The 144179-nt window shown below is 40.1% G+C and overlaps 2 protein-coding genes across 3 annotated transcripts in view; one reads left to right on the top strand and one right to left on the bottom strand.

Annotated features, from left to right (window-relative positions):
• Positions 1–56194: 56194 nt before the first annotated feature.
• Positions 56195–104908, top strand: LOC124776332 (dihydroorotate dehydrogenase (quinone), mitochondrial). 2 transcript variants are annotated; one of them, XM_047251271.1, is made up of 8 exons: positions 56195–56251; positions 63063–63272; positions 63375–63574; positions 66254–66445; positions 79724–79907; positions 81301–81454; positions 92811–92970; positions 103321–104908. In XM_047251271.1, the coding sequence occupies exons 1-8, from the start codon at positions 56210–56212 to the stop codon at positions 103406–103408; spliced, it is 1230 nt and encodes a 409-aa protein (XP_047107227.1). In that variant the 5' UTR covers positions 56195–56209; the 3' UTR covers positions 103409–104908. The 2 variants fall into 2 exon arrangements, with proteins under 2 accessions (XP_047107227.1, XP_047107228.1); XM_047251272.1 differs by lacking the exon at positions 56195–56251 and adding an exon at positions 56258–56490.
• Positions 104909–143876: 38968 nt separating this feature from the next.
• LOC124777098 (coiled-coil domain-containing protein 137) overlaps positions 143877–144179 on the bottom strand; it is a 31128-nt gene continuing 30825 nt past the window's right edge. Inside the window, exon 4 of the mRNA XM_047252379.1 lies at positions 143877–144163. Coding sequence (XP_047108335.1) covers positions 143930–144163 — 234 coding nt within the window. The 3' untranslated portion in view covers positions 143877–143929. The remainder of the gene's footprint in view (positions 144164–144179) is intronic.

Below are 144179 nucleotides of genomic sequence, written 5' to 3' on the forward strand. Positions count from 1 at the left end.
GTAATAAAGGCAAGGTCTCCGGTCCAGTTTGTATACAAGTCAGGTTCCTTTCAGAGTACGCAGATGCAATAGCTCCATATTTATCAATTACGGGCAACCGCTCGCTCGCAGAAAGATCCGTATCTAAAGACTGGAAAATTGCTCAAGTCACACCTATACCTAAATAGGGGAATAGGAGTAATCCGATGAATTACAGGCCCATATCACTAACGTCGAAATGCAGTAGGGTTTTCGAACATGCACAGTATTCGAACATTATGAATTACCTCGAAGAAAATGATTTATTGACACATAGTCAGCACGGATTCAGAAAACATCGTTCTTGTGGAACACAAATAGCTCTTTATACTCATGAAGTAATGAGTGCTATCGACAGGGGATGTCAAATTGATTCCATAGTTTTAGATTTTCAGAAGGCTATCGACACCGTCCTTGACAAGCGTCTTCTAACCAAACTGCGTGCCTATGGAATATCGTCCCAGTTTTGCGATTGGATTCGCGATTTCCTGTCAGAAAGGTCACAGTTCGTAGTAACAGACGGAACGTCATCGAGTAAAACAGAAGTAATATCCGCCGTTCCCCAAGGAAGTGTTATAGGCTCTCTATTGTTCCTGATTTATATTAACGACATAAGAGACAATCTCAGTAGCCGTCTTAGATTGTTTGCAGATAATGCTGTCATTTACCACTTTGTGAAGTCATCAGATGACCAAAACGAGTCGCAAAATGATTTAGACACGATATCTGTATGAAGCGAAAAGTGGCACTTGACCCTGAATAAAGAAAAGTGTGAAGATTTTCACATGAGTACTAAAAGAATTCCGCTAAATTTCTGTTACGCGATAAGTCACATAAACCTGAACGCTGTAAAATCAACTAAATGTTTAGGGATTACAATTACAAATAACCTAAATTGGAACGATCACATAGGTAGTGTTGTGGGTAGAGCAAACCAAAGACAGCGATTCATTGGCGGAACACATACAAGGTGCAAAAGGTCTACTTAAGAGATTGCTTACACCACGCTTGTCCGCCCTATTCTGGAGTATTGCTGTGCGGTGTGGGATTCGCATCAGGTGGGACTGACGGATGACATCGAGAAAGTACAAAGAAGGGCAGCTCGTCTGTATTATCGCGAAATAGGGAAGATAGTGCCACAGACATGATACGTGATTTGGAGAGGCAATCACTAAAATAAAAGCGTTTTTCGTTGTGACGGGATCTTCTCAAGAAATTTCAATCACCAGTTTTCTCCTCCGATTGCGAAAACATTCTGTTGGCACCACGTACATAGAGAGAAATGATCATTACGATAAAATAACAGAAATCGGAGCACGCACAGAAAAATTTGAGCGCTCGTTTTTTCCGCGCGCCGTTCGGAAGTGAAACGGCAGAGAGACAGCTTGAAGGTGGTTCATTGAACCCTCTGCCAAGCGCTTTATTGTGAATAGTAGAGTAATCACGTAGACGTAGACGTAGGCTTAAGCGTCCCTGTAGGGTTCTATGCCTGGTGGCAAAGTATTAGGTTACTAACCTTTCGAAATAAAGAAAGACGCACTGGCCGTGCTCATTTGTGTACCGGGCTTTTGGCCCAGTGGTTTCCCGGTGACAGCACTGTTGTGTGTACGTGGAGATAGGAAGCCCTGCTGAAACAGAAGGCAGTTAGGATCAGCCAATGAAAGCGAGCTCTTCTAGAATGTGGGAGCATGGGAGCAATCACCTGAAGACTGAGCAGGAACTGTGGAATAGAAGCGAGGCGTATGGGAGGATTCACGGCTGAGGCTGGCTGCGGTCTGTCGTCAACACAGGACACCGTTCCGGCTGGAGCAGTGTACGGTGTTTGGCTTCACACACGGCGCAACTGGGAGAGAGGAAGGGCTTGCTGTAGAGATATTTCTGCTACAGCAGAAGACTCTGTGCTTTTGGCGACTAGTGCTAAACGGTTGAGTCAGTACTGACCTACTTAAGTCACCAGGAGACTACATTTGTGAAACAGAATGAGGCTTCTGTCGGTCCCAAAATTTGTAGCGGAGAGCTCTGTTTTATTGAATAATGCTTAGAATGAATTCTGTTTGTTTTATTGTTCCTTTTATTTTTATTACTTGCTACAGGGTGTACATATGTTTGATGCCTTACAGTTGATTGTATTCATCTATTTCTATTATCTGTGTAGTGTTAACTTAAGGTGTCGCGCATTTTATAATTAGATACTGGAGCATGATTCTTTCTTGGGTATCCTTGTGTTCTGCTGCTGTTGTCTGTATTGTTATTCCGATATATTAATTGATGTCTCATTTATTACAACATTTTTAGTCTCAGAAAGCATATTATTGACATTTTGTGCTCTTGTTATTTTGGGGTATCTGTCTATGCCTCATTTTGTAAAGCTGATTAATTTCAGTGAACCAAATAATTCATATTGTATTACCCTACTGTATTAGGGTTCTGGCGTCATCTGGTAAACTGAGCGCTCCTTGTTTGTTCCTTCTGATGTACGAGGGTTGAATGAAAACTAATGCCTCCACCTTCGTTAATTGGGTTTGGATGGGAATATTTTAATAAATCAAACGCAGAAATAATCCCGATAAAGTGATCTTTAATTATCAGTATTCACTTTCCCACATAATCATCAGCGAATTAGATACATTTCTGCCAACTATGAACAAGTTTTCTGAAGCTGTCTCGGAAGAAGTCGACACCCTGTTTCCGCAACAACAGTCTCACAGTTCTCTCAACGTCTTCATCAGAAGCATAATGATGTCCCCGCAGATCGTCTTTCATTATCGGGAACAGATGGAAGTCAGACGGTGCTAAATCTGGACTGTATGGAGGATGTTGTACGGTAGTAAGCTTCAGTCTCTGAAGTTCTGCTGTGGTGACACTTGAAATGTGTGGTTTTGGTATTGTCACGCTGCAGGAAAACATTTCCCTTTTCCTGTCGGATCTTGTTTCAGATCTCGCAGCATTGTGATGTAACGCTCTTAATTTATTGTTGTTCCACAATCAAGGAAATCAACATGGATAACACCATCTACTTCCCAGCACAATGTGGCCATGATTTTTCCAACATAAATAAAGCAGTGACTCGTTGGGTAACTGATAGTGAGAAATGCTGCCAACAAAAGAGTCTCTTACTCAAGAACACATCATGCGTCGTGAATACACATCGAAATTTGCGCCCCAATTGGCGGTTAGCAAGAGAAAGCAAAACGTACTGAGCTAAGCGAACTGCGCCGACGGTTACTCTCCGTTTCGCCGCGCCGCCCAGACTGTTGCAGAGTGTAATTGTTGCCGGCGTGTCACGATCCACGCGTCGCCTCCCCCTGCCCTTTACGGTAATCTCCGGAGAGTCGTCTGAGGCGCTGGGCACAGACGGCGGCGGCGGTCCGGCCGGCAGGAAGTGCTCCAGTAACCTCCAGCGGACACGCCGGCCTCGAGTTATGGCCCTTTTTACGAGGCCGCGACTGGCCAGTTACGGATTTTTACAGCCCATTGTAAAATGGCTGCCCTCGCGTTATAAAATAAAGCCGTACTCGGGGCGTATATTATGAGTGTACCCGACAGCTTAACAAGCAACATAATCGCTCCAAAGCGGAACCTATGAGGCGGCTGCGCTGCCCTAGGATCTCACCAGCGATGTTCGTAAGCGGGCGAGTCACAGACACTGCACGCACCGTAATGTCTAACCGGCGAAAGTGAACGTCTACAGAAAAATTGACGTCACATTCGGATACAAAATGCCGTCCCACACGAATCTACATTTCTCACAACAGGCGTCTGCGCTAAAAGACTGAAGCGATTTAATTCATTTTAGTACTACCACGGACACCGTATCTCTCAGTCAGTGGTTTAATGCTGAGACGCCCACATACCCCATGGGAGAACTTCCTAATGTAGTGTTCGGAAATAACATCGACCCGTGTGTGTAAAGTGCACCATGCCCGATTTAGTTTTTTTTTTTTTTTCCCCCTTTGTGTCATCAGTATTTTGACTGGTTTGATGCGGCCTGCTTTGAGTCCTCTCCTGTATCAACCGTTTTAAACGCTTCGATTCTCTTCTTTTTTAATTTTGGTAAACATTTTTGGAATACAGTGATCAATAGTTTATTATATTTTAACTGAAGTTCAGTCTTGATCACAACACTCAATAACATAGGTGACCGGTTTCGATTATATTTATGTAACCATCTTCAGACCTGTGAATTAATTTTAGAAAATACTAGAAACCAATCTTAAAATAAGATGAAAAGTGTCTAATGATGACAAATTTCAACAAGATAAAATAAAACTTACTATACCTATGGCTTCTTTATGAACGCTGATTGGCAGTTGTGAAGTAGTGTGAGAGGAAGTAGGCAGAGCCTCTGCATATTTAAGTTCATGCTCAGCACTCATAACCATCAGTTGACTTCGTAGCTGCTGAAGAGAGCTCCGCTTACCATCCTCCAAGGAAGCCATGGGTATAATGAGTTTTATTTTATCTTGTTAAAATTTGTCATCATTAGACACTTTTCATGTTATTTTAAGATTGGTTTCTAGTATTTTCTAAAATTAATTCACAGGTCTGAAGATGGTTATAGTTCAGATTGAGACGCGGAAGCGGATGGTCGGTATTTAGGTAGCTAGGAATTGAAACGACTTAGAAAATTTCGTGTTATGTGGTATGGCGGGACTTGGTCTCTGAGCTGTGTGCAGCCGCGCGCCTGGTGTGAACTCTTAACTTTTCGCTTAGATAACTTGGATTTCGCTCTAGTGAAACAGTAACTCTAAATGCGACCACTTTCGCTATTAGTTTGCTTTCTGAACAAACATTACTCTAACCATATCGCAACTGTGTGGCCTACATCATTTCTACATCTACAACTACATTGATACTCTGCAAATCACATTTATGTGCCTGGCAGAGGGTTCATCGAACCACCTTCACAGTTCTCTATTATTCCAATCTCGTATAGGGCGCGGAAAGAATGAACACCTATATCTTTCCGTACGAGCTCTGATTTCCCTTATTTTATCGTGGTGATCGTTCTTCCCTTTGCAGGTCGGTGTCAACAAAATATTTTCGCATTCGGAGGAGAAAGTTGGTAATTGGAATTTCGTGAGAACATTCCGTCGCAACGCCTTTCTTTTAATGATGTCCAGCCCAAATCCTGTATCATTTCTGTGACACTCTCTCCCATGTTTCGCGATAGTAAAAAACTTGCTGCCTTTCTTTGAACTTTTTCCATGTACTCCGTCAGTCCTATCTGGTAAGGATCCCACACCGTGGAGCAGTATTCTAAAAGAGGACGGACAAGCGTAGTATAGGCAGTCTCCTTAATAGGTCTGTAGCATTTTCTAACTGTCCTGCCAATAAAACGCAGTCTTTGGTTAGCCTTCCCCACAACACTTTCTATGTGTTCCTTCCAATTTGCGTTGTTCGTAATTCTAATACCTAGGTATTCAGTTGTATTTACGGCTTTGAGATTAGACTGATTTATCGTGTAACCGAAATTTAACGAGTTCCTTTTAGCACTCATGTGGATGACCTCACACTTTTCGTTATTTAGGGTCAACTGCCACTTTTCGCACCATTCAGATATCTTTTTTAAATCGTTTTTCAGTTTGTTTTGATCTTCAGATGACTTTATTAGTCGATAAACGACAGTGTCATCAGCAAACAATCGAAGATGGTTGCTCAGATTGTCCCCAAAATCGTTTATATAGAGAAAGAACAGCAAAGGACCTATAACACTACCTTGGAGAACGTTTTAAATCACTTCTGTTTTACTCGATGACTTTACTTCAATTATTATTACAGGAAATCACAAATCCAGACACATAGTCGAGACGATATTCCATAAGCACGCAATTTCACTATGAGCCGCTTGTGTGGTACAGTGTCAAAAGCTCACGTGAATGAAGAGCTAGTTGTGTTTCACAAGAACGATGTTTTCTAAATCTATGTTGACTGTGTGTCAATAGACCGTTTTTTCGAGGTAATTCATAATGTTAGAACATAATATATGTTCCAAAATCTTGCTGCATATCGACGTTGACGATATGGGCCTGTGGATTACTCCTACTAACTTTCTTGGATATTGGCGTAACCTGTGCAACTTTCCAATCTTTGAGCACGGATCTTTCGTCGAGCGAACGGTTGCATATGATTGTTAAGTATGGAGCTAATGCATCAGCATACTCCGAAAGGAACCTAATTGGTATAAAGTCTGGACCAGAAGACTTGCTTTTATTTAAGTGATTTAAGTTGCTTCACTACTCCGAGGATATTTACTTCTACGTTACTCATGTTGGTAGCTGTTCTGGATTCGAATTCTGGAATATTTACTTCGTCTTCTTTTGCGAAGGAATTTCAAAAGGCTGCGTTTAGTAACTCTGCTTTGGTAACACTGTCTTCGATAGTATCTGTCGCGCAGAGGAGGCATTGATTGTTTCTTGCCGCTAACATACTTCAAATACGACCAAAATCTCTTTGGATTTTCTGCCAAGTTTCGAGACAAAGTTTTGTTGTGGAAACTGTTATAAGCATCAGGCATTGAAGCCCAAGCTAAATTTCGAGCTTCTGTAAAAGATCGCCAGTCTTGGGGATTTTGCGCCTGTTTAAATTTGGCATGTTTGTTTCGTTATGGGTCATTAATTTAATTCCCCATATTATTATTACTGTTGTTATATGTTATGTTAACTTTGTACTTCACAAACTTGACATCAGCCAGACACTGTAACCAAAGGGTCACAAGTGTCTAATTTAGGGTGTGTAATGCGACACATGCGTTCAACCCCCAGACGAGTTTGAGCCAAGACATTTCAACGAAGAGGAACCAAATGCATGCCCGAACATCTTTAAACGTCCCCTTTGAACAATTATACAAGACTGTGCTTTAACTGACACACAATATTTTTTAGCGCAACGCAATCTGACTTTCACTAATCCCTACAAAAGAATGGCCCTGTCTAATATTAACCTAAACGTTTCACAAATCACTTACCTCACAAAAATCTTCATTACTCGAACTACTGCAGTACAGCGAGCGCCACTACTGCCAGCTAAATAAAAGATTCAAACTACGGAAGGCACTAACTACTGATAGGGATAGTTAGCAAATGAAAGATATTAATAGAGAACAAACAATGTATTTACCTTGATAGTCATAATATATATACCAGTTCATGACAAATTACAAAACTCCGCCATCTCTCTCCCCACATCCACCACTGCTGGCGGCTCACCTCCAACTGCGCAACGCTACGCGCTGTTCACAGCCAGCTGCCTAACACTACAATGGCGAGTATTACAACAATGCAAAGCAGCCACAGACTGCACACAGCACAGCCAGTGATTTTCATATTGAGCGCTACGTAACGTTGCCAATAAGAAAACATAAACAGCCTACTTACATAGAGAAAACATAAACAGCTTACTTACATAGAGAAAACATAAACAGCTTACTTACATAGCCCCCATGCTCCCCACAAAAAATTTTACAAATTTTTTTTTTGGGCAGTGGCCAATAATGATTTGATAAAATTTTTCATAATTACAATAACAAAGAAATCAAATGCACACACTTATTGATACAATGTTGGTCAAAAGCTAAAATTGTCTCACAGTCCATAAAGACAGTCCTAATCGTACATAACAGGAGAATAGCAGTGTTTTTCTCAAAGTCTGAGCAGTAAAGGAAAATGCACACGGAAGTAGTGGATTTCCATGGAGTCTTGAAGAAGCAGTGTTGTCCTCCCAACAGAAAGACAGTGCTGACTCTTGACATGCATACAGGTAATGGGCCACAACAGAGCAAACCCACAGCAGAGTCAGTCGTAGTTTGGAAGAATATTGGTAGGTAGGTCATCACAGAACAGACCCACTGTAGTCCTGGTAGAGATTACGGTATTGGTGGGCCACCAGAGGTGCAGACCCACTGCAGTCCTTGTAGAAATAATGGTATTGGTAGGTCATCATAGATGCAGACCCACTGTAGTCCTTGTAGAGATAATGGTATTGGTGGGCCACCAGAGGTGCAGACCCACTGTAGTCCTGGTATAGACGGCCAGCAGCCATCCGTTGCGACTGTGCAGGTGCACAATCACCATCGAAGATTCTTGCAGAGAATATAGCAAGTCCATAAACCACCACTTGTGCACTCAGAAAGTTTTTCTTTTAATTGTCCTTAGAACCAGCAATGCTGTTATCCAGTCCCTTGCTGAATTACCAACACACGTGCAAACACTATCAGTCCCTACTTCTCACATATTGTCCATATACTATGACCAACAGAAACGTGTGCAGTGAAATGTAACTAACAAGTTAATAATATCATGAACTGGTGACAATTACAATTTTATAACATAAGAATACAATAACAAAGGTACAAAATACATCATTAAAAACATAACAATATAGATAACATTTGTAGTACAGGCTTTACAAAAGAATAGAAATAGACATATACATCAGTGTTACAGGAATTATGACATGAGTACATACATAGAAGATCAGAATAACTTGCGAAACATCAACTTCACACATGAGCATTTAAACAGAATGAATAATGTCTAATATCTTTACAAAGTAAATAACGTATTATTAATGCCAATTATATTTGAGGATACCAGTATTCCTCATCATAGTGAATGTAGCTTAATATTAAAAGAAGAAAAAATTCTATGAAACTACACAGAGACAGGAAGAAAACAACTACACAAGGGTACACAAACACATACTGGGATAACACAAAAGGAAAGGACAGGGTTCGTTTTCAGTGTAACATTTGGTACTGCAGTCCAACCTAAAACTTCATATATCTTTCCTTTTATTTCATCCGTTGTTTCCACCAAAAAAATTCTATCTAAGCATGCTTTCTGTATTTAAATGTTCACACATTTCGTACCTCAACATTTATTTCCAAGAAAATCCTACCTAAACCTGTTTTCTCAATGCATTTCTTCCAATTCATCGCAACTCATTCTCTTAGAGGCTACCCCCTCTTAAGCTAACTTAAATCTACTGAGCTCAGATGCTAAACTAAGGGACGAGGCAATGCAGCATCACATAACAAATCAACACAAACAGCAATGCAAAAAAATGCAAATTGGCAAAGCTAGCAGCATAAATGAGCAAAAGTCAAATTCGATAACACTATGCCTGGCAAACAGCAGCAACTTATACCTAAACATGACATAGCGCAAGCAGAAAAATTATTACACTAAAATGGCCATGTCTAATACCTATGTCACATCTTAACATTAGAGTGATGCATCACAAAAACTTACGCTAGTAGATAAGTTACCAAATCGTAAAAAAATTATTTATGCAATTCCTATGAAGGGAAATTTCTTTTTGTGCTCCCTCATTTGTTTTGGATGGATCATAAAATTATTTACTGGATCTGTAGGCATAAAATATTTATATTAGTACATATATTAAATTTTATTTTAACCATTGCTGCAGTGCAGCTAGAAACTTGATATTAAACAAAATGTGTAAATAAATACATAAAGCAAGCCATATGGCATTTTTCTTAACTAGCAAGACAATAGCTGTGAAATGTTTCTCATCGTTTCATTAGGCATTTCAGTAAATATCATAAATTACGAGCTCCACAGTATGCTTTCAACAAGGAGATGTCAGTAGCGCGTACAATGGCCTTCCCTTTCTTTTTTTTTCTACCTGTGCCGCTGAAAAGGGCTCGCAATAATGGCTTTTTCTCCAGGCGTCTGACACAGCTGGGTGCCCGCGACGCATTACGTGCAGGTGGTCACTTAACTTTCTTACGGAAATATTTACCGCTAAAGTGACAGTCTGATATAAAAATATTTCACAGGTCAAGAATTTGCGTTACAAATCTGTAGAAACAAAATGCTATTGATATAACAGTGTCCAAAAAAATTTTCGTCTGCATTGTAATACATTCACGCATATACACACACATTTCATAACTCTTAAAGTACGTTTCTTGGTTTCCAACATCCTTTTCATAAATCAGAGTCCCTAACCACTATTCATTATTCCTTACCTTATTATACATATACATATTCGTCGACACTTCTTCAATATTTCATCCTGAGAAACATGTAGCATAATCAAATTCCTCATATACGGTATCATCATCTTATTGATCATAAACATACCTCAACAGCATAATACACATCGTCGTCGTAATAATAACATCATAACACCTCAGTCAAATCTCAAAAACGTCGTAGCTTTCTGCAATAATATCAAAACCTAAAAAAATTCTCTGCTCATGTCAAAAGTGTCATCTGCCTCAAACGTACTTTAAAAATCATAATCCCTTTACCAAATACATCATTCAAAGCTCTCATAGTATCACAATGGTTCCAAAAAAATATGAAGAGTTCACACAGTACAGACAAAATACAATTTCGTAAGTGTGAAGTTATCCAACGGTGTAATTACGTAAACATGTGTCACTGATGTAGTAAAAATAAATGTTTGTCTCTCTCAGTTAAATGATCAGATAGCTGTGTAAATTGTGTGTTAGAGAAATATGGTACCGATGTGTAAAGTTGTATAAGCAAATACCATATTAGCTAGGGTTCCTTGTGGTTGCCACACACATGGTACACAAAGTAAGCATGTACCCCCCTGAGGATAAATGTAATTATATCCTCAAGTGTTACAGATTACATCAATGGAATGAAATGTATCACGGAAAACTTTCTTTGTAATTCAAAAATCTTGAAAAATAAATGGTTTAAGTACAAAATTGATCACTCAAATGCGTGTCCTGTAGCGCTAAATGTGCGTCTTGCTGTAAGATAATCTCTGTGGAAGTGTCGTAGTTATCGTCCTCCGAAAGCTAAGTTCTGCAGAAGCCAATGTACTTACCTCATGATACACCAAATTTCAAGTAAACCAAAATGTTGCATTAAAATCTCATTAGCAGTACTGGTAAATGTTCTAAGTATGTGAGCCTTATAGTCGTTACGTAATCGTGCAACTAACAAGCAAGAATGTACAAATAACAACATTGTATCGTCTGTTCACTATAACAACGCAATCGTAATTTCTGTTTAAAAATGTTCCCTAGGTTCTAGACTCGATATTTAACTTCAAACATTGTTGCATGTTAACAGTTTCTTAAGTCTGACAAAGCATACTAGAAATGTGAAGTGAAAAGTTTTATACCAAAGACTAAGTTAAAAAGCAGATTATCTCTCAATAAATGGTTTTACATGTGAAATGTGGTGTAAACCTTTACTCATCCTAGTACTCACAGTTTGATTTGAATGCAATTATGATGTTGTATACGTCGGTAAGGAATGCTAAAATTTTTCTCAAGGTTAGCGTGTATGCTATTTTTTTTTCTGAGCCAGCCGGCGCAAGTGGCTGCCTGCGGTGCGAGTCATTGTCTGTTCCTTTGTTGGCGCGCGTCGTTATTGGGATTAGGAGACCTAACTTCTACAAATTCACCTCCTCGAGAGGGCCCTGCTCTGTTTGAATCTCGCCAGTTCTGATGCAATTCAGGTCTGTCGTTACGATCACATCGTCTGTCGTCATGTCGGTAGTTCCTGTAGTTTCTTTCTTGTCGGTTAAGTGGTGGAGAATTTCTCCCTGAATCGTGACTGCGCACTGGACCGTTACGTCTAAAGTTATTCTGTCTCCCTTGATAATAATTGTTTTTGCTCCCATATTGTCTGTTTCTATGGTAATCTCTGTCATATTCATTACTATGGAAATGCGATCTTTCCCTGTAATTATTACTATTCTGCCAATGGTTGTCATACGGGTGGTGTCTGTTTTGGTCACGATTTGCGTTGTAAGAATAGACTTGTCGTATCCAGTTATTATTTCTTTCATCGCGGAATTGTGACAGATGTGACCTGTAATTGTTGTGCTCCTGTTTCCATGTTCCCCGATTGTCAGTGTCAATTTCCAGTTCTTGTAACAGTCCATGAAAACCCTCAATGTCTTCTTTGCAACGTCCTGCTAAAAATAATATGTCGCAAATGTTCAGGTAATTTGATTAAGCAAATGCGGATGAGTTCTGAGGGGCTGTATGGGTTTGAAAGATACTGATTCTTGTGCAACATGTCTTCAAAATATTTCACAAGACTGGAAAATTCAGATTGTTCGAAATGTTTCATCATTATGATACCATGTTTTACTCGGTCTTGTGTGGCTTGAGACCAATATGCTGAGAGGAAGGCATGGTAAAACTCTCCTTCACTGTGGCAATCGTGAATAACCGATCGTATTCGTACAGCTGATTCATTCTCTAAGTAGCCACACATAAATTCTAATCTGTGCTCTAATGACCAGTTGGGAGGAAAACAATGACAGAATTGTGGAGCCACGCTTGTGGATGAATGTCGTTGCCAGAATTCTTAAATGTTTTGAATTTACGTGTAGTAACGAACAGCTTATAGTCAAAATCATCATGTCGGCGAGTCGCATATCGGTCATTGTTAGGTCGTTTCAGCGGTTCCATTTCAAAATTCGGTGCACCTTGCCAATTTCTTTCATAATTTCCGAAATGCGCTGTGTTATTATTTTGTGGCTGTTCCGTATTTCTATGTCCCTCTTCCTGTATTGGAGCGCGAGTGTCCTCTGAAATACGTAATTCTTGTATTACCTGTGTCAGCTGATCTTGTACTTCCCGGATTTCTCTTTGGTGTTGCGTATTAATTTGATTCTGATTTTGTTTGAATTTCCTAATTTGTTCATACTCTTCTGTGTCAGTGAAGGCTACAGGTCTTGTGTCATTCAGATCATCATCTACCTTTGTAGATAAGTTAGTGACCTGATCCGAAAGTTCAACTACTTTCTCTGATAATGTACTAATTTCCTCCATTTGTCTTTCTACTGTGTCCTTTAAGTTTTCCTGAGTTTTTGCAAGTTGCGTAACCGAATCGGTAGATGCAACTGAGTCAATTTTAGCTTGCGAGGTCTCATGATTTTCATGAACAATAATTTGCAGTTCTTTTATGGCTGCTTCGTGATTCTGTAATGCATTTTCATGCCGCGAAAAAATAGGTTGAAAATGCTCACAAATTTGTGTTTTTACGTCGTTACAGACTTTTTGACATTTCGATTCGATTTTACGTAACTCAGTAGTCAAATCTTCACGTGTTTGTTCAAGTGTGGTGTGAATATTTTGTTCCATTGCGTCTAATTTTTTAAGATTTTGTTCCACTGTGTCTAACTTTTGAAGCTTATGCTGTGTTTGTCTCTGATTCTGTTCCATCGTGTCTAACTTTTGAAGCTTTTATTCCATTGTGTCTAATTTTTGTAGCCTTTGTCCCATTTGTTGCATTAAATGTAATAACAATGCACTGGTGTCTGAAACATGTTCCTCAGTGCTTTTCGGCGGTGAAGTTGGACCGGCAACATTCACATTTTGACAAGCAGAAAATGTTTCTTGACTCATTTGAGAAAACGGTGAGAACCCAAAACCTGAGTCTACAGTATTTGCAATATTGTGTTCTGTCATTCCCGATTCCTGAGGCGAGCTGTTGCCGACCAATCGATCGTTAATGCTTCCCTGTTCACTACCTGTTTCACTGTCTACACCATTATTTGACGCCCTCTCCATTTCCCTATGCACGGTTACCAAATTACTACTTTGAATGTCTGTTTATTCAGTACACAGCGGTGCTGGTAAGCTACACTCGTCGTCACTATTATTTCTCAGTTTACTTTGGAGCCTAGTGTTACGTTTTTCACACGACATTATTGTCACAATATCTCACACGATAACACAGAAAAGCACAATTTGAAGAGCAAAAATAAGAGAACACATTAACATAGCACTGAAAATAATATCTAGTTAATTGCAGCTGCGAAATACTTGGTGCAAATCTACATGCATGCCACAACTGTTTTACTGTACAACAACGAAAAACTACAACTACAAAGGAAATTCTCTCTATGATTACGCGCTATCAATAAACAATATCTACACTAATTACACAAACTGCAAGAAAAAAATCAGACGATTCCAGTGAGGTATCCTCGGCTAAGGGTCGACATATTAAACGTCCCCTTTGAACAATTATACAAGACTGTGCTTTAACTGACACACAATATTTTTTAGCGCAACGCAATCTGACTTTCACTAATCCCTACAAAAGAATGGCCCTGTCTAATATTAACCTAAACGTTTCACAAATCACTTACCTCACAAAAATCTTCATTACTCGAACTACTGCAGTACAGCGAGCGCCACTACTGCCAGCTAAATAAAAGATTCAAACTACGGAAGGCACTAACTACTGATAGGGATAGTTAGCAAATGAAAGATATTAATAGAGAACAAACAATGTATTTACCTTGATAGTCATAATATATATACCAGTTCATGACAAATTACAAAACTCTGCCATCTCTCTCCCCACATCCACCACTGCTGGCGGCTCACCTCCAACTGCGCAACGCTACGCGCTGTTCACAGCCAGCTGCCTAACACTACAATGGCGAGTATTACAACAATGCAAAGCAGCCACAGACTGCACACAGCACAGCCAGTGATTTTCATATTGAGCGCTACGTAACGTTGCCAATAAGAAAACATAAACAGCCTACTTACATAGAGAAAACATAAACAGCTTACTTACATAGAGAAAACATAAACAGCTTACTTACAATCTTTGGGATGTTAGCTCACAAATTCAAATGTTTTTTCATAATAAGAATTAGTGTTGCATGGTATATAGCCTCTATAACTTACGTTTATTTATTTCTGAAGCTATTTTTTTTCTACTGATACCATGAAATGTGCTATATTTTATGATGCTGTGATACTTCACTTTACCATTATTGCACACCATATACAAGATAGTATTACTACTGATATTTATGCTATTGTCTCAGGAGTTATTATTACATTTTTTGTTAGGTTAGTCACTTTTAGTTTTTTATGATGTTCCCCTGTTTCATTTATGTCCAGTCTTGAGCTCTATATTGCTATATATCTGTTGCACTTGATGATATCTAGTTTACTTGCTTTCACCTATGTAGATTTAAGAAATCAATGTACTCTGTAACTCATGTAAATTGCATATACTCATTCATTTCGTATATTTTGCAGACCCAGTGTACCGAAGTCTCATTGTATCCAAATGAGCCATAGTGCTCATAAATAGAAGACTGGAATAGAAGGGAGAACCGATAGACGTACTCAAAGTACCCTCCGCCACACACCTTCAGGTGGCTTTCGGAGTATGGATGTAGATGTAGATGTAGATGTAGAAGCACATGAAAGTTTGAAACGTTCTGCCTGTAAAGGTGTGCAGGAAATGCATTATGTAGAAAGCATGACATAAAAAACTTACATGTAGTACTAAACACCATTGACACTTCTCACACTGTTTCCTGACAGGCCTTTCTAAACATTTTCCTGTTAGTGTACTAGGTAAATTAGGCAGATTGCCTATAAAGATTTAGAATTAAGGATATTTTTCTCTGCATTTTGTGTTAGGTATATGAGTATTATTAAAAAATTTAATGAGTGTTCATGCCCTGAGCTTCATCAGTTTTATGAAATAATGATGGAATGCTGTTTAGTGAGAGTTCATGAAATGAGTTGCACTCCAGTAATGAGGATTATATTGATATATGGATGGTTTTTCTATAATGATATTGTATGATGTTAATATGTATTTTGTGTATGTTGTGTCCTTTCTAGGAAAGTCTGTCTTACCTTGTGCCAAATGACTGGAGATGTTTGTGGGAGATTGTCACAGAAGTTTTGATCCTAGAACAAAATTCATCATTCCTTATGAGATTGCATATGAAAGTGCCTTCTTATGATAGCATGTAAACAGTTGTTTTTTTTTTCAGGTTAATAATCACATTTCCAAGTTCCACTATTTCTGCAGTTCACCCTCATCTTTGCACATTCATCTCATTATTTGCTGTGATATATTACATTTACCTAGTCAGTAAGCTATATTGCACTTAGTTCTCATGTCTTGATGCTTTCATATACTATAATCACATTTTTCTTTAATTTGGCGATAGCAATTCTTGACTCAAGACGAATGACATTGGTCTGTTAGTCATTTTCTTTACAGATAAAGTGCACTGCCCTTATCATACGTTCCCATATCCTTCCCTGTAGATATGCACATTGTTAGTAGGCTGAAAACTACGAAGCCCTGAGGGTGCTATACAACCTATAAATATTGTGTCTTTACTCATACAATGTGATACTTTAATTTTATGATGCTATTTGACTAATATGTACCCATACAGGCCATACAGAGCCAAACTTTTATACAATACAGCTGTTTATGCACTTTGTTCTTATAAAAACCATGTCGAGTTATGTATTCTCATTATGATTTATGTGCAGGCCTCTGAGTGCCACATAAAGTGATAGATAAATGATGTTTGATGATACTTTCTCAACTTTGATGTTTATGCTATGTAAAACGGCCACCTTGAGCCATAAAGGTGCTTTCTGTCACATTTTTGATGTTAAGGTCAGCATTTACTTCATGTAAAAGCAGTCCACTGTGAGCCTCAAAGAAGATTTTGTCACATTTTAGTTATTGAGGTCAGCAATGACTTCGTGTAGAACTGGGTCACTTTGAGCCTCTAAGATGGTTTCTGTAATATTTTCTTAGCATTTCCATATGTAAAAAGGCCACTTAGAGACTCTGATTGACAATTTCTATTCAGTTTTTTTATATACTAAGTTTTGCTAATATTTCATATACACTCCTGGAAATGGAAAAAAGAACACATTGACACCGGTGTGTCAGACCCACCATACTTGCTCCGGACACTGCGAGAGGGCTGTACAAGCAATGATCACACGCACGGCACAGCGGACACACCAGGAACGGCGGTGTTGGCCGTCGAATGGCGCTAGCTGCGCAGCATTTGTGCACCGCCGCCGTCAGTGTCAGCCAGTTTGCCGTGGCATACGGAGCTCCATCGCAGTCTTTAACACTGGTAGCATGCCGCGACAGCGTGGACGTGAACTGTATGTGCAGTTGACGGACTTTGAGCGAGGGCGTATAGTGGGCATGCGGGAGGCCGGGTGGATGTACCGCCGAATTGCTCAACACGTGGGGCGTGAGGTCTCCACAGTACATCGATGTTGTCGCCAGTGGTCGGCGGAAGGTGCACGTGCCCGTCGACCTGGGACCGGACCGCAGCGACGCACGGATGCACGCCAAGAGCGTAGGATCCTACGCAGTGCCGTAGGGGACCGCACCGCCACTTCCCAGCAAATTAGGGACACTGTTGCTCCTGGGGTATCAGCGAGGACCATTCGCAACCGTCTCCTTGAAGCTGGGCTACGGTCCCGCACACCGTTAGGCCGTCTTCCGCTCACGCCCCAACATCGTGCAGCCCGCCTCCAGTGGTGTCGCGACAGGCGTGAATGGAGGGACGAATGGAGACGTGTCGTCTTCAGCGATGAGAGTCGCTTCTGCCTTGGTGCCAATGATGGTCGTATGCGTGTTTGACGCCGTGCAGGTGAGCGCCACAATCAGGACTGCATACGACCGAGGCACACAGGGCCAACACCCGGCATCATGGTGTGGGGAGCGATCTCCTACACTGGCCGTACACCACTGGTGATCGTCGAGGGGACACTGAATAGTGCATGGTACATCCAAACCGTCATCGAACCCATCGTTCTACCATTCCTAGACCGGCAAGGGAACTTGCTGTTCCAACAGGACAATGCACGTCCGCATGTATCCCGTGCCACCCAACGTGCTCTAGAAGGTGTAAGTCAACTACCCTGGCCAGCAAGATCTCCGGATCTGTCCCCCATTGAGCATGTTTGGAACTGGATGAAGCGTCGTCTCACGCGGTCTGCACGTCCAGCACGAACGCTGGTCCAACTGAGGCGCCAGGTGGAAATGGCATGGCAAGCCGTTCCACAGGACTACATCCAGCATCTCTACGATCGTCTCCATGGGAGAATAGCAGCCTGCATTGCTGCGAAAGGTGGATATACACTGTACTAGTGCCGACATTGTGCATGCTCTGTTGCCTGTGTCTATGTGCCTGTGGTTCTGTCAGTGTGATCATGTGATGTATCTGACCCCACGAATGTGTCAATAAAGTTTCCCCGTCCTGGGACAATGAATTCACGGTGTTCTTATTTCAATTTCCAGGAGTGTACTAGGCCACTTGGAGTCACAAACATTTCGTAGCTACTAAGATCAGAACTTATTATGTATAAAGGCCACTTGGAGCCTCTGATTGATATTTTGTCTACAGTTGTTTTAGATATGAAGATTTGCATGTATTCCAAGTAAAAGGCCATCTGAAGCCATTCAGTTGTTGATTTTACTGTTAGATTTTCTTAAGTAATTATGTCACAATATTTCACATACAAGGCCACTGACAGCTGCAGTATAATGTCATGAACCAGGGATGTTCTCCGTCATGTTAAGTTATTCTAAGTCTAATTGGCAGCCTGAAGCCATACTTACTGATTTTGTCTTATTCAGAGTTCACTTTCGATTTTACCTGTTCACTCTGATGTAACACATTGTTTCTTCATCTAGTCTGTAATTTCATTAGGATACTTAAATTTTCTGATCAGATGGATTACTCATTTGACATAGGTAGATATGGTTACGTTCTGCTATATTATCTTTGCTACCTTTCACATCTTCCATTATCCAGTCTCCTATCTCTGTTCATGATGTTGGAGCAATTTATTACTGGTATTCATACTACAACATAAGTGACTATATATGTCAGTTGGATGTCAGAAGAATCTCTGTTATGAAGAACAGTGATGGTGATGGGCATCACATTACTAACCTTATAATAATTGCCAGCTGTGGCTGTTCATTATTTATTGCTGAGTACATCTTGTATCTCTGCATGACTGAGAAAAATAATACGGAATTCAATTGTCTTGGTACAATGACTGCAATCCACATTGGTCACTACTAAATTGTTGAACCTGCACAAAACAAAACAAAAAATGGACTTTATGATGCAGTCACTTCAACATTCTCATAGGCTTCAGCCATGACTCTGCCTTTCCCTTGCCCAATCCTATACCATTATCTTGAAGATTAGGGTTGTATACTGATTTTGCTTCCCATGATTTACTTGTCAGCAACCTTGTTTATGAGAAAGTTTACTCACAATATAACCAGATCACAATTCATTCTAGTGCACCCGAGCACAATTAATTCTTTCAAGTTCAATGATGATATATAGTTAGCTTTTTTTTGTACAATCATGACATGTTACTTTATTATGGTCCTTAGGCCTAGACTGTAATGGTTTTATACTGGTCAAGATTTCTAATGACATAAATTTACCACGCGGTTGTTGTACAACATACTTCCAAATATGTGCCAAATTTGTTAAACCCCACTGGAGGGTTGTGAAAGGAGGGTACTGGGGTAAACTTGTATGTGGCACCCAAATATCATACGAATGTTAATGTAGACTCAGCTGAAACTATGATATTACAAACGATATATGTCTCTTATAGGCTTTAGAATGCGGATTGATGACTGTGCACAACCACAGAGCCAAATATACTGTTTCTGCTCTGAGATTGTAGTGCTGGAGTAAGAGAGGGCTTGGCACCCTGTTGTATGCAGCTGTCTATGAGCGAAAGACGATGGAGTAGGCAGTTTCTGTGGTGTACTCTGTGAAGCCCCCAAGTGTTACATTAATGTAGGTATGTCAATATTGTGGCACATAGAATCAGAAGTCTTCATTGAAGCAAGGTAAAGATGTTATATAATTCTGATTTTCGTTTTGCCAGCACTTCGGTACAGATGACTTGGCTGATAATTTGCAAATGTTGAGTAATCCCAGAATGTATGTAAACTTATTTGATAAAAAGGCTAGTTAGATATTTCACTTTTGTAATGCTTCTAAGATTTGTTAACAGAGCTGTATGTAATATGATGATTTGCATTTATGTAGGATTAGTGAGGTCAGATAATATTTGCTGTTTAAGTCTCATTGTATGTGAATCAATTGTGGGCAATGTAACTTCAACTGTCTGATGTTTTTGAAAAGACAAACTTTTTATTATTATTATTTTGAGCTTTTCCTCATTAGAGAGGCTTATCTCCAACATTATAATTTACTCGGAAATTACTATACAAACATAAACGTTCTTAAACTATATTTTCAAAGTATTCCTCCAGGTGCCGGCCGGCGTGGCCGAGCGGTTCTAGGCGCTGCAGTCTGGAACCTCGCGACTGCTACAGTCGCAGGCTCGAATCCTGCCTCGGGCATGGATGTGTGTGATGTCCTTAGGTTAGTTAGGTTTAAGTAGTTCTAAGTTCTAGGGGACTGATGACCTCAGAAGTTAAGTCCCATAGTGCTCAGAGCCATATTCCCCCAGGTGTTGCGATCTTGTGTGTCCTCTTCCTCTGCGCTCATTTTCCTCATTGTGTGCTGTACATTCTGGAGTCAGGTGGTCATAGGTCGTCCTCTTCTTCTTCTCCCCTCCGGTTCCCACTCCAGTATCCATTTTGGTATTCTGGTTTTCTCCATTCGTCGTACATGCCCGTACCACTGTAATTTCTTCCTATCCATTACGTCATGTATTCTTTCTTTTATTTCTATTCCCGTTATTATTTCGGTGTTCCTTATCTTCTCTTTCCTGGAGATTCTTGCCGATCTTCTTCAGAAGCCCATCTCTAGAACTGGTAAGTATTTAATGTGCTTCACGTTAATTGTCCAGGTCTGCGTTCCATACAGAATCACACTCTCTAATATGGATCTGTATATTATTTTTTTAGTTCTGCTCATTACATTCCTGCTCCATAAGACTGAATTAAGCATCCCAATGACCTTCCATCTGCCACTAATTCTTTTATTGATTTCTGACTTGGATTTTCCCTCGATTTCTAAAATGGATCCCAAATAACAGAAAGTGTTTATATTTTGATTTTCTTTCCTTCAGGGTATAGCTTATCTGAGTCATTAGTCAACTATTCTGTTTTTTGGTAATTAATCTTCAAACTCCAAGTTTTGTATGCTACTGCTAGTTGATTGCACATATAGTTAGCATCCTCCCCTTCTTGTGCTACGACCACTTGGCATCAGCAAACAATAAATGATGTAGGTAAACTCCATCTCTTATTTCTAATACCATACTGCTACATTTACGAGACCATGTTCTAATGCTAATATCTATATAGGTTTTAAATAAGGATAGTGACGTGGGACAGCCCTGTAAAAGGTCTTTCCCTGTTCTAAATTTCTGTGAAAGTTTATTACCAACTTTCACTTGGCAAATGTTATCTTTATACATCTGTTGTATTATTTTAATCAATACTTTGCCATACATAGTGCTCTCCAAAGTAATTTTCTCGAAACAGTATCATACGCTTTTTCTAGATCTATGAAGATTAATCCTATATTTTTTCATTTTTCCATATGTTTCTTCAAAATCTGTTGTAATGTGAAAATATGGTCTACACATGATCTCCCAGCCGCGAAACCACATTGTTCATCTTGGGTTCTAAAATTTTTTTCAATTTATTTTTAATTACTTTCTCTCTCTCTCTCTCTCTCTCCTGATTAAAGACAAACTTAAATTGCAATATAATTTTGGTAAAACAAGCTCAGTGTTAGTAATTCACCACACACAGTATCGCCTCCTTGTCCATGTAATATTTTTTCAAAGAAGTTGGATTTATATTAAATGTTTTTGCTTTTCAGCCAAAAGAATTTCATGTGCATTTAAAGTATTATGGCAAGCATTGCACACTGCTGAGCCCGTAGTTAGCATATTTATATTTTTTTATGAGAGACCAGAATACATCCCGCTCCACCTTTGCTGCTTTAGAGGTAAGACAATGTAAATATTTGTAAGTAGCTGCTATCATTCAATGTATTACACACAAAGCAGAATAATTTTACTAAGTATCCCATAGTTTTTTTATAAAGAACATTACACCACAATCTGCCACTTGTGGGACTTCGTTGGTTGACACATACCATTTTGCTGATGGGCAGACTGAGGCCCTTCCAACATATCACATGGTGCTTACCACATACCATCATCACTGATGGGTGAGGGGCCCTGCAATGCCTCTGTTCCAGATCATCGCTGAAGCCACTTCCAGGTCCCGGGGCCTATCTGTCAATTGGGGCCAGAATCATCCAACTACACGATGGTGACAGTGCGGTACATCCTTAAGTCATCATTATCTTCCAGAGTGGGACCAAGGATGCTCTAAACAATGCAGGCACACTCTCACATTACGGCTTCACCTGCAGAGTGCCAGACAGCAAACCACAGGACTACAGTCAAACTGCTGGAGTAGCTGCCTTGGCAACCAGATGAGTCAAGCCAACACCAGGAGGCAGTGGAATTTCATCAGGTCACTGGCACAATTTATTAGCTGGGGCTGATGAGAAGACACTGAACAGTAAATCTAAAACATGCTAATCACGTTTTATTAATGGCAAAAGATGCTCTATAGGTCCACATCACCATCCAGACAATGTAGAGATGGTTCTGCTCGGCACCACTTCAAAACAGAATTATGCATGTTTATTTCACTACACAATTGCAGAACGATCACTGGAAACAGTGGTATCTGATGACTATCTTAGAGAATGTGTAGACAGCGAATTAAAGTGGAATGGTCACCTAAAACTAATCACAGAAATGGCAGATCAGAAACTATGATTTATTGGAAGAATCCTCAGGAAATATAGTTTGCCCATGAATGAGGTAGTTTACAAAATCCCTATTTAGGCCAATGCTTAAGTATCCATCCTCAATCCGGTACCCTTACCAGGTAGAAATGATAAAAGAAATAGAGAATATCCAAATGAGCCCTGTGTTTCATCATGGGTCCATTTAGTAAGAGCGAAAACATCTTGAAGATGTTCATCGAATTCCTGTGGCAGACGCTGCAAAAGAGGTGTTGGGCATTACACTGTGGTTTAACGTTAAAAATTCCGAAAGTTTCATTCCTACATATATCCCAAGAAAAAGGCAAAATTAAAGATATTTGCACTTACATAGAGGCTTACCAATTTCTCATTTTATTGTAGCATATTTGAGGACCTGTTACATAGCTTTGTATTTTTTGCGTACCACATGGAACATTTTATAATCATACAATGACATAAACTGCCCCATATTAAGGGCAACTACTGCTTTCAGCAAAGAAAAATCAAAGTAATGATAAACAGATACAAAGAAAATTAAGCAAATCGTAATATGTAAAGTAATTAAAAGAAACAGAGATTGTTAAGACAAAATTTTAATAATACACACACATCAAAAAAGGTTTACATCACCTCGGTTCCGAGAGTTCCGGAACCTGTACAGAAAATTGGGATAGAAATCAATATAAACTTAATTTCCACCCATTTTATTGCTCATGAAAACCACGCATTGCAAGTTATAGCACCATACAGCGAGACCTTCAGAGGTGGTGGTCCAGATTGCTGGACACACTGGTACCTCTAATACCCAACAGCACGTCCTCTTGCATTGATGTATGCCTGTAATCGTCGTGGCATACTATCCACAACTTCATCAAGGCACTATCGGTCCAGATTGTCCCACTCCTCAACGGAGATTCGGTGTAGATCCCTCAGGGTGGTTGGTGGGTCACGTAGTCCGTAAACAGCCCTTTTCAATCTATCCCAGGCATGTCCGACAGGATTCATGTCTGGAGAACATGTTGGCCACTTTAGTCAAAAAATGGTTCAAATGGAGATGAGCACTATGCGACTTAACTTCTGAGGTCATCAGTCGCCTAGAACTTAGAACTAATTAAACCTAAGGACATCACACACATCCATGCCCGAGGCAGGATTCGAACCTGCGACCGTAGCGGTCGCTCGGCTCCAGACTGTACCGCCTAGAACCTCACGGCCACTCTGGCCAGCCCACTTTAGTCGAGCGACGTCGTTATCCTGAAGGAAGTCATTCACAAGATGTGCACGATGGGGGCGTGAATTTTCGTTCATGAAGACAAATGCCTCGCCAATATGCCGCCGATATGGTTGCACTATCGGTCGGAGGATGCCATTCACGTATCGTACAGTCGTTACGGCGACCACCAGCGGTTTCGTCGGCCCCACTTAGCGCCACCCCAAAACAGCGGGAAACCTCCACCTTGTTGTACTCACTGGACAGTGTGTCTAAGGCGTTCAGCCTGAACGGATTGCCTGCAAATGCGTCTCTGCCGATTGTCTGGTTGAAGGCATATGCAACACTCATCGGTGAAGAGAACGTGACGCCAATCCTTAGCGGCCCATTCTGCATGTTTTTGGGCCCATCTGTACCGCACTGCATGGTGTCGTCGTTGCAAAGATGGACCACGCCATGGACGTCGGGAGAGCAGTTGCGCATCATGCAGCCTATTGCGTACAGTTTGAGTCGTAACACGACATCCTATGGCTGCACGAAAAGCATTATTCAACATGGTGGCGTTGCTGTCATGGTTCCTCCGAGCCATAATCCTTAGCCAGCGGTCATCCACTGTACTAGTGGGCGGCCTGAGCGAGTCATGTCATCGACAGATCTTGTCTCTCTGTATCTCCTCCATGTCAGAACAACATCGCCTTGGTTCACTCCGAGACGCCTGGACACCTCCATGTTGAGAGCCCTTCCTGGCACAAAGTAACAATGCGGACGCGGTCGAACCACAATGCTTACCGTCTATGCGTGGTTGAACTACAGACAACACTAGCCGTGTACCTCCTTCCTGGTGAAATGACTGGAAGTGATCGGCTGTCGGACCCCCTCCGTCTTATAGGCGCTGCTCATGAACGGTCGTTTGCATCTTTGGGCGCGTCTAGTGACATCTTTGAACAGTTAAGGGGACTGTGTCTGTGATACAATATCCACGGTCAACGTCTATCTTCAGGAGTTTCGGGAACTGGGGTAATGTAAAACTTTTTTTGATGTGCATAGAAGACAATGAAATAATCTAGGAATGGGGAGACAAGATGTTGCCCAGGAGGGATAAAAACAGATTTGTATAGAGCTGTTGTCTTCTGATTTTACAAGTTTTATAATGTAATTGGACAGTGTATTGGGGTAATTATTTATTACTATATTGGGTGTCTCAAACCTTTTATGTCAATCTGAAACAGGTGACAGTGGGTCACAACCGATTATATTGAGACAGGGAACCAGTGGTCGAAAATGCATATTCACTGTTTTATGGATGTACACAGCGTACACCGCATAAGAACAACATAGCTCATACTAACTGTTCAAATTACGACCGCCAGCCCCAATGCATGAATGGCAATGACACATGAAGTTCTGCCACAATCTCTTGAGGAACTCTAAGAGTTCGTTTACCAGGAGACAGGCAGCTTGAACCCTAACAAGCAGGTCTTCGTAAAGGGGTTTCATATACCAATGTTTTGACGTAAATCCAGAGGAAAATGTCCAGAGATGTGAGATTCGGTGATCTCGATGGACATGGAGCAGAACCTCCCCTTCTAATCCAACGATGAGGGTACACGAAGTTCAAGGGCTCGCTGATATTATCATCGAAATGGGCTGGCAGACCGTTGTTGAAAGCACATCCTTTCGCGGACAACAAGGGGTACAGTCTCCAAGAACTATGGCAGACATCTCGCTGGACCACAAGGTAATGGGAGGCAACACACACGGTCCTATTACGTGATCTTGGACGATGCCCGCCCATGCGTTGACAGATAATCGCAGCTGGTGGCCACCGATTTGGGTAGCAAGGCTGTTACAGCTGTTGAGACTGGCGGTCATCGCTTTGAACAGCTGCTGTGGGCTACGTTGTAATTATGCGGTGCACGCTAGGTATGAAGTCTGTTCACAAAATTCCTGAACTTTGTACACAAAATTCTTCTACGCTTACGTTTTACTCATTGCACATGATCTCCTTTGAAATACCCTCCTCCACAATTCATACACCACTCCCAACGCCGTCTTGCTACGCCTATTGCTGGATAGCACGAACCACCGTCCGCGAATTTCCGCTTATCTCGTCTATCGTTGCAAATCTTCGTATTTTCAACGGGGTTTCCAACTTTGGAAATAAAAAACGTCATCAGGGCCCAGGTCTGGAGAGTACAGAGGATGGTGCAGCACAGTGATCTCGTCTTTTGTGCAATAGTCATGCACCAACGGGGATGAATGTGCGGTTGCATTATCGTGATGCGAGAGCCACGAATTATCTCGCCACATTTCAGGCCTTTACTTCCTTCTCACATTTTCTCACAGGCGTTGCAACACGTCGTGATAGTAACATCGATTGACAGTTTGTCCCAGTTGCACGAATTCTTGATGAACTAATCCTTCAAAGGCAAAGATAACTATCAGCATGGCTATGACATTCGACCTGACCTGACGAGCTTATTTCGGTCTTAGAGAACATTTCCCGACGCATTGTAAAGAATGAACCTCGGTCTCAACATCATAACCGTAGACACATGTCTCATCACCAGTTATGATTGTCTTAAGGAACATCACATTCTCATTTGCGCGATCCAAAAGCTCTTCACAGATTGCGAAGAGAAGGTCTTTCTGGACTTGACTCACGTGCCGTGGGACGAACTCGTCGGCAACATGTTGCATTCCAAGATGCTATGTCGGGCTTTCATGTGATGATCCAATTGAAATTTGGCATTCTTCTGCAATCTCTTGGACAGTCAGTCTTCGATTGGCACACGCAGTTTCGTTACATTCCTGGCATGAGCGTCGTCGGTAGACGTCGTAGAGCGTCCTGAACTAGGGTCATCTTTAACTTCAGTCCCGCCATTTTTAAACAGCGTGGACCATTCGTAACACAAGAGCACGACTTACGCGCTCATGACTGTAAGCTTCCTGCATCATTTGGTGTGTGTCTGTAAAGGTTATCTTAAGTTTCAAGAAAAATTAATGAAGACGCGTTGCTCCTCTAACTCTACCATCTCGAAATTCGCAAACTGTGCGACACTACGTCCTACTCAACACAGCACTGAACAAAAACTAACAGACATACAACAATGAAATTTCCGGCGGTTACACAAGAAAGCCAGTCGTCTGCAGCGGTGCCAACAGCATTTCGCTCCAATACACCAATGACGCCAAACTACGAATGTTCCGTAATTTTTTGATCAGACGTCGTATGTCCATAACACAATAAATATCTATTTCCGACCATGGATTCCATAGCTCAGTAAATCGGTAGTGGATCCACTCCCACCTGCATTAATTTGAGCCAAGTTTGAGACACGCTCTATGTAGTGAGATGTGTTGACGGATTGTATTTCTAATTATATCTTCACTTTTGAGTAGCCTTTAGGCAACAACTCCAGTCATTTTCTATAAGTTATAACTTGCACAAAGTTTGGTGAGGCCTCTTCATTACCTATAGTTTTAAAATGATCTTTTGGCTACAATAGCCCGTCATTGTTTACAAACTATTACGACAACTTTTTCCTGGTTTTGTCTCCTCTCTTCACGGTGTTGACAATGTTGGTAGTAGATTAGGTGACCGATTGCCTCCGTGTCACCAACCGTACCCCCTTCCGTCTCCCACCGGTAAGGAATTGTGTACCCATCCGACAGCGTCTAGTGCTATCTGAGGTGAAAATGGAAGAAAGTTTTCGAAATGTTTGAGCGCCGTGTAACTGCGGCAGGTGTGTATTTATCTAGTGGCCTGTGGGAAAACGCCTAAAAACCACATCAAGGCAGGCCGGCACGCCTACTCTCGCCGTTAATCCACCGGGTGGCTTCCAATCGAGGCTGGCGGGTCTCCAATCCCGAAAGCGGTGTGCTAATGCGCTCAGCTATACAGCAATCCGGGCGGGTCCAGACTATTACGAGACACATTTTAAAAACCACTATTATTGTAGTTATTGCTAACTTTTTATGGGGCTTGTCAGGAGGATATATCTCGGAATGGGTCATCGAGCCATGTACTTCTGAATAGCATTTTCTTAATGCATGATCTTCACTGTAGCTGTGTTTGTTTTGTATTTGTATCTCTAATATAATTCTATGTATTTATGAAGTTTTGTAGCTGGGGGGGGGGGGGGGAGGCGCAAGTAACAGTGCCATACGGAGTATCCTCCACCACACAGCGTAAGATGGCTTGCGGATTATAGGTGTATGTAATTGTGCATTGAGTAACTACACGGGTGGGCAATAACATTTTCTTACTCAATTCTCAAACTGTTTGCTCGCTTTCCTTGTCTTCGAATCACATGACTATAATCTTATTGCTTTACAAGTTGAAGACGAGCATCCGCTGAGAAATTCAGAATTTCCAGTCAACCTTTCCAAAAGCTTTTCCTAAATTCACAAGGTATGACATTTAATATCATTGTACACACTCTAAGACGAAAAGAAACGACGCACCACGAAGGGACTACTCGAAGGAACGGAAATCGGTAGATGATGCACATGTACGGACAAACAAATTATTACAGTTTCAAAAAAGTTGGACGATTTATTGAATAGAAAGGGCTTCACAAATTGAGCAAGTTGATAAGGCGGCGGTCCACCTCTGGCCCTTATTGCACCAGTTGTTCGGCTTGGCATTGATTGACAGAGTTGTTGAGTGTCCTCCTGAGAGATATCGTGCCAAATTCCGTCCAATTGGCGAGTTCGATCGTCAAAATCTCGAGCTGGTGGGAGGGCCCTGCCCAGAATGCTCCAAACATTCTCAATTGGGGAGAGGTCCGTCGACTTTGCTGCCAAAGGTAGGGCTGGGCGAGCACGAAGACAGGCAGTAGTGTGCGGGCGGGCATTGTCGTGCTGGAATGTAAGCCCAGGATGGCTTGTCATGAAGGGCAAGGAAACACGGCGTAGAATGTTGTCGACGTACCGCTTCGTTGTAAGGGTGCTGCGGATGACAACCAAAGGGGTCCTGCTATGAACAGAAATGGCATCCCAGACAATGACTCCTGGTTGTTGGACCGTATGGCGTGTGACAGCCAGGTTAATGTCCCTACCACCGTCTGGGGCACCTCCAGAATCTTCTTCGGCCTGAACTCTCATTGACTGGAGTACAATTGTCTTCAGTGATAAGTTCCACTTCGAACTGAGCCAGATCAAAGGGTTCAAATGGCTCTGAGCACTATGGGACTTAACTTCTGAGGTCACCAGTCCCCTAGAACTTAGAACTACTTAAACCTAACTAACCTAAGGACGTCACACACATCCATGCCTGAGGCAGGATTCGAACTTGCCACCGTAGCGGTCGCACGGTTCCAGACTGTAGCGCCTAAAACCGCTCGGCCACTCTGGCCGGCTGAGCCCGATCAACAGTGAAGTCTTGGCTGGAGAGGTCCCAGACAGATGTGGGATACCAACCTGACCACCAATTCCTTTTCATAGCAGGACCCCTTTGGTTGCCATAAGCGGCACCCTTACAACGAAGCGGTACGTCGACAATATTCTACGCCATATTTTGTTGCCCTTCATGGCAAGCCATCCTGGGCATACATTTCAGCAAGATAACGCTTACACGCAGGTGCGAGAGTTTCTACTGCGTGTCTTCGTGCTTGCCAAACCTTTCGTGGTGGGTTTCTTTTTTTGTCTTAGAGTGTGTTATAAATTAAAGCCCCCCCCCCCCCCAAAGCGTTTTTCTGTCTGTACTAGGTCTGTTCAAAAAAATCCAGAACATTCCTATTTTCGCGTCAGTGGTGTGTTGGAGCAAAATGTGGTTGGCATCGCTGCAGACGACTGTGATTAATGAGCATCTGCTGGAACTTTCGCTGCTCTATGTCTGTTATTGTAGTAGTTATAGAGTTACTGTTCAGTGCTGCATTGAGTAGCACGTTGTGTCGCATAGTTTGCCAGTTTCGAGATTGCAGAGTTAGAGCAGCAATGCGTGTACATTAAAATTTGCGTGAAACTCAAGAAAATCGTTATAAAGACACACCAATTGATGCAGAAAGCCTACAGTGATGAGTGTTTGGAAATTGGAAATTTGTGGTAAAGACTGAGGGACCGAACTGCTGAGGTCATCGGTCCCTAGGCTTACACACTAATTAATCTAACTTAACCTAACTTACGCTAAGGGCAACACACACACACCCATGCCCGAGGGAGGACTCGAACCTCCGACGGGGGCAGCCGCGCAAACTGTAACAACACGCCGATGAGTGTTTAGGCCGTACTCGGTGTTAAGAATGGTTCACGTGGTCTAAAAAGGGCCGGACGCAAGTTAAAGATGACCCTCGTTCAGGATGCTCATGTCAGAAACGTCAACGAAATTGTGCGTGCCAAACGAAGACTGAGTGTCCGATAGATTGCAGAAGAATGTAACATTTCTGTTGTATCATGCCATGAAATCCCGATTCACCATCTTGGATTGTGTTGCCGCCACTAATGAATCAAGACCAGAAAGACCTTCGCCCCGCAATCTGTGAAGCGCCTTAGGATTTCGCAACTGAGAACGAGATGTTCCTTAGAGAATCGTAACTGGTGATGAGACATGGGTCTACGGTTAACATGTTGAGACCAAGGTTCATTCTTCGTACTGGGTCGGGAAATGCTCTCTAATACAAAAAAACTCGTCAGGTTAAAAAATGGTTCAAATGGCTCTGAGCACTATGGGACTCAACTGCTAAGGTCATTAGTCCCCTAGAACTTAGAACTAGTTAAACCTAACTAACCTAAGGACATCACAAACATCCATGCCCGAGGCAGGATTCGAACCTGCGACCGTAGCGGTCTTGCGGTTCCAGACTGCAGCGCCTTTAACCGCACGGCCACTTCGGCCGGCCTCGTCAGGTTAGGTCAAATATCAAAACCGTGCTTGACAGATATCTTTGATTTTAAAGAATTAGTTTATCATGAAATCGTGCCACAGGGACGAACTGTTAATGGATAGTTTATCGGTACGTGTTGCGGCGCCTGAGAGTAAACGTGAGAAGGAAACGGCCTGGAATGAGGCGAGACAGTTCATGGCGCTTGCCTCACGATAACGCAACCGCACATTCATCTCTGTTGTTGCGTGACTACTGCTTGAAAGGACGAAGACTTCCAACAATAGACAAGACAAAACAAAATTCGCAGACGTCGTTTCGCGCGTTCCAGCAAGAGGCGTACCAAGACTGCTTCCCGAAGTAGGAACGGCGCTGAAGGCGGTGTATCAATTTCGAAGGAGAGTATTTCTAAGGATGCCATGCGCAATAAGTAAAAGGTAAGCGCAGAAAAATTTTGTGGACTACGTTCTGGAATATTTTGAGCAGACCTCGTGTGTGAAGGCTACTCTCAGGAAGTACCGTAGGAGCTTTCGTACACGTTTCAGTGGTTCACGAGGAAGATCTTTGCGTCCAGTTTATTACCGCCACGCCAGACAAGCCGTTCGGTCGCAGATACTCACGCGAAATCGGAGTCGTAGTCTTATTTATAAATACAGATTGCACACTGAAAGTAAGTGTTACTTTATAAAATTTACTTTTGTGTAATTACCCATTTTTCTCATGTAAGCTTTAATTAAACTTAATTTGAAGAAAGAAAATTGTCTTTAATTTAAGTCTACGTTAGTATTTTTTGGTCATATGCTTGCTTGCAGTATTTCCAATAGTGTCACTACGCAGTATGAAGATAATCACAATAAGCATCAAACAGACGAATACCCATTACAATATTCTCGACATTACATTTTTAAATTGTTAACTGACAATATTTGTACTACACTCCGGTTAGAATAACTTTGTGAGTGACAGATAGCAGTGGCGCGGGCCAGTGTTGCCGAAGTGTAGCTATCCATGGAGATAAGGTGCTGCACATACGTACAGAACACGAAACTCGGCGAGCACATGGAGGTCGAGAAAGAACTGTGACGATTCGCTGAAACATTAGCCACAAAGTTACACTACTGGCCATTAAAATTGCCACACCACGAAGATGACGTGCTACAGACGCTAAATTTAACCGACTGGAAGAAGATGCAGTGATATGCAAATGATTAGCTTTTCAGAGCATTCACACAAGTTTGGCGCCGGTGGCGACACCTGCAACGTGCTGACATAAGGAAATTTTTAAACCGATTTCTCACACACAAGTAGCAGTTGAGCGGCGTCGCCTGGTGAAACGTTGTTGTGATGCCTCGTGTAAGGAGGAGAAATGCGTAGCATCGCGTTTCCGACTTTGATAAAGGTCGGATTGTAGCCTATCGTGATTGCGGTTTATGGTATCGCGACATAGCTGCTCGCGTTGGTCGAGATCCAATGACTTTTAGCAGAATGTGGAATCGGTGGGTTCACGATGGTAATACGGAACGCTGTGCTGGATCCCAACGGCCTCGTATCACTAGCAGTCGAGATGACAGGCATTTTATCTGCATAGCTGCAACGGATCGTGCAGCCACGTCTCGATCCCTGTGTCAACAGATGGGGACGTTTGCAAGACAACAACCAGCTGCACGAACAGTTCGACTACGTTTGCAGCAGCATGGACTGTCAGCTCGGAGACCATGGCTGCGGTTACCCTTGACGCTGCATCACAGACAGGACCGCCTGCGATGGTGTACTCAACGACGAACATGGGTGCACGAATGGCAAAACGTCATTTTTTCGGAAGAATCCAGGTTGTGTTTACAGCATCATGATGATCGCATCCGTGTTTGGCGACATCGCGGTGAACGCACGTTGGAAAAGTGTATTCGTCATCGCCATACTGGCGTATCACCCGGCGTGATGGTATGGGGTGCCATTGGTTACACGTCTCGGTCACCTCTTCTTAGCATTGACGGCACTTTGAACAGTGGACGTTACATTTCAGATGTGTTACGACCCTTGGCTCTAACCTTCATTCGATCCCTGCGAAACCCTACATTTCAGCAGGATAATGCACAACCGCATGTACAGGCCTTTCTGAATACAGAGAATGTTCGACTGCTGCCCTGGCCAGCACATTCTCCAGATCTCTCACCAATTGAAAACGTCTGGTCAATGGTGGCCGAGCAACTGGCTCGTCACGATACGCCAGTCACTACTCTTCATGAACTGTGGTATCGTGTTGAAGCTGCATGGGCAGCTGTACCTGTACACGCCATCCAAGCTCTGTTTGACTCAATGCCCAGGCGTATGAAGGCCGTTATTACGGCCAGAGGTGGTTGTTCTGGGTACTGATTTCTCAGGATCTATGCACCCAAACTGCGAGAAAATGTAATCATATGTCAGTTCTAGTATAATATATTTGTCCAATGAATACCCGTTTATCATCTGCATTTATTCTTGGTGTAGCAATTTTAATGCCCAGTAGTGTATTTTAATCCGAGCGTGCGCGCTGGTCAACTGAAAGTCTCTCTGAATTTCATAACAAGTACACAGCTGTTTCGTCTGTGAGCATTCTCAGAGAACTGCGGACTTCATCGGCCACGTCATTTACGTGTGTCGAGAACAGCTGTGGCAATACCACACTACGTTGAGGTACCACACGCCCGACGCAGTGTCCCCATTACGAACGATGTGTTGAAATGTACGACGGTTGTCAGTCGCCCTCGCTCATAAAATGCAAGGCCGGGCGGTTGCTTTTCCGAATCATGACTCTAAGGCATCGGCTGCTTGCGTGAGTCGGTATATTGCCGTCTGAAGTAAGCAGACATCCGTGCAGCAGTTGAGACTAGTTGGAGGCCGGCCAGTCGCTAACGAGTCGATGACGTCATTGCCGCGGTCATAAATTGTCCTCAATTGGCCACGCGTTCCAGGAGTCTTACCATTGCAGAGGCGGTAGCGATGTTTGGCACATCGTGAGCAGCGGATCAGAACGGCTGGTGCCGGCGAGAGCCACCCACTCGCGGCCAGTTTGGGAAGTTCCTTACCCCGCCCACGGAGGCCAAAGCGGCGTCGCAGAAGCGTACGGTGAGGAACGGCGCCAAATTACAGGGCCGTCTCCGCCCCCCCCCCCCCTGCTCCCTCCTCCGAAGCCTTCCCCCTATTCGCGGCGGGATTCCTGCTACACTCAGACCGCGGCCCCTGGCGGGGCGTTCCGGAGGATGAATCTCCCAAATCAGCGGGATAATTACAAGGCACTCGGGTGAAAATGTGCGCAGCTTATGCTGTAAATCGCTCCGCCCCTCCACTGGACAGCTTATCTTTCCCCGATGTTTATGTATCTTATATTCGGAGAACACTAATTCTTTCTCTTCCGTTAACAACAGTCGTAAAACTAATGCGGCAATACTACAGTACCGGATATGCTGTGTCAATGACATAAACATTTAGCTACCACCTGAGACATAATTTAAAGTGCGTAGTACGTAACGATCAGCCTCCTCTTTCGTTCTTCGTGACTCGTTACTTCGACACCCTAGCCCCTCCATCACTCTGCCAATGGATGAGGAGTTCGTTCAACGGCTAAAGCGCTGGTAAGGCTTACTTCACATCTACCCGTCAGCCGACAAGCCGGCATTCTTGCCGGGCCGACACAAGAGCCGCCTCTCTTGACAATCGCCCGACAGCAGCACGGCCTGCCGTTCCGCGCCGTCCTTCCGCCAGCAGCTGCTTTCAGACGACAAATGGAGCCCGACCAGTTATTAGCGTGGCTTGTCTTGTACAGACGTTGAAGAGAAGAAGAAGGCTGCATTGGGTTCATCCACTCAATGTGAGAAGAGACGAAGTGGGTGCATTGTTTGTTCTTTTTGAGGAATTAAGGAGAGATGAAGATAAGTTTTTTAATTATTTTCGGATGAGTTTACGAACTTTTGACGATCTACATGATCGAATGAAGAGTTCCATTCAGCGCTGCAACACGTCGTTCCGAGAATGTACCCAGACTATACAAATGTTGGCAATTACAATCAGGTTAGTGGGATAAACAATAGTTGAATTTTCAAAAAGTTTATTATTCTGAAGGATGTACATTTTTGTAATCATATTAAAAAATTGAAACATAGCTTAAGAATTGAACGACCCAGCACATGAATTTTCAGAGGTTTGTGATGGCGTAAGGATCTGGGACATGTCCCTGAAAATTGCTCCACTGCTTGTTGGTAACACTGTGTGTCGGTTGTGGGTCGTTGCATATTGACTTCTGCATTTGTAATTGGTTGTACCTCATAAAGGGGTAAACGTGTGTATTCACGTGATGTACTAGGATGACCGGCAGTATTATTTTTATCCCGCGACTTTTTACGCTGTTTAATTTCAGAAACAATCTGCATAACTCTTAACTGAAACTCTACTACCTCATCGTCGTCAAATGTTTCCAGCGTTGGAACTATCCCGCTGAAAAACGACATCTGGCGATTGGATTTTCTGTGCAGTGCATTGATCAGCTCTACCTCTACAGGGTCAAGCTTCCTCTTCTTGTTACTGCGTGATTTCGGTATGTCAGAATTACGTACCTCCTCTGTGAATGTCTCATTACAATCAGTTTCTGGATCCTGAGTATCGTCAGTGAAGGAAAAAGTGTCATCAAAAACTGGTCCTTTCTGTGGTCGCATTTTCAGTCAGCGAGAAACTGTCGGCAGTCGGACGTGCTTCTGCTGTTTTCTTCAAAAATTGAAGCTGTTGGTTGTGTATGTACTTTCTGGGTGGTTGCCTCTCACTCCCAGATTTTAGAGATGACTTATACATTCTCTCGTTTCTTTGGGAAGAATCTCGAATATTGACCCACTTCTTCATAAACAATTTGCCTGAAACAAAAATGCTAGTTGAAGAGCTACATCACACTATTATCCTCACATTTATTTTTATTTTATTTAGCGTATGGCTAATACAGACATATCATGAAATAAAAATAACCTATACATATGTACACAGTGACACACAAGAAACTTAAGTTTGTCTTTACAACTGATTATCCAGTTCTTCAACCCAGCGCACTGCCTCACGAAAAGAAGTTTAATGGATTTCAACCTGTGTGATATAAAAGCGTCATGAAAGCCGGAAAAATTAAAGTGTCTAGTGGTCTAGAAATTAACGCTGTTAGAAAACCAGTGCTGCCCACAATGTAAAAAGTAATGGAAAACAGTAGGAGAATGAAATTTTGCATTGTAAATCCGTATGTTGATAAGTTATTACACACGAAGTTTAAGATTTATCGTGCAATTTCTTCTCGACATACGAAAAACCTGACCTCACACTTCTTTCAAGCGACTATTTTTTCGTCAGTCTTCTTTTTAAATCGCCTTTATGAAAATTGGTCATGCAGTTTTTTTTGTTATTTCACGTAAAAAGGCCAAAACGTTGTACAATATGTCGTAGATTTGTTTGATTCACAAATATATTGCCAGAGATATAGCTCAACGTTGTCGAAAACTAGGGGCGGGCTGTTGAAAGGTGCACGACAGGGTCAAATACTTCCAGAAGTATTTGATTCGTTAACGTTAAACATTGCCATCGCTCATTGAGGATATGTGTCAATATTCATACAAAATTTGATCAAAATTCGTGATGTTAATGCAGGAATACTTTCCGATTTTAGATCACTGTGCACGGATTAGTCCTAATGTAGGATAGTTCATTTTATTGCTTACGTTACAGCACATACTATATTAAATTTACTTTTCCAGAAAGCTACACAGACATTCTACAATACTGAAACTTTCTTTTCAGATATCTGGCCAGTGGCTGTACGTTCACAGATCTTCATTATAGTTACAGAGTTGGCATTTCCACTATCAGTAAAATAGTCAGATGTGTGTGTCAAGCTATTTGGCGTCTACGTTGTGAATATATGCCTCTACCCACCAAAGAAGACTTCGAAAACATAGCTGCAAAATTTAAGCAAAGAGCAAATTTTCCTCACTGCATGGGGGCTGTAGATGGAAAGCATGTTCGTATCGTCCATCCATCTAACTCAATGTATTACAATTACAAAGGATATTCATCAATAGTGCTGATGGCTGTGGCAGACTCAGACTATAATTTTATCTACGCACATATTGGCAGTTATTGCAAAGAGAGTGACTCCACTATATTTAATGAATGTTCTTTGTGGAAATCACTGATGGAAAAGAAGCTGGTAATTCCTGAAGACAGATGCCTTCGTAGTACAGTAACTCCTAAGGTACCTTATTTTTTTGTTGGTGATGAAGCGTTTGGACTGCATCAACATCTTCTACGACCGTTCTCTGGACACCAATCAACAGTTGCTAAAAGAGTCTTCAGTTATCGCCTGTCAAGAGCCCGTAGGTAAGTAGAGTGTTCATTTGGGATACTGGCTAATAAATGGAGGATTTTCCACAGAGCTATAAATTTAAAACCCGATTTTGCTCTTGACATTGTTAAGGCATGTGTTGTTTTGCACAATTTTGTTCTTAAAAAAGAAGGCTAGAACTCTGAGGATACTCTGTCCATAACTGGACTTGAAAGTATAACAAGAAGTGAACGTGCACGTGGGGGAATTTCTGCCAATAATGTACGAAAAATCATGATGGACTATTTTATGACACCTGAAGGATCTGTGACATGGGAATTATCTAAAATTTAATGGGCCACTAATTGTAAAAAATGTTGTGGATGAAGGATCTGTGAAATGGCAATTATCTAAAATTTAATGTACCACTGATTATAAAAAATGTTGTGGATTTAACATAAGAAATAAAGATCTGTACTTACCATAGTTGTCTCTATTCTTATCACACATCCGTTCAAAACCTTCGTTCAATTCTTTGGAGACTTCGATCCATGCATTTCTGGTTTGTACCACAACAACAACAACATACTGTCCTTGTAAGTACTTAAAGTCTTGTCCCATAAAACTGGTCGATCCTGCACTAATGTGTCAGAATTTCGACATCGATTTCCGCTATGGCACACTAGAAATCATCAGAACAGGCTGAACCACCAGAACAAAGCAAAACACAACCGATCGCCAGACGACAGTAGATGTGAAGCCCTGTGTTGCCTGCCCCACTACACGAGCCGGGTGTTCCCCATGACAGCCGGCACCGAGCCGACACAGTGGGGGCCGCCGGCATCCCACGGCATCGGCCCGGCTGCCGGCTGTCGCCCAGCAGGCCACGTCGTCTGTCGGGTAAGTGTGAAACAAGCCTAATGCATTCGACGGTAGTTAAGTTCCCATCCCTATCCAGCGTTAGGTTCTCCATAGGTCCCCTAAATCACTTCAAGCGAGTGTCTCCATAATTCACTGATATAAGAACGTAGGCTTCCGCGGCCAGTGTCATAGTGATTAAAATTCTTCTGGGTATTATGCCACGTCATTGCTAAAAAACTAACAACAATAATATACTAAAACCGACGTTTCGGCCGAATTGCAACGGCCTTCCTCAGGGCACGACTGGTTTTACATGCGGATAGTTGCTTCTATTTATTACAGATTATCGATGTCTGACGTCACTGTTGTAAAACTTTTAATTGGCCCTCTAATACGATTGGCTAATAAATAGAAGCACCTATCCCCATGCAAAACCAGTCTTGCCCTGAGGAAGGCCGTTGCAATTCGGCCGAAACGTCGGTTTCAGTTTATTATTGTTGTTAACTTTTTAGCAATGACGCGGCATAATACTCAGAAGAATTTTAATCACAGTCTCCCTAATTCTTTTCAAAAGTACGCGAGCTAGCAGAAGTACTAATAGCAGAAGTAGCGTTTAGCTTTACTCATCCGTCTGTCACTTTTACAATGATTCTGGACGTGTCGTGGTATTGCAATTTAAGAACAAAAATAGTATAACTCTTACAGACACATAGGCCTAGTTTCACAAGGATGGGACGGGCAGCCGGACGTGGCCGTAGTGTAGGAACCGTCCCAGTATTTATCTGAAATAATTCAGGAAAACAACAGAAAACCAGAATCAGGATGGCTGTATGAAAATTGCAACCTCTATCTTCCCGAGAACAAGGCCAGGATGTTCAAAATAGTGCTACAGTATTCAGTTGATCGCAACTACACGATACAGTTTCACAGAGAAGTTAATTAACAATTTAAATGGCTGGTGCTACACTGTCCATTCATTTCTCATTATCAGTCATTATACACACTACACACAAATTATTATTTCGTAATGGTATACACACACTATCAGCTGATGTCAGATCCATAGCGATGATGTCTGGTTTTCGTTTTGCGTACCAAAAGAGCCCTTTGCTAGCCTGAGAAGTCAATCAGTCTGTAATTAGTGAGATGTTAATATCAGAAATGCGATAAGGTGTTAGTATTACACACTGGTTTGACAAAAGTCATGGGATACCTGCTAACATCGTGTCGGACCCCCTTTATCCCGGCGTTGTGCAGCAGCACGACGTGGCACGGACTCGAGAAGTCGTTGGATGCACCCTGCAGAAATATTGACGCATGCTGCCTCTATATCCGCCCGTAATTGCCAAAAGTTGCCGGTGCAGGATATTGTGTACTAGCTGACCTCTCGATTATGCCGTATAAATGTTCGACGGGATTCATGGCGGGCTACCTGAGTGGCCAAATGATTCATTCAAATTGTCTAGAATGTTCTTCAAACCAATTGCGAACAGTTGTGGTCCAGTCACGTGGCGCATTGACATCCATAAAAATTCGATCGTTTTTTGGGAACATGAAGTACACGAATGACTGAAAGTGGTCGCCAAGTAGCTGAACATAACCACTTCCAGTCAATGATCCACGTAATGACAGCCCACACCATTACGGAGCCACCACCAGCTTGAACAGTACAGTTGATAACTTGGGCCCGTGGACTCCTGGAGTCTGCGCCACACTCGAACCCTACCATCAGCTCTTGCCAACTGAAATCGGGACTCATCTGACAAGGCCACGGTTTTCTAGTCGTCTATGGTCGAACCGATACTGTCACGTGCCCAGGAGAGGCGTTGGAGATGATGTCGTGGTCTCATTAAAGGCACTCGCGTCGGTCGTCTGCTTCCATAGCCCATTAACGCCAAATTTTGCCGCTATGTCGTAAAGAAATGGCTCAAATGGCTCTGAACACTATGGGACTTAACATCTGAGGTCATCAGTCCCCTAGAACTTAGAACTACTTACCCTAACTAACCTAAGGACATCACACACATCCACGCCCGAGGCAGGATTCGAACCTGCGGCCGTAGCGGTCGCGCGGTTCCAGGCTGAAGCGCCTAGAACCGCTCGGCCACACTGGCCGGCGCTGTCGTAACAGATACGTTCGTCGCACGTCCTACGTTTATTTCTGCGGTACATCTACATCTACATTTATACTCTGCAAGCCACCCAACGGTGTGTGGTGAATGGTACTTTACGTGCCACTGTCATTATTTCCCTTTCCTGTTCCAGTCGCGTACGGTTCGCGGGAAGAACGACTGCCGGAAAGCCTCTGTGCGCGCTATAATCTCTCTAATTTTACATTCGTGATCTCCTCGGGAGGTATAAGTAGGGGGAAGCAATATATTCGATACCTCATCCAGAAACGCGCCCTCCCGAAACTTCGAGAGCAAGCTACACCGCGATGCAGAGCGCCTCTCTTGCAGAGTCTGCCACTTGAGTTTGCTAAACATCTCCGTAACGTTATCACGCTTACCAAATAAGCCTGTGACGAAACGCGCCGCTCTTCTTTGGATCTTCTCTATCTCCTTTGTTAACCCGACCTGTCATCTACATGACTACTCTGCAATTCACATTTAAGTGCTTGACAGAGGGTTCATCGAACCACAATCATACTATCTCTCTACCATTCCACTCCCGAACTCTCTTCTAAGGACTCTTCGAATGAATCTCAACCTGGCACCCGCTTTACCAACAATTAATTTTATATGATCATTCCACTTCAAATCGTTCCGCACGCATACTCCCGGATATTTTACAGAAGTAACTGCTACCAGTGTTCGTTCCGCTATCATATAACCATACAATAAAGGATCCTTCTTTCTATGTACTCGCAATACATTACATTTGTCTATGTCCCTGCACCAAGTGTCTATCCGCTGCAGATATTCCTGCATTTGGCAACAATTTTCTAAAGCTGCAACTTCTCTGTATACTACAGTATCATCCGCGAAAAGCCGCATGGAACTTCCGACACTATCTACTAGGTCATTTATATATGTATATTGTGAAAATCAATGGTCCCATAACACTCCCCTGGGGCACGCCAGAGGTTACTTCAACGTCTGTAGACGTCTCTCCATTGAGAACAACGTGCTGTGTTCTGTTTGGTAAAAACTCTTCAATCCAGCCACACAGCTGGTCTGATATTCCGTAGGCTCTTATTTTGTTTATCAGGCGACAGTGCGGAACTATATCCTGGGTCTCATGGTCAAATAAAGCGAGTTGGGTCTCACACGATCACTGTTTCCGGACTCCATGGTGATTCCTACGGAGTAGATTCTGGGTTTCCAGAAATGACATGATACGTGAGAAAAAAAAAAAAAAAAACATGTTCTAAAATTCAGCAACAGATCGACGTCAGAGATATAGGCCAATAGTTTTGCGCATCTGCTCGACGACCCCTCTTGAAAACTCGGACTACCTGTGCTCTTTTCCAATCATTTGGAACCTTCCGTTCCTCTAGAGACTTGCGTTTGGAACCTTCCGTTCCTCTAGGTACACGGCTGTTAGAAGGGGGGCAAGTTCTTTCGCGTACTCTGTGTAGAATCGCTTTGGTATCCCGTCAGGTCCATTGGACTTTCCTCTGTTGAGTGATTTCAGTTGGTTTTATATTCCTTTGACACTTATTTCGATGTCAGCCATTTTTTCGCTCGTGCGAGGATTTAGAGAAGAAACTGCAGTGCGGTCTTCCTCGGTGAAACAGCTTTGGAAAAAGGTGTTTAGTATTTCAGCTTTACGCGTGTCATCCTCTGTTTCAGTGCCATCATCATCCCGGAGTGTCTGGATATGCTGCTTCGATCCACGTACTGATTTAACGTAAGACCAGAACTTCCTAGGATTTTCTGTCAAGTCGGTACATAGAATTTTACTTTCGAATTCACTGAACGCTTCACGTATAACACTCCTTACGCTAACTTTGACATCTTTTAGCTTGTGTGTTTAAACTTGAAGTGAAGCAATTTCACGCACTGACAAGTATCTTTAAGGGAACGCCACGGCTCTCGGCCACTAACTGAACATCGAAGGTCATTGCGTTGCTGCGCTGCCTGCGGTGAGAGGTACTGCCCAAAATTTGATATTCTCGGCACACTCCTGACACTGTGAATATCGGAATATCGAAACGCCTAACAATTTACGAAATGAAAGATCCCATGCATCGAGCTCCAACTATCATTCCGCGTTCATAGTTTGTTGATTCCCTTCGTGCGGCCATAATCGCGTCGGAAACCTTTTCAGATGACTCATACGTATGAGCACAAACGACAGCTGCCGGCCGCGGTGGCCGAGCTGTTCTAGGCGCTTCAGTCCGGAACCGCGCGACTGCTACGGTCGCAGGTTCGATTCCTGCCTCGGGCATGGATGTGTGTGATGCCCTTAGGTTAGTTAGGTTTAAATAGTTCTAAGTTCTAGAGGACTGATGACCTCAGATGTTAAGTCCCATACTGCTCAGAGCCATTTGAACAATTTCAACCAAACGACAGCTCCGCCAGTTCATTGCCGTTTTCTACCTCGTGTACCCGATACTACCGCCATCTGTATATGTGTATACCACTAGCCCACGACCTTTGTCGCCTTAGTGTACATTGCATAGCAATGGGAGTAGATTTTCCAGAAAAGAGAAGAAGGACAGAAAAGCTTGATTTATAGTGTGAAAGTGTTATGTGAAATGACAGATGCTTTTGACCCGTGGGCCGAGTTCGATAGCGCCTGGTGAGTTGAGTACCGTCTTTGCCGATTAGAGCGTCTTTGGTTTTCTCTTGGACTGTGCAAAAAGGAAGTGGGCAGCCGAAACTGATTGCATATGGTGGGTGGTGGGTCCGGTGGAACGTAGGGCAGTTGGTCAGCATTGCCGGCGCACCGTTTATCTGGAGTGGGCACTGGCGGTCGGCGTTCAGCGTGCGGACGGTGCAGCTATTGACGTACCGTGGTGGGGCAGCGTAGTCCCACTCTGTCTGCACTTGCACGCGAAGTACCCGCTCCCCTCCCGGAGACTGGAAGGCCTACACCACAGGATTTTGCCGAGTACCGAGTCAACGCCTTTTTCGGGTTTCTCAGTCGTGGCAAAAGCCCGGTTTGGTTTCCTGATGTTTATGGTGAGCATCGTTTGTATGTTCTACAGCGACTTGTCTCCAGTGCCTGCTGTTTGTTGTGTTCGAAACAGCTTGGCGCTGGTCGTCCGCTTGGTTTTTCAATTTTTTGTTGTGCTGCGCTCCCCATTTTAATTTAATGTGATTTCGAAACGGTTTGCGGCACGTTCTCAGCTCTCCCCCGTGCGGCTATTGGCTTATGTTTACAGGAAAAGTTTTTAAAAATTTTTAGCGGCCCGCGTAAAGTGCAGACTGGTGTTTTGGTGATTTAATTTTAGGGCCTAGAGGCCTGTACTTAGTTCTCAGCCACATCTTGTCACTATGTCGGCCTCTAGAAAACGCAGTAAGTTTTTTCTTTCCCTGTAGATACTGTAAGTAGGCTATTTAGGTTTTTATGTTGGTAACGCCACGTAGCGCTCTCTATTAAAATCGCTGACTGCGCTGTGTGCAGTCTGTGGCTGGTTGGACTCGTTGTTGCGAGTTAATCGTGCAGTGTTGGGCAGTTGGATGTGAGCAGCCAGTAGTGTTGGGCTGTTGGAGATGGGCCGCCAGCAGAGGTGGATGTGGGGAGAGAAATGGCGGAGTTTTGAGAGCGGATGATCTGGACGTGTGTCCGTCAGAAAAAGGAAATTTGTAAAACTGGATGTCACGAATATATAATGACCTTTGAACACTATTAACGTAAATACATTGTTTGTTCTCTATCAAAATCTTTCATTTGCTAACTATGCCTATCAGTAGCTAGTGACTTGAGCAGTTAGAATCTTTTATTTAGCTGGCAGTATTGGCGCTCGCTGTATTGCAGTAGTTCGAGTAACGAAGATTTTTGTGAGGTAAGTGATTCATGAAGAGTATGTTAGTCAGGGTCATTCTTTTGTAGGGATTATTAAAAGTCAGATTGCGTTGCGCTAAAATACTGTGTGTCAGTTTAAACATGATCAGAATAAGTAAAAGATACAACATTCTCAGTACGGTTAGTTTTGCTCAGCTGTTTGAAAATCAAATAACGTAAGAGTTTTTCTAGCACTGTCATTCTTAATTTTCTAAGGGGATGTTCGATATGTCGACCCTTAGCCGAGGATACCTCCCTGGAATCTTCTGATTTTTTCTTGTAGTTTGAGTAATTAGTGTAGTTATTGTATATTGCTAGCATGTAATTGTAGAGATTTTCCTTTGTTGTTGTAGTTTTTCATTGTTATACTGTAAAACAGTTGTGGCAGGCATGTAGATATGCACCACATATTTCGCAGCTGTGCTTGCAATTAATTGAACTATATTTTCAGTGCTACTTTATTGTGTTTTCTTATTTTGCTCTTCAAATTGTGCTTTTCTCTGTTATCATGTGAAATATTGTGACAATTATGGCGTGTGAAAAACGTAATACTAGGCTCCAAAGTAAACTGAGAAATGACATTGAAGACGAGAGTAGTGTGTTAGCGCCACTGTGTACTAAATTAACTAATGTTCAACATAGTAATTTCGTAACTGTGCATAGGGAAATGGACCAGGCACTAATTAATGGTGTAGAAAGTGAAACAGGGTAGTATTGTCGGTCGATCGGTATGCAATAGCTCGCCTCAGGAATCCGAAAAGACAGGACAAAATCTTGCAAATACTGTAAATTCAGATTTTACATCATTACCCTTTTTCTGCTTTTCAAAATGCGAATGCTACCGGTACAAATGCACTGCCGAAAAGGACAGAGGAACAGGTTCCAGATACTAATACATTGTTTGTTCTTGTTGTGGTCTTCAGTCCTGAGACTGGTTTCATGCAGCTCTCCATGCTACTCTATCCTGTGCAAGCTTCTTCATCTCCCCGTACCTACTGCAACCTACATCCTTCTGAATCTGCTTAGTGCATTCATCTCTTGGTCTCCCTCTACGATTTTTACCCTCCTCGCTGCCCTCCAATACTAAATTGGTGATCCCTTAATGCCCCAGAACATGTCCTACCAACCGATCCTTTCTTCTAGTCAAGTTGTGCCACAAATTTCTCTTCTCCCCAATTCCATTCAGTATCTCCTCACTAGTTATGTGATCTACCCATCTAATATTCAGCATTCTTCTGTAGCACCACATTTCGAAAGCTTCTATTCTCTTCTTGTCCAAACTATTTATCGTCCATGGTTCACTTCCATGCATGCCTAAACTCCATACAAATACTTTCAGAAACGACTTCCTGACACTTAAATCTATACTCGATGTTAACAAATTTTTCTTCTTCAGAAATGCTTTCCTTGCCATTGCCAGTCTACATTTTATATCCTCTCTACTTCGACCATCATCAGTTATTTTGCTCCCCAAATAGCAAAACTCCTTTAATGCTTTAAGTGTCTCACTTGCTAATCTAATTCCCTCAGCATCACCCGACTTAATTCGACTACATTCCATTGTCTTCGTTTTGCTTTTGTTGATGTTCATCTTATATCCTCCTTTCAAGACACTGTCCATTCTGTTCAACTGTTCTCCCAAGTCCTTTGCTGTCTCTGACAGAATTACAATGTCATCGGCAAACCTCAAAGTTTTTATTTCGTGTCCATGGATTTTAATACCTACTCCGAATTTTTCTTTTGTTTCCTTTACTGCTTGCTCAATCTACAGATTGAATAGCATCAAGGAGAGGCTACAACCCTGTCTCACTTCCTTCCCAACCACTGCTTCCCTTTCATGTCCCTCAACTCGTATAACTGCTGTCTGGTTTCTGTACAAATTGTAAATAGCCTTTCGCTCCCTGTATTTCTTCTAAGATAAGATTTCTTCTAAGATAAGTCGTATGGTCAGTATTGCCTCAGGTGTTCCAATATATCTGATCTTCCCCAAGGTCGGCTTCTACCAGTTTCTCCATTCATCTGTAAAGAATTCGCGTTAGTATTTAGCAGCTGTGACTTATTAAACCGATAGTTCGATAATTTTCACATCTGTCAACACCTGCTTTCTTTGGAAGTGGAATTATTATATCCTTCTTGAAGTCTGAGGGTATTTCGCCTGTCTCATACAACTTGCTCACCAGATGGTAGAGTTTTGTCAGGGCTGGTTCTCCCAAGGCTGTCAGTAGTTCTAATGGAGTGTTGTCTACTCCCGGGGACTTGTTTCGACTCAGGTCTTTCAGTGCTCTGTCAAACTCTTCACGTAGTATCGTATCTCCCATTTCACCTTCGTCTACATCCTCTTCCGTTTCCACAATATTGTCCTCAAGTACATCACCCTTGTATAGACCCTCTATATACTCCTTCCACCTTTCTGCTTTCCCTTATTTGCTTAGAACTGGGTTTTCCATCTTAGCTCTTGATATTCATACATGTGGTTCTCTTTTCTCCAAAGGTCTCTTTAATTTTCCTGTAGGTAATATCTATCTTACCCCTAGTGAGATAAGCCTCTGCATCCTTACATTTGTCCTCTAGCCATTATTGCATAGCCATTTTGCACTTCCTGTCGATCTCATTTTTGAGACGTTTGTATTCCTTTTTGGCTGCTTCATTTACTGAATTTTTACATTTGCTCCTCTCATCAATTAAATTCAATATCTCTTCTGTTTCCCAAGGATTTCTACTTGTCATCGTCTTTTTACCTACTTGATCCTCTGCTGCCTTCGCTACTTCATCCTTCTTCTTCTACTGTGTTTTTTTCCCCCACTCGTGACAATTGTTCCCTTATGCTCTCACTGAAACTCTGCACAGCCTCTGGTTTAGTCTGTTTATCCAGGTCCCTCCTTTAATTCCCACCTTTATGCAGTTTCTTTAGTTTTAATTACAATCCATAACCAATAGATCGTGGTCAGAGTCCACATCTGCCCCTGGAAATGTCTTACAATTTAAAATCACGTTCCTAAATCTCTGTCTTACCATTATATAATCTATCTGATACCTTCTAGTATCTCCAGGCTTCTTCCATGTATACAAACTTCTTTTATGATTCTTGAACCAAGTGTTAGCTATGATTAAGTCATGCTCTGTGCAAAATTCTACCAGGCGGCTTCCTCTTTCATTTCTTACTCCCAATCCACATTCACCTACTAAGTTTCCTTCTCTCCCTTTTCCTACTATCGAATTCCAGTCACCCATGACTATTAAGTTTTCGTCTCTCTTCACTACCTGAATAATTTCTTTTATGTCATCATACATTTCATCAATTTCTTCATCATCTGCGGAGCTAGTTGGCATATAAACTTGTATTACTGTAGTAGGCGTAGGCTTCGTGTCTATCTTGGCCACAATAATGCATTCACTGTGCTGTTTGTAGTACATTACCCGCACTCCTATATTTTTAATCGATATTAAACCTGAAACTTCCTGGCAGATTAAAACTGTGTGCCCGACCGAGACTCGAACTCGGGACCTTTGCCTTTCGCGGGCAAGTGCTCTACCATCTGAGCTACCGTAGCACGACTCACGTCCGGTACTCACAGTTTTACTTCTGCCAGTATCTCGTCTCCTACCTTCCAAACTTTACAGAAGCTCTTCTGCGAACCTTCATTCTGATATTAAACCTGCTCCTGCATTACCCCTATTTGATTTTGTATTTATAACCCTGTATTCACCTGGCCACAAGTCTTGTTCCTCCTGCCACCGAACTTCATTAATACCCTCTATATCTAACTTTAACCTATCCATTTCCCTTTTAAATTTTCTAACCTACCTGCCCGATTAAGGCATCTGACATTCCACACTCCGATCCGTAGAACGCCAGTTTTCTTTCGCCTTATAACGATGTCCTCTTGAATAGTCTCCTCCCAGAGATCCAAATGGGGGACTATTATACCTCCAGAATATTTTACCCAGAGGACGCCTTCATCATTTAACCATACAGTAAAGCTGCATGCCCTCGGGAAAAATTATGGCTGTAGTTTCGCCTTGCTTTCAGCTGTTACTAATACATTATTATTGCAATTAATGCAACAAATGAAACAAAATCGAAAACAAATGCAACAAAATCAGAAACAAATGGGACAAAAGTCAGAGACAATGGAACAAAGTCAAAAACAATCACAGCAACAAATGGGACAAAAGCTTCAAAAGCTACACACAACTGAGCAAATGCTTGAATAAGCATGTGAAGATTTAACTGCTGAGTTACTTAAAATAGAATCGATATGTCAAAATGTCTGTAATGACGTAAAAACACAGATTTGTGAGCATTTTCAACCTATTTTTTCGCATCTTAAAAATGCATTACAGAATCACGAAGCAGCCATAAAAGAACTACAAACTATTGTTCATGAAAACCACGACACCTTGCAAGTTACAATTGACTCAGTTACATCTACTGATTCGGTTACACAACTTGCAAAAACCCAGGAAATCTTAAAGGACACAGTAAATACGCTTTCAACACAAATGGACACTCTGACACTTGTTTCAGAAAGACACACGGAGGAAGTCAGTTCATTATTGGAGAAAGTAGTCAAACTTTCAGATCAGCTAAATAATTTATCTGTGAATGTAGATGATGATCTGAATGACACAAGACCGATAGCCTTTGCTGACATGGAAAAGTAAGAACAAATTAAGAAATTCAAACAAAATCAGAATCAAATTAATACACAACACTAAAGAGAAATCCAGGAAGTATAAGATCAATCGGCACAAGTAATACATGAATTACATATTTCAGAGGACACTCGTGCTCCAATACGGGAAGAGGGACATAGAAATACGGAGCAACCACGAAATAATAACACAGGAAACTTCGGAAATTATGAAAGAAATTGGCAAGGCGCATTGAATTTTGAGATGGAACCGCCGAAACGAAGTAACAGTGAGCGATGTGCGACTCGCCGACACCATGATTTTGACTATAAACTGTTCATTACTACACGTAAATTCAAATCATTTAAGAATTCTGGCAACGACATTCTATCACAAGTGTGGCTTCAGTTGTGTGGATATTTGGAAAATGAACCTGCTTTAAGAATGTGTTTGGTCATTCACGATTGCCACAGTGAAGGAGAATTTTATCATGCCTTCCCCTCAGCATATTGGTCTCAAGCTACGCAAGACCAAGTAAAACATAGCACCATAATGATGAAACACTTTGAACAAACTGAATTTTCCAGTCTTGTCAAATATTTTGAAGACATGTTGCACAAAAATCAGTACCTGTCAAACCCATACAGCCCCTCAGAATTCATCTGCATGTACTTAATTAATTTGCCTGAACATTTGAGACATGTCATTTTGGTGGGACTTTGTAAAGACAACATTGAAACTTTTCAGGGACTGTTCAAGAATTGGAAAATGACACTGACAATCGCGGGATGTGTAATCAGGAAAACAACAATTACAGGTCACATCCGTCACAATTCTGTGACGACAGAAATAATAACTGGACATGACAAGGCTATCCTTACAACATAAATCGTGACCAGAACAGACACTACACGTATGACAACCGTTGGCAGAGTAATAATAATTACAGAGAAAAATCATCTCTCTGCAATAATGACTATAACAGAGAAAATCAGAGAAACAGACAATATGGGAACCAAAATAATTATTATCAAGGGAGACAGAATAACTTCAGATGCAATGGCCCACATCGCAGCTATGATTCCAGGAGAAGTTCTCCACCACGTGACTGACAAGAAAGAAACTATGGAACTTACCGACATGACGACAGACGACATAATCTTAACAACGGACCTGAATTTAATCAGAACTGGTGGGATCGACAGATTGAAATTGTAGAAGTTAGATCTCCAAATCCCAATAACGAAGTGCGACAACAAAGAGACAACAGACAATGACACACCACTGGCAGCCACAAAACGTACTAACGAAGCTGACGACGTAGCTACCGTGACTTTTAATTACATGAAAATGGAAGACATTAGGGACATCTTACTCAAGGAACATGATGTAAAACAGAACAATATTGTATATCCAGGAATTCACATTGCAGTAAATAACATAAATTTTATGGCAGTACTTGACTCTGGCAGTCCAATTTCTGTAATTAGTGAAACAACTTTTAGCACATGCAACAAATCGAACAACTGCCCCACACTTCCGTTATGTAAGATTAAATTACAAGGTGCAATCTTTGGCAAAAGTGTAGATGTCTGCTAACAAACCAATTTAGAATTCTTTTGTCAAAACCACAGATTCTCTATGAACTTTCTTATTGTTCCATTATCGTCAACAGAAATTATTTTGGGAGTAGACTTTTTGAATGAATACAAAGAAATCTTAAGCTTTCATGATGATGAAATAAGTTTAGAGAAAGAAGGCAAGTCAATAGCTTTGAAATTTGAAGATTGGCTGTCAAACCATGATGAGGAAAGTAATCGGATTACCTCTTGTTAGACAACAGTTCAGAACTTTCGACGGAACTTGACTATAATAATTACTTCGCAAGTATTGACATGGATGATATCGACGACGTATTTGATACTAATGTCTTAATTCAGAATAAAATTCAAAGAACTCAGAACTGTAATGACACTGATAGGCAGGACCTTTTTGACATTTTACAAGCACATTCCACATTTTTTACTCACAAAACAGGAACAATCAAGGAATTTCAGTACCAGTTTCATGTTCGTGAGCATGCTAAATTTTGCGTCAGACCATACGTAATTCTGACACATTATAGGGACCATGTCAGAACGAAAATACAATCTATGCCCGACGAGGGCATTATTGAACCTTCAGTAAGCTCATATAATAATCCATTACATGTTGTTGAGAAGAAAAACGGATCGGTCAGGCTTGTCTTAGATTCGAGACAAATAAACACCATCATCATTCCTGAAAAATACAGACTGCAAATGTTGGAAGAACTTCTTCAAAATTTTAATGGTGTAAAAGTGTTGTCCTCTGTTGATCTCAGATCCAGCTTCTATCAGATCGAACTTCATCCAGAATGCAGAAAATACACAGCTTTTCTCTGTTTTGGCGTTTGTTATCAATTTCAGAAACTTCCTTTTGGTTTGAACATTTCTTCAGCAGCATTTATTCGTGGGCTAAATTCCATATTACCTGAGTTCTTAAAACGTCGCATCACCTTATATGTGGACGATATTCTAATAGGAGAAGCCTTATAGGAACAACATCATCGCATGCTCAAGAGTGTGTTATGTATTTTTGGAGAATCTGGAATTTTTGGGACACATTATTTCTTCTGAAGGCATTCATCTGGATCCTGAGAAGTTAGAAACGATCAGAGCCATTCCAGTTCCATTGACAAAAAAACAAGTCCACTGTCTCCTAAGTCTTGTGAACTTTTACCGTCGTTCTCTGAATATGTAAATTCTAGAAACACCAAAACTTGTTCTCTTACTGGAAAAAACACTATTTGGAACTCGGACGAACAGGCACAATTGGAATTCAGTTCTTTGAAAGATGTGCTACTTAACGCGCCAATCCTAGCTCACCGGATCTGCCGCAAGATTTCTGCCTTAGCACGGATTCCTCTGAAGTTGGTCTTGGTGTCCATTTATTTCAAGAAGCCGTAGTAAATGACACTGCTGTTCAGAAAACCATCGCTTTTGCTTGCCACGTGCTAACAAAATCTGAGAAAAAAAAATTATTCCATCACTGAATTAGTAGCTTTAGCTGTCATTTGGGCATTTAGCAAATTCCGTTTCTTTCTTTCTGGTAAACACATAAAAGTATACAGTGATCATCGTGCATTACAATTTCTTATGTCTTCAAAATTAAATCATGACAGGTTAAAACGTTGGGCATTGTTTCTGCAAGAATCCCACTTCACAATAGTCTACATTCCCGGCAAGGAGAACATTGTTGCGGACGCACTATCTCATGCACTGGCTGGGCTCGAGGAAAGTAACACAGAAGCCAACCTCGAGAAAAATTTCAGTATTCTTTACATTGAGAAAGTCGCCTTTGAAAACTTCACCACCACATCTTTAAAGGACATTGCTCATGAACAAGATAAAGATCCGATTTGGAAAGACATCAAAAGTAAATCGCATGAAAAGACACACACACAGATTTGGCATTATTATCTGGTTAGAAACAACATACTCTTCAAACGTTGCACTGCTGATGACAAGCTGTGGGTACTTTGCATTCCTGACGATTTTGTTAATAAGCTCATTTGGTACATTCATTTCAGCTATGCACATTTTGGTTCACGAAAATGTTATCATATTCTTCGGATGACTTGTTATTTTAACAATATGGAAAAGAGAATTTGAAGAGTCTTGTCTATTTGTAAACTTTGTCAAAAATCTAAACCATCTACATCTCACATCGTGCTCCATTGTTTCCTATCATTCCTGCTAAATTAAAAGAATTTGCTGCTGTTGATCTCTTGGGACCACTTGTCAGAACATCGAATGTATTTTCGTACGTTCTAGTTGCTGTTGAACTTACTTCAAAATTTGTTTCTTTCACAACGTTATGTAAAACCACTGGACGGTCGGTATCCAACACCTTTGTTAAAAATTTCTTACTTGAAGTTGGACATGTTGTTAAAGTCATTTCAGATAACAGACCACAATTCAGATCTGCTGTTTGGTCATGCATGCTTCAGAAGCGTAAACCTGTTTTTATTTCATTGTACTCACCACATTTTAACCCGTCTGAACGGATTATGAAAGAAATCAATAAGCTTTGCAGGCTTTATTGTCACAGAAAGCATCAATATTGGGACAGATATTTACACTTATTTCAAAATGTGCTGAATGAAATGCCTCATGACTCCACTGCTTTACCACCTATTCTTGTACTGAAGTATGAAGAACCACCAGACATAATCAGAAAGCTTGTATCTTTTCCAAATACACATAAACTTCGACACAAAGAGATAATTCATTTGGCTATTAAAAATATAAATTCTACTGCAGACAAAAGGAGAAAACTACACAGTAAAGTAAATTCAAAGGAACTATACATTGGTCAGAAAGTTCTCATTAAAGCTCATTCATTGTCACATACGAAGAAACACTTGAGCCACAAATTCTTTCTGATATACAATGGACCTTAAGGATCCGTAGTATACCACATGATAATTGCATTGAAGTTGAAACTCTGCATACTGGGAAATGTAAAGGATTACACCACACTTCACATGTGAAACCATTTATTGAGAAATAATTTGCTTTCTGAATTAGTCGTTGTTATAAGACTTCTGCTTCACATTACTAGTACACTTTGTCACACTTAGAAACTGTTAACATGCAACAATATATTGAACTCAACTATCCAGTCAAGAACCTAGAGAAAGTATTAAGACTATAATTTTATAGGTCGCCTTGCTAGCAGATGCAATTACGGACATTACGGTGAAGTTTTTAGAGGTTTTTGGAATGTCGGTTGCAAATGTAAACAGCGTGTGAAACTATCGGCCTTTGTGAATATTCTGCTTGGGGTGTTCCATATGCATGTGCAGAATATTTTGGCGAACATCTTCTTTCGAAGAATCCACTGAAAAGGGCCGAATGTGAACTCGTTTTGTAACAGTGTGTTGCCTGTGTGAATCTCGTAATATTTCGGGTTGGACTTAGCACATTTCTGGCTGTTTTACTTGTGATATAAGCTGCGCGAACTAGTAGTAGATATACTACCAACGTAAATGTGGGCTTGATGACACAATGAATGAAAAGGACCGGAATAAAACATCAGTATCTACAAACAAACATTTCCAATGGAGGGAGGAAGCACCCACTTTGGCCGTTATTAATAGAGATTTACAGGTTTATTTTGTTACTGGAGTTATATGGACTTTGTAATCATAAGTAGGGATGGTGGTTTTCTTCGACACTGCTTTTCTCATCGTCTGCATAGTACCTACGAATGCAGAGCAATAGGTGGTGAATGGACACTATACTGAAGCAAAATAAAGATTATAAAACCCCACATTACTGGTCCTATCCTACATCAGAATGAGGGAACTTCACAAATGCGATTGTTCGATTATTAAGGAATTATCTCCAGTAATGTACTGGAATGATAAAATATTTTTTTATTGACTAAACAAATACTGTTTTTTATTGTTATACTTATAGTACCATAAATTCATGCTGTGATATGATTCAGGCTGTAGAAAAAATGTTGAAATTTAATTGAAAATTGTTCATATTAGTTGACAGCTTCTCACAACTACTAACACAGGAATGAAAGAACGGATGTCGAACAGCCCTTAAATAAGCATAATAATGTTATAGACGTCATTGCTGTCACAATGTCAGTAACACGTCCAGTGCAACACGCGCGCGATTAATACATATAATTCTGGACACTTCCTGTGATGCCACTTCCCCCAGACAGATGATAAAATCGTATAGTTTTTTGTGCATGGGTAGCCACCGGCCAGCGTGAAAAAAAAAAAACGCAGAACGAATGCTACCCAGCCCATTCTCGATGCGCAAACGCAGCTGTCTGCAAGTGCACAGCATGCGAAAACGCATGGTGCAGCCAGCACCATTTGTCTGTATTTTTTATGTGAATACCACCAGAAACACGGAAAAACACGTGCGTGTGGTCGTAGGTAGAAATCCAGGATCACACACTCAACGAAAGTGTCGCCACAGCTACATCTACATCTACATCTACATTTATACTCCGCAAGCCACCCAACGGTGTGTGGCGGAGGGCACTTTACGTGCCACTGTCATTACCTCCCTTTCCTGTTCCAGTCGCGTATGGTTCGCGGGAAGAACGACTGTCTGAAAGTCTCCGTGCGCGCTCTAATCTCTCTAATTTTACATTCGTGATCTCCTCGGGAGGTATAAGTAGGGGGAAGCAATATATTCGATACCTCATCCAGAAACGCACCCTCTCGAAACCTGGCGAGCAAGCTACACCGCGATGCAGAGCGCCTCTCTTGCAGAGTCTGCCACTTGAGTTTATTAAACATCACCGTAACGCTATCACGGTTACCAAATAACCCTGTGACGAATCACGCCGCTCTTCTTTGGATCTTCTCTATCTCCTCCGTCAGACCGATGTGGTACGGATCCCACAGTGATGAGCAATACTCAAGTATAGGTCGAACGAGTGTTTTGTAAGCCACCTCCTTTGTTGATGGACTACATTTTCTAAGCACTCTCCCAATGAATCTCAACCTGGTACCCGCCTTACCAACAATTAATTTTATACGATCATTCCACTTCAAATCGTTCCGCACGCATACTCCCAGATATTTTACAGAAGTAACTGCTACCAGAGTTTGTTCCGCTATCATATAATCATACAATAAAGGATCCTTCTTTCTATGTATTCGCAATACATTACATTTGTCTATGTTAAGGGTCAGTTGCCACTCCCTGCACCAAGTGCCTATCCGCTGCAGATCTTCCTGCATTTTGCTACAATTTTCTAATGCTGCAACTTCTCTGTATACTACAGCATCATCCGCGAAAAGCCGCATGGAACTTCTGACACTATCTAGTGGCATACTGCAGTTGCATTGTAGTTACATGTGTGAATTCCTAGTTTTTAGTGGCACAACTTAAGAGTCGCAACTTTTGTCATGCCACAAACAGTTCAGCTTGGTTATACTTTATTGCGCCACTTTCGTGCCACCATTGTTCCCTGGCGGGCAGTATTTCAAAACACGAGCATTCTGTCGCAGTTATCGTGTTATAACTGCTGCTGTACGCCATTCGATTTCAGTGTTTTTTTAATTGTGATGGTGATCAGGTACGCTCTCGCAGCTTCTAGAACTAAAAGAACAGCAACCTATGTTTGGTTTTCTGGAGTAATGTGTGTGTACGCAAACCAATGATGTATCTCACTGTCTTAGAGGGTTTTTGAATGAATAAAGTAACTTAATATATTTAATCAAAAAGCGAGTCGTACGGACTTCGTAATTTGTGACACCAAGCATTATATAAATTGTGGATCCTAGTCAGGAAATAGTTCCAGAGTGTGATGTGGCAGCTTATAAAATAAAAAAAATTAGTTATTCGAAATGCCTATGTCACTGAATATAGTAATATTTTGAAATCTTTGCCATTGCAGACGGCATTTTCATCTCTGAGTGTTATTTCTTTTATAAATTTGTTTGTTTCCCCTTGTTTTATCCTTGTGTGAAAAAATATTTTCGGATCCAATATTTGGGTTTCATCTTCCTTGTATTTAACTTTTGGCACAGTTCTAAGGCTGCACTATAACATCCACATGATTTCAATGTACGTCATATTGAAAGCTGTGCAATTTGTGGCGTCCTATGTGAATGGTAGCTCACGATGCCACTACAGCGAGCCAAAAGCTGTGGCGCCACATTAGACGCGTGTGAACTCCACTTAATACGCATTGCCTCTGGAACAGAAAACCTTGACTCTTTGGCGTTTCATGAGCGTGTGTTCTTCAATAGTAAACTTTGGAGGGCGCAATGTATGTTTTGCTAGTCGTGATGGGTGTTACTTGTTGTAGTAAAATTTGAGGTTGTGAATGCTTTACAATCATATTTTGTACACAATGTTTTGAAAGAAAAATTTTCTTGCGTGAATGCAGTCGTCTTATATAAAGCTGTTAAATTTGATGTTATAAAGAAGGCATATAATTTTATAGTGCAAAATTTTGTGTTATGAACTAATCCGAAACTGCACTGCCAGTGAGGGACAATGGCTTTGGTGAGTAGCTGCTGATTGGGAAAAATATACTGTAATGGTTGAAGTTACCCATTGGATTTGACGAGAATAATGCGCTGGATTAGCGAATGTCATGAGTAACACCGTTACTTCGCTGCAATTACCTTGATTATTGCGGCCTATATTTTTTTCTTGACATTATTTTGGTTTGGGATAACATTTGGATAGTTGTATTTCATTATTTTCAGTGATTATTTAATTAACTTCAAGTAATAGCGTTTACACTTTCCATTTTCTTTGGCCGTCATTATAGTGAAAATAACGATAAATTGGGATTTCTGTGATGTTAGAGTAATAGATTTTTTTCACAATGGGAAACAGAAAAATTAAAAAAAAATTCGTTGTCATCGTATACATAGCTTAATATATTACACAGATTGCACAGATAACCGAAATGACTACAGTGCCCCATTACTGTTGGCATTATAGAAGGGAAATGTGGTGACTGTGTACATCTAAGTGGGATAAAGTACCAAGCCAAAGAAGTAGCCTAAATGCATACTGCACTGAATATTTCTGCGAGTGCTGTTAGTAGCCTTGGGAACATCTAAATTAACAGTTCTAGTGGTGTATGTGCCTCTACCAGTAAGTGTATTTAACTTTTTCTAGCAGTCAGAGGTGATATTAGATTTACAATTGATGAGTTGTTATGTGAGTAGATTCCCACATTGATTGACTTCAGGTAATACTGATCCAAGGCAGTGAGAATTACTAAACGTTCAGCTGCAGTTTGTTTGCCACAGTAATGTACTATTAACCAGACTGGAAATAGGTACTGATTGATAGTAATTTCTAAATTCAACTTTGTTTCGCAAAATAGACATGAGTTCTCCAATAGTGCACTGCATGCCTCCTATGCTGTAAAGGCAGCAACAGAAATTTCACCATTAGTCAAGTTTAGTTAAGAAGGGGGAAGTACATACAATGCTAAATGGTAATTCAATCACAGTATTCAGAAAGGAATTAACAGGAAAAACAATGACATAAGTTTACTAAGAAAGACAGAAGTAAAATATTCGTACAGTATTATGAATCTAGTTTTCATTTACAACATATCGGGAACAATTACAATGGATGCCAAGAAACAGAGTGGCTAACATATGGGTTCGAAATATCATTGACCGGGGGCAGAGAGCCTCTTTATTTCATGCTGATTCAAGATTTAAAAGTGTGTTACAAGAAACGTTGCAAAATTGTTCGTTGTGTCATCATGAAGGCTAATCTGCACTGTTAAAAAAAAAGAAAAAAGCCAAGATCAAAGCAAACATTATTAGGCTTGAAATGAATGAACTAGTAGGTTAATGATGTTCAAATATTTCATGACAGTAGTAGTGAGGCAGACTGCTACATTCAAATCATTGCCCTTTGAAGATAAGCAAAACATTTACCATTCAAAGTAGACAGGCACTGCATATGCCAACCTGAGACACAAATTGCTAAAGAAATTTAATATCAATTTAAGTTATGTCTCATGTTGGCATTGCAGTGCCTGTCTACTTTGAATGGTAATTTTTTTGCTTATATTCAGTGGGCAATGATTTGAATTTAGCAGTCTGCCTCACTACTACTGTCGTGAAATATCATAGTTACTGAAAAGTAGTAACACTTGGTAATGAAGTCTTCCATGACAGAGCTATGGAATAAAAGGTTCGTGACTAATTTGCCACATCAAATATGAATAAAATCGTAAGCTCATGATGACTGCCTCCATCATCTTCATCAGGCGTTAATTATGACCCATCACATGATGATGATTTCCAACCAAACGGCTAAAGTATTGTCATATTACGTACATAAACAAGAAATTGAGAATCCCAATTAACTGAAAAGAAAGTTAAAAATGTACCTAAATGAGTCACTCTTAGAAATTATACAGATATTTAGAATGATAAACATGGATCCAACTTCAGCAACTGTGTGGCAGTAAAGTGTAGAGGTTGAAAAAATCAAGAAGGTATCATTATCAGGAGAAAGAAAACAGGCATTCTACGGATCGGAGCGTGGAATGTCAGATCCCTTAATCGGGTAGGTAGGTTAGAAAATTTAAAAAGAGAAATGGATATGTTAAAGTTAGATATAGTGGGAATTAGTGAAGTTCGGTGGCAGGAGGAACAAGACTTTTGGTCAGGTGAATACAGGGTTATAAATACAAAATCAAATAGGGGTAATGCAGGAGTAGGTTTAATAATGAATAAAAAAATAGGAGTGCGGGTAAGCTACTACAAACAGCATAGTGAACACATTATTGTGGTCAAGATAGACACGAAGCCCACACCTACTACAGTAGTACAAATTTATATGCCAACTAGCTCTGTAGATGACGAAGAAATTGACGAAATGTATGATGAAATAAAAGAAATTATTCAGATTGTGAAGGGAGACGAAAATTTAATAGTCATGGGTGACTAGAATTCGACAGTAGGAAAAGGAAGGGAAGGAAACGTAGTAGGTGAATATGGATTGGGGCTAAGAAATGAAAGAGGAAGCCGCTTGGTAGAATTTTGCACAGAGCATAACTTAATCATAGCTAACACTTGGTTCAAGAATCATGAAATAAGGTCGTATACATGGAAGAAGCCTGGAGATACCAGAAGGTTTCAGATAGATTGTATAATGGTAAGACAGATTTAGGAACCAGGTTGTAAATTGTAAGACATTTCCAGGGGCAGATGTGGACTCTGACCACAATCTATTGGTTATGAACTGTACATTAAAACTGAAGAAACTGCAAAAAGGTGGGAATTTAAGGAGATGGGACCTGGATGAACTGAAAGAACCAGAGGTTGTAGAGAGTTTCAGGGAGAGCATAAGGGAACAATTGACAGGAATGGGGGAAAGAAATGCAGTAGAAGAAGAATGGGTAGCTTTGAGGGATGAAATAGTAAAGGCAGCAGAGGAACAAGTAGGTAAAAAGACGAGGGCTAATAGAAATCCTTGGGTAACAGAAGAGATACTGAATTTAATTGATGAAAGGAGAAAATACAAAACTGCAGTAAATGAAGCAGGCAAAAAGGAATACAAAAGTCTCAAAAATGAGATGGACAGGAAGTGCAAAATGGCTAAGCAGGGATGGCTAGAGGACAAATGTAAGGATGTAGAGGGGTAAGATAGATACTGCCTACAGGAAAATATAAGAGACCTTTGGAGAAAAGATAACCACTTGCATGAATATCAAGAACTCAGATGGAAACCCAGTTCTAAGCAAAGAAGGGAAAGCAGAAAGGTGGAAGGAGTATATAGAAGGTCTATGCGAGGGCGATGTACTTGAGGACAATATTATGGAAATGGAAGAGGATGTAGATGAAGACGAAATGGGAGATACAATACTGCGTGAAGAGTTTGACAGAGCACTGAAAGACCTGAGTCGAAACAAGACCCTGGGAGTAGACAACATTCCATTAGAACTACTGACAGCCTTGGGAGAGCCAGTCCTGACAAAACTCTACCATCTAGGGAACAACTTGTGTGAGACAAGCAAAATACCCTTACACTTCAAGAAGAATATAATAATTCCAATCCCAAAGAAAGCAGGTGTTGACAGATGTGAAAATTACCGAACTGCCAGTCGGATTCCGTAGAAATGTAGGAACACGTAAGGAAATTCTGACCCTACGACTTATCTAAGAAGAAAGATTAAGGAAAGGTAAACCTACGTTTCTAGCATTTGTAGACTTAGATAAAGATTTTGACAATGTTGACTGGAATACTCTCTTTCAAATTCTGAAGGTGGCAGGGCTAAAATACAGGGAGCGAAAGGCTATTTACAATCTGTACAGAAACCAGATGGCAGGTACAAGAGTCGAGGGGCATGAAAGGGAAGCAGTGGTTGGGAAAGGAGTGAGACAGGGTTGTAGCCTCTCTTTGATGCTATTCAATCTGTAGATTGAGCAAGCAGTAGAGGAAACAAAAGAAAAATTTGGAGTAGGTATTAAAATCCATGGAGAAGAAATAAAAACTTTGAGGTTCGCCGATGACATTGTAATTCTGTCAGAGACAGCCAAGGGTTTGAAAGAGCTGTTGAACGGAATGGACAGCATCTTGAAAGGAGGATATAAGATGAACATCAACAAAAGCAAAACGAGGATAATGGAATGTAGTCAAATTAAGTCGGGTGATGATGAGGGAATTAGATTAGGAAATGAGACACTTACAGTAGTAAATGAGTTTTGCTATTTGGGGAGCAAAATAACTGATGATGGTCGAAATAGAGAGGATATAAAATGTAGACTGGCAATGGCAATGAAAGTGTTTCTGAAGAAGAGGAATTTGTTAACATTCAGTATTGATTTAAGTGTCAGGAAATCGTTTCTGAAAGTATTTGTATGGAGTGTAGCCATGTATGGAAGTGAAACGTGGACGATAAATAGTTTGGAGAAGAAGAGAATAGAAGCTTTCGAAATGTGGTGCTACAGAAGAATGCTGAAGATTAGATGGGTAGATCACATAACTAATGAGGAGGTATTGAATAGAATTGGGGAGAAGAGGAGTTTGTGGCACAACTTGACTAGAAGAAGTGATCGGTTGGTAGGAGATGTTCTGAGGTATCAAGGGATCACCAATTTAGTACTGGAGGGCAGCGTGGAGGGTAAAAATTGTAGAAGGAGACCAAGAGATGAATACATTAAGCAGATTCAGAAGGATGTAGGCTGCAGTAGGTACTGGGAGATGAAGAAACTTGCACAGAATAGAGTAGCATGGAGATCTGCATCAAACCAGTCTCAGAACTGAAGACCACAACAACAACAAAACCATCAACAACAAGAAGTGGTTCTCATCAGGAACAGTTTTTGCAGTGGGTATCAGTGCATTTAAAACTGCTCTCTTCTGGACTGGATAATGAAAACTCAGGACACTAAGATCTAAATTAGTGTTCATCTGCTTGCGGTACAATGAGTGGCCAAGATAGTATTATATAATTAGCAACCTGTCAGAAGCTGTCTATGGTGTATATAAGGCAACCACAGCAGCAGTTTTGAGAGTCAGTAATTGTCAAAAGCTTGAAGTTTTACTCTGAATTAACATCCCAAGAAGTCTGGGAATTCTTTGTTCACAGTACTGTACTAGTCAAAATGGGAACCATGTAATTTAAGAGGAGGAGCAGAATCCTTTTTCAGGGCAGCTGCTTCTCACCTACTGTATGTGTCTAACATAGTCTAGAAGTAATTCTCATAATTATCATTTCAAATAAATTCACACTAGTCCTAATTTGTTTTAGTACACTTTACAGAAGCAGGCTGCAGTGGCTGTTTTTGCCCATTAGCATGTAACTTAATTCATTCCATATCTTTAAAGAGTGTTCCTTATTGTTATAGCTATGGGATACATTTTGTGCATGAATTAATGTGATGCCCTAATCTGGTCCATGTTTCCCTCCCAAATGAAAATTATTTAATTAGATATTCACTGACTAATGTTCAAATCTAATTGAGGGCAGTTTCGTTATTAAACACAGTGAATACTTAGAAAGGTGTCTGATGTCAAATTGTAGAAAGGTGTCTGATGTCAAATTGTAGAAAGGTGTCTGATGTCAAATTGTGGGGGTTTTTGGAGTATTTTAAATTCTTCGTGTATTGTAGAAATGCGGGAATACTGAAGTGTTTGATACTGGTTATTGGTTTCTTCTAGCGATGTCATCAAAACAGTGGATATATGCAACTCCTGTAAATCCAAAATAACAACTGTGAAGTCACCCTCGCAACCATAATATGCACACAAAAACACGAAAATATTTGGAATAATCATAAAACCAGTACTCCTTTTGATTAATTGTAACAAACAGAAAATACTTTGAAATGTAAAACTTCTGCTCTGTCCCTTCCCAAACAATCAGTAATTGAATGATTTTTCTTTGGGAACAAAGTGATGCAGATGATCAATAACAAAAATCGTAAGTTAAATAACTGATATTGCTAGATTAAACGTTTGAACCAAGTTCAGCACCAAATCAGTTTCCAGAAGTTGTTATCCCTACAGTGTCAGATAAAATCATTGCTACTGATTGGAGCCACTTCCTAGGCTTTCCACATTTTTGTCACTTAACTTATACTGCCTATATGCAATACTTCTGAAGAAACATTATAATGCTCATTATGTCCTGCGTCTCCTCTGTTGAAGTACATCTGTTAAACTTCTCTGTCGAATCCATCACACATCTAACACACACAACAGTCTTTTACAAATAACACTCCCTTGACATTGAAATACACCACAGAGAACAGTACATTGAGTGAAAACCTGCATCAGAATGCCCTCTTCCTACATGCCAACTTTCAAACACATCTCCCACATATGACATCACATGCAACATCATTACGTAATGGTTCAAAGTGAGCACTGAATATACATTTTGGTAATACTTCAACACCCTTAGTAATCTTCAGTCAGTTACCGTAGTATTAACATGTCCCAAATGTCTTTGATTTTACTTATTCATTTTTATTATTTAAAGATTAAGCATCAGAGCTTATTTCAGTAAGATACACATACATGTAATAAATTATTACATAGTTGGCCTTCATATTTAAACTGTATATTTTTGTTCTTTTTTTCCACAGAACAAAATAAAATCCCTGCTTTTAGTTTCGGGTGGTGCTGCAGGCATGTTTGTAGCATTAAATATTTTCCAAGAAAATGAAATATTTTATGAGAAATTTTTGATGCCTGCCTTGCATAAAGTTGATCCTGAATTTTCACACAATTTTGCTGTAACAGTCTCAAAATATGGTTTTGTCTTGAGAAGCAAATATAAAGATCCAGATACTTTGGTAAGACAGTGTAAACTTTTACTTCATAGTTCAGAATTTCTGTAGTGTTCATTATTTATAGCATTTGATCATATTTTCTAAATTTTTTTAGTTTCATTCTAGAGCACCTCACTGGGAACATTAAAATTGAATAACCCTGTTGGAATTGCTGCAGGATTTGATAAGCAAGGAGAAGCTGTAGAAGCTCTTAATAAAATTGGTTTCGGATTCGTTGAAGTTGGTTCTGTCACTCCTGTACCTCAACCTGGAAATGATAAACCTAGAGTATTCCGTTTGCTTGAGGATGAAGCAGTCATTAACAGGTACAGTAACACAGTGAGAGGAAACTACAATAATTGTATTTCATGATAAGGATACAAAAAATAATGAATAACTTTTAGTATTGATTTCTACATGTGGCTGTCAATATTAAAGACATGTACACTGAAGTGCCAAAGAAATAGGTATAGGCATGCATTCTCAAATACAGATATACGTAAACAGGCAGAATATGGCGTTGCGGTCGGCAACACCTATATAAGACAACAAGTGCCTGGCACAGTTGTTAGATCGGTTACTGCTGCTACATTGGGATATAATCAGGATTTAAGTGAGTTTGAACGTGGTGTTATAGTCGGCACATGAGTGATAGGACACAGTATCTCCAAGGTAGCGATGAAGTGGGGATTTTCCCGTACTACCATTTCATGAGTGAGTGTACGGTGAATATCAGGAATCCGGTCAAACATTAAATCTCCGATATTGGTGCAACCGGAAAATGATCCTGCAAGAACAGGACCAACGACGACTGAAGGGAATCATTCAATGTGACAGAAGTTCAACCCTTCTGCAAATTGCTGCAGACTTCAGTGCTTGGCCATCAACAAGTGTCAGTGTGCGAACCATTCAATGAAACGTTGTTAATATGGGCTTTTGGAGCCGAAGGCCCACTCGTATACCCTTGAAGACTGCGTGACACAAAGCTTTATGCCTTGCCTGGGTCCGTCAACATCAATATTGGACTGTTGATGACTGGAAACATGTCGCCTGGTTGGACGAGTCTCGTTTCAAATCATATTGAGTGAATTGCTGTGTACAGGTATGGAGACAACCTCATGAATCCATGTACCCTTACATTGCAGCAGGGGACTGTTAAAGCTTGTGGAGGCTCTGTAATGGTGTGGAGTGTGTGCAGTTGGACTGATATGGGACCCCTGATGTGTCCAGATACAACTCTGACAGGCAACACGTACCTAAGCATCCTGTTTCATCACCTGCATCCATCCATGCCCATTGTGCATTCAGACAGACTTTGGCAATTCCAACAGGACAATGCGGCATTCCACATGTCTATAATTGCTACAGAGCAGCTCCAGGAACACCGTTCTGAGTTCAGACACTTCTGCTGGCCACCAAACACGAACATTATTCGGCATATCTTGGATGCCTTGCAACGTGCTGTTCAGGAGAGATCTCCATCCCCTCGTACTCTTACGGATTTATGGACAACCTTGCAGGCTTCATGTTGTCAGTTACCTCCAGCACCACTTCAGACATTAGTCGAGTCCATGTCACGTACTGTTGCGTGCTCGCTGGGTCCCTACACCATATTAGGTACGTGTACCAGTTTCTTTGGCTCTTCAGTGTATATTAAATTTGTATGTTATTCAATTATGATTTGTCACAGTTGTGTGTGAAACAGTTCTCTCAGACAGACAACAGTTGCTTTAACTTAGGCTTGCCAGTTTTGTTACTGTTTTACTTTGTACTATGTTTCTTGTAGTGTTACTAATGTGTTTTTGGGTTCTGCTTTGTAGATACAGTTTCTAAATAATATCAACAGCTTTTTCTTTACTGCATAATGCGTATTAAAAAAAAAAAAAAAAACTCGATGAGTGCAAAGAGCACAAGGTCCTATGTAGGGTCAATGACCACATCTTGAATTCTGTGTTATTCTTGTGAGCTGAAGAGACTCTCCGAACTGTCATCATGGCATATCTCTTGATATACCAGAAGATTTTTACAAATTTTCTGTGAAATTACATAAGGTGATGGAAATCTGAAAAATAAGATGTTCACTTTAATACACTCTCAGCATATCATTAATTTCTGTTGTAAAGATGCAAATGTATTTACATGGTAAAAATATTGATGTAAAGTATAAGTATTTGTTTCTCTGCTCCCACTCTGAGTATTTCAGTCAATTCAACATTTGTACTTTTCACATTTTAAGAGCTAGTAATGTCTTACATGTAATGCAATCTAATGACGTTAAAATTGAGTACCACAAACAAGTACGAATCTTACATGGACATATTGTAAAATGATGATCCTGTCGTAGCTGGTATGCCAGTTGTCATTGTCATAAAAAGGGAAAATCTGCACTTCCACTGCCACATGGTGAGAAGCATTGCATGCGATAAAAGGCTTAGATAAGTAATCATACATTGGCTGGCATACTGTTCGCACTTACCCAGTTTTATTGTGAAGTGCTAATTTATAAAGCTGTGGCATGAACAAAACATAATTCATCGCTCATAGTGTTTGAAAATACCCACACTCCCTTGATGTCTTCATTTCACTTGACTGGTGTAGATTTAATGCAGTGTGTGTGTGTGTGTGTGTGTGTGTGTGTGTGTGTTTTACCCTCTGCTATACATCTATTCTCTTACTTGGTTTCGTTATTGCAATGTAAATTCGTATCTCTCTCTTTCATCATGATTCATCATTGTAGATTTATAGTATATACATACTGACAGAAATTCTAAGAAACGCTTGGATGATTGCTGTTACAAATGATTTTTGTATGTAATATGTGTGAGAGTACATAATACATGATTCATCATTGTAGATTTATAGTATATACATACTGACAGAAATTCTAAGAAACTCTTGGATGATTGCTGTTACAAATGATTTTTGTATGTAATGTGTGTGAGAGTTCATAATAGGTACAAAATGTAAAAAATATTTTGAAAAACACTGCAAAAATTTCTTTGCAGATATGGTTTCAATAGTGAAGGCCATGACATTGTATACAATCGATTACATAATTTACGAAAAACCAATTATGTAGGAATCATTGGAGTCAATCTTGGTAAAAATAAAAATTCTGAAGACCCTTTAGAAGATTATGTGTCTGGAATCCGGAAATTTGCTGATGTTGCAGACTACTTAGTCGTAAATGTATCAAGGTAGGCAGTTCAAAATTTCTCTTAGATTTTTGTTGTTGTCTTTCTTTTATATCTAAAGAGCCGTAAACCCACGAGAGTTAATTATTGCAACAACAAAAATGAAAGGTGCAGTTTGTTATAAATTCTGGGAAATAATGTACTCATTCAAGCTTTGAAATCAGTGTGACCTAAGCTAGATAAAATGGATGACACTGGAGGTCAAAAATTTTTTCCAGAAACGTTCTGCAGTGTGGGTTTAGAGCTCTTTCTGCTACCATCTTAGTGCAGCCTGTGATCACACATTTTTCTAAACTTGTGTTCACACAGTGGTTTCTTTTTTCTTCAATTTGTAATAACCTTCGTAGCAATGTCGCCGAAGATAAATCATAAGAGTAAGAAAATGACATTAGAATGAAATGTGAAATTATTGAAAGATGTGAACGTGGTGTAAGTGTTGCTGTTTAGCGTGCACAAGCAATCGGTCTACATCAACTATGTTCACCATCCTTGAGAACAAGGACAAGATTAAGGAGAGAAGAGTATCTAAACAACAGTTTTGTTATCTGGATGATGTTGAAAGGTTGCTCCTTATATGGGTAAATGAAAAGCAATTGCAAGGCAACACTATTAACAAGATCATTTGTAAAAAGGCAAGAATGATTTTCGCCGACCTCTTTAAGATGGTGCCAGGATCATCACTGGCCGAAGAAGTGTTTAAGGGAAGCTGTGGGTGGTTTGAGAAGTTTTGGAGAAGAACCAGTATCAACAGTGTTGTGAGGCACCTCAGAGCAGCCAGCTCCAACACAAAGGCAGCAGACAACTTCATCAGCAACTTCAAGATGCTTGTGGGTTCTGAGGGTTATCTGCCGCAGTGGGTTTTTTATTGTGACTGGACAGGTCTGTTCTAAAGAAAGATGCCGAAGCGTGCCTTTATAACAGCAGAGGAGGATGCATTGTCCAATCACAAGCCAGTGAAAGACTGTCTCACACTGCTATTCTTTGCCAATGCAGGTGACAATTTGAAAACTAAACCATTGCTTGTTTATCATTCAGAAACTCCATAAGCCTTCAAAAAGCATGTTAAATGTGATATGGAAGTCCAGCAACAAGGCTTGGGTGACACATGATCTTTTTTATGATTGTATCAGTGAAGTGTTTGGTCCTTTGGTGAAAAAATATTTGCTTGAGATGAATCTGCCACCCCATGTCTTGCTTGTTATGGACAATGCTCATGCTCACTTTCCAGGCCTACAATACCATCTTGAAGAATTTCATTCATCAAGATCCAATTTCTGCCTCCCAACACCACTCTGTTACTCCAGCGCATGGACCAACAGATTATTTCTAACTCTAAGAACCTCTACACTAAAGCACTCTTTGAGCATTTCTTTGGGTTGACTAAAGCTAACAATCTCACTCTCAGAGAGTTTTGGAAATATCACTTCAACATCGTTGCCTGCATGATGAGGATTGAAAAGGCATGAGTAGTGGTTACCAAGAAGACTTTCACCTCTGCTTGGAAGAAGTTTTGGCTGGAATACGTTGTCAAAGGTCACTCAGTGGCATTTGAGTCCATACCTGTGGAGTCTGTAGTCAACGAGATTGTTTCTCTGGCCAAGAGCAGGGGACTGGAAGTGGATGTCAATGATATTGCTGAGCTTGTGGAAGGTCACAGCCAAGGAATGACCATTCAAGAGCTTATGGAGTTGCAATGTGTTTGACTGCAGGAAGTCGTGGAGAGGAGTTCTTCAGAGGAGGAGGCAGTAACAGCAAAGCAGCAATCTTCTAAGAGAAATGCTGAAAGTATGGGAATTGGTTGTATTGTACATTGAAAATGCAGTGGCTACGCACGCTAAAAATTTATTTTTCAGTAATGCTCTGTTATGTTTTCATCAAGTGTTGTATTGTGAATAATAAAGTACATAAAACTGTATTCATTATTTTCTTCACATAAATGGCATGAATAAGATAAAACATTTAGTACCTTTCCTTCACAGAACACATTATCGTATTTCACATTAATTTTTATGGGATAAACTGTTTCATTTAACAAGTGTTTCGCACTACAAGCAAGCTACTGAAATGAATTATACTCACTATGTGAGGTTCCACTGTATTGTAAGGAAGCAGGAAAGGACATCACAATTCCAAGTCTTCAGTTTATAATTTGATTGTCACATTTACCATGAAACAAGTAGGTAATCTGAAGGAAGACAGTTAAAAGAGGACAAGTTTTGAGGTGGAAACTATTGTAGTAATTGTGAAGAAGATGTAAATCACTGAGGGAATGTAATTTGATGCACTCCAAATTAGACTGCGACTCTGCTCTTTGTCCATTATTTTGCTACAAGAAGACCATAAGTAGCAGCATATAATTGATACTGGAGCTTCACGTAAAGCAAACCTCTGACATAGTTCTTCACTGTTGCCAAGCAAATACAGTGTGTATTTATCAAGTGTACGTGATTCATTTGAATACGTCCAAGAGAACAGAACCCCAAACAAGCTTCTCAGTGAACAGACATAAAGAGGCGGCAAAAAAGGATTTTTCAAGAAAGTGTGATATGGCTTTCTGGCATTGCTCTCAGATGACAAAGTTGTACACAAAGAGATTAAAAACTGTAGCAAGATGTGCAGATGATCATTTCTTGATACAAAGAATGAGCCATGACCCACACCATGCAAATTTGATCCACCTAAATAGGTAAAAGGAGTCAGTATTCTTGGTTACACCGTCCTCATTCAGTCAGTTGTACCATCCTTATTTAGCCAGCATCAGTTATATAAAGATACCCATCCAAAGTGATTTAAGATGTAACAGTCATTTAAATCTGCATGTGTGATGGTAGATACTTCCCATATTAAGATTTTTTGAATTCTAAGGTAACAGAAAACCTATGTTAAGTTTTTTTTCTGTGTTGGATTAGAGAAATGACGGATAAGGAGGGCAAAGAGCAGCTGTTACAACATCTAGTATAAAATTTCCGCATAAATGCTCAACAAACTCCAGAGAGAGATGCTACAAGAGAGATGCAAGAGGCTCACATTTGAAATATGTGAAACCGCAGGTTCCAAAAAGAGTGAAGACAGATACAACTGCTTTTCATGTAATATTTGTGGGCTGTATGTTGCACCACCCACCGTATGTCTCTCTCTCTCTCTCTCTCTCTCTCTCTCTCTCTCTCTCTCTCTCTCTCTCTCCCTCTCTCTCCCTCCCCCCCCCCCTCCTTCTTCCCTCGTTTGTGGGTCACCAGTCTGCTGTCTGATTTGATGCACCCACAACTACTTCTCTCCTGTGCCATGCTCTTTATCCCAGCATAGGACAAACATCCAAAATTCTCAGTTATTAGTTGGATATATTCCAATATCTGTCTTGCCCTTCAGTTTTTGCTGTCTACTGCCCCCTCTAGGATCATGGAAGCTATTCTCTGACATCTGAAAACGTCCCGTATCAGCCTGCCCTTTCTCCTAATCATTTTCCACACTACTTTCCTCATCGATTCTGTGAAGGACCACCTATTTGTTACCTCATCAGTCTACTTAATATTCAACATCTTGCCGTAATACTACATCTCTAACACTTCCATTCTCTTCTCTTCAAGTTTCCCCACAGTTGATCTTTCGGTTCCATACAATGATGTGCTCCTTCTGTACAGTGTCAGGAATTTCTTTTAGTAAGAAATGTTCTCTTTGCATGTGCCAGTTGGTTCTTGTATCATTCTTGCTATATCCATTATGCATTATTTTGCCTCAAAGGTAGCAGAATTCCCTTACTTGGTCTGCTTCAAGGTCCCTATTTTATGTCACTTTTGTCAATAATCTCCTTTCTGCTATCAGTTTGGTCTTTATTTGGTTTATTCTCGCACTATACTATGTGCTCATTAGTCCATTCATTCCATTCAACATGCCCTGGAAGTTTTCCTCACTTGCACCGTGAATAGCAATGCCATCAGCAAATCGTGTCATTGATATCCTGTAGCCTTGAATTTGAATCTCACTGCTGAATATCTCTTTTACTTCCATTGTTGCTTCTTCATGCATATTGAACAGGAGAGTAAGAGTGCATCCTTGCCTTATACCCATTTTTATCGGTACACTTATCCCTTGGTATTCTTTTCTTGTTGTTCCAATGGGAGGAGGAGGAGGAGATTAGTGTTTAACGTCCCGTCGACAACGAGGTCATTAGAGACGGAGCGCAAGCTCGGGCGAGGGAAGGATGGGGAAGGAAATCGGCCGTGCCCTTTCAAAGGAACCATCCCGGCATTTGCCTGAAGCGATTTAGGGAAATCACGGAAAACCTAAATCAGGATGGCCGGAGACGGGATTGAACCGTCGTCCTCCCGAATGCGAGTCCAGTGTGCTAACCACTGCGCCACCTCGCTCGGTTGTTCGAATGGGTCTGGTACATACTGTGTATTACCAATCTTCCTATATAGTTTTAAATATTTCTCCAATAATTTCAAGTATCGTGCACCATTACACATAGTTGAACACTTTCTAACTTGATCAGTCACATGAAAGTTTCCTTATTTTTCTTAAACCAAACTGATTGTCGTCTAAGATATCTTATACAGAGAGTTCAGAAATTCCCATTACAATCTTCTAGGACTTGTTAGAGGGCAATGAGTACTTTTGAATAGGAACCCATGTCCCGAAGTGTACCATTTCCATGCTACAGCCAGCCATTCGAAAACGTTCACTAGGTAGGTTTGCAGCTTGTGGTTGCAGTGGGAGGTGCTTATGTCGAATTGGCTGATGATGTCGTTTGACGTCTATCCTACCTTTCTGACCTGGTTAGAGCTTCATTCACATGTCTGTGAGTGTTAGAGCAGCTTGGTTAGGTACACATTTGCAGAACACGCTAACATGATCCTTCTGTATGGTGAAGCAGAATACACTGACATGATCCTTTTGTATGGCAAAGCAGGCTCATGCTAATGGAAGAGCTACTCATCACCTTGTCAAGATTGTTAAGCATAATATCCAACTCCATCTTACGCCCTTTTTGCCACAATTAAGCAAAGGCTTTGAGAAAGGGGTACTTTCCCTGTCAGCAGGTGTGACTTTGGTGCTCCAAGAAGACACCCTACATTCAAAATTCAAAGAGGCCATACTGCACGAGCAATTGCACATTCAGTGAATGTTGCTCCCAGTTCTGTGTGGTATGTTGTGGATGACCAACAACTACATCTGTTATCACCTCCAACATTTCATACCATATATGGCGCCATCAGTGTTCCCTCAATCGCTACCAGCTGTGACATGAAGTTGTTCCTGATTATTCCAGAAGTGACAACGTTGTGCATCTCCAAAACATTAGAGGAATGGGTCTCTCCCTAGTTCGCCTCCACAATCACTGATGAGGGTTATGGTAGTGCAGAACCACAATTTGTCACTGAACACAGTGTGAAGCCATTCATCAGCAATCAGTGCTTCCCAGTCACGACAACACTCCAAGCAAAGCCGTTTGTGTTGTGTTAATGGCAGCCTACAAATGGGACCGTAATTAATGTGGCTGTTGTTTGTCTCCAACCAATGGTGTGGGATGACACAGAACATTTTAGGCAAGTAATCATTTGTTCTCAGATGGCAGACACCAGTGTTGAAGGGGTTACAAAGTGCTTGATGGTCGACCAGAACACTGACAAGTATGCTTGCCTTCATGTGTCCGTGCAGTCCAACGTTGGGCTACTGTCACATCTTAATGCACCACAAATAATGGATATTGTACAGTTTGACCAGTCGACGAAACATAGACCTACAACGAGGCCTCTTTCAAATTGTGCCAGTTGCTGATGAAAATGCCTCACAAGAATACACAGTATTTCTGTGTCCTTCACAATGGTCACTCAACATCTGCCGCTGTTCATCTGGGTACCCTAACGAGCCTGGTGACAAAGTTCAGTGTGAACAGCACTAACACACTCTAGTGGCCACTTTACCAGTCTCAGGGGATTGCAACCCTAGTCATTACATACATATTCCATGCTGTGTATGTGTACAAGGTTACATTAAAATGTGGCCATGTCTTCTGGATGGTTCACTTTTTTGTCAGGCAGTGTATTTGAGAGAAAAGAAGAGATACTAATAAGTAAATAAGGCTGTCGTCAGATCAGAGGTCAGTTTGAATTCAGCAGCATTTCAAAATGGCACTACTGAGAGTAGTTTGCCTTTATCTTCCTCTGACATAAGAACCAGCTCACCCAGCCACTTCCAGCAGTAAAACTTAAACTGTAACTTATATTCAGCCCCTAATTCAGCATCGATTTATTCAATATCTTATTGCATCAGATGTAATGAAAAATTTTAATTTTGATGGTTGTCTAACTATTTACTTGGGCTGTTTAGGAAACATTAAATAACAGAAACCTGTCGAAGTTCAGTATGCAGTATTTGTGAAGAAAAGAATGATTTGTAAGTTACAATAAATGTGGAAGAGGAAAAACAAATAGAGTGAACAGGTTGCAGAAGAAGGAATAATTGCAATTCTAGCACAGAAATTGTAAAAATATTGCAAAGCTAGATTGCTATAAGAATAAGAACAATATATGTATACAGTTTAAAACAAATCTCTGTGAAAATCTCTGGACATTTATGAATGTGTGCCAAGGAAGGTTATTAAAGTCAAGAAACATGGACGAGGTGAGATTATTCGACTATTAGTCCAAAGATTGATTGCTGCAACTGCCCACACATCACTACTTTATCTTGGGGATACTCTCCATCTCTGCATAACTACTACAAAGTATATTTATTTGAACCAGCTCACAGTAAGTCTAGCTCTCCCTGTACAATATCTACCCTCCGTACCTCCCTCCATTTACTAAATTGGCAGTTCTATGATGCCTCAGAATGTATCTTACTAACTGATCCCTGCCTTTCATCTAGCTGTGCCACAAATTCCTTTCTTGCCAGATAGATTCCGTACCTCATCATTTGTCGTACAGTCTGACCATCAGCATTCTTATGTTGGGCCACGTTTCTAAAGCTTGTACATTCTTTTTGTTTGTACTGTTTATGATCCAGGTTTTACTGTAGCCAGTCTGCATTTTCCATCATCTTTATTTTAGATATTATCAATTATTTTGTTGCCCAAACAGCAAAACTTATGAAGTGCTACTTTGATTTTATGTCCTTTGACTCTAATAACTAGTGTGGTTTCTGTACAAGTTGTAGAGAACTTTCCAGCAGAGAACTTTCCACTCCCTTATTTTATCCCTACCACCTTCAGAATTCTGAACATTGTATTCCAGTATGTAAAATAAGAGAAAGGCAACACATCCACCTATAGAAAACTAACATGTGGAGCATAGAAACATGTAACAGAAAACAATATTCACACTGGCTTTCAAGTTTGTGCTCTTTTTTCTTGTAAACATACACACATTCACACACAGATGCTCAAACATTCAAGCCTGCAACATTAAACTGTAAGCCCCCCCATGACTGGTTGGGTAATTTCAAAAGTTGGAGCTCTGCGATGTTCAAACCAGCTTCCAGGCTGACTACAACTGTACCTTTTTTTACATATCTATGAGGGTTGGAACTTGAATTGTGGCAACTATTTATTCACAACCGATACAAAAGAGTTACGTGTTTGCACCTGTTACTGTCCTTCAAAGTAGTCACCAGTGTTTTGTAGAACCCGTTGCCAGCGATGCGGAAGGTGTAGTATACCGTTAGCAGAGCCTGTTCGGTTGTCGGTGCTAATGGAGCAGTCTAAAGTTACGGTGATTCTGATGTACAACTGTGACTGTGTTATCCTAACGCATTGCGTTCCTCGATGGCAGACCGTCAGTGCACAGTATTACTGTTCATTTTTGGAGCATCACTTGCTACCAGCTTTGTGAAAGAAGTGGTGACACTTTCTGCACAACCCACCCGTCATTTTGCACGACAATGCGCGGGCGCATACAGCATGAGCTGTGGCTGCTCTCTTGGGTCGACGGGACTGGGAAGTACTGTACCGTCCACCGTACTCCCCAGACTTAAGTCCTTGTGACTTTGATTTTATTCTAAAGATGAAGGAACCACTTCTTGGCATTCGCTTCAGAACTGTTACAGAGATTCGACAGGCAGTAGACCACTCCATTTGCACCATCGACAGAACAGGCTCTACACAATGCTGGTGACTACTTTGAAGGACAGTAACAGGTGCAAACATGTAAGTCTTTTGTATCGGTTGTGAATAAATAGTTGCCACTATTTAAGTTCCGACCCTCGTATTTTACAGTTTTGCATCAGAGATTCCTTACGTCACTTGGTGGCACCCAGTCTGTAAGTTCAATAGCAGTTCTGTGAGCATTGCAGAGGATGTTGTGAAGGACTCTGATTTCTTTATCCATTTCTGTTTAAATATCAGTCTATATCTGCACACTCTCCTCTGGTGCTCCCTGGCTGCAGGGAGTGCTCCCTTTGTCATACAGCATGTAACTGATTCCTGAGCCTTTTATTTGATAAATAGCTTAGCTATACCTGTGATCTAGTGTTAGCGTCTTTGATTAATAATCAAAACATCCTTGGTCCCATGTTTGAAACTCGCCTCCACTTAAATTTTGAATAATACGAGGGTCACTCCAAACGAAATGCACACAATATTTTTTTTTTTTTTTAAATCCATCTTTTATTCTACATATTTGAAAGTTTTACAGTGTGTAGATGCATCATTTAGGAACAATATTTTCATTTCTCCACATAATTTCCATCCCTCTCGACTGCCTTACACCATCTTGGAACCAGCGCCTGTATACCCGCGTGGTAAAATTCTGGACCAACCTGTTGGAGCCACTGTTTGGCAACGTGCACAAGGGAGTCATCATCTTCAAACCTTGTTCCACGAAGAGAGTCTTTCAGTTTCCCAAAGAGATGGTAGTCACATGGAGCCAGGTCAGGACTGTAAGGCAGGTGTTTCAGTGTTGTCCATCCGAATTTTGTGATCACTTCCATGGTTTTTTGCCTGACATGTGGCCATGCGTTGTCATGCAACAGCAAAACATCCTGCTTTTGTTGATGTGGTCGAACACGACTCAGTCAAGCTTGAAGTTTCTTCAGTGTCATCACATATGCTTCAGGATTTATGGTGGTTCCACTTGGCATGACGTGCACAAGCAAGAGTCCTTCAGAATTGAAAAACACCATAGCCATAACTTTTCCAGCAGAAGGTGTGGTTTTGAATTTTTTTTTTTTTTTTCTTGGATGGATTTGCATAATGCCACTCCATTGTCTGCCTCTTCATCTCTGGTGAAAAATGATGGAGCCATGTTTCATCACCTGTCATAATTCTTCCAAGAAATTCATCTCCACCATTCTCGTACTGTTCCAAAAGTTCACTGCATACCATTTTTCTTGTTTCTTTGTGAGCCACTGTCAACATCCTGGGAACCCACCTGGCACAAACCTTTTTTAACGCCAACACTTTCAGTATTCTGCAAACACTTCCTTCCCCTATCCCAAAGTAGCATGACAGTTTGTTCACTGTGAGGCATCTGTCAGCAGTCACCAATTCGTTAACTCTCTGCACATTGTCTGGAGTGTGTGCAGTACGAGGCCTGCCACTGGGAGAACAATCCTCAATATTGCCATGCCCGCTTTCATCACGTAACCTTCTTGCCCACCAACTAACTGTACTGCGATCGACAGCAGCATCTCCATACACCTTTTTCAACCTTTTGTGGATGTTCCCACTGTCTCGTTTTCACAGCACAGGAATTCTATGACAGCACGTTGCTTCTGAGAAACATCAAGTGTAGCAGCCATCTTGAAGACACGCTGTGATGGCACCACTCACGGGAACAGGTTGGACTAAGTTTGAAAACAAGTGGGAAGGATGTATTACACACTGTAAAACTTTCACACGTGCAGAATGAAAACTGTGTTTTTACAAAAATAGTGTGCATTTCTTTTTGAGTGACCCTCATAATCAGCATTAGTGGCCGAAGTACCCTCATCCTGTCAACAACCTTGTCAGAGAGGATGGAGGAGCGGACAGAGGTTCAGGACACTCTCCTGCCCTTGGGGTGGGAAACTGCCCTTAAAGGCAGAAGAATCAGCGATGATCTAGGGAATGATGATACAGAAGGCAATGGAAACCACCGCATTAAAGACTGTGTCCACTGGATATGTGGACTGTAATTGAAGCAGTGTCATGATGATCTCTCCATTGGCAAAAGATTCCAGAATAGCCCCCCATTCAGATCTCAGGGAGGGACTGCCGAGGAGAAGGCGACCATGAGAAAAAAATTAAATAACCAGCAAAAGAATGACATTCTATGAGTAAGGCCATGGAATGTCAGAAGCTTGAACATGATAGGGAAGCTATAAAATCAGAAAATGGAAATGCAAAAGCTTAGTGTAGATGCAGTAGGGGTCAGTGAAGTGAAATGGAAAGAAGAGAATGATATCTGGTCAGATGAATATGGTAATATCAGCAGCAGCAGAAAATGATATCATGGGAGTAGGATCTGTTATGAATAGGAAGGTAGGGCAGAGGGTGTTTTACTGTGAACGGTTCGGTGATAGGGTTGTTCTCATGAAAATCAACAGCAAACCAACACCAACAACAATAGATCAAGTATACACGCCGACGACACAGGCTGAAGATGAAGAGATAGACAAGTATACGAAGATATTGACAGGATAATATGGTACATAACGAGAGATGAAAATCTAATTGTCGTGGAGGACTGGAATGCTGTTTGTAGGGGAAGGAGTAGAAGAAAGGTTTACTTGAGAATAAGGGATTGGTACTAGGAATGAGTTGATCGATGAAAGAAGACAGTACAAAAATGTTCAGGGAAATGCAGCAATACTGAAATAAAAGTCACTGAGGAATGAAATAAATAGGAACTGTAGGGAAGCTAATATAAAAAGGGTACATTAAAAATGTGAAGAAATCAAAAAAGAAATGATTGCTAGAGGAGCGGACTCAGCATACAGGAAAGTCAAAACAGCCTTCAGTGACATTAAAAACAAGGCTGGTAACATTAAGAGTGCAATGGGAATTCCACTGTTAAATGTGGAGGAGAGAGCAGATAGGTGGAAAGAATACATTGAAAGCCTCTATGAGAAGGAAGATTAGTCTGATGTGATAGAAGAAGAAACAGGAGTCGATTTAGAAGAGATAGGCGATCCAGTATTACAATCAGAATATAAACGAGCTTTGGAGGACTCTAGATCAAATAAGGCAGAAGAGATGGATAACGAAACATCAGAATTTCTAAAATTATTGGGAGGAGGGGGGGGGGGGGGCGCAACAGAATGACCATTCAAGTTGGTGTGTAGAATGTATGAGTCTTGCGATATACCATCTGACTTTCGGAATAATATTGTCCACACAATTCCGAACACTGAAGGAGCTGACAAGTGGAGAATTATCCCACAGTTGTCTTCAGAGCTCATGCATCCAAGTTGCTTACAAGAATAATATACAGAAGAATTAAAAAGAAATTGAGGAGGTGTTAAATGAAGATCAGATTGGCTTTAAGAAAGGTAAAGGCACTTCTGGACATTGTGGTTGATAATGGAAGCAAGACTAAAGGAAAATCAAGACACATTCATAGAATTTGTCAACCCGAAAAAGTGTTTAACAGTGTCAAATCATTTAAGGTGCACAAAATTCTGAGAAAAATCATGATGAGCAGTAGGAGAGACAGGTAACATACAACATGTACAAGAGGCAAGAGGGAACAGTATGAGTGAAAGATGAAGAATGAAGTGCTAGGCCAACAACGAAGTGTTAGAATTATAAAAGATGTAAGATAGGGATGTAGTATTTTACCCCTACTGTTGAATCTGTCCACTGAAGAACAGTGACGTAAATAAAAGGAAGGCTCAGAAGTGTAACTAAAATTCAAGATAAAAGGATATCAGTGATACGATTCGCTGGTGACATTGACATCCGCAGTGAAAGTGAAGAAGAATTACGTGATCTACTGAATGGAATGAACCACCTAACGAGTGCAGAATATGGATTGAGAGTAAATTGAAGAAATACGAAAGTAATGAGAAGTGGCAGAAATGCGAACACTGGGAAACTTAACATCAGTTTGATATTCACGAAGTAGATGAAGTTGGGTTCTGCTGTCTGGGCAGCAAAATAACCAATGATGGATGGTGCAAGTAGGACATCAAAAACAGACTAGCACTAGCAAAAAGGACATTCCTGGCCAAGAGAAGTCTGCTAGTGTCAAACATAGGCCTAAGTTTGAGGAAGAAATTTCTGAGAATATACGTTTAGAGTACAGCTTTATATGGTAGTGAAACACGAACTGTGGGAAAACCAGAACAAAAGAGGATTGAAGCATTTGAGATGTGGTGCTACAGACGAATGTTGAAAATTTGGTGGACTGATATGGTAACAAATGAGGAGATTCTGTGCAGAGTCAGAGAGGAAAGAAATATGTGGAAAACACTGGTAAGAAGAAGGGCCAGGTTGATAGGACATCTCTTAAGATGTCAGGGAATAACCTCCTTGATAGTAGAGGGAACTGTAGAGGGTAAAAATTGTAGAGGAAGACAGAGATTGGAATACATCAGCATGAGGATGTAGGTTGCATGTGCTACTCTGAGATGAAGAGGTTGACATAACATGAATAGAATGGGAAGAAACCCTAATAACTGTTATAGTGGGAAGTGCACTCTGCCATGCACCTCACAGTGGTTTGCTGAGTATAGATGTAGAGACGAATTTGTGGCAGGCCACACCCAACCAGTCAAAAGACTGATGACAAAAAAAAAAAAAAAAAAAGAACTGCATGTTCTCAGTTTTCCCCTGATTGAAATGGTTAAAACAAAAAAACAACCACCTTGCATTATAGAGGAATGGCATTCATATTTGTTTAGATTTGGTTTGCTGATACCTTTGAAACAGTACGTGTTTTATGTTTAGAGGAGATTCTATTACAAGCATGCAGTTTTGTGGGATTTTCCGAGCTTGCCTTTAACTTTATTATTTGGCAGTAATAAATTGGGAGCCTGTGACCTTTTATGTATGCACTACAATTTTCATTGCTGATATCCGTAAGTACATGGTCTAAAACTAATGCTGTAGTTTTGGGTGTTCTTGTAACAAGTTAAGCATTTATGCCATGCCAAAAACATTTAGAGGAAGTTGTTACTAATTTTCTCCTTAAAAAGAACCAAAAGTTAGATTCGTCTCTGTCTCTCAGCATTCCACTTATTTTATTTACCTTTCCAAAACTGTTACGTTCATTAGTGTCGTGTTATAAAAGTGAAGTTAGTTGGTTGTTGGATTAAGTTTCAAAGCAGCATAGTTTCATATGCATTTTCTTACCGTGCCAGCCCGAATACGCCAGGACTTCGTAGTTTGCAGTCAAAACACCATCTGAAGGAGCTGCTGTCTGGTGTGGTTGCAGCACGTGATGATCTACCAGCTAATTGTTGGACACCTGTATTTCTAAAATTGTCACCAGATCTTACAGATGAAGAAAAGAGAGACATAGCCGATGTCCTCAAAGATCCAAAGGTATGTGATGTAGATTTGATAGGAAATTAATTTTAAGTCTGTTTTTGTGGCTAAATAATTTGTTGATCTTTTTAACAATCTATAGCTATAGGCTACCCTCAGATTTACAGTATTTCATGATTTTAGTTAGTTTATCTTCTCAGTCCTAAGGTCAAAAGGTGTTTTATAACTGAGCCAAGCAATGTACTTAGATGTGCAACATTTTCTCACTAATTTTTGAAAACTGTGTGAGGAACATTAGTAGCACTTCTGACAGAAGCAGCCAAGGAAATTGGTGTTTTCCAAGCAGTGATTGGAATACAATAGTGAAATGACAAACAACAATAACAAATCATCCTGCAGGTTCCAAACTGTAGGACAGTGTCATTAAGAGGTCTGTCAAAATACAGATGTTATGACGACTCATAAACAGGAACAGATGTTTCAGAGTACACAAGTTTTGTGGTCAGCACACAGTTTCCTGTGATCTCACCAACCACTCTGTTTATTATTGCTGGAAAAATCTAAGAGTATATTATTCATGGAAGAATATTACAGACAATGGGAAACAAAGATCACCAAAGCAAGTTTCAAGTGCAGCAGTCAAACTCTGCTATAAATGGGGTTGAGAGACCAACAACACCTCACAGTTTGGTTCGTGTCCAGAGAGCAGGTACATGCTATATCACTGCTCAGAGCACACGAAAAAGATGCCTACACTAGTCATCTAAATATTGTGTGAAAAATGGGATTGTCATCTGGGTCGGAAACCCGAAAACAACCCTGCAGTCAAGCAAGGTGAGAAAACTTGAGATACCACAACAATTCTCAAAAATTATTTAATTCAATATTACCTCATTAAGGAAAAGTCTTATGCATTTGTTACAGCATTTCAGTTATTCTTGGTGTGAATAAGAGTTTGAATGCACCTTTTTACATGCATTAGCAGTCACTGTTTTCCCATGTTGTAAATCGTTTAAACTTCAGTTAAATTTATGAATGAGATAACAGTATAAGCCTATCTCAGTTATCTGCGAGTATGTGTATGCACCCTCACCCCCCCACCCCCCCCCACCCCACAGCTGCTCCCCTCCCCCCATTCTCCTCCCTCCCTCCCCCGCCCCCCCCCCCCCCACACACACACATGGGGAGGCCAGTTACTTCTAGCATGGTATAAGTGGGTATAAGTGGTAAACAGTTTTAAACTGTTAACATAAAGGCCAGAGCAAAGAAGTAGGAAATGGACATCTTTTAATATATTCACTGTGTTCAGTGGTGCTCACAACTAAATTTTATGAAACATGATATTCAGATTGTTTTATTTAAGGTAAAGTACTGAGTTCATTTCTTTTAATAGTAATAATTTTTATGTGTTGGTCTAGTAATTGTGAGTGATTCTCTTGTTTCATTACAGTGTGCTATTGATGGGCTTATTATTTCAAACACAACAGTGGGCAGACCTGAAAATCTCCAGAGTAATTCTGTATTTGAGGAGGGAGGACTGAGTGGCCGGCCATTGAGAGATTTATCCACAAATCTAATTGCAGAAATGTATTCACTGACAGGAGGTAGGGCATGATTGTATTTATTACCATCTGATTCATTACGTAAAAAAACTGATTAAACTATCTCAGAAAATTATATGAACTAAGTACTCAACTTGGGCTTTGGTGTGTTGGAACACCAGTATCATTCCTTTTCCTCTAAAGCTGGCTGTTCCAGCCAAAGTGCCGTCCTGTGGACAGTTGGACGAACAGCTGACCTTCAGCCAGCTGGGCCATAGCCCGCATGAATGCACTGCCCAGGAGGCTGAGAGCCCAAGGACAGAAGTGGCAAAGTGACTCACATGTGTAGAATGTGTGCACTAGATCTGTGTGACAGATGGTCATATCAAGCTGCACCAGACCAGAGGTGAGATGACAGGCACTCCTAGGTGCCTATGCTCCATAGGGCAATGTGGGAACAACTGCACAGAAGGAATTAAAGAGAAAGATAGATGAAGGTACAGCAAGTGACTCATTCTGAATACCATTTCCAGAAACAGACACATGGCACTCAGCATAAGAATACCAATAGTAAAGTGATGTGCCATTTCTCTTTTGTTCCTGAAGCTGCATATTTAAGGTTTTAAGGGTTTGATACACATTAACCTCCTACATTCTGCTATTTGTTGTAGTCTTTGTTTCTATCTATATTAAACTAATTGTGTTTCTGGGGAACTATCATTGCCTGAGATTTTTTCTGTAAACTTTTCATTTTATTTAGTCAATTTAGACTATTATCTTTTTGTCCCAAATGACAGATGTGATTCAGAGCACTTGCTGCCAACAATGAATAAGATTATCCTTACTTTGATTAATTGAGAAATAGCATGATCAAATTTTCGCCATTACGCCCTAAATGTGCAAAATTATTTTTCGGTATATCTTTGGTTATTTCTTCCTTCTATTGAGAGCGTCTCCTGACGGTGTCCCTGGGTTGCTATATGTGCATTTTATGTTCCACTTCAGTGCTTGTGGTTCTTGTATGAAGTATTTGCACATTTTCGCATTACATGTATTACACCAGAATGTGACACAGGAAGATAATTGATGAAGCTCCTGTGGTATCCATATGTCAGCACTATTGATAAACATGAAGTCTTGTTAAAATTGTATTGATAAAAAGTAGTTGTATACATAGTATTCAAAGATGTTACCAGTTTATTGCCACCTTGTGTTGTGAACATTAGGTTCTAAAATCATATTTGGTAATTATAAATAGGAAATTTGCAAAATGATTGCTGTTTGCAGGAATGGTGTGGAATTGTGCCATCCTGTGTGATGAGAGAGCTAGTCCACATGTTTTATGTTGTTACCACAAGAATAAAATTAGGCTAATCAAATTTCACAATAAGACAAGCAGGATGCTGACTTTCTTCCTGTACTAGTCATTTCCTTCAATTCAGTCGGAAAATGGTGTGATTACATCAGTACTCATACACTGAACAATGCCTAGGGAATCAATTTCACTTATTAAATCTCTTGACATTGAATTCCCTGTTTCTTTCTTCAATTTATTGTGCCGCAGATGCACTTTTTTCCTTAATGTACTACTGGTGTTACTGTTATCAGAGCAATATTCCACACAGTCCTGTTTTTAAAAGTCATTTTATTGGAGGTGGCATGCCTTTGTTTTCCTCATGACCTTCAATCTTTACTTAATCAGATACGTGGGGGACCTACACTTTTAACTCCAAAACACAGTGCAGCTTGGTATTTTTACGTTAACAAATCACTGCCAGAGGAGCAAAAAGTGATAAGTGTCAGAAAAATCCTAGATATGACAAGATTGAACCATAATCTAGCCTTCAGCCACTCGGAAAAGAATTAAAAAACTAGAATTCATGCTGAAATAAAAAGAAAGTAAGTAACCTGCAAGGATGGTTGTAGAAAGGATAGTTGCTGTAAATAAGAGAAGGAAGGCAGAAGGCTGTTATCTTTAAATAACTTTGATTTTAAAGAAACATGGTAGTTGTTCTTTTTGAATGCAATTTGCAATCTCTCCCTCCCTCCCTCCCTCCCTCCCTCCCTCCACTCGTCCTCCTCCTCTCTCTAATCCCCTTCACTGAAGAAGGAACTTCCCACATTTTTTCTGCTCTAATTTGATTACTGCTACACTTGCAATGTTTTATTGCTCTGTTAAGAAAAGAAATAATCTTAGCTTAGTCATAGTGGAAATTCGTAAAACATGAAGAACCATTGAGCTCAGCACAATATAGTGGCAGTCATACCATGGGCCAATGGAGTGATTAACACATGCTGAAAAACTCATCACTGAGAAGTTACTGCAGTGCATGAAGATTTCTAAATCTCTTTCACTCATTTGTGTGATAGATATTAGTCATTGTGCAATAACTTGTCCAGGTATCCTCAATGATGAGCTTGTCCCCTGTCCACACCCCACCCAAACTGCCAACAAGTTGTCAGGTAAAGTGCAAAGCATCTATAAACGTGCTGGTGACCAAACTGTTACTTGCGTGCTCCTCTGCTCTCGTGAACAGTAGTGTTCTTTTAATTCTATCCCCTTCTTCGAGCATTGAAGTGTTCTGCATTTGTCAGCTGATGCTGTGAACTAATGTTGTTGTATTAGTGTTGTTCTAGTAACAGTATTATATGTCTCAAGATAAGATTTGCCATAAAAAAGTAATCTGAGAACATGTTTGCTGTCTTTAAAGATATTGTGGGTTGTAAATCTCAAGAGAAGGTTGTGAATTTGTACTTTGAAATAGAGTGCAATAGTGGTGAACTAATTAAAGTTTTCAGTAGTGAAAGATAAGGAGAAAGAAAAGAAGGCAAATGAGAAAGTTAAAGTGTCACCAAGTCAGTCTCTCTTGGAAACAATGAGCAATCTTTTTTTTAGCCTCAAAGAAGCATTGTCATTCACTGAGAATATGTTGTCTCTTTGAAAATGCCTTTACGAGCTCGCCTTCAGGGAAAAAAAGTTCCCATTTTGGAAGTTTATTATCGAGGGAAGTGAGATAATGGCTTGTAGATGCTGTTATCTGCGTGCAGTGAGGAAAATTTCCTTTGAGGACATTGTGTGGCTTGACAAGACATGTTAATTTATGTCACATGTTGACAAAAGGCATGTGGATTGCACAGCCGAAGGAACAGCAAAAACACTGAGATGAGAGGGTGGCAGGTTGGTGAAATGGCGATGGCGAAAGGATGTGCTGTAATCAGGCTTCCTTCATATCTTGCTCATTTCAGTTCTATTGAACTTGTATGGGTCCAGGTGAAAAGTTATGCAGCAAGAAACAATAAAAAGTTTAATCTCAGTGATGTGGAAATGGTGATGAAAGAAGCTATTATGAAAGTTACCGCACATGACTGGTCTCGGAGTTCAAACCATTCCAAGAAAGTTGTTGAAGGACCACTGATCTGTGAAGGGTAAGTCAAAGAGATAGTGATTTCTGTCGGCCCCAGCACTAGTTGTGTGTCCAGGAAAGAGGACAGTGATGATTCTACCCTTGAAGTGCACCATATTCATGAATATTTATAAAACATTCATTGACATAAGTGCCCTGCTCGGTATTGGTATTTGTTTATTACTTAACAATTCTTCACTGGCCTGTTAAAAACTGCACACAGGAAGTTGGTGTGCCATCTTTGGCTTGCAGTGACAACAATCCTTCCTTCCACTCACACTACCCAGACTGACAAAAGCATCAAATTATTTTAATCACCCATACTAAGATGTATCAACTGCCCACGTACATCTGCACTCTTATTTGACAATAGTGCGTAGCTAAAATTGCATTGTGTGTAAACTTGTGTCTTGCATTCCTAGAACCTGCATTCTAGCCACTGTGTTTGATGGCAAGGAGTAGAGGAGGGAGTAGGGTGGCAGCTTTCTCATAATTTGTACATTGAAGCAACACTTCGGGTGCTATTTTCCAATAGCTGTGGTCAGGTGTACTGGTGGATGGCTGTTAGTGCACTGTTGCCAGACAGAGTGTCACATACACTTCATAGTCACAAGTTCCTCTGTTACTCATAATAGTTTCTAAACTTCTAAAAATCAGTTACATTTTTTGCTGTGAAATATTGGTTTAGGCTATGTCAGTCATATCATTTGTTATGTAAGCAATGTATGTTTACATTATTTCAATTTCAAAACATTTTGAAAGCCTTGTTATTTAATTCCTTGTTTGCAGTCCACAATGTACAAAATTATTGTAGACAACATTAGTTATTATATGTTTATATGAAGTGGAAATGTACATAAATTAGTGACAAAAATGCATATCATGGTAAAAAGTAGAACTACTGGAATTTCAATCAAATTAGCACACCAACGAAAATGCATAATTTGTGTATATACCATATTCTAAATGCACTGATGTTAGCTATAAGAAAGCTGAAACATAGACCTGCAATTAAACCAAATTGCTATGCAACTGATTGCTGTAAGTAATACCTACTTTGTTTTCCAAATTGTTGTACAGTCACGGAGCATACCAGTTCCCTATGGAATCCGATCTGCTATAAATGTTTTGGTTGTGAATGCTTTTGTAACTGGACCTAAACTGAGAAAAAAATGTAAAATGTCTCAGTATCCCATCTCAGTTTTCTTCACTTGTGTCATCCTCCTCATTGCATTTTTCTTCTTCTTCTTCTTTGCTACTCCCATCATCTGTGGTTGTTGAGTCATCATTGCCGTTATGCTATAGGCTCGTTTCAGTGTCTCGGTGACTTCTTTCTCAAAATCTTCTTTCTGTTGATTTTCTGCATGCTGAACACATTTCCGCCATTGTTCAATTGTGATTCTTTCCATGGCCTCGTGAAGTAAGCACTCAATATCTGTGATTTTAAATGTGTGGTTTTTTGCGGCTCGTTCTTTCTGTGACTTAAAAAGGCAATAAGTGTACTACTTGGTGCCCCCTTTCATGTGTTGGTAGATCTTGCTCATAGATAGCTCTCATCTCTCATAATGTCTCAGCTCTTGTCTCTGTAGTTGAGAAGGCAAATTTTTCACATTTAGCTAAGTGGCTATGTCAACCTTTGTGTTTTCATTGCTGGAGCTCGGTTCCTGACTGCCGAATGATTCTCAGTGTTGTCCATATTAGTGGTGGAACCTTCCTCCAATAAATTCAAAAAACTAGTTCCAACCAATTCTTAAACTTAGCTATGTTCATTTCAGAATGATAATCTTCTGATTTGTTTGTTTTGCTGCATCTGTAAACTAATTTACTTTCTTTATGAGAACCAGTCTTCGCAGAGCCCACATGCACAACAATTAGCCTTGCTCCTTGCACAATAGGTACCTTAAGGCCCCCACTTTAGTTTGAATTCTGCCACATTTAATTTTGAGAAATGTTTTGTGCAACCCAAGTTTCATCCAAATGGAATAAAAGTCTCATGTCACCTGAAGTACGCATCAAATTTATCGTCTGCAAAAATTTAAGTTTGGAGGCCACAGTGTCATTGTGCTCAAGTAAAACTTGTCTGTTGTCTTTCTGGTGCTTGTGTTTAAATACTATATCATTTAATATGCTTCTCACAGATCTAGCAGATCCAATAAAAGTCATTCCCTATACACATTTCTGCATAGGTCTTGTGAAATATATTCTTTCCAGGAATGCAGTAAACTGAGCTTAAGCTACTCTGTATGAGGAAAGAATTTAGAACCCTTATTGCTGCTGTTATAGTTCTGTAATTCTTGCTGGAAGATAACTTGTAGGAACCTTTTAGTGATATAATTGAACCTGTTTAAAAGATGGTATAATATAAACATCATCATCATTTGAGTCAGAACAATATTTGTCTGTCTAGAAGACAATAAAAACTTTTTAGTGCAGTACTGTGCCCGGTATGAGGTTTTATAGACTTCAGACAACACATTATTGACCAGTTCCCTGCAGTTAAGTAGTAGTGGAGATTTTTTATACAAGCAGTTAGTCGGTCATAGATATGTTTCCTTCTATCATTTTATAGGTTGCTGGTTTTTGCCAGTTTACATTAGTTGTTAGCATTTTCCAGTGAAATTGCTGCAAATGACTGGTACTGGCATATTTTAAAGAGGGCAGAGCACTTAAGTGTTTGAATTTAGAAACATGAAGTTGAATGGTATCAATGTTTTTTTGTCCAGGAACAAAATTGAGCCCTGGAGAGAATTTTATGTTGTACTTTGTTATAATTTAATTTCTTATTTAAGTGAATATCAATTTCATAAGTGTAGGAAGAGATAGATTGCTACTTATAATACAGAAGACATGTCAAGTTGAAGGCAGGCACGATTAAAAGACTCTCACATGAAGACACTCACATATAGCTTTTGTCCACAGCCTTCATCAGTAAAGAGTGTCACACACACAAGAAATCAAAGAACACCTCACACACAAATGACCGCCAACTGCAGCATCTTGGGCCGGCTGGAGTTGTCGGTCATGTGTGTGTGAGGTGTGCTTGCTTAACTTGCGCGCGCGCGCGCGCGCGCGCGCGCGTGTGTGTGTGTGTGTGTGTGTGTGTGTGTGTGTGTGTGTGTGTGTCTGTCTGTCTTTAGTGAAGAAGGCTGTAGCCGAATGCTATATGTGAGTTTCTTTTAGTCGTGCCTGTCTGCAACTTGACGTGTCATCCTTAACAGTAAGTAGTACTCTCTTTCCTATATTGTTGATATTCCTACCTGGAGTTTCCATTGTTCAATTTCATAAGTGTCTGGTAAATTATTTCGAAAACTTTCCTAAATCATATGCTGAAGTTCAGTTGCTGTACAGAATTAAACTATGAAAGGAATAATCTTAAAGATGATCTTTATTCAGCCAGAGAATAGTAAAGAGTGAGCACATAGCTTCTATGGGAATCTTATGAAATAAGAGGTCACACCACATTCAGGGAATCAGACCTGTCCCTGAATATTAGGTCAGGGTCCTAAACATCTATAGAGCAATGTGGTTCTAAAATGCCATCTGTCTTACATTTCAACAGTCTAATTGGTGCCATTAAATATTGCATAGGGAACCTGAATTCTACATCTACATCTACATCTATACTCCGCGAGCCACCTTACGGTGTGTGGCGGAGGGTACTTATTGTACCACTATCTGATCCCCCCTTCCCTGTTCCATTCACGAATTGTGCGTGGGAAGAACGACTGCTTGTAAGTCTCCGTATTTGCTCTAATTTCTCGGATCTTTTCGTTGTGATCATTACGCGAGATATATGTGGGCGGTAGTAATATGTTGCCCATCTCTTCCCGGAATGTGCTCTCTCGTAATTTCGATAATAAACCTCTCCGTATTGCGTAACGCCTTTCTTGAAGTGTCCGCCACTGGAGCTTGTTCAGCATCTCCGTAACGCTCTCGCGCTGACTAAATGTCCCCATGACGAATCGCGCTGCTTTTCGCTGGATCATGTCTATCTCTTCTATTAATCCAACCTGGTAAGGGTCCCATACTGATGAGCAATACTCAAGAATCGGACGAACAAGCGTTTTGTAAGCTACTTCTTTCGTCGATGAGTCACATTTTCTTAGAATTCTTCCTATGAATCTCAACCTGGCGCCTGCTTTTCCCACTATTTGTTTTATGTGATCATTCCACTTCAGATCGCTCCGGATAGTAACTCCTAAGTATTTTACGGTCGTTACCGCTTCCAATGATTTTCCACCTATGGCATAATCGTACTGGAATGGATTTCTGCCCCTATGTATGCGCATTATATTACATTTATCTACGTTTAGGGAAAGCTGCCAGCTGTCGCACCATGCATTAATCCTCTGCAGGTCCTCCTGGAGTACGTACGAGTCTTCTGATGTTGCTACTTTCTTGTAGACAACCGTGTCATCTGCAAATAGCCTCACGGAGCTACCGATGTTGTCAACTAAGTCATTTATGTATATTGTAAACAATAAAGGTCCTATCACGCTTCCCTGCGGTACTCCCGAAATTACCTCTACATCTGCAGATTTTGAACCGTTAAGAATGACATGTTGTGTTCTTTCTTCTAGGAAATCCTGAATCCAATCACAAACCTGGTCCGATATTCCGTAAGCTCGTATTTTTTTCACTAAACGTAAGTGCGGAACCGTATCAAATGCCTTCCTGAAGTCCAGGAATACGGCATCAATCTGCTCGCCAGTGTCTACGGCACTGTGAATTTCTTGGGCAAATAGGGCGAGCTGAGTTTCACATGATCTCTGTTTGCGGAATCCATGTTGGTTATGATGAAGGAGATTTGTATTATCTAAGAACGTCATAATACGAGAACACAAAACATGTTCCATTATTCTACAACAGATTGACGTAAGCGAAATAGGCCTATAATTATTCGCATCTGATTTATGACCCTTCTTGAAAATGGGAACGACCTGCGCTTTCTTCCAGTCGCTAGGTACTTTACGTTCTTCCAGCGATCTACGATAAATTGCTGATAGAAAGGGGGCAAGTTCTTTAGCATAATCACTGTAGAATCTTAAGGGTATCTCGTCTGGTCCGGATGCTTTTCCGCTACTAAGTGATAGCAGTTGTTTTTCAATTCCGATATCGTTTATTTCAATATTTTCCATTTTGGCGTCCGTGCGACGGCTGAAGTCAGGGACCGTGTTACGATTTTCCGCAGTGAAACAGTTTCGGAACACTGAATTCAGTATTTCTGCCTTTCTTCGGTCGTCCTCTGTTTCGGTGCCATCGTGGTCAACGAGTGACTGAATAGGGGATTTAGATCCGCTTACCGATTTTACATATGACCAAAACTTTTTAGGGTTCTTGTTTAGATTGTTTGCCAATGTTTTATGTTCGAATTCGTTGAATGCTTCTCTCATTGCTCTCTTTACGCTCTTTTTCGCTTCGTTCAGCTTTTCCTTATCAGCTATGATTCGACTACTCTTAAACCTATGATGAAGCTTTCTTTGTTTCCGTAGTACCTTTCGTACATGATTGTTATACCACGGTGGATCTTTCCCCTCGCTTTGGACCTTAGTCGGTACGAACTTATCTAAGGCGTACTGGACGATGTTTCTGAATTTTTTCCATTTTTTTTCCACATCCTCTTCCTCAGAAATGAACGTTTGATGGTGGTCTCTCAGATATTCTGCGATTTGTGCCCTATCACTCTTGTTAAGCACATATATTTTCCTTCCTTTCTTGGCATTTCTTATTACACTTGTCGTCATTGATGCAACCACTGACTTATGATCACTGATACCCTCTTCTACATTCACGGAGTCGAAAAGTTCCGGTCTATTTGTTGCTATGAGGTCTAAAACGTTAGCTTCACGAGTTGGTTCTCTAACTATCTGCTCGAAGTAATTCTCGGACAAGGCAGTCAGGATAATGTCACAAGAGTCTCTGTCCCTGGCTCCAGTTCTGATTGTGTGACTATCCCATTCTATACCTGGTAGATTGAAGTCTCCCCCTATTACAATAGTATGATCACGAAACTTCTTCACGACGTTCTGCAGGTTCTCTCTGAGGCACTCAACTACTACGGTTGCTGATGCAGGTGGTCTATAGAAGCATCCGACTATCATATCTGACCCACCTTTGATACTTAACTTAACCCAGATTATTTCACATTCGCATTCGCTAATAACTTCACTGGATATTATTGAATTCTTTACTGCTATAAATACTCCTCCACCATTGGCGTTTATCCTATCCTTGCGGTATATATTCCATTCTGTGTCTAGGATTTCGTTACTGTTCACTTCCGGTTTTAACCAACTTTCCGTTCCTAATACTATATGCGCACTATTTCCTTCAATAAGAGATACTAATTCAGGAACCTTGCCCTGGATACTCCTGCAGTTTACCAATATTACGTTAACTTTTCCTGTTTTTGGTCTCCGAGGACGGACGTTCTTTATCAACGATGATAATGTCCTCTCTGGTAAGCCGTCAGGTATTTTATCGTTTCGCCCAAGGGGGGGTCCCTCTAACCTAAAAAACCCCCGTGTGCACGCCACACGTACTCTGCTACCCTAGTAGCTGCTTCCGGTGTGTAGTGCACGCCTGACCTGTCTAGGGGGGCCCTACAGTTCTCCACCCAATAACGGAGGTCGATGAATTTGCAACCATTATAGTCGCAGAGTCGTCTGAGCCTCTGGTTTAGACCCTCCACACGGCTCCAAACCAGAGGACCGCGATCGACTCTGGGCACTATGCTGCAGATATTAAGCTCAGCTTGCACTCCGCGTGCGATGCTGGTTGTCTTCACCAAATCAGCCAGCCGCCGGAAGGAACCAAGGATGGCCTCAGAACCCAAGCGGCAGGCGTCATTCGTTCCGACATGTGCTACTATCTGCAGCCGGTCACACCCAGTGCGTTCAATAGCTGCCGGAAGCGCCTCCTCCACATTACGGACGAGACCCCCCGGCAAGCACACCGAGTGCACACTGGCATTCTTCCCCGACCTACCCGCTATTTTCCTGAGGGGCTCCATAACCCGCCTAACGTTGGAGCTCCCTATAACTAATAGGCCCGCCCTCTGTGACTGTCGGGACCTTGCCGGAGAATCGGCCACTGGCCCAACAGGCGAGGCATCCTGTGGTGGCTCGGAAACGATGTCATCACCACTAGGAAGCACCCCGTACCTGTTGGAAAGGGGTAAGGCAGCTGCCACGCGGCCAGATCCCACCTTCGCCTTTCGGCCAGGCACGCGCGAGCCCACCACTGTCCGCCATTCACCCTGGAGTGATGGCTGACCGGTAAGATGCTCACTGCCGGAAGACGCAGCGACATCAGGGGTTCCATGTGATTCCAAGGCCACCGAAGTAGGCATAGGTCTCACCACAGTTGCCCCAACGCCACTACGAGCCGACGCCTGCGCCTCGAGCTCGATGAGCCTAACAGACAAAGCCTCCACCTGCCCCCGAAGAGTGGCCAATTCTCCTTGCGTCCGCTCACAACAACCACAGTCCCTACACATGACTATGTTTACCCTACTCTATACGGTGACAAATTCCCAAGATAATCTGTAATCCAGAAAGATGGCACCAGTCGACTGTGTGGTGTTCTCAATGTGTCTCCACCTTGAATGATGCACTGAGCAAGGAGTTGGATTGTCATCACATCTTTCTTTTAAAGGCAGCTCATTGAGTGAAAACATCTTTTCATGTTATGTTACAACTACATAATTTCTCACTAAGCAATAATAACAATAATAATAATATTACTCCAGTGTTAGACATGACATAGCAAACTAGAATGAGTAAGGAAGGCAAAAAAGTAATGGCTGATTTTTAAAGCTGCTTGTGTATATTGGGCAAGTGGAGTATTAAGAAAAAAAGAAGTGTGTTTCTCAAAAACATTCATTTGTATAATAATATACTGGTACATTCAGCATGAATCTTATTACATTCTAAATTGAGTGAATGAGTCTTCATAAATGAAACAGTTTTGGTATCATGATTGAGCTGTTACAATTTCAATAAATTTTATTTTAGGAAAGATACCAATCATTGGAGTTGGAGGCATTTTCACTGGTCAAGATGCGTATGACAAAATATGTGCTGGTGCTTCCGCTGTGCAGCTGTACACTTCTTTCATTTTCTATGGTCCACCTCGTATTACACGAATTAAAAAAGAACTTGATGAGTTACTCAGGTACGTATTATCAATTTTATATTAACAGTAGTTCCCATATGAGTTAGGTGTACTAATGAAACACTGAAAATGTTAAACTTTCAACACTGCCCCCTTCACTCCTGGTACTTGGCTGTGAACTGTGGTATAATGGGATCTTTTAAAATATCAGGTTGCAAAATACAGAAATGTGATAGAAATATGATTCTTGCTTCATTTGAAAGGGAAAAGTAATTACAGTAGATGAATATGGTTTATTTTAGAATATGCCATGCAAACAGACGCTATAATGAAAAAGAAGAAGAAAAAATTGTGAAAAAACAGTTTTATATGCTCTCTCTGCTGAGTAGCACAGTTATTATTGTGTCTACATTTACAAAAATAGTTATGGAAAGTCTAAAAGTAGCTACCCTTAAGCAAGAGTTGTTGTTGTTGTTGTGGTGGTGGTGGTGGTGGTGGTGGTGGTGGTGGTCTTCAGTCCTGAGACTGGTTTGATGCAGATCTCCATGCTACTCCATCCTTTGCAAGCTTCTTCATATCCCAGTACCTATTGCAGCCTACATCCTTCTGAATCTGCTTAGTGTATTCATCTCTTGGTATCCCTCTACGATTTTTACCCTCCACGCTGCCCTCCAGTACCAAATTGGTGATCCCTTGATGCCTCAGAACGTGTCCTACCAACTGATCCCTTCTTTTAGTCAAGTTGTGCCACAAACTCCTCTCCTCCCCAATTCTATTCAATACCTCCTCATTAGTTATGTGATCTACCCATCTAATCTTCAGCATTCTACTGTAGCACCACATTTCGAAAGTTGCTATTCTCTTCTTGTCCAAACTAGTTATCGTCCATGTTTCACTTCCATACATGGCTACACTCCATACAAATACTTTCAGAAATGACTTCCTGACACTTAAATCAATACTCTATGTTAACAAATTTCTCTTCTTCAGAAATTCTTTCCTTCCCATTGCCAGTCTACATTTTATATCCTCTCTGCTTCGACCATCATCAGTTATTTTGCTCCCCAAATAGCAAAATTCCTTTACTACTTTAAGTGTCTCATTTCCTAATCTAATTCCCTCAGTATCACCCAACTTAATTCAACTACATTCCATTATCCTCGTTTTGCTTTTGTTAAAGTTCATCTTATACCGTCCTTTCAAGACACTGTCCATTCCGTTCAACTGCTCTTCTAAGGCCTTTGCTGTCTCTGACAGAATTACAATGTCATCAGCAAACCTCAAAGTTTTTATTTCTTCTCCATGAATTTTAATACCTACTCCGAATTATTCTTTTGTTTCCTTTACTGCTTGCTCAATATACAGATTGAATAGCATCGGGGAGAGGCTAAACCCTGTCTCACTCCCTTCCCAACCACTGCTTCCCATTCATGCCCCTCGACTCTTATAACTGCCATCTGGTTTCTGTACAAATTGTAAATAGCCTTTCGCTCCGTGTATTTTACCCCTGCCACCTTCAGAATTTGAAAGAGAGTATTCCAGTCAACATTGTCAAAAGCTTTCTCTAAGTCTACAAATGCTAGAAACGTAGGTTTGCCTTTCCTTAATCTTTCTTCTAAGATAAGTTGTAGGGTCAGTATTGCCTCACGTGTTCCAACATTTCTACGGAATCCAAACTGATCTTCCCCAAGGTCCGCTTCTACCAGTTTTTCCATTTGTCTGTAAAGAATTCACGTTAGTATTTTGCAGCTGTGACTTATTAAACTGATAGTTCGGTAATTTTCACATCTGTCAACACCTGCTTTCTTTGGGATTGGAATTATTATATTCTTCTTGAAGTCTGAGGGAATTTCGCCTGTCTCATACATATTGCTCACCAGATGGTAGAGTTTTGTTAGGTCTGGCTCTCCCAAGGCTGTCAGTAGTTCTAATGGAATGTTGTCTACTCCAGGGGCCTTGTTTCGACTTAGGTCTTTCAATGCTCTGTCAAACTCTTCACGCAGTATCATATCTCCCATTTCATCTTCATCTACCTCCTCTTCCATTTCCATAATATTGTCCTCAAGAACATCGCCCCTGTATAGACCCTCTATATACTCCTTCCACCTTTTTATGTATTTTATGTAATTCAGATGTAATTAATTTTGATGTTGTAATCTTGGAAGCACTGTGGGATACAAAGACCAAAGTTGCAGTTCTTGCACCACTATCTACTTTCCTTCCTTTCGTGGTTACCATTCTCTTCTTTCATGTCTGAGCACACTTTGCAGTATCAAGTTGTATTCACTCTGCTTGCAGTAGGTGGAACTGTCTTTGAAAGAGGCCATGCAAATGTTCTTTCAGTTTGTTAGGACGAATTGGGTTGTTGCTGAAAAAATGTCTCCTCGATTTTCAGCGTATTTCTTCCCCTGTATGTTTATAATGTCTACCACTTCAGTATTTCAGGTAAATTGATAGTAGCTGGGGAGCTGATATACTCTTGTCAGGGCCACTTATATTGTTTTTGTAGTCAATAATTACTTCTGACTTTATGATTTCTGCTGTTCCTCCCTTGGGCCTCGCTGAGATAGCGGTGGTAGTAGCCTTATGTTTTGTGGAAAGACAGTAAACATCACATATTGACTTCACTGCCAAGAGGTGTGCTTACCTTTGAAAATCTGCATGTTGCAGTCCTGTCCTGTTCTTCATACTGTAACCACTCTAAGAGTTTTATTTTCCCACTGCATGTCCTGAAGAGATGGGTTTGTGTAGTATCTATCCATACCTTTATTATGTCCTTTGCCAAAGTTCTCTGCATGCAATCTATGTACAAGGCCCTGGATACTGTTGTGAATATTTCCTACAGAACGTGTGTATAAATCACAGTTTAGCACAAATCTGATTGCTGAATGGAGAGAGCATACAATTGTATACCCCCCCCCCTCCCCCCCGCCCATATACACCCTAAAGCCAAACCTGCTACGAAAAGAACACATTGCCTCAACATACTGGGATGAGAACTACTTTGATATTTCCTTGCAAAAAAAATCACAAAAAGGCATTACTTTATGAAGTGGGCCATGCTTTTCTTCACCCCTGCTGACCTATGTGACATTACATGTGTAATGTGGACAGTATAGCTCAAAATCAATTGTGACTGAACAATTTACTCTCTTTATCTGTCTGCAGAAACTGGTCTGTTAACCAATAATCAATGAGTTTTGGCAATATGAGTATGCACATGTGCAAAATAGTACTACAAAATCAGTAAATTTCATGTGACTTTACTGCAGGCCATTTATACTGTACAGAGATTATTTTTAAATTGCCTTTACATTCCATTGTGTCAATAGCATACTGATTCCTTTCATTTTTCGTGTCTCAACTGTGCACTTGTTAAAGAAATAACTAAAATATTAAAACTCCTCAGTAGCATCTGAAAAATATGAGTTTACTCCAACTTCTTCCAGGAATGCAGGCAGTGTGGCTGATCATCTAGTTCCGAGTAGTCTTGTTGTCTTTCCTTAGCAATACTCACCTGAGCCAGGTACCACAAATTATGACTGATACTCTGTACCATTGTCTGCATAGCAAAAAAATCCTTACATCAGTACTCGAAAGTCACAAATGTGAATGAAATAGTTAACACAGTACAAAAAGGCTAGAATTAACCACTCACTTTACACCCAACATAAGCACAGGCGTACCTGAATCATTGCTTGTACTCTTGTCTGGAGAGTACAAATCCCACCCCCCACCCCCAACCCATCAGTATTTTCAATTTCTGATCCGGGATCCCCATATAAAATATCTCTTGTCAGTTTGCCAATAAGCGCTGTCCTCTGGTCAAAGAACGATGAACTGCCTCCATCTCGTGTGATGAAACAACTTCCGGGACATATCAAGTGACCTTCAGGTAGCCGATAGACACTCACCCATATGGGATACAGGCACCGTCAACATCAGGGTGAGAGCACCCATAGGGCATACAGATGCTGAGCTCTAAGTGTTAAGTTTGTAATTATCTTCCTTGCTGTGTAGTGATAGTTGAGATACCAGTATCTCATAGTTGAGATACTAGTATGTCATAATTGAGATACCAATATGTCATCAAGTATAAAGTGAGCATTTTAAGTAGGGTACCTAAAGATGGAAAAAAAGAGAGAATACAGCACGACATTTTATAGTGGAGGTTGAAACAATTCTCTTGCCAAAATTACATGAAAAACAACTCTTGCAGTTCTGTATCCAAGTTATGTACTCTTGTAGCATCACTAAATTGCTAATGTAGTCCATTTTTAAAGTTCAAGGAAAGAGAAATTATTTGCCAAAAAGTTCGATGAATAATAATATAAAGAAAGAGGTACTCATCTTTTTGTTTGTCCTTAATACAGTGCACATTGTTTTCCTTGGAGATGATCTCAAGCCTCAGGAGTTTGTTGACAAAATGAAGAAACTTTTTCATTACATCACATCACATGTTTTATTTCACATTTTAACTTGTCACAACAGTAAAAATACCTCATTCAGCTGATTAGCACTAAAGAGAGCTTTTTACCCGTCCCTTTAAGAGAGAAGATTACTGAAAGACAATTTGACACTTATTCATTTGACATACATTATAACATAAGCTTCTAGTATGTTCTAGAAGCTGTATTGCCCAAATTTATTATTATAATGACATCCAGTTTTTGTGTTATTAACAATTTAGCATAAACTTGTATTTTTCATTCTTGCAAAAATCAAAGGAATAAAATAATGATGAAAGTTACTTTATAAAGTTGCAAAATAGAAATTTTGGGATTCCAAAATATGCCATTAGTAATGCAAAATAGAGATTTTGGGGTTCCAAAGTATACCATTGGTAAAGGACAGAATATGCTTAGCTTTTACAAAATATTGAACTGTGTATGAAAGAATTAAGGATGTTTTTAGAACATCATAATGGTTTTCTGTTAAGTGAACAACAAATTTCCATAAAACATTACTTAAATGAAACTTGGAAAAATACTTGAAACATATGGCATTTGCTATAACTAATGTAAAGTGAAATCTGTAGTATAATTAATTTGTATGACCAAAAACTTTTACATTGAAGGATACAACTAATGTTTCAATATGTTGCAGAATAATTTGGAAAAGTATAGAATTTTTGTAAATACTTTGGGATATTGTGTTAGTTCAGTAGACATGAATCCTGTACCTTATAGCCACTAGAATGAGCGTTGCCCCCCCCCCCCCCCAAAAAAAAAAAAAAGAGAGAGAGAGAGAGAGAGAGAGAGAGAGAGAGAGAGAGAGAGAGAGAGAGAGAGAGATGGAATAGTAGCTTTTTGTAAACTGACAGTGGTATCACCAACTGTATTTGACATGAGGATTGACATAGGCTTCTAGGTAATTTTGGTATGTTATAAGTTTTATTGTGGCAGAAGTTTCATTTAGAAATCCAGAGTGGCCAAAAGGAAAACTATTCACCAGCTTCAGATGTTAAGTTTTCATTCTGATTTAGGGGTAATTTATTATAAAACTGATAATCACCGAAATGTTTCTAAAATAGAAGACAGTGCTGCAGTAATGATTTGAGAAAACCAAATCATTGTGGGAGAGAAGATAATAAGTATAATTTCTGATTATAGGAAATGTAGCTTTGCAGATTTCAGCCTGAGTTACTACTGTTTCTTTCCAGTTTTAAGAATTCTTATCTCTTCCTCCATAATGACTTGCACTGAACTGATGCCCCACCACTCCCTCCCCAAAATGTCTCCCTACACCCTCCAAAATCATCATCTACACATTAGTGTACATTTTTTGCAGTAGCGACTTTTTATAACATTGGGTAAATTCCTTCCAGTAAAAAGTAAATAAATTGATGTGGATATCCGCAACTGGGTAACATATTCGTAAAATAAGACACACTTTCATTTGTAGTGAGAATTTCTTATTACAATTGATGTAGATTCTTATTTTACAAAATAGTAAATGATTCTCATTGTTGTTGTTGTTGTGGTCTTCAGTCCTGAGACTGGTTTGATGCAGCTCTCCATGCTACTCTGTCCTGTGCAAGCTTCTTCATCTCCCAGTACCTACTGCAACCTACATCCTTCTGAATCTGCTTAGTGTATTCATCTCTTGGTCTCCCCCTATGATTTTTACACTCCACGCTGCCCTCCAATACTAAATTGGTGATCCCTTGATGCCTCAGAACATGTCCTACCAACCGATCCCTTCTTCTGGTCAAGTTGTGCCACAAACTTCTCTTCTCCCCAATCCTATTCAATACTTCCTCATTAGTTATGTGATCTACCCATCTAATCTTCAGCATTCTTCTGTAGCACCACATTTCAAAAGCTTCTATTCTCTTCTTGTCCAAACTATTTACCGTCCATGTTTCACTTCCATACATGGCTACACTCCATACAAATACTTTCAGAAATAACTTCCTGACACTTAAATCTATACTCGATGTTAACAAATTTCTCTTCTTCAGAAATGCTTTCCTTGCCATTGCCAGTCTACATTTTATATCTTCTCTACTTCGTCCATCATCAGTTATTTTGCTCCCCAAATAGCAAAACTCCTTTACTACTTTAAGTGTCTCATTTCCTAATCTAATACCCTCAGCATCACCCGACTTAACTCGACTACATTCCATTATCCTCGTTTTGCTTTTGTTGTGTTCATCTTATATCCTCCCTTCAAGACACCATCCATTCCGTTCAACTGCTCTTCCAAGTCCTTTGCTGTCTCTGCCAGAATTACAATGTCATCGGCGAACCTAAGAGTTTTTATTTCTTCTCCATGGATTTTAATACCTACTCCAAATTTTTCTTTTGTTTCCTTTACTGCTTGCTCAATATAGAGATTGAATAACATCGGGGAGAGGCTACAACCCTGTCTTACTCCCTTCCCAACCACTGCTTCCCTTTCATGTCCCTCAACACTTATAACTGCCATCTGGTTTCTGTACAAGTTGTAAATAGCCTTTCGCTCCCTGTATTTTACCCCTGCCACCTTTAGAATTTGAAAGAGAGTATTCCAGTCAACATTGTCAAAAGCTTTCTCTAAGTCTACAAATGCTAGAAACGTAGGTTTGCCTTTCCTTAATCTTTCTTCTAAGATAAGTCGTAAGGTCAGTATTGCCTCACGTGTTCCAGTATTTCTACGGAATCCAAACTGATCTTCCCCGAGGTCGGCTTCTGCTAGTTTTTCCATTCATCTGTAAAGAATTCGTGTTAGTACTTTGCAGCTGTGGCTTATTAAACTGATTGTTCGGTAATTATCACATCTGTCAACACCTGCTTTCTTTGGGGTTGGAATTATTGTATTCTTCTTGAAGTCTGAGGGTATTTCGCCTGTTTCATACATCTTGCTCACCAGATGGTAGAGTTTAGTCAGGACTGGCTCTCCCAAGACCGTCAGTAGTTCCAATGGAATGTTGTCTACTCCGGGGACCTTGTTTCAGCTCAGGTCCTTCAGTGCTCTGTCAAACTCTTCACGCAGTATCGTATCTCCCATTTCATCTTCATCTACATCCTCTTCCATTTCCATTATATTGTCCTAAAGTGCATCGCCCTTGTATAGACCCTCTATATACTCCTTCCACCTTTCTGCTTTCCCTTCTTTGCTTAGAACTGGGTTTCCATCTGAGCTCTTGATGTTCATACATGTGGTTCTCTTATCTCCAAAGGTCTCTTTAATTTTCCTGTAGGCATTATCTATCTTACCCCTAGTGAGATAAGCCTCTACATCCTTACATTTGTCCTCTAGCCATCCCTGCTTAGCCATTTTGCACTTCCTGTCGATCTCATTTTTGAGACGTTTGTATTCCTTTTTGCCTGCTTCATTTACTGCATTTTTATATTTTCTGCTGTCATCAATTAAATTCAATATTTCTTCTGTTACCCAAGGATTTCTACTAACCCTCTTCTTTTTACCTACTTGATCGTCTGCTGCCTTCACTACCTCATCCCTCAGAGCTACCCATTCTTCTTCTACTGTATTTCTTTCCCCCATTCTTATCAATTGTTCCCTTATGCTCTCCCTGAAACTCTGTACAACCTCTGGTTCTTTCAGTTTATCCAGGTCCCATCTCCTTAAATTCCCACCTTTTTGCAGTTTCTTCAGTTTTAATCTACAGGTCATAACCAATAGATTGTGGTCAGAGTCCACATCTGCCCCTGGAAACGTCTTACAATTTAAAACCTGGTTCCTAAATCTCTGTCTTACCATTATATAATCTATCTGATACCTTTTAGTATCTCCAGGGTTCTTCCATGTATACAACCTTCTATCATGATTCTTAAACCAAGTGTTAGCTATGATTAAATTGTGCTCTGTGCAAAATTCTATCAGGCGGCTTCCTCTTTCATTTCTTAGCCCCAATCCATATTCACCTACTACGTTTCCTTCTCTCCCTTTTCCTACACTCGAATTCCAGTCACCCATGACTATTAAATTTTCGTCTCCCTTCACTATCTGAATAATTTCTTTTATTTCATCATACATTTCTTCAATTTCTTCGTCATCTGCAGAACTAGTTGGCATATAAACTTGTACTACTGTAATAGGTGTGGGCTTCGTATCTATCTTGGCCACAATAATGCGTTCACTACGCTGTTTGTAGTAGCTTACCCACATTCCTATTTTCCTATTCATTATTAAACCTACTCCTGCATTACCCCTATTGGACTTTGTGTTTATAACCCTGTAGTCACCTGACCAGAAGTCTTGTTCCTCCTGCCACCGAACTTCACTAATTCCCACTATATCTAACTTTAACCTATCCATTTCCCTTTTTAAATTTTCTAACCTACCTGCCTGATTAAGGGATCTGACATTCCACGCTCCGATCCGTAGAATGCCAGTTTCTTTCTCCTGATAACGACATCCTCTTGAGTAGTCCCCGCCCGGAGATCCGAATGAGGGACTATTTTACCTCCGGAATATTTTACCCAAGAGGACGCCATCATCATTTAATCATACAGTAAAGCTGCATGCCCTCGGGAAAAATTACGGCCGTAGTTTCCCCTTGCTTTCAGCCGTTCGCAGTACCAGCACAGCAAAGCCGTTTTGGTTATTGTTACAAGGCCAGATCAGTCAATCATCCAGACTGTTGCCCTTGCAACTACTGAAAAGGCTGCTGCCCCTCTTCAGGAACCACACGTTTGTCTGGCCTCTCAACAGATACCCCTCCGTTGTGGTTGTACCTACGGTGCGGCTATCTGTATCGCTGAGGCACGCAAGCCTCCCCACCAACGGCAAGGTCCATGGTTCATGGGGGGGTGATTCTCATTATCAGAAAATTTCCCCCTTTCTATTCTATTGAATTAGTTTTTACAAGTTGTTTTACTAAGAACTGTAGGAAGATCTGCTGTTCATTTTTCTCTTAGTTCACCCATTTGTTGCCCTGTGGAAAGTGTGAGAAATTAAAATGCACCAGTCCAGAACTTAAGTATATTATCTATTTTACCATTTCACAATCTTTTGCACTGATCTGAGTGAGCTCAGTAGCCTATTTCTGCAGTTAACTGCTCTTTACCCAAGTGTTTTACCATTTCTTTTTTCTGTTTTGTATTTCTGGTGAAATGTCGACTATAGAAAGAATCATCTGTTATGTAAGACTTGTTAGTGTACACAGCTGTGGAGTGTTACTTAAAGATTCTGTAGAGGATTCGTCGTGATTGTCAATATAAATATTCACTCTGACTGTCACTCACTGTAGCTACAATTTCTTCCTTAATGCACTGCTGTCAATGTGTAAATTTTTAATATAATTGAAATGTTTGTCATCTCTGAAGTCAGTGCTGAAGAGTAAAACAAAAACCAAAGTGTAAAACATCAGCATGAAGCCACAGCAACAAAAGCCCATGAAAATCTCCACCTAATCAGTTTCAACTTTGTATAGCTCCTCAGAGAGAGGGTGTAAACAAGGTAGGCAGTAACATGTTTTCAGCCCACCAGGACTTCATGGGGAAAGGGGGCTGTATGTATAAACAAGGCATAGCAATTGAGTGTCATCCATGTTTCCCAAATACACACATTTGTAACCCTGGCAAAATCACTCCCGTGCACAAACAGATTGGGAAAAGTATAGTATTGTGTACTAACAAGACCATAGCACTCTAAGGATTAATTTTAGGTGAACTTGTACATTTCTTTAGCTATTTTAGTATTGAATGTTATAAATTTATGTGTGAGTCTGATTCATCACTCAGTTATTTAGAAGTATGCAATAACAAATAACCTAACAAAGACAGGAAGTTGTTTGTTTGTTCACCTGTAGAGTCTGTTGTGTCTCAGATTCAGTTATTCAATGAGTTCATACTGTTTGTTTTAGTAAAATGTTTCATTTATTTCAAGTCTTTCTTTCCTGAATACTGATGTGATTTGATTGTAACTCATTCACTACTATGATTATTTATTATTATTTTTCAGAATAAATAATTACCAGTCAGTTGAGGAGGCTGTTGGGACAAAAGCATTAAAACTTACAGAAAAGAGATCATGGTGGCCACTGTGGTGAAGACTGTATGGACACATTATTTATTACGTGCCATATGCAAGTGCAATTGATTGCCTGGCTTTTAAACCAGGAACAGTTGAAGTTTTTGAAATTTGTGTGTATCTATTTTTCAGCAGCTCTGTAAGGAGCTGTGAATGAAACTAAGTCACTAGTTGATAGTAGTCAAAATATTGTTTTACATTCATATGGAATTCACTGAACATGTATATATAGTGTCCTGACAGTAGGTAAATAATGCCATTTCCTTATCTTATGACATTACTTCACATAATACTAAACTCTGTATGCACCCAACACACACTATGTGCTGCAAATCAGATGAAACAAAAACTTCAGTATTTCAGCATGCAACTCTTTGTAGCATTCAAATAGTCATGAGCAGCTGATTATCATACTATCAGTGTTGTGGGAACAAACTAAAAGAACATAAACTGTCACTAATTGGAACTGTAATATACTGTGGTACTTTTGATCCATAAATGGTGCACAATTTCATTCAGAAGATAGCTGACAGATCCAGCAGAATAATTTGCGGAACATCTAAATACACTTATATTCTCTCCTTCATTTGAACTTTCAAGTGCATTTTCCTTTTTGTGTAATACTCTCCATTCATATAACAAATGGCAAAAAAAAATAAATAATATTGCTCAACCAAGTGACTGTTATATTAACAGCCTGGGATCAATTATATTGGTGAACCAGCAGAGAGGGAACTGTAAAACTTCTGCAGAATGCACTGATTTGTGCTCCAGTTCTCCTCTTTATTTTACTTTGGTGATAAAAGGCTGAAAGACTGTGCTCTCTAGAATTATTTAATGGTAGTAACTAACTTCAAACTGCATTGGCTTGATACTAGTTCACCAGTAACTATGAAATGCTGGGCACAATTTTGATGAGAACAGTACTTCAAGACTTTGTATTAATCCAGGTGCAAAAATATTTACATTGATACAGGTGTAACATTAACTTCCCTGTTTACAAAATCAAACAATTGTGATAGTTTATATCACAGCATTGGGGTGCTGTTAACTTCTAACACTTTGTTGTTATTACATTTTTATTTTTTATTGTGTATGGTTCAAAGTGAAACCTTGTAAAGTAAAAAACCAAGTTTTAGCTTTAACATTAAGTATTGATTAAATCATGTTACTGCTTTCCTAGGTTGCATTTTGGTAATGCACAGCTCCTCATGTGGAAGGAAGTTTAATGCAACCATTGTGTTTCTGTTTAGTAGCTGAATATGGTTGTGACATTACACAGTATATTGCTTGATGTTTGTGAAGAAAAGGGAAAGTCACATTTATATGCAGTTAGACACATACTAGAAACACATAGGCAGTCAATTCTGTAGAGTATTATTCTTAAACAACAGCTCTCTGGAAGTTTGCATTTATTGATAATTTTACAATGACTACACGAAAACTCAAAATGTCTTTTAAATCTGCTGTATTTCTCAATGGCATTTACTAATAATAAAACTTTCTTTAGCATTTTCAACATTGATTTAGTCCTTGCTAAAAGTATGAAATTACATTAATATGATTTGTTTCCAACATCATGATGAACCATTTCATATGAGTGGTTACTGTATGTGATGTTGGATCGGGAGAGAAATTTTTATTGCCTGGTTGTACATGACAAATGTACAATCATAAAAAAGGATCAGATCCCTAGATTAGGCATGACTTATGGTTCCAGTACTGAGGACGGCTGCAACATTTGCTGCTACATTTATTGATCTAAATTAACATAGGCTGCAGGCTACACTACAGATCAGTCTGCCACCATTACGCTCTAGCCATGAGTTTAGATATTGTTATTGTGGTCTTCAGTCTGAAAACTGGTTTGATGCAGCTCTTCATGCCACTGTATCCTTTGCAAGTCTCTTCATCTCGAAATAACTGTTGCAACCCTCATCCATTTGAACCTGAGTGCTGTACTTGTTTTGCGGTCCCCATCTGCAAATTTTGCTCCCCGCACTTCCCTCCAGTACTAGATCAACTATTCCTTGTGTCTTAGTATGCATTCTATCATTTGATCTCCTCTTTTAGTCAATTTATGCCATTTGATTCATTTCTCCTGAATTATTTTAAGAACTACTTCATTAGTTATGCAATCTATCCCTCAAATCTACAGTGTTCTTATGTAACACCCTATTTCAAAAGTTTCTATTCTCCTTTTGTCTAAACTGTTTATCACGCACATTTCACTCTTGTACAGTGCTACACTCCAGGCAAATGCCTTCAGAAGAGACTTCCTAACTCTTACATTGATATCTGTTGTTGTTGTGGTCTTCAGTCCAGAGACTGGTTTGATGCAGCTCTCCATGCTACTATATCCTGTGCAAGCTTCTTCATCTCCCAGTACCTACTGCAACCTACATCCTTCTGAATTTGCTTAGTGTATTCATCTCTTGGTCTCCCTCTACGATTTTTACCCTCCACGCTCCCCTCCAATACTAAATTCGTGATCCCTTGATGCCTCAGAACATGTCCTACCAACCGATCCCTTCTTCTAGTCAAGTTGTGCCACAAACTCCTCTTCTCCCCAATTCTATTCAATACCTCTTCATTAGTTATGTGATCTGCCCATCTAATCTTCAGCATTCTTCTGTAGCACCACATTTCGAAAGCTTCTATTCTATTCTTGTCCAGACTATTTATCGTCCATGTTTCACTTCCATACAAGGCTACACTCCATATAAATACTTTCAGAAATGACTTCCTGATGCTTAAATCTATACTCAATCTTAACAAATTTCTCTTCTTCAGAAACGCTTTCCTTACCATTGCCAGTCTACATTTTATATCCTCTACTTCGACCGTCATCAGTTATTTTGCTGCCCAAATAGCAAAACTACTTTAAGTGTCTCGTTTCCTAATCTAATTCCCTCAGCATCACCCAACTTAATTTGAATACTTTTCGCTGAGTGTTTTTTGAATTTTTTTTTTCTATAAACCTTTTTACAGTAGTTATTTAAAAATATGTTGACACCAACCCAAACAACACTTTTCATTATTGCCGGGGATGAATGTCCATTGCAGCATAGCCCATCAAATAATAAAAAGTCATTTTCTTGAAGAGTAGCAAGTGTTACTGCACAGGCAATAGCATGTGTATTCGTACAAACAAGAAAATCTCTTTCATGCTCTTTGAGAAATTTGCTGACAACAATATAAGTGTAGACAACCATATTAACAGAATCTTCCGTCGGTTCTTCGTAGAACAATATTATAATAAATGAAAAGCACCAGTTTGCCTTTGTTCTACAGTATTACTTTTATCATTAACCAGTTTTCGGCTTACAAGGCCATCTTCAGACATTTACTGAGTATTATTACCAAAGAAGTTAAATGTTAGCATACAACATTGGAAGAGAAGTAACATATCAAGACTGAAGTAGAAACATACAGTAAGTAACATCTTTGCAATGAAAAAGTAAAAACTGAACAGCACATAAATAACAATGGAGTAGACAGGAAAACCTTTAGCACAAAATAAGAATGGCATGCCTACATAACAGTTTCTATTAATAAACAAAACTAATAAAATAAAATAAAATAAGTATAAAAACAAAGATGAGGTGACTTACCGAACGAAAGCGCTGGCAGGTCGATAGACACACAAACAAACACAAACATACACACAAAATTCAAGCTTTCGCAACAAACTGTTGCCTCATCAGGAAAGAGGGAAGGCGAGGGGAGGCAACAGTTTGTTGCGAAAGCTTGAATTTTGTGTGTATGTTTGTGTTTGTTTGTGTGTCTATCGACCTGCCAGCGCTTTCGTTCGGTAAGTCACCTCATCTTTGTTTTTATATATAATTTTTCCCACGTGGAATGTTTCCTTCTATTATATTGATTTCATTAAAATAAAATTAGTACTAGACAAGGCTGCATCAGGAGGTATGAAACATGGAGAGTGATACACAACCAATTAAAAAAGAAGAGACAGTTGTCAATGTAAATACAGAATACACGAGGAACTTAAGCAATATCAATAAGATAAACAGAAATTAATAAATGCAGGAAAATGGAGGTGTTTGAGGGAACCTACAGTTTGAGAGTGTGGTGGTACTGCAGTTTAACATTAACATTATAATCAAAGCAGTGGCTGTGTTTTCATTAAATAAATGAGCAAAGTAAAATATGAACAGTATTTGATGATACAACTACAAGGGGTGTTAAACATGGACAGTAATACAAGTGCCAGTTAAAAGAAAGCCTTAACTATTGAAACTACAGCATATGTGGAATACAAAGACAACTGCAACAAATAAAACAACTTAATGAATACAGGAAAATGGGAATATGTAGGAAGAGAGAGTGTGGGAAGTAATGAACAACAAAGATGATTATATGAAGTTTAGGAGAGGGGAAGTGTTGAGTTGTGTCTGGTCATTTAGGATGAGGTCTGGACTGTGAGCAATATGTTTCTTAATTTCCAGGGCTTCCAGCAGGTTGAGTTTATGGCCTTTGTTTGCTACACTGGCTGGTAGTTGTGACCCTCACTCAGTACATGCTCAGCAAATGCAGAGTCTGAATTCTGCAACCTCCAGCTGCAGTCATGTTCAGCCAGCCTAGTTGATATGTCTCTGCCTGACTGACCAAGGTAAAATTTGTCACAACCAGAACAGGTTATTTTATATACCCCACTGTTGGCTAATAACTGGATCTTGTCTTTGCTATTAAAAACACACTGGGTTGTCTTTCCTGACATAGTAGCAAAGCCTATACTTGCAGGATTTCAGTGCTTTGGCTACAATCTGTGATACCTGACCTAGAAATGGTAGTGTACACCATTTCTTGCAGACAGTGGATGGGGAAGCAGGTGGGGCATAGAGGAGGGGTATAATTTTCCGGTTTTGTTTCCTGTACAAGATGTGGTCCATAAGAACTGGATTGTAGCCATTGGCTGTGGCAATAAATTTTATTGTATCTAACTCTGCTTTAAAATCATCTCTGGACATGGGGATAGGTATGAGACGGTGTACCATTGAGTGGAAAGCTGCATGTTTGTGAGCTATGGGGTGTTGTGAGCATGAAGGTATTACTGTGTCTGTAGTTGTTGTTGTTTTTCTGTAAATTTTGAAACAATGTGTTTGTGTACTGATGCCTATGGTGAAATCTAAGAAGTTTATGGATTTGTTGCCAATTTCCTTAGTGAACTGGATATTCTTATGTTGACTGTTTAGGTTTTTCAAGAATGTGTTGAGTTGTATTGTAGTACCAGTCCACATATGCAGGACATCATCTACATATCTGAACCAGTATTTGGTGTTTGCACTCAAAGGTTCTGTCTTTAGAAAATTTTGTTCTAAATGGTCCATAAATATTTCAGCCAACAGTGGACTAGGAGGGGAACCCATAGCCAAGCCATCTAATTGTTTATAAAGAGTCCCTTGGAACTGGAAATAGTTCTGTGCGAGGCATGTCTGTGTGGCTAGTCTCAAGTCATTCAATTCCACAGGATTGACATTAGACTTGTGCATCAGCTCTGTCAGAATATCAATGCATTCTACTACTGGTATGTTAGAAAACAAACTCCTGACATCAAAGGATACAAATTTATCACTGTGTGAGACAGATATACCTTTTAACTTGTTTACTAGGTCCACAGAGTTTGAAATACCATGCTTTGGTTTGAATTTAGTCTTGCTCTTAATTAGGACATCCAGTTTACTGGCTAGTTTGTAAGATGGAGCAGTGAATGATGATACAACTGGATGAATAGGAACATCTTGTTTATGCAGTTTAGGAAGCCCATACATTCTAGAAGGCACTGGGTTCATATTAGTTAACAGATTTGCTTCAAGTTCAGAGAATATGCTTTTGCATGAAGTGATTGCATATTTAACATCCTCTTTGAACAATTTAGTAGGGTCTTTAGGAAGGACTTAGAAGCCTGTGGTATTCAGGAAATCATTAACTTTATCCACATAATCACATTTGTTCAAAAGCAGAATACTGTTGCCTTTATCGGATTTTGTGGCAACGATACCTTGGTGAAGTAATTTCTGTTTTAAGGACTTGAGGGTGTGAAAGTCAATAGACCGTGGGATGTTACACACGAATTTGGTTTCGTTCTTTAGTGCATTGGCAACTATATATTTTGCAGTGCTGTCTTTCGTTAAGGCATATTCAATTTCAACTTTCATAACATCCAGTTGTTTTTCTGATGGAGGGTGGGGAGGAGCATATTTAAAACCTTTCTCAAGCACTTTTTGTTCATTTGGAGACAGAACCGAGTTCGATAAGTTAATTACATGTTGCGAAAAATTTTGTTTACAGTTTGACATTAGAGGTACACTCAGCTTCCTAATCATAGATAATTTCTTGTTCTGTCGTGAATAAGATCACTTACACTTTGATGAACTTCTCGATCGAAAACGTCGAACTCACGTGGGTGTAACTTATATGTGATTGCCAATGTACCACTTTTAGACGTGTACACACATTGTCACGAACACGATATCATTTCTTCCTTTATCCACGTATATCTTGCGATGACAACAGCTTTGTTTGCTGTGGCAGATGTTCCTCTTGACTTTATGGAGACGTATTTTGGCATAATTTTGCATTGCAAACACTGTTTGTTAAACCAAATGTGTTGTGTTGATTTTACTTCTAGTCTCAGTAATCCACTATAAAAGACTGATAATTGTGTGTAGATTAAAACTGAAGAAACTGCAAAAAGGTGGGAATTTAAGGAGATGGGACCTGGATAAACTGAAAGAACCAGAGGTTGTACAGAGTTTCAGGGAGAGCATAAGGGAACAATTGATAAGAATGGGGGAAAGAAATACAGTAGAAGAAGAATGGGTAGCTCTGAGGGATGAAGTAGTGAAGGCAGCAGACGATCAAGTAGGTAAAAAGAAGAGGGTTAGTAGAAATCCTTGGGTAACAGAAGAAATATTGAATTTAATTGATGACAGCAGAAAATATAAAAATGCAGTAAATGAAGCAGGCAAAAAGGAATACAAACGTCTCAAAAATGAGATCGACAGGAAGTGCAAAATGGCTAAGCAGGGATGGCTAGAGCACAAATGTAAGGATGTAGAGGCTTATCTCACTAGGGGTAAGATAGATAATGCCTACAGGAAAATTAAAGAGACCTTTGGAGATAAGAGAACCACTTGTATGAACATCAAGAGCTCAGATGGAAACCCAGTTCTGAGCAAAGTAGGGAAAGCAGAAAGGTGGAAGGAGTATATAGAGGGTCTATACAAGGGCGATGTACTTGAGGACAATATTATGGAAATGGAAGAGGATGTAGATGAAGATGAAATGGGAGATACGATACTGCGTGAAGAGTTTGACAGAGCACTAAAAGACCTGAGTCGAAACAAGGCCCCCGGAGTAGACAACATTCCATTGGAACTACTGATGGCCTTGGGAGAGCCAGTCCTGACTAAACTCTACCATCTGGTGAGCAAGATGTATGAGACAGGCGAAATACCCTCAGACTTCAAGAAGAATATAATAATTCCAACCCCAAAGAAAGCAAGCGTTGACAGATGTGAAAATTACCGAACAATCAGTTTAATAAGCCACAGACGAATGGAAAAACTAGTAGAAGTCGACCTCGGGGAAGATCAGTTTGGATTCCGTAGAAATACTGGAACACGTGAGGCAATACTGACCTTACGACTTACCTTAGAAGAAAGGTTAAGGAAAGGCAAACCTACGTTCCTAGCATTTGTAGACTTAGAGAAAGCTTTTGACAATGTTGACTGGAATACTCTCTTTCAAATTATAAAGGTGGCAGGGGTAAAATACAGGGAGCGAAAGGCTATTTACAATTTGTACAGAAACCAGATAGCAGTTATAAGAGTCGAGGGACATTAAAGGGAAGCAGTGGTTGGGAAGGGTGTGAGACAGGGTTGTAGCCTCTCCCCGATGTTATTCAATCTGTATATTGAGCAATCAGTAAAGGAAACAAAAGAAAAATTCGGAGTTAATATTAAAATCCATGGAGAAGAAATAAAAACTTTGAGGTTCGCCGATTACATTGTAATTCTATCAGAGACAGCAAAGGACTTGGTAGAGCAGTTGAACGGAATGGACAGTGTCTTCAAAGGAGGATATAAGATGAACATCAACAAAAGCAAAACGAGGATAATGGAATGTAGTCGAGTTAAGTCGGGTGATGCTGAGGGAATTAGATTAGGAAATGAGACACTTAAAGTAGTAAAGGAGTTTTTCTATTTGGGGAGCAAAATAACTGATGACGGTCGAAGTAGAGAGGATATAAAATGTAGACTGGCAATGGCGAAGAAAGCGTTTCTGAAGAAGAGAAATTTCTTAACATTGCGTATAGGTTTAAGTGTCAGGAAGTCGTTTGTATGGAGTGTAGCCAAGTATGGAAGCGAAATGTGGTGCTACAGAAGAATTCTGAAGATTAGATGGGTAGATCACATAACTAATGAGGAAGTACTGAATAGGATTGGGGAGAAGAGAAGTTTGTGGCACAACTTGACCAGAAGAAGGGATCGGTTGGTAGGACATGTTCTGAGGCATCAAGGGATCACGAATTTAGTATTGGAGGGCAGCATGGAGGGTAAAAATCGTAGAGGGAGACCAAGTGATGAATACACTAAGCAGATTCAGAAGGATGTAGGTTGCAGTAGGTACTGGGAGATGAAGCAGCTTGCACAGGATAGAGTAGCATGGAGAGCTGCATCAAACCAGTCTCAGGACTGAAGACCACAACAACAACAATTGTGCTGTTGTGGCACATTTTATCATATTAACAGAATTTTCCGTCGGTTCTTGGTAGAACAACATTATAGTAAATGAAATGCACCAGTTTGCCTTTGTTCTACAATATTACTTTTGTTGTTAACCGGTTTTCAGCTTACAAGGCCATCTTCAGACATTTACTGAGTATTATTACCAAAGAAGTTAAATGTTAGCATACAACATTGGAAGAGAAGTAACATATCAAGACTGAAGTAGAAACATACAGTAAGTAACATCTTTGCAATGAAAAAGTAAAAACTGAACAGCACATAAATAACAATGGAGTAGACAGGAAAACCTTTAGCACAAAATAGGAATAGCATACCTACATAACAGTTTCTATTAATAAACAAAACTAATAAAATAAAATTAGTACTAGACAAGGCTGCATCAGGGGGTATGAAACATGGAGAGTGATACAGAACCAATTGTGTATCTTTCTACTTCAGTCTATATGTGTTACTTCTCTTCCAATGTTGTCTGCTAACATTTAACTTCTTTGGTGATAATACTCAGTAAATGTCTGAAGATGGCCTTGCAAGCCAAAAACCGGTTAACAATAAAAGTTATATTGTAGAACAAAAGCAAACTGGTGCTTTTCATTTAGTAGACAACCATATTTAAAATAGTGTCTGATGGGTATTTTAGTCCACCAGGTCAAGTCTTTGTATCAAACTAAATTGTTTGTTTATTGGCAACTCCTTTTCAATCACAATTTCATTAAGGCAACTCTCACACCTCATCTTCTTAATCACTGCATGAGCACAGTATCCTGCAATGAAAGTTAAAGATGTTGCAATATCTTTCACTGAAAGAACATCCCACTGGCTTCTATGTCTAATGTGTCCATTTCTTCAACTTCAGAAAACATTAATTTTTTTATGGCCCCCTACTGTGATATTGCCATAGGAAGGAGAACATAAAACTAAAGGCATTAAACTTTGAATTCGAAGCTTCTTTTCTGCTTCATAGACTTGTGTCACTGAAACATTGTATTGGGAACCTGCAAGCTGCCTATACTTTCCAACACGCTGCTCAAGCACATCTGTTTGAAGCTTGGTTGTCAGTAAATAGGTCATACCTAGCTCTTCAGTATAATGTCAAGCAATTTCTGCAATGGCACATGTTGTGTGCTGAACAGCAAAAAATGTTTCTTTTGTGAGAAACCCACTTGACAGACCCTTTGCTTTCCACACGTCGAGCCAGTCTAGAAAATCTAGCAGAAATCCCATTGAAACACTATCAGTTGCCAACTGGTCCATATAGGGATTCTGCTTGTGTTTCCCGTTAAACTCTTATTGCACATTCATGATATCAGACCATTCTGTTATTATTTGAATGTGTTCTACTGTTGATGGTGCATGTCTCGAATCAAATTTACCACTAGCTACCTCAAGGCCCTCCGAAACATGTCAATTGAATATCTGCAACACTAGTTTCATGCTGTGTTTTTCTAATGGTGTAGGGCAAAGCGATTTGAGAGACAATGTGTGACAATATTTTACTAAAGAACTGGAATCTATGTCATAAATCTGTTTCAGCGTTTTAAAAGAAGCTACAGAAAACTTATTTTCTTCCACTTCTTTTCTGACTGGAAACTGAGGATAAAACATATTGTTACCATCAGTTTTTTTGGTTCAGTCACACGTTTCTTATGCATTTAACAATGTGTATGGCATCAATTAAACAGAAAAGTGGGCAATTAGGATCAGATCGATGTTTAAAAACTATATTAACAGCATTATGCACAGAAAACATGGACATGGTTTTGCTATTGATTTTGTTGTCAGTTACCACACAAAAAACCCTATAGCCTATTAGTTTAAGGCCATTTATTATGGCCAGTAGCACATCATATCATACATTAGATGAAATGGTTTTCACTGGTAAAATGTGAACAACATCCCTGCACACAGACGTGACACTCTGCAACATAAATACAAACGCTGAATTTGCAGCATGTTCTGAGTTATATGACATGCCCAAAAAGCTACCTCCTTTATATCCCAAATAAGAATTTAGATTAATTTCATCTACACTCAACATCGACATCATCACTGTTCAAGTATTGAAATTTCTGTCTTGCGTAGGACAGAAATACTTCCCCCAAGCATTTCATGAGATGGATTCACATTAAATTTGCTGCAGGTCCTGCGCAGAGTGCTTGGATGTGGCATTTTCATTAATGAACTGCCACGTAAAAATTTTTAAGTATGAGATGAAATTGAAAATAGCAAACAACACAGTATCATAAATGTAGAACTAAACCTATGATTAAATTTCTTGACATTTATGACACTAACTTGTTCATATATGAAGTGTACCATCTCCTTTTCACTCTCTTGTGCACCGTCTTTCAGCACTCCTAAACTGTCTGTCACTATCTCTACAATACTATCTACAGAAGTTTCTGAGTGCCCAGAATCTTTCTCTGAAAACTCCTGCAGTACAGTGACAATTTTATGGTTATTGGTTACAATTACAGGAAACACCTTTTTCCTAATGTCCTAATTTGCACATCTTTCTTAAACAACAAAACATTTAAATTACTATCAATAATGACAGAATGTGTAATTAATTGTGCTGGTTTTCTTGTTATCTTCAAAAAACACACAAAATCACTGTTTTTTTCCGTCACACTCCACCCATTGGGCAATTCCACTTTCTTTGTACGTAACATCAACTCTTCTAAAGAACTGAAGCTGAAAGTGTTTTCCTAGTCCTTCTGTGACGCTAAACTAGATTGTAATGCTGCAGCTAATAGCTCATTTTCAAGCCTTGATTTTTTTCTCCTCTGGCCATTCACGTCTACTTTCTTCCTTTGAAAGGTAGGAAGGACAGTTTGGGAGTAGTGATGGAACTGCATCTGGTCTCAAACGTGGTTTTCGAAGGGGGGGCTATTAATAACTGACTAGTCCTTTCATCCACAATTTGTGTTTCCCAAATAACATCATCCTTGTGGAAGTGAACATAACATACCTGTAATTAAAAATGAATAAAAAATGAAAAAGGTGCCTACAAATGAATGTAATGACAATATTAATAGTGTGAAAACAATTTATGTATATAAAGTTAGTTTCTAGTCCTAAAATACAAATAGACTCCCAACTGAAATGCAGAGGAATACCCAAGTGATAAATGTGGCCATGGCACAGTAACTCCATAAAACAATAACACTACAATATCACAACACATGCAGTACATGTCATGGCAACAAGCTCTTCAACAGATGGTGAAATGAAGAAAGTACTTGCCCCATCAATAATTACAAACATTGGCTAATGTTTGTAGCATAGTTCAATAAAAGTGATAATTTTTTTTATAATTTAGCCGTGAAGCTCATATATTCAATAGAGGGGTGGGATTTTCAATTAATCTCGTGCTCTATTGCCCCCCCCCCCCCCCCCCCACACACACACCTCGGATACAAGAAAGCATGACAACACCAAACTCACACAGGTGCGGTCCATAGAAGCAACTGTGAAACAGTAACAAAATATTTCAAAGTAATTCTCAGACTGTGTATCCTGTAGAACTGTGGAATGCTTAATGGTAGTGCTTTTTATGAGATGAAACTGTTTTGCTTTTGTATTTCAGCTGCTATTCTCTAGTCGATATATCAGTTCATAACTTACATAAAAACTGACAATATAATGAACTAATACATTGCCAGATATGTGCTACCTATTAGGCTAAACATGAGCACTCAATTGCTTTCAAGCACTTTAGTGGGAAGACAGCTGTTAGGCCACTTGCATGTATCTGAAATTCCAGACCCAGAAAGTAAGAATTTGTAAAATACACAAGTATTTTTCTTATTTTTTTTTTTTTTTTTTTTTTGCATGTTTTCACAGAGTATGGATTGGGGGGGTAAGAAATGAAAGAGGAAGCCGTCTAGTAGATTTTGCACAGAGCATAACTTAATCATAGCTAAACACTTGGTTCAAGAATCATGAAAGTAGGTTGTATACATGTAAGAACCCTGGAGATACTAAAAGGTATCAGATAAATTATATAATGGTAAGACAGAGATTTAGGAACCAGGTTTTTAAACCGTAAGACATTTCCAGAGGCAGATGTGGACTCTGACCACAATCTATTGGTTATGAACTGGAGATCAAAACCGAAGAAACTGCAAAAAGGTGGGAATTTAAGGAGGGACCTGGATAAACTGACTAAACCAGAGGTTGTACAGAGTTTCAAGGAGAGCATAAGGGAACAATTGACAGGAACAATTAACAGGAATGGTGGAAAGTAATACAGTAGAAGAAGAATGGGTAGCTTTGAGGAATGAAGTAGTGAAGGCAGCAGAGGATCAAGTAGGTAAAAAGACAAGGGCTGGTAGAAATCCTTGGGTAACAGAAGAAATATTGAATTTAATTGATGAAAGGAGAAAATATAAAAATGCAGTAAATGAAGCAGGCAAAAAGGAACACGATCGTCTCAAAAATGAGATCAACAGGAAATGCAAATTGGCTAAGCAGGGATGGCTAGAGGACAAATGTAAGGATGTAGAGGCTTATCTCACTGGGGGTAAGATAAGATACTGCCTACAGGAAAATTAAAGAGACCTTTGGAGAGAAGAGAACCACTTGCATGAATATCAAGAGCTCAGATGGAAACAGAGTTCTAAGCAAAGAAGGGAAAGCAGAAAGGTGGAAGGAGTATATGGAGGGTCTATACAAGGGCGATGTACTTGAGGACAATGTTATGGAAATGGAAGAGGATGTAGATGAAGATGAAATGGGAGATACGATACTGCGTGAAGAGTTTGACAGAGCACTGAAAGACCTAAGTCGAAACAAGGCCCCAGGAGTAGACAACATTCCATTAGAACTACCGAAGCCTTGGGAGAGCCAGTCCATTCAAAACTCTACCATCTGGTGAGCAAGATGTATGAGACAGGCGAAATACCCTCAGACTTCAAGAAGAATATAATAATTCCAATCCCAAAGAAAGCAGGTGTTGACAGATGTGAAAATTACCAACCTATCAGTTTAATGAGTCACAGCTGCAAAATACTAACATGTATTCTTTACAGACGAATGGAAAAACTGGTAGAAGCCGATCTCGTGGAAGATTAGTTGGGATTCTGTAGAAATGTTGGAACACGTGAGGCAATACTGACCGTATGACTTATCTTAGAAGAAAGATTAAGCAAAGGCAAACCTAAGTTTCTAGCATTTGTAGACTTAGAGAAAGCTTTTGACAATGTTGACTGGAATACTCTCTTTCAAATTCTAAAGGTGGCAGGGGTAAAATACAGGGAGCGAAAGGCTATTTACAATTTGTACAGAAACCAGACAGTAGTTACAAGAGTCGAAGGGCATGAAAGGGAAGCAGTGGTTGGGAGTGAGACAGGGTTGTATCCTCTCCCCGATGTTATTCAATCTGTATTTTGAGCAAGCAGTAAAGGAAACAAAAGAAAACTTCAGAGTTGGTATTAAAATCCATGGAGAAGAAATAAAAACTTTGAGGTTCACCAATGACATTGCAATTCTGTCAGACAGCAAAGGACTTGGAAGAGCAGTGGAACGGAATGGACAGTGTCTTGAAAGGAGAATATAAGATGAACAACAAAAGCAAAATGAGGATAATGGAATGTAGTCGAATTAAGTTGGGTGATTCTGAGGGAATTAGATTAGGAAATGACACTTAAAGTAGTAAATGAGTTTTGCTATTTAGGGAGTAAAATAACTGATGATGGTCGAAGTAGAGAAGATATAAAATGTAGACTGGCAATGGCAAGGAAAGCGTTTTTGAAGAAGAGAAATTTCTTAACATCAAGTATAGTTTTAAGTGTCAGGAAGTGATTTCTGAAAGTATTTGTATGGAGTGTTGCCAAGTATGGAAGTGAAACATGGATGATAAATAGTTTGGACAAGAAGAGAATAGGAACTTTCGAAATGTGGTGCTACAGAAGAATGCTGAAGATTAGATGGGGAGAAGAGGAGTTTGTGGCACAACTTGACAAGAAGAAGGGACCGGTTGGTAGTGTGGTGTCTGGCAGTGACACCACACTTGCTAGGTGGTAGCCTTTAAATCGGCCGCAGTCCGTTAGTATACGTCGGAGCCGCGTGTCGCCACTGTCAGTGATTGCAGACCGAGCGCCGCCACACGGCAGGTCTAGAGAGACTTACTAGCACTCGCCCCAGTTGTACAGCCGACTTTGCTAGCGATGGTTCACTGCCTACTTACGTTCTCATTTGCCGAGACAATAGTTTAGCATAGCCTTCAGCTACGTCATTTGCTACAACCTAGCAAGGCGCCATATTCAGTTACCATTGATATTGTGAATCATGTACCATCAAGAGCGACGTTCATCATTAATGGATTAAAGTTAAGTATTCAACCAGCTACGTCCGTTTTTCTAAATTCTAATTTCCTTGTTCTGTTCTAGACCTCACGCCAGCCTGCGTGAGTTAAAACGCGTGCCTTTCGGCCTATTCTAGTAACATGGTGTTGGCTCTCCTGCCAACCACAACAGGTAGGACATGTTCTGAGGCATCAAGGGATCACAAATTTAGCATTGGAGGGTAAAAATCGTAGAGTGAGACCAAGAGATGAATACACTAAGCAGATTCAGAAGGACGTAGGTTGCAGTAAGTACTGGGAGATGGAGAAGCTTGCACAGGATAGGGTAGCATGGAGAACCAGATCAAACCAGTCTCAGGACTGAAGACAACAACAACAACAACAACATGGTTTTAAAGCAAAATATTTATTTGTGCACTGTAAAGTCGAAAGCTTACTATATTCACTAATAGTAACATTCCTTGCATTGAACTTCAAATTCCCATCAATACTTTATTAAAAACAAGCAACTGAGATGCTACTTTTACTTAATTTTCAATTTCTGGGCACACCACATTCCATGTTTTTCAACAGGCAACTTCCTGAGAACGAAACAGACCTAAATACTAGAACCAGAATACATCGAATGTCATCCGTTTCTTAAGCTCATGTACTTAATTATAAACCAACTTTTATTCCTAACAACAAACAGCGCAAACAGTAAGTATAAAGATATAAAACAGTGATTATTTGGTGACATCAAGAGTCTTGTGCAGTGATTGTGATTTTTTTATGAATAAATAAATACTGAATTGTGATCAAATCAGGCAGTGACATGGAAAACAATCTTCAAATTGTTGGTTCATATTCTCTGGCATGTTCATACAGTGAAACAAACTCATTCCAGAGAGAGAGAGAGAGCGCTCTTGTATGTACATCTACTAGCACAGAACTCACTTCTATTAAATTAATAAGAAAGTCCCAGAATCCTTTAGAAAACACAAAGGTGAATAAAAAAATTGAAGAAAGGAGGATGCAAACCAAGTAACTTTGACATTTAAGTCTGTGCCTCTATCCACTATACTACTAAAACTTCATGCATTCATATCTCATACATTATGTGATCCCCAGAAGGCATTAATACCCGATATCTCATTAACTGCTATTTAACTGCAACAAATTGTACCAAGAAAGACGGGTTTTCCATACATCTTCAATGTGCCATTGCATTGTAATGACATACTTTTATCATCATGCAAACTATAATACAAAAATTCTTCAAATGAAACCAATAATATTGCACTTTCAATGTGCTGATGCTGGTGCTTTTATATTCGCAGAATGTAGGTTGTATGAAACCCATCTAAGATGGGTTTCAAGTGAATATGACAAAATTCAATTTTACTCTCCCCAAGTATGGTTTGTGACATAGGGTGGCCAGGCTGAAAGGATTGAGCCTTAGTGAGGCCTACAAGATCTGTATTCTGTAGAAGCCATGCACCACCACCACGAACACCCCCCCCCCCTCCCCCTGCGCTACTGCACGTTCAAAAATATCACAGTATTAACCTACCGAAAACATTGACTGTCACATGTGGCGAAGCCCAGTTTGAAGAGATACTGTATGTAAGATGTGTTTGCATAATCAAAAGTGCATGGCAGTGTATTGGTGCACTGGATGTTTTATACCATGTCAGTTGTGGGTGTTTGATGGTCTCTTCAACATATGAGCCACATAACGCAATGTAGGACTCAGCTGTGAGAGTTAGCATCTTAAAACAAAGAAACATATAAGTTTGTCTGTTAGCAAAAGTTGTGCAGTGTGCTCACTTTAACATGATAGTTTTTAGATGGTGAGTATTCTGAACTGTGTTCATGTCAAATACTAATAGAGATCAGACCTTACCTCGTTTAATACACTGCCAACCTCAGCAAAAAATTGTGTGGTAACCATTGCCGAACTATTTATGTTTTGTGTTGCCTTTTTAAAAAAAAAAGTGAAGAGCTTAATCCTTGCACATCATAGAGTTTGATTACGACCCTCACAGCCTCAGCAGGAATCTGCATTTCCTATGACAACATGGGTATACGAGGGACATTTGAAAAGTGCGTGCAAAAGTAAAAACTACTTACATTTTTGGGGTAAGCCTTATTTATTTTTTGACATAGTCCCCTTTTAGACTTCATCCAACGCTGTTCATTTGTTGATTCCTTTCAATCACCACCTCGTTTGAATAAAATCTATGTCCCGTCAGCCATTTCTTCAAATTGGGGAACAAATAGTAGTCCGAGGGAGCCAAGTATGGAGAATAGGGGGCGGGGGGGGGGGGCGATGCGAAACGAGTTAGAATCCTATCTCGAATAATTCTGCGACCACAGCAGCTGAGGTGCGTGCCGGTGCATTGTTGTGATGGAAAAGGACTTTTTTGCTGTCTAATCACTGGCGTTTTTCTTTCAGCTCGGTTTTCAAATGTTCCAATAACGATGAATAATATGCACCTGTAATAATTTTATACTTTTCCAGATAGTCGATGAGGATTATCCCTTGCAAATCCCAAAAGACAGTCGCCATAACCTTTTCGGCCAAAGGAATGGTCTTTGGTGCAGATTCTCCCTTGGTAACCCGTTGTTTGGTCTCAGGAGTATAGTTACGTATCCATGTTTCATCCACAGTGACGAAACGACACTTAAAGTCCTGCGGATTCTTCCTGAACAGCTGCAAACCATCCTTGCAACACTTCACACGATTCCATTTTTGGTCAAGGGTGAGCAATCGTGGAACCCATCTTCCGGGTAGCTTTCTCATGTCCAAATGTTTATGCAAAATATTACTTATCCATTCATTCAAGATGCCCACAGCACTAGCCATCTCACGCACCTTTACTCTTCTGTCATCCATCATAATATCATGGATTTTATCAATGATTTCTGGAGTCATAACCTCCACAGGACATCCAGCATGTTCAGCATCACTTGTGCCCATATGGCTACTCGAAAAAAGTCACCGTAATGTTTATCAAGCTTCTCTTTAGTCTCCTGAGGTGCTTTGCCTTTCATAAAGTAATGTTTAATCACCATACGAAATTCTTTTTCGTACATTTTTTGACAATCACTCGACTTCCTTGATTCATACTAATGCCAAAGAATAAAATAGACCAATATGGCTGAAACTTGGCATTCGTTCTTTCCAAAGATGCAACTAAGTAAACGTGACCTCAATACGTTCTGGTGGTGCCATCTCTTGGACTTTGCACGGACTTTTCAAACGTCCCTCATAGGCTGGGGTGTCCCTTATTTAGGCAAAAAAAAAAAAATTTTTTTTCGAAACGTTTTATGCATATCTCTTAAATGTTTTCTATTTTGTTAGACTTTCTCTTGAACAAAATTTCATCTCAATAGGATGACCTTAACCTATGCCGATTGCAGTGACAAATTTTAATTTGTGTCAACAAAAACAATCAATTTTTCAAAATATAAGTAATGGGATGGATAAAAAATCTAGTAACCAAATGGTGGCAAGAGAACATATAAATGGTATTACTGTTTGCAAGCTTTTGGAGTCAGTGGCACCTTTTTCTGGCAGAAGAGTGAAGGGGAAGGAAGAGGGGTAAAGGAAAAGCACTGGTGAGGCTTAGGAAAAGGGGTAGAGTTTGGAAAAATCGCCTTGAACCCTGGGTCAGGGGAGACTTACCAGACGGGATGAGATGGAAAGACTGATTGTTCGGGACCACACTGGATGAGATTTGAAAACCTGGGAGTGTAACAGTGGAAGACGGGGAAATAGGCAAAACAGAGATTACTGCTAAAACATTGTGCATGTGTTAATAAGAGCAAAAATGCTAAGTGCATTCTATGTTCTATCATACGGGAAGAAATATACAGGTCAGAAAAAGCAAGATATAGGAAACTAAAGGAGTGAAGAAAGGAATAGTTACTTGTGAAGAAATGCTGATACTGAAGAAATTAAGACCAGGTGAGTGACATGAACCAAGGACATGATGTAGTGCCGGTTCCCAGCTGCGGACTTCTTTGAAACTGTTGTCTGGGGAAGAATCCTGGTGGCACCTGTTGTGAAACAGGCACAGAGGTCACAACTGTCATGTTGTGGAGCATGCTCTGCGTGTTGCCAATATACACTCTATGCCTATGCCCATTCATCCTTACTGATGACTTGGTGGTAGTCATGCCGATGTAAAGGCCTGAACAGTGTTCACGTAACAGCTGGTATGTGACATGCCATTTCACAGGTGACTCTCCCTTTGATAGTACTCTTAAGTTTTGCCAGTTACAGGGCTGGTATAGGTGGTGCTAGGAGGGTGCGTAGTGCACACCCTGCAGTGGGGAGGGTCACAGGGGTAGGAGCCATAGGCTAGGGGAAGGGGTCTGACAAGGATATTGCAGATATTTGAAGGGCAACGAAAAGCTTTTCTACGTATGTGGGAAAATTCTCGGACAGAATGGACCTCATCTAAGGACATGATTTTAGGATTCTGTAGCCTTGTCAAAGTAGCTGATAAACAAATTAAAGACCATGATAATACTGAGTGACAAGTGGTGTACTTCTAAACTGGTTTTTGGAGGACTCAGAAGTACCAGGATTGGATGTGATGGATTGGGAAATCTGCTTTTGAAGTATGGTGGTGGGATAATTATGTCTAGTGAAGGCTGAGGTGAGAATTGCGGTGCACTGCTGTAAAAAGTCGGCTTCTGAACAGATACGTTTTCCTCAAATGCCTGGGCTGTGTGGGAAGGAACATTTGACATGGAAAGGATGGCAACTGTCAAAATTTAAGTAATGTTATTTGTTATGTTTAACGTGAACAGAAGTGTGTAGCTGACCTAGCAGCATTTATTGTGTTCCCTGTGCTGCTGTGCTTCAGCGTACTTGACACAAGGTGCAACACTGCCTTCTCTTTAGCTGTTTGAATGTACAGTATGTTAGCATGGGATTGACAGTCATCTTTAATGTATGAGCAGCTGGACCTACTAGTCAGTATGAACTTCACTTCTTGCTGTACTTGGTTTTTTTTTTTTTTTTTTTTTTTTTTTTAAAGTGTAATTGCTTCCCTGAAAAAGGTGCGGTGTTTCTGCTGTCTTTAGTTATGCAAATTATTTTTGTTCAAATGGCTCTGAGCACTATTGGACTTAACTTCTGAGGTCATCAGTCCCCTAGAACTTAGAACTACTTAAACCTAACTAACCTAAGGACGTCACACACATCCATGCCCGAGGCAGGATTCGAACCTGCGGCCGTAGCAATCGCGCGGTTCCGGACTGCGCGCCTAGAACCGCGAGACCACCGCGGCCAGCCAAATTATTTTTGTCAGTGACTTTGCTTTAAATACTGTATTTTCTTCCACAAACTTACACAGTTACAATTTGCAAATAATTTTTAATCTGAACCTTCACCCAAAATCAATTAATCTCTTCTGAGTCTTTACTATCATTGATATTCTTGGAGTGGTCTGCTGCGCATTCTATGGCGGCCCCTCCAAAACACCTTCATCTGGTGGCAACATGGAATAGCATGCTCCATCAGCAAGTGGACACACCTGCACATCGCTCGAGCCACATACACTGGTAGTGTTATACCTCACTTGACTCTGTAAAAAGACACACCACTCATGGGTGTACTATTGTTACAAAGTCCATCTAAGCTATATATAATTATTTTATTTCGTTCACACACCTAACCTCCATAATTTGAAGAGCATAAGTGTGTCCCATGGAAATATTATGGGACACCATATACTCCCCAGCTTCAGGTGGAGGATATCGTGTTAACAATCCATGTACTTCTTTATATCACTCAGTCATACATTTCATAGCCGTGGCTACTACACTGACCAGAGGGAACATTGTGATATGGTCCCATACAACTGTCCAACGATCAAAAAAGAAAGATCAATATAAACAAATTTAAGAAATTTTGAGTAAGCTCATAAAGGTAATGCAGGTCTGTTGATGTTACACACTTCACACTTTACTTCACAGACACAGGAGACGATCTTGACACCTCTGTACACATATTCAAGAGTGTGTATTGCCACGTCTTCCAGTAATGATGGCATTCAGACTTTCAGGCATGCTCCTGATCAATGTGGTAATGTGCTGTTGATGAAACGTATCCCATTTTTCCAGGAGGGCATTTGTAGATCCTGCAGGGACTCTGGATAGTGTTGACAGGGTCTTCTCCCTAGCCAGTCCCAAACATGCTCAGTAGGATTCAAATCAGGGCTTCAGGCTGCTCAACCCATAGCATGAATCCCTGTTTCATCCAAGAACTCTTGCGCGATTCTCGCAACATGTGGGTGTGCAGTCATTTAACAATAAATGGAGCAAAAGGCCCAACATGCTGCAGAAGAATTTTCTTCACACACCGATGTGCAGTAAGGCTCCCATGCTCCACGAAGGTCAAATCTGTCCTTGCAGCTGCAGTGATTCCTGCTCACTCCATCACAGAACCACCTTGAAAAGTCATCCTGGATGAGAATGTGCAAAGGGAATACCTTTCCCCTGGCCTTCTCCAGACCCTCTCTTTTCTGACAGATAATCGGAAGCCAAATCACAACTCATCGTTGAACAACACTGGATCCCATTGTTGTGCTGTCTAGCCAAGATGTTCCCACGGGAAACATAGTCAAACTGTACCATGTTCTCTGATGAGTTCCACATCTGTAGCAGCTCTTATGATCTGAGGATTGGCTTTTTCCCATCTTCTTTGAATGGTTCTCTCACTAGCATTGACCTCTCGAACCAGGTGGAGTTGATTTCGTGCTTCAATAGTGGTGGTGTGATGGTTGCAGAGAACTTGAAGCTGTAAGAAGTGGTCATCTTTCTTCTCGAGCCTGCTACTGGTCTCCTTGCAAAGCCTCCAGTTTCCCTGTACCTTTGTATGGTTCTGGAAATCACAGAAAGTGTAGTCCTCAACACTTTCACAACGTAATACAAGCTGTAGCCATCTTCCACCAAAGCAACAGCTTTCGCAGCTTGTTCAGGACTTAAAGGTATGTTTACTCCAGAAAGCTTGTTACGACAATGGCAGAAAGGTCCAACAGACACGTGTGATGAAAAGGGGAATAATTCAGGGTACAACAATAAGCACTACATGAATGGAAACACATTATTCACTCACATTCAGTGATGTGTTTTCCAGTTTGCGTGGGAAACAACAATTGAGGCTAGTGCAATAAACAATCAACACTTCATTGTTTGCTCACAAAGCCAATAACATATCCCGTCTCAAGAAACTGGTTGAAGTACTTCATTTTGAGTAATTAGATAATAATTATACAATGATTGCACATCATTTATTGGGTGTTGCATTTTTCGTGCCGGTCAGTGTATTACAAATTCTCATTGAACATTTTCTGTAATCATTAATAATACTCTGCATTTGTTTTGTTTAAGTATCTCCTTAACATTTTCATATTTATTTAAGATGGAAGTTCATCATATCTACTTCCTTTCTTTTTTAATTACAGTTATTCATTAAAATCTGTTGGAAAAAGGGAACACATGAAGTCCAAAAACAGGCAAGTTTTGTAATTCTCTTGTTACTGTTACATTGTACTTCCTTCAGTCTGGAAGAAAACTCATTTCAGATAAAACATTTGCCCTTTATTAAGTTTTCTTCACTCTACAGCATTTCCAGGGATAATAATCTCCCCCCCCCCCCCCTTATACACAACCTCGATGTGATGAACACTCTTCACCTCCTCCTCCTTCCATCATCCTAAAAAATGTGGTTAGGCCATCCCACCATAGCCTGACATAGGTTCCCATTTCCTATCTGTGGGGTAACCTACCCTACAAACCTAAGCCCCCCCCCCCCCCCCATCTCTCTCTCTCTCCATGAGATGCATCACATCACACAACTATCATTACAAGTACTGAAGTATCCTAACCCTTTTATTGCCCTTCAACCTTCTTGCTGCACCTCCTGGTACCTCCCTACCAAACCTTTCTTGACGTCCTGCTTGCTTCACTGGATACCTTGTTCTTGTCTTCCTTTTGGTTCTCAATGTCTCCTTAACTTCCCTGTCAGTACCAACTTCAGTTCCTGCCATGCCCACTAAACTTAACCTAATTGTGAGTGCTTCACTGAAAGAGAACAGAGTTTCTGCTATCTTTAGCTACACAAATTATTTTTGTCAGCAATTATGCTTTAAACACTGTATTTTCTTGCATAACCTTACATAATTACAATTTGCAAATAATTTTTAACCTGGGTCTTCACCCAAAGTCAACCATTCTCTTTTGAGTTGTTACTATCATTGATATTCTTGGAGTGGTCTGCTGTGTTTTCTATGGTCGCTCCTCCAAAACACCATCTGGTGGCAACATGGAATAGTGTGCTCCATCAGCAAGTGGAGATGCCTGCTCACCACTCAGGTCACACATGCACGGGTAGTGTCATATTTCACTTGATTCTGTGCAAGGAGACACCGCTTATCAGTATACTATTTTTACACAGTCCATCAAAACTATATAGAATTCTTTTATTGCGCTTATGTGGCTAACCTCCATACTTTGAAGAGCGTAACAGTATGCCATGGCCTTTGGCCTTTCCCATGGAAATGTTATGGGACACCACAACCTTCATTGAGGATGAGATCAACGTGAAGGAAAGAAGCATGGGATTCGGAATAGGATCATGTGAAATTTAATTGGGTGAATGTATTTAGAGATTCCAGGAATTTTAACAGGTCAGCCTCACCATGAGTACATATGGCAAAGATGCCATCAATGTATCTAATCCAAACCATGGGCTGAAGGCTTATGGATCCCAGGAAAGCCCCCCCTCCAAGCAACGCATGTAAAGATTGGCATAGGAAGGAGACATCCTGGTTCCCAAGGTTATACCCCAGATCTGTTGGTATGTCTGCTCCTCAAAGGTGAAATAGTTGTTGGTAAGTATAAAGTTGATTAAAATGAGCAGTGAAGATGTCATAGGTTTGGAATCAAGTGGGTGGTGACTAGAGAAATGTTCAACAGCAGACAGTCCATGTACATGGGGGTTGTTGGTATAGAGGGAGGTGGCATCAATGGTGACAACCAAGGAGTGGGTTGGGCACAGATTTCAGATGATCTAGGAAATGATTGGTGTCTTTTTGCTCTTATTAACTCATGCACAATGTATAGCAGTAATCTCTGTCTTGCATATTACCCTATTTTCCACCTTTAAGCCCTCAGGTTTTAAAATGTCGTGTGGTGGAATCCCCAACAATCAGTCTTTCCTTCTTGTCCAATCTGGTAAGTCTCCTCTAACACAGGGTTCTTGACAACTTTTCCGAACTCTACCTCTTTCCTAAACTTCACCAGTCTTTCCTTCATCCCTTTTCCTTCCCCTTCGACCCTTCTGCCAGGAGGAGGAGCTGCTGGCTCCAAAAGCTTGCAAACTGCAGTACCTTTTATGGCATCAGCTAAGCCTCCCAAATCTAATAACAGTAGAGAGGAGAGAGAGGGGCTCCGTTTACTTCAGAGATATGAAGATCTTGTCATTCTACCAGCTGACAGAGGAAATGCACCGTCGTTCTTGATACTACTGATTATCGTAGCACACTGACATCACTATTGGAGGACAGTATGTACAAATGTCTTAAATGGGACACAACTTTGACGTACAGAAGAAAAACTACCCTACTGAAGAATTCCGAACTGCCAGATGATGATACAAAAAAAATCTCAAGAGTCCAGGCTCCTAGAACTCCCAGGTTGTACACACTACCGAAAATCCACAAGGGTAATGCTCCCATGAGACCTATTGTCATTGCAATTGATTCTCCTACCTACAACCTGGCCAGATACCTAAAAAATTGATGTCTCCTATAGCTGGCCATTGTGAACATCACATCAAAAACTTCCAGATGTTCATTGAGAAAGTCAAACAGATTAGAGTTGATCCAAATTACATTTTAGTCAGCCTGGATGTGCTATCGCTGTTCACAAAAATTGCTGTAGAAGACACTTTGAAAATCCTGGCGGATCTTTTTCCTCCTGAAACTATAAAGTTGTTCTGGCATGTGATGATGACCACCTACTTTTTGTATGGTAATAAATTTTATGAAATGATGGATGGTATGGTGATGCGCTCTCTGTTGTGTCCATCATTGGCTAAATTCTTTATGGAGAATTTTGAGGAACGTGCATTAAATTCGGTTCTCCTCCAGCCACCCTTATTTTATTGTTAGGTTGATGATACATTTATGGTCCAGCCACATGGCACAGAAGCTCTCGAAAAATTCATAGAACACATAAACAGCACATATCCGAACATCCGGTTCACTGTCGAGATGGAGGAGGAAGGAAGGTAATTACATAGGTCAGACCATTTGTACCGTTTCTGACTGCTGTGCAGAACACCAGCTCCATATTAAAAATAGAGAACAAGAGAAATTGGGAATTGTGGAGCACAGCCTCACTAGCAAACATAAAATACCGTTTGATGAAACAAAAATTTTGTCCCATGCCTCCACATACTGGGATTCTGTTAGTAAGGAGGCTGTTGAAATAAGAATGAGTGAGAAGAACTTTAACCATGATAGCGAATATTATCTGAGCAGTGCATGGAAATGAGTGCTCGATGCAGAGAAGCAGCAGAGACATTCCTTGCAGTGTTTACTTTTCCACGGAAGCAGAGACACCACTAGCACACATATGCAATACCTTTTATATGTGTGTTCTTCTGCCGCTGATTGGCAAGTAGATATTTTACCTATCAAATTTTAATATCGGAAATGTTGAGTTTTGTAGTTTTTAGTCAAAGCTATTGAGACTGCATAAAATCAAACTAAGTACCTTTTTTGGTTTTTACGGTGTTTTTAGTATTCTTGAGAACACTTTTTTCAGTGTTTCTTTCTTGCAATCCTGGTACAGTCTACAACATTCTTGAAAACAATACAATAGATTCCTTTTGCTCCTCAATTACAGTCAGTAACACATGAAAATCTTGCATCAGTTTAACACACCTTTCAGTATAGTCATTAACAACTTTTAACTCTTTGACTATTCTTTTAGTGTCTAAATATGAAGGGCTGCTCATTCTTATTCAGGCAAGAAAAATAATCTCTGCTCTTTCTTGACATGAAGTTGGTTTTGTTTTCTCCTAAATAAATTAACAAGTTAAAACTGATAATATATGGTTATCTCAATAATATTAATCTTGAAAATTCCTGGCAGATTAAAACTGTGTGTCGGACTGAGTCTCAAACTCGGGACCTTTGTCTTTTGCGGGCAAGTGCTCTATCATCTGAGCTATCAAAGCATGACTCATGACCTATCCTCACAGCCTTACTTCCACCAGTACCTTGTCTAGGAAAATTAATCTTGCCATATATAAGTTTATCCAATTTGCCAATATCTCTTTTCCATCAGTAAATTCTATCTGTCCAGATTTGCTACAATTCTAGTTTTGGATTGTGTGTCTACTTCATCACAGAGCGGTGAGAGAGAGAACTGTACTGTTAAATACAAAAAATGATGACTAAATACACTTACTGCTGCTTTTGAAGTCGTGGAATCTATCTTTTCATTTGATTTCAGATAGGTTAGGAAGCACAGATCCAGATGAGGAACTTCTACAACTCCACTGCACTGAAGCCACAGTTTGACACAAACACTTACAATGGAAAGAGATACATCTCTAAATAAAGCTGTGATTTTAGAACCATTTTTAAGCAGTCAATAGCTTTTGCTATCCATTTTGCTTGATGTGTTGCTCAAGGAGGGTATATTTTCATATTTCCTCCTCCAAAATTCTCCTCCCAAAAAATGGTAGACAGAGGTCTACGAGTTCACAGTAATCACTTTTCTCTGTTGGGTTATCTAATTAAATTTTATAAAAATGCAACAACATGTTAATTTTTACCTCGTTGGATACCAAATGGACAGTCATTTTGCCTGTGAAGTAATGATATTGATTCTTTTCCAGTTTTCTCTCAGATGTTTAAAAACTTTTTCATTAGGTGTGCTTGTTACACCTCATACTTCACAGTCAAATACACTTGTAAAAATAAGTTTATGTGTGATGACGGCATGGGAAATGCAACTTCCAGTCCAATTAGCATTCAAGTAAGAGGCATGCCCCCATTAAGACAGCCAGTGTTTGAGGCAGTTGTGTCACTGCAGAGAATTTGTATATTGTCTTCAATACCCCAATACTTTGTTGCAATCCGAACAGCGTCCACTTGCTCTTTACAAAAACTGTTCTGTAATTTTGAAAGGCCAAAGAGCTGTTCACTGTCACCAAATGTAGCAATGATTGGAAGTGTTTCTTCTTTTGGATTCCTGACAGTTAATGCTTTAATGCTGGTAAGTTTACCATCGTAATGGACAGTAAGAACTGCAAGAATATCGTTCTTGAAAGCTTACTTTATTGTTTCAGAATATTCTCTTCTCCTCTTCTGCGTGAAGAGAAGATTTATTAATACAGAGGTCTCCAGTATTGTGACCATGTGCCTCTGCTGTCATCTGAAGAATATACACAAAATCTCTTACTCTCACCTGTCATCTATCCAAGGCAGACGATAATTTTTCAGTTGTAAAACCTTGGTACTTCACCTTGCAGCATTCTCCAATGAAATACTCTCAGCAGTATGTTCTACAAACACACCATCTGTTTGGTCTTGCCCACTTGTCTCATATAGGGTGCCTAAGGGATGCTGTGTTCTCGGAATGCTATACAACAGTTCAAGCAAATAACATTAGTAGTTTTATTTCTATAAAGCAGATTGACAATACTTAACTTTAATGTACATAGGTGTTACAAGTGATGGGCGACATAAATCAGAGTCCTGTGATGTATTCAATGTTTCGGCAAGTCTGTCACATATTTGTGAATCACAACTAACTTTTCTCGTAGCACACTCTGCTAGGCCATGCTATGCCCCGTGAATTCGTTCCACTAAAGTCTGTATACTGAGCTGATCTGAGCGGCCAACGCTGGCAGGAGCAGCGCTTATATTCACTTCGGCTTGAGGATGCTACTGTCGTGGTGCAGTCCTATTCCGTGCACCATTGGCCAATAGCGTTTCACCGCCTTCTCTGGTCTTGCATTCTTCATCTTCATTCCGGCACTTGTGATTACACCAGGACACCATCACCAACGTCAATTTCAACTGAATTAGAAAATGCCCTATCTGATTCTTGAGAGGATGAAGATGGAAATGTAGCTGAAGATGTAGAAATAGATGCTGTGCACTTTTCTTTTTCTTGTCTTCCAGATTCTCTCTGCCTTGCCTTTTCTTCTTTATCCACAAGTGTTTGGTCTACTCACGGCAGGTAGCCTTTACGCCCTGGCTCTCTCTGTTAAAGTAAAAATGTCCTATATTTTTCCAGTTTTGATTGCTTTTTTGGCATTTATGATATCAAATACATTGTCCAAATTATGTATAAATTTGTCTTCATGGTGCCTAAACGCATCTTGACACTTCCTTGCATTATCTTTCAGTTTTCTTCACCTGAATATAAGTTAAAAAGTTATGTGAATAATGCTGAATAGCTCTTGTCAGAATTCTTGCTTTCTTGCAAAATATGCACTCAGAAACAACAAGATTAGCACTTCAGCTAATGGTTAATTTTACTTCCCATATGTTATAAAACTTGCAGCACTTGTCCATCTGACAGTAAATTGTATACAGTTATTTGGTGTTTTATATTAATGTGATACAATCCCTAGCAAAAACATTTTTAGTTCTTCTTTTAGACTAACTGCCTTGTCAGTTCTATCTGTAGCATTATCAAGTATGGGCTAGATGGCTATGAAAGCCCACAAAAGGTTGAAATGAATATCAGCCAGTTTTGTAATTATCGAATTGGGTTGAAAAATAATAATAATCTTGAGAAACACCTTAAAACACACACACACACACACACACAGTTTACCAGTGGGGAAATCATGTTGCTTCTCAACAGAAACAATTATTTGTTGTGAGCTTAACTAGAGCCAACAGAAGAAAACAAGCAAAGACCATTTTTAAAAAAAAAAAAAAAAAAAAAAAAAAAAAAAAAAAAAAAAAAAAAAAGGCTGCTGAAGTTCTTGTGACAGCCAACATTCCAACATTCCTGTCTAAATGCTTCTAAATCATGACTTTTTGACAGTTTCATAGCACTAAGACTTTTCTTCAGGCATATGGCATGACAGCCTTTTAAATTTATACATGTAGTCATTTACTAACAAAAAATTAGATGCAAATTGTGCGAAAAATAGATGCTACGTTTTGAAGCCCCCACTTGTGAGACTTGAGAATGAAGCCCAATTCTGCGACACTCAAGAGACAGAGGACAACTACAGGCTCAGATCTCTTCCAGAATTGGCCAGTAGGCTTGCAGATAAAACAACTGGAGTTTTGTTCTTTTCACAGTGAACAGTATGCTTGCATTCTGATGATCTGCAATGACAAATCTCACTCAGGCAAAATTTGGTCATTTCATCAGAGTAGCACATTTATTAAGTGTAAGTGGGAAACAGCTGTTCTGGACACAGTACTTAAGTAAATATTGATAGTGGTGAAGAGGAACTCGCAGGTTTTTACTGGATGAATTGCATTTGTGAGGGAGGATTGGAAGGGTGCATACTGACATCTGGAAGAATCAGTAGTAATATGGCAATAGGGCTTTCCTGGTGCAGTCAAAGCAAGTTGCATGTGATGCACCATGATGTAGAGGAGGGGTAGATGGGGTTGGGTGGGTATAATGATTGCAGTGAGGAAAGGGTAGAGGGGGGGGGGGGAGGGGGGGGGGAGGAGATCCATATGGCACAGGTTCAGCATTCTCTGAAGCTGACCATGTACTGCTCAATATGTTCTGCTGTTGCAAGAGTAAACACTGCTCATGGCCACAGCTCACAGCTTACAAAGGGTCATGTCCACATAAACCACTCTACACAGGTCATAGCAGAGATGATATCTGATATGGCTGTTTTCACAGGTGACAAGACTTGGATAGAAAGTGTCAGATAGGTGCACAGGACAGGTCTTGCGCCTGAGTCTTCAACGGGTGTCTGATCCATGTGTTTCTTGGCATCGGTGTAGCATAAGAATGGACCAGCATATTTTGTAGATGGTACTGATGGCAGAACACCGCTTTGACGGGTGCTACGGCCAGTAGCCAGAGATGACAATAGCCATGTGAATATGTGTGTGTGTGTGTGTGTGTGTGTGTGTGTGTGTGTGTGTGTGTATTCTGTGTCTGATGAAGGTCTTAGTCCGAAAACTACATTTTCAGCAATCTTTTTCATTGCGTGTGCCTGCAACACAATGCATCCTCTGTGTGGTGAGTAGCAATATAATGTTACTTAAAATCCATATTGATGTAACATTATAATATACTGATTGCTGTTATCCCATAAGACATTATATCTGTTTTTGCAAAGTAGCAATATATCCTTTCCACATTATTGTTATTCCTCCTGGAATTTAAGAAAAAGGGAAGAACATCAGGGTTTAATGTCCTGTTACACTGAGTCATTAGAGATGTAGCACAGGCTCAGAATTTCTCAAGCTTGGAGGGGGGGGGGGGGGGTCGGCTATGCCATTTCAAAGGAACCAGAAATGCTCTGGAAACATCCCCCAGGCTGTGGCTAAGCCCTGTCTCCGCAATATCCTTTCTTTCAGGAGTGCTAGTTCTGCAAAGGTTCGAAGGAGAGCTTCTGTAAAGTTTGGAAGGTAGGAGACGAGGTACTGGCAGAAGTAAAGCTGTGAGGACGGGGCATAAGTCGTGCTTGGGTAGCTCAGATGGTACAGCACTTGCCCGTGAAAGGCAAAGGGTCCCGAGTTCGAGTCTCGGTCCAGCAAACAGTTTTAATCTGCCAGGAAGTTTTATATCAGCACCACTCCACTGCAAAGTGGAAATCTCATTCTGGTACACACATTTGTAAAATGTACACGTTGTAAAATTCTATTGACTTTTTCAAATACATTGCCTGCTTGTGGAATGCAGGTTATCTTTTCCAGTTGGTCTTCATTGGGTGAAATAGTCTTTCACCTGAAGGAATGTCAAATTTGGCAATCACCAAAGCTGTTTTCTGGAACATGTCCCTGAGGTGGTCCAGTGCAGGTTTAAGCCTTTCTTAGTCTGAGATCAATTTGTTCTACAACAATCAATCAATCAATCTGACTGCATGTCTAGGAGGCTTTCAAGTGTCCTACTGTTCCTTTAGCACCCTGCCAGCGATCGGGAGTATGCACAGTGCACTAATTCTTTACCCCAACAAATGATCGGCCACCGTTTTATCGCATGTACACCTCTAGTTTGGGCATCACTGCAGGTAGAAGTTTATGACCTTCATCAAGGTTTCTTATTTACTATGGGCTTTTACATTTACAGATACTCTGTCCAGGTTATCTTATTTTCTAATTTTTTGAAACCAGTTACATAACTTTTACAAATTTCACTTAGCCTATTATCAGCCTTTAAAATGTACTGGGTGTAACATTCATACATGAGGTCTGTTCAGAAAATTCCAGAACATTTATTATTTTGCTCGAATGGTATGTTGGAGCGAAATGCGGTTGCCATCGCTGCACATACCTGTGTTTAATGTATAACTGCCAGCAGTTTCATTGCTGTATGTGTGTTAGTTATTACTCAGTGAGCAGAATGGTGTGTTGCACAGTTTGTCAAGTTCATGATGGCAGTATTAGAGGAGGGTTATTAAAATTAAAAGTTAACAAATTTCTCTTCTTCAGAAATTGCCTTTCTTGTGATTGCCAGTATATATTTTATATCCTTGCTACTTTGACCATCATCAATTGTTTTGCTGCCCACAAAGCAAAACTTATCTACTGCTTTTAAGTGTCTCATTTCCAAAACTAATTCCCTCGGCATCACCTGATTTAATTTTATTACATTCCATTATCCTGATTTTGTAGATTTCCATCTTATATCCTCCTTTCAAGACACTGTCCATTCTGTTAAAATGCTTTTCTAAGTCCTCTGCTGTGTCTGACAGAATTACAATGTCATTGGCACACCTCAAAGTTTCTATTTCTTCTCCTTGGGTTTTAATTCCATCTCCAAGTTTTTCTTTTATTTCCTTTACTGCTTGCTCCATATATAGACTGAATATCAGGGACAGGCTACAACCCTACCTCACTCCAGTTCCAACTACTGCTTCCCTTTCATTACCCTCAACTGCCATCTGGTTTCTGTAAAAATTATAAATAGCATTTTGCTCCCTGTATTTTACCCCAGCTACCTTTAGAATATGGTGGTGTGAGTATTCCATGCAACATTGTCAAAAGCTTTCTACAAATGCTATAGACGTTGGTTTGCCTTTCCTTAACCTATCTCCTACCAGAAGTCATAAGGTCAGTATTGCCTCACATGTTCCTACATTTCTCCTGGATTCAAACTGGTCTTCCCCGACATCGTCTTCTACCAGTTTTTCCATTCTTCTTTAAAATATTTGTATTAGCATTTTGCAACCATGACTTATTACACTGATAGACATAGTTTTCACACCTGTCAGCACATGCTTTCTTTGGAACTGGAATTATTATTTTCTTCTTGAAGTCTGATGATATTTTGCCTGTCTCATACATCTTTCTCACCAGATGGAAGAGTTTTGTCATGGTTGGCTCTCCCAAGGCTGTCATAAGGTCTAATGGAATGTTTTCCATTCCCAGGGCCTTGTTTCGAATTAGGTCTTTCGGTGCTCTGCCAAATTCTTCACACAGTATCATTGCCCTCAAGTACATTCCCCTTGTATAGACCCTCTATATACTCCTTCCACCTTTCTGCTTTCCCTTCTCTGCTTAGGGCTGGTTTTCCATCTGAGCTCTTGATATTCCCACAGGTGGTTCTCTTTCTTCCAAGGTCTCTCTAATTTTCCTGTAGGTGGTATCTATCTTTCCCCTAGTAATATATGCTTCTATATCCTTACATTTGTCCTCTAGCCAATCCTGCTTAACCATTTCACACTTTCTGACAATCTCATTTTTTAGACATTCGTATTCCCTTTCACCTGCTTCACTTACTGCATTTTTATATTTTCTCCTTTCATCAATTAAATTCAGTATTTCTTGACTTACCCAAGGATTTCTACTAGCCCTCGTCTTTTTGCCTACTTGATCAGGTGCTGCCTTCACTATTTCATCTCTCAAAGCTAACCATTCACATTCTACTGTATTCCTTTCTCTGTTCTTGTTAATTGTTCCCCAATGCTCCCTCTGAAACTCTCTAAAACCTCAGGTTTTTTTTCAGTCTATCTAGGTCCCATCTTAAATTGCCACCTTTCTTGCAGTTCCTTCAGTTTTTAATCTACATTTCATAACCAACAAATTGTGATCAGTGTCCACATCTGCCCCTGGAAATGTTGTACAATTTAAAATCTGGTTCTGTAATCTCTGTCTTATCACTACATAATCAGTCTGAAACCTTCTGCAGTCTCCAGGTTTCTTACAGATAAACAACCTTCTTTGATGATTCTTAAACGAAGTGTTAGCTATGATTACATTATGCTTTGTACAACTATTCTACCAAGTAGCTTCTTATGCTATGAGTAATAATGGATAAAAAGCTTAATTGGACTGAGCACACAGCTGCAATGTGCAAGAAGGCATTAGCATCTCTTCATGACTAACAAAAATATAAAAAGCTGTTCCCTCTTGACCTGTAAAACAAGCTTTTACAAACTCTTACACTTCCAATTACTGACACAGCAATGTTATCCTGCTACGGGTTTCTCAGGAAAAATCATGGTGCCTGGAACTGGTTACGAATGCTCATGTTCATTTTATCTGCTACGTTCAACTCTTTGATCACATTTCACAATCGCATGCGAAGCTATCCTGGCTGCATGCGGACAAGCACAGCGAACACTGTCCCTCATCTCTCTCCTCAACCTTAGTGCTCTTATGTGAACAACATAGCAGAAACACCTGTTCCCATCACAGCAAAATCGTTTCTGTCCCTCCATCACTTAGCCACTTCCTCAAGGCCCTTCTCAATGGCAGGAACCCAACTCTGGAATAAACTCCTGCATTATATTAGAGAGCTCCAGCTTCAGAAGATAGTTACTACCACCACCACCACCACCACCACCACCACCACCACCACGACTACTACTACTACCACTACCACTACTAGTGGCAGCAGCTGCTGTAGTAAAAAGACTGCCAGTATTAACTTAATTAGTTCATAGTATTATTTATTCACATTACAACTTCAGACACTCAAGTCATTTTAATATTATTTGTCATATTAAGATTATTACTTCTTAGAAAAATACAATGTAAAAAAGGTATTGTAAATGTGAAACCCTGGCCGACTGTAAAAGAGGCCTGATGGCCAAATCAGATCATATTAAATAATAAAATAAATAAAATAAAAATGAATGTTACCTCTTTGTGTGGCAAGGTCAGTATTGATTGTGGTTGTTACCAAAACGATATACGGTCATGAAGAACTGGAGATATAATTCTCCAAAATTATAGCCACACATATACAGAAACGCAACTATGTCACACAGCTGGCAAGATGTCCTGTTCTCTTTTATATCATATAGATTGCATCAAAGGTTCATAAACTGCTTTAAACATTTATTGTAATTGACCTTTCTCTCACAATAGCTGTAATAACAGAGTGTCTATGTCAACAGGGTGGGAAAAAATTCCGGATATTCCCATTAAAAATACACTTTTTCCCTGGTTAAAATACACTATACACTGGGTGAAACTAGGTGTTTCCCATGTTAAGTGACAATATACTACCCAACGGAGCAGTAAAATCCTTTTAATGGTAAAGGTTTTACACCCCACCATAGAACTTTTAGGTGCTTCAGGAAACAAAATCCAGTAAAAAGCAATGCTTTTTGGAAAGATCTTTGATGCGTGGTAACATGTACACAGCATATTTTCATATTATGAAAGAATAGATACAAATTCCACCAAATACAGCATGGTAGCATCTGAAGTTCTGATATCAACTTGCGATGCACTTTTGTCAGCCGACCATAGCTCACATCATGTGATCCTCACCAGCCAATAATAGCAGATAGAGCATATGAAATGTGATGTAGTGAGCCAATAGCAACATCACTATTAAGTAGGGCAAACACACATATAGTTAAAAGAAAAGCTTAGCGTTCACATATAAGATCTGTTCAAAAAATTCTGGAACATTTCGCGCCAGTGGTGTGTTGGAGCGACATGCAGTTGACATCCCTCCTTGAGCCCGTTTTTAACGTGCAACTGCCAGAAGTTTCATTGTTATATGTCTGTTAGTTATTGTTCAGTGTTGTATTGAGTAGAACGTTGTCACCAGTTTGCGAATTTCAAGTTGGCAGAGTTAGAGGAGAAACACGTCTGCATTAAATTTTGCATGAAATTCAAGGAAACCTTTACAGAGACATGCCAAACGATGCAGGCAGAAATTAAAGATGACCCTCGTTTAGAACGCCCTTCGACATCTACCAATGATGCTCATGTTAGGAACGTCAGTGAAATTGTGTATGCCAATCAAAGACAGACTGTCCAAGATGAGACATGGGTCTACAGTTATGTTGTTGAGACCGACGTTCAATCTCCACAATGCATCAGAAAAGGTCCTAAAGACCAAAAAAAGCTTGTCAAGTCAGGTCAAATGTCAAAGCCATGCTGCTAATTTGATTTGACTTTGAAGGATGAATTCATCATGAATTCGTGCCATGGGAACAAACTGTTAATGAATGGTACTATTGGGACATGTTGCAACACCTGCAAGAAAATGTGAGAAGGAAACGGCCTGAAAGTTCATGGCTCTAGCATCACTATAACATACCCGCACATTCATCCCTGTTGGTGCGTGACTATTGCACAAAAGTGAAATCTCTGTGCTGCCTCATCCTCTGTACTCTCCAGGCCTGGCCCCTGCGGAAAACTCTGTTGAAAGGACAATGATTTGCAAAGATAGACAAGATAAAAGGAAATTTGCAGACAGCACTTCATGTGATCCAGCAGGAGGCACACCAAGATTACTTCCAGAAGTGGAAACAGTGTTGTGAGTGGTGTATCAGTTGTGGAGGACAGCATTTTGAAGGAGACCATGTACAATAACTAAAAGGTAAGTGTAGAAAAAATTTGTGGACCAAGTCCTGGAATTTTTTAAACAGATTTCATAAAATATTTGTCTTTTTTAACATGTGTTACCTTTTAAGATATATCAAACACAAATGTCCCAGCAAAATTTTAAATAATGGCGTAAGTGGCTGGTCTTCTAGGCCTGAAATTTTCTATGTTGTTGGTACCCAAAGTGTTAAGTTTTGAATGAGACTCAAATGCTCCGAGATTTGCAAAAATCATCTCACATTCTCACAGGTAACGTAATCCATCCTGCGTAAAAGGAAATTTACTTTGAGAGTAACATCTCAAACCATTATTCACAATATTTTTGTGTAACCTGTTAGAAATGTAATCTCATGGAAGGCAGTTTGTTGTCAAGAAATATTGCATAGTCTTTGTCCTAAAGCCTTTGACAAATTTTGCTGTCAGCAGACACTTTTGAGTGCACTGTGTTTTGTTGTTGTAAATGGCACATTTTCGTTGCAACTATAAGTTTTATTTTGGCATTATATTCTTGTTCATGTTTTATTGCTACAGTATTATTCTGCAGAAGCAGGCTAAAGTGAAATTCTTTGTTAGAGTATCAGTTCTCACCAGTCAAAATCACAAAAATTTAACTGCAAACTAAAACAATGAAAAATTCCTGGAATTTAAAAAAATTCCCAAGTTTTTCCTGTCTGAAAAAATTCTTCTGGATTTCCTGATTGTCCCAGTGCGTATACTCTCTGAATAAATATGTGTTATGAAAAATAAATGCTATTGACAGTGATAATCTCTCACTAGTACAGAATTCTCATAGCTTATTGTGAGTGGTTAATGGAGCCAACATTATTCTATGTCATGCAAGTTCTGGTAATGAAAGCTCCAAGCAGCATATTTAAACAACATGAACAGTAACAGCCAGGACAACAGACACAAGAAGACAAAAAGTGCACAGTATTTTGGTTGCAACAAATTGGTTAATGATTTGAATTCAGATGAAACTGTTAGTGGCCTTAAACAGACACAAATAATACTCTCTTTCCAAAGTGTTACACAAGTTATGTTTCTGACATGCTTAGTTCAAGATGCAGGAAAGATTTATGGACTGTTTCTACAAATGACTCAGTTGACACTTTCTTTCCCAAATGTAACACTTGTTGATTTTCATAAAGGTGGTGATATGTCTATAAATGATTAATAATTCATGGCTATTGTGTACCGACTATTTAAAGTGTAAATTAAGTACTTCTGCTTTCCCAGTAGACCTGCTGCCATTATGTGAGGTAAATGTGCTTTTGTGGTGAGAAAATTAACAGGAGTTTCATAGTTAAAGGTACTATTAAAATCCATGAGTTCCCCAAGTGCCATTAAAGATCAATTACCACTACACACTGCTGGCAAGCTTTTATTTCACTGTTGGTAACTTTACTCATCACATATACTTCAATTGCAGTGTGTTGGAATTGCAGTGACCACCTCTCCCACGAAATTGTCCAATATTCTTAGGTCATGCATGTTTATCTATAAACAGATACAGTTGCATGTATTAAAGTATTGTTCACATTTCAGATAATATTTAAAATTAAAGTTTAGCTAGAGAGGTAGAACACGTGAGAAGAGGGATCAAAAGGGAGGGGGCACACTGCATGTTCCAATTAAATTATTCACATCTGAAAAAGAATTGTTCCTATCACATAACAGAGTGATTACTAATAGATTTCTGTAAAGCATCTGACATGGTGCCACACTGCTGACTGTTAACGAAGGTACAAGTGTACGGAATAGGTTCCCACGTATGTGAGTGGCTTGAAGACTTCTTAAGTCACAGAACCTAGTATGTTGTCCTCAATGGCCAGTGTTCACCATAGATAAGAATATCATCAGGAGTGCCCCCAAGAAGTGTGGTAGGACCGCTGTTATTTTATAAATACATAAATGATCTGGCGGATAGGTAACCAGCAGTCTGCAGCTGTTTGCTGATGATACTGTGATCTGTGGGAAGGTGGTCTCATTGCGTAATTGTAGGAGGATACAAGATGACTTAGACAAAATTTCTGGTTGGTGTGATGAATGGCAGCTAACTCTAAATGTAGAAAAGTGTAAGTTAGTGCAGATGAGCAGGAAAAACAAACCCATAATGTTTAAAAACAGTATTAGTAGTGTGTTGTCTGATACAGTTGTGTCAATTAAATATCCCAGTGTAAAGTTGCAAAGCAATACGAGATGGAATCCTCATGTGAAGGGTGTGGTAGGGAAGGCAAATGGTAGACTTTGGTTTATTGCGAGAATTTTTTGGAAGTGCGCTTCATCCATAAAGGAGACTGCATCCTTAAAGGAGACTGCACATAGGACACTACTGCAACCCACTGTTGAGTACTGTTTGAGTGTTTGGGATCCACACCAGGCCGGATTAAAGGAAGACATCGAAGAAATTCAGAAGCGGGCTGGTACATTTGTTACCTGTAGGTTTGAACAAGACATAAGGATTAGGGAAATGTTTCAGAAACTCAGATGGGAATTACTGGAGGGATGCGTCGTTCTTTTCGAAGAGCTCTACTGAGAAAATTTAGAGAACTGACATTTGATGCTGATGCAGAGCGATTCTACTGCTGCCAAGATAAATTTCATGAAAGGCCCATGGAGATGATATTAGGGCTTGTATAGGGGCATACAGACAACTATTTTTCCTTCCTTCTATTTGTGAGTGGAAAAGAAAAGGATATCAGACTAAGAGCAGCCGACCAGGTGCAAAGGATAAAGTAATCTTTACCTAGGTTTCAATAGATATAAATCTTATCTTCTTCAGAAGACGGCAGTATTATAACAACATGAAGTGATATGTCCTTATCGTTTAGGCAAACATCGCTTAGGCGCTTTGCAACTTCTATGTACCTATTTTATTTGTCTGACAAACCCTGTTTTCAGGGCTATATTTTATATAATTAATGTAACTATGCAGATGTTTGCCTAAATGATAAGGACATATCACTTCATGTTGTTATAATACTGCCGTCTTCTGAAGAAGATAGATTTATATCTATTGAAACCTAGGTAAAGATTACTTTATCCTTTGCAACTGGTCGGCTGCTCTTAGTCTGATTTACGTGGAACCGTTGCTGTAGCGCAGCTATGTTTAAAGTACAGAAAAGGATATGATTAGTGGGATAGAGTACCCTCCACCAAGCATCATACAGTGGCTTGCAGAGTATGGATGTAGCTATAGGTGCAGGTGTGCAGACGAGCATGGTAAATTCCTTGCCTCACTAACAGCTCTCCCATCTCATCTGCACAAATCATCTTATTTGAGTGCCACACCCTGTAGTATAGCATATTGACTGGATTTGATTTACTGGTAACAATGGTACATAGTACTATGCAGTTTCATGATAGGTTATTTACAATGGTGGCGTTAGCCCACCCACAATATACTTTCACTACAGTGGTATGAAAGTAGTTCTTCAACATCCCATTTAAGTAATACTGTCTTTCACACAAAATCACACTACTTACCTTTTTGTAACTAGATCAAGTAATATCCTTTGTGCTAAAATACAGTGATTTAAGTTTGTAATTAATGCCAATTTCAGTCAGCAATCTCATAGCATAACACTACATCAAAAAAAGGGCAAGTGCACTGGATGTGAAGTACTGATTCATATGTATTCGCAATTGGCATTCACGTGCTGTATGGTGATGTTAACACAAAAGTCTAAATACCAAGAATAAAAAGCTGTGTGTTTAGTGTATATCTTATTTGTTACACAGAATTTCTCCTTTTAGTCCCAGTGACACCTAACTCCACATGGTAAAGGTAACACTCACTGCTATGTGTACATAAATGACACTGAAAGCATTACTGAGCTTTCAGACAATGTCCTCTCCAGAGCTAGGCTAATACATAACACACATTCATAAAACCAACTACACTGTCCTGATGTTGCAGCTAGATCTGTGTTTGAATTTGTCATCTGCTTCTAAAATTTAGTCTCAATGTATTTGGTTGTGTTCTTTTTGCTGCTGTCTGTGATGGTTCTGTCATGGTGGCACTGCATTCCCATTGGAATTGTGAAACTCTGACCAGTAACAATATTGTTACGCATACATGTGCACTAGGGTCAGCTGTCCACCTACTGCTGAATTGACAATGCGCAAAGTATTCTACCTTTCAGCATAGTACAATAGGTACCTCACTCTAGATTGCAATAATTGAATTGAGTGGCCAAAGATTCAAATGTGTTGTCATTTTGGCAACATCTACTTTCTGAAAAGTGAATTTCACACATGTCACTGTTGACAGTTGAGTCTTACTTTATTGTGTAGGTGTATATTCTGCTTTTTCTTCTGCATAGTCCAGCACAGAGCTAGATCGCCATTACAGCACGCACACAAACAAGAAAAATGCAAATGTTTTAAGTAAAAAAGTATAATTTATTGTCAATATGAAAATATTTTGGTATATTTCATTTTTCTAACAGTGCCAGAGGCCGTCTATCCAGATTCTTTGATTTGACAAACCTGTAGGCATTAACAGCTGCCTGCCTTTGAAGCTCAAGTTGGCGAAGTTCTGCAGCAGGAAGTTTTTTCCTTTTCACAGTCAAATCCAGCTTAGCTGACGACAATGATGATGTTGTTGTTGTTGTTGTACCATACTTGTTCTCCAGAAAAGTCTTCAATAATAGATCCTTTCTTCCAGGCTGTAGGCACATAATT

The sequence above is a fragment of the Schistocerca piceifrons genome, chromosome 2 (genome assembly GCF_021461385.2).
Source record: "Schistocerca piceifrons isolate TAMUIC-IGC-003096 chromosome 2, iqSchPice1.1, whole genome shotgun sequence".
NCBI classification, from domain to species: domain Eukaryota; kingdom Metazoa; phylum Arthropoda; class Insecta; order Orthoptera; family Acrididae; genus Schistocerca; species Schistocerca piceifrons.

Coding starts and splice junctions, on each gene's coding strand:
- LOC124776332 (XM_047251271.1), top strand. CDS start 56,210: ATGAGCGTGTGTTCTTCAATAGTAAACTTTGGAGGGCGCAAT. Junction 63,575..66,253: donor GATGAAGCAGTCATTAACAG/GTACAGTAACAC, acceptor ATTTCTTTGCAG/ATATGGTTTCAATAGTGAAG. Junction 92,971..103,320: donor GAACTTGATGAGTTACTCAG/GTACGTATTATC, acceptor ATTATTTTTCAG/AATAAATAATTACCAGTCAG.